General features: G+C 45.0%; 2 protein-coding genes across 6 annotated transcripts; one reads left to right on the forward strand and one right to left on the reverse strand.

Annotated features, from left to right (window-relative positions):
• Positions 1-58,167: 58,167 nt before the first annotated feature.
• On the reverse strand, positions 58,168-61,644 carry CETN2 (centrin 2). Its single transcript, XM_004065054.3, has 5 exons — positions 61,548-61,644; positions 60,442-60,600; positions 59,989-60,117; positions 59,379-59,516; positions 58,168-58,773 (listed from the first exon to the last, which is right to left on the reverse strand). The coding sequence occupies exons 1-5, from the start codon at positions 61,548-61,550 to the stop codon at positions 58,684-58,686; spliced, it is 519 nt and encodes a 172-aa protein (XP_004065102.1). The 5' UTR covers positions 61,551-61,644; the 3' UTR covers positions 58,168-58,683.
• A 149-nt stretch (positions 61,645-61,793) lies between these two features.
• NSDHL (NAD(P) dependent 3-beta-hydroxysteroid dehydrogenase NSDHL) lies at positions 61,794-100,191 on the forward strand. Of its 5 annotated transcripts, XM_055376121.2 has the most exons (10): positions 61,841-61,957; positions 62,474-62,540; positions 63,811-63,904; positions 77,124-77,274; positions 81,107-81,265; positions 89,614-89,760; positions 93,439-93,567; positions 96,654-96,796; positions 98,406-98,508; positions 99,614-100,191. In XM_055376121.2, the coding sequence occupies exons 4-10, from the start codon at positions 77,167-77,169 to the stop codon at positions 99,944-99,946; spliced, it is 1,122 nt and encodes a 373-aa protein (XP_055232096.1). In that variant the 5' UTR covers positions 61,841-61,957; positions 62,474-62,540; positions 63,811-63,904; positions 77,124-77,166; the 3' UTR covers positions 99,947-100,191. The 5 variants fall into 5 exon arrangements, with proteins under 5 accessions (XP_004065103.2, XP_004065104.2, XP_018874768.2 ...); XM_004065056.5 differs by lacking the exon at positions 63,811-63,904 and having other exon boundaries at positions 61,826-61,957; XM_055376122.2 differs by lacking the exon at positions 63,811-63,904 and having other exon boundaries at positions 61,848-61,957; positions 81,107-81,229.
• The last annotated feature ends 16,258 nt before the right edge of the window (positions 100,192-116,449 follow it).

Consider the following 116,449-nt stretch of genomic DNA (forward strand, 5'->3'; position numbering starts at 1 on the left):
AAATTCATACTTTGAAGCCCTCAGCCCCGGGGTGTCTGCATTTGGAGATGAGGCCTCTAAGGAAGTAATTAATATTAAAAGAGGTCATAAGGGTGGGGCCTTGATCCCATAGGATTAGTGTGGTTATAAGCAGTTAGAAGAGACAGAAGAAATTACTTGTGTGCCTGCACTAGCTCGCTCTCTCTCTCTCTCTCTCTCTCTCTCTCTGCACATGCACAGAGGAAAGGCCAAGAATGGATATATTGAGAAAGGGCTATCTACAAGCCAGGAATAAGGCCGTCACCAGAAACCAACCCTGCCAGTCCTTGATCTGGGACTTCCATACTTCAAAACTGTGAAAAAAAATAAATTTGTTTTGTTTCAGCTACTCAGTCCACGGCATTTTGTTAGGGCAGCCTGAGCTTACTAAGACATAACCTCAGGTAACACAATTTTTTTTTGTTTTCTCCTACAAAAAAAAAAAACCCATAATTTTGACATTTAAGTCTGTGGTTCATTTTGAGTTACATTTTTGTATGGTGTAAGATATGTGCAATGGTTAGTATTATGTGTCAACTTGTCTAGGCTATAGTGCTCAGCCATCTGGTCAAACAGTAGTCTAGATGTTGTTGTGAAGGTATTTTGTAGTTGTGATAGACATTTACCATCAGTTGACTTTAAGGGAAGCAGTTTAATCTCCATAATGTGGATGGGCCTCATCCAGTTAGTTGAAGGTGTTAAGAGAAAAGACCAAGGTTTCCTGGAAAAGGAATTCTACTGCAAGACTAACATAAAAATGTTGTGTGAGTTTCTAGCCTGCTGGCCTGCCTCACAGATTTGGGATATACAAGACCTCATAATCACATGAGATAATTCCTTATGAAACCTTTATCTTTCTTTCTCTCCCTCCCTTTTTACATAGATAGATATGTAGGTAGGTAGCTAGATAGATAGATAGACAGAAAGAAAGCAATTACGGATTGAAATTCAGTTTTGCATATAGATATCCAATTGTTCTAGACCCAGTTGAATACACTATCATTTCTCTCCTCGAATCTTCATTTGTATCTTTATCAATATTTGACTTTTATATATATGCATATACATGTGGATCCATTCCTGGACTTTACTCTCTTCTTTTTATGTGTTTCTAAATTTAGGACAATTCCACACTATACTGATTATTGTTAGTTAATAAACCTTCAAATGAAGTAGGGGAACCCCTCTGTATTTATTCCTTTTCACACAGCTGATAAAGCATACCAGAGACTGGGAATGTTACAAAAGAAAGATGTTTATTGGACTTGCAGTTCCACGTGGCTGGGTAGGCCTCACAATCATGGTGGAAGGCAAGGAGGAGCAAGTCACGTCTTACATGGATGGCGGCAGACAAAGAGAGAGAGAGCTTGTACAGGGAAACTGCCGTTTTTAAAACCATCAGATCTCTTGAGACTTACTCACTATCACGAGAACAGTATGGGAAAGACCCAACCCCATGATTCAATTATCTCCCACTGGGTCCCTCCCACAACATGTGGGAATATTGGGAGCTACAAGATGAGATTTGTGTGGGGACACAGAGCCAAACAATATCATTCCACATGTGGCCCCTCCCAAATCTCATGTCTTCACCTTTCAAAACCAATCCTGCCTTCCCAACAGTCCCCCAAAGTCTTAACTCATTTCAGCGTTAACGCAAAAGCCCACGGTCCAAATCTTGAGAAGCTGTCAAAGGACACTCAGTTTTCTTCAGTTAATAATGTAAAAGGACTGCACTGACGTGGTTAAATTCCCAGGACTCTCAGTTCTTTAGGAATGGACTAAATATCTGGTATCATCACTTACAAAAGTGTCTTGAACTTGATATAGTTTATGTTCAGAAATTGGTTCATATTTTTTATTTTTATCTTTTAATTCAATTTTTTTCATGAGCTTTTTGAAGGCCCCCGGATATGCACCCTGTATAAAGGAGAAAAATTCTTGTGACTACTAATTTTGACCGAAATTATTGTTGATTTAATTTATACAAACACAAAAGGTGATACAAACATTTTTATAGCACCTAATGAACATGTTTGTGAAATAAATGCATTCAAAAACAAACTAAAACAGAAAAGAATAAAAATATACAATAAAATAGTACACAGCACGTTGCTAATTGTGGTGACCTCTGAGGTGCGGGCTGAATTGTGGAGGAACTTTATACAGAGAAGAATTGTGAATTATCTGTATTTTAGATTTCTTTTGCAACAAGAATATAGGCACTATTATCTTTTAAATTACAATATCTAAATAAGCCTAACAGCAAAAATAGTAGCTGTGTATTAGTCAGTTAAAGTAACTGAAGTAACTGCTGGCTGATGCAATAGGCAAACCCTGGAATTTGAGTGACATGACAAAACACAAGTTTATTTAATGTGCACATGAGTCCTGATGTGGTCTGACAGGGCCTCTCCACTCTCCCGTGACCCAGGTATCCAGGCAGCTTCCACCTTGGGATTCCACCACCTCAACATGAGGCTGCCATGTTTACTGTTAGATGGAGGGAGAAAGCATGGAAATGGCACACTGGCTCTCAGATGTCTAGATGTGACAAACAATGCTTCTGCTCATGTTTCAGTGGTAAGGGGTTGTCACATGACCCTTCCTAACTACAAGTGGACTGTACTGTTCCCATGTATCCAGGAAAGAGAGGAAGATGAGATGTGGGTGAGCACTATAGTCTCTCCCATAAACTGTTGCATAGTAGGTGCTCAACAAAAAGGAACTATTATTATTTGCTATGACAACAGCCCTCTTCATTGCTGGGAGGAGTTTCGGAGAAAACCAGATTTTCTTTACGTTCTCCAACTTTTTTTAAGTGTGTACTGTATGACAGATGCTTTCAAATACAGGATCACATGTAGTTTTCTAAGGATCCAGTATACCTCAGCACCTCCTGTGATATACTAACTTCTTCACTTACTAGTGTAGTTAGATATACTAACTATCTTCACTTACTAACACTTTTCTGCACTGTCATTTGCAATAATGTCTGAAACCTTAGTAGGCTGAGAATTTCTCATTCTTTTAATTCATGGGTAAAACCTCAACCTGTGGGTCTCTGCTACCCTCCTGTTACCTGAACGTCTGTTCAGATGCCATTAGACACATTGAAAGCTATGTCTTTCCTGTGGGGCAGATCCACAGACCAGAAGTAATGCCAAGAGAGTTCTTTTTTTCCATTTCTGATTTTTTTTCCATTTCTAATCAGAGCTAGCATGCCTACCGAGGAACCACTTTTCGTCTCCTAGGAGAACTTTAGGGTTTTAGGAATTCAGCTTCAGTAGATATTTGCCCCACAGTGATTTTGACAGTCCTTCCTCATCTATCACTTATGAAGGAGATGCTGTGAACTGAACTGTGTCCCCACCCCCACCAAAACTCGTATGTTGAAACCCTAAGACCCAGTGTGATGTATCTGTAGATGAGGCCTTTGGAAGTAATTAGAGTTAGATGAGGTCATTAAGGTGGAACCTTCGTGATGGGATTATCGCTCTTATAAGAGACATCAGAGAGCGTGCTTGCATTCTCTCCTTCTGCCATGTGCAGACGCACAGAGAAGGTAGCTGTCTACAAGCCAGGAAGAGACCCTCACCAGGCATCAAACCTGCTAGAACCTTGATCTCAAACTTCCCAGCCTCCAGAAATGTGAGAAACATCTACCCATTTTTTTAAGCCACCCAGTGGTACTTTGTTATGGTACTTTGTTATGGCAGCCTGAGCTAATACAGGAGGCTTTGGCTTTTGACCATCTATGTATGTGCTCTGTGGCCAGTTTCCAATGAGACAGCTTATTAAAGTCCTACTGTAAATATAGGACGGTTTCAAACACTTTCTAACTTCAGGGTTGTATCCCAGGAACTGATATATTATAAGTCAAAATCAGACGCTACTCACCAGCTGACTTGGAAAACATTTTAAGAATGTGTTGAAGACATCCAACAGGATGATCAGATGTCTAAAGGTCGCTATTCAAAGTCAAATGTATTTTTGCTATTAGAGGGGCCCCAGTGTGAGGAACAGGGACAGTCAGGGGACTTCTCCAGAAAGTAGAACTGTTCTATGTTAGGAGAAGGGCAGGTGACTCTTGGCTGTCCCACTGGAAGTAGGGCACAGCCTTTAAAGGATGCAACCATGAAGAGCTTAGCAGCAAGCTCGATTCCAGAATTGGACAGGCAGGCACATGAGGCAAGACCATTGTGGAAGGGTGCTATAATTCGGGAAAGTGCTGGGAATGCACAGAAATGCTGGCACCTGGACAGAGTTGGCTCTCAAGGAACCACAGACGATTCCTAAATTGTGTTGGTTCTCATTGTCACCTTCCTTCTTGTCTTAGTTATTTCATGCTGCTGTAACAAAATGCTATAGACTGGGGGTCTTACACAACAGATGCTTATTTTCTCCCAGTTCTGGAGGCTGGGAAGCCAAAAGTCAGAATGCCAGTATGGTGGGTGTCTGGTGAGGGTCTTCTTTCTGGCTTATGGATGCCCACCTTCTCTGTGAGTCCTCACATGGCAGAGAGAGAAAGAGAAAAATGTGCAAGCTCTCTGGCATTTCTTCCTATAAGGACACTGATATGGTCTGGATCAGTGTCCCCACCAAATCTCACGCTGAATTGTAATCCGCAGTGTTGGAGGTGGGGCCTGGTGGGAGGTGATTGGATCATGGGGGCAGATTTCTCATTAATAGTTTAGTACCATCACCTTGGTACTGTGCTCATGATAGTGAGTGATTTCTCACGACATACGGTCATATAATAGTGTGTGGCAATGCCCCCCGTCTCTCTTGCTCCTGCTTTCACCAAGTGAAGAGCCTGCTCCTTCTTTGCCTACTGCCATAAGTAAAAGCTCCCTAAGGCCTCTCCAGAAGCAGATGCTGCCACGCTTCCTGTACATCCTGCAAACCGTAAGCCAATTAAACCTATTTTTTTTTATAAATTGCCCAGTCTCAGGTATTTCTTTATAGCAACGCAAGAATGAACGAATACAGACATTAATCCAATCATGAGGGCCTACGCTCTCAGGAGCTCGTCTAACCCTAATTACCTCCCAAAGGCCCCATCTCCAGACCATCACATTGGGACTTAGAGCTTCAACACATACATTTTTTTTTTTTTTTTGGAGGGGAGCACATTTCAGTCCATAGCACTTCTTTAGGCATACTTTTTGTAGCTTGACCACAGGGTCCTTCTTTTGGTTGCCTGAGAGACGTGGATTCCTGAGAAGTAAATAGCAAGACGAAGGTCTGCTTCAGGTTGGGACGAGAAGGAATGACACACACTCAGATGAATTCGGACCATGTGTATTAGTTTGCTTTGGCTATCATAACAAGGTACCACAGACTGGGGGAGCTTAAGTGTCAGAAATGTATTTTCCCAGTCCCGGAGGCTACAAGTTCAGGCTCAAGGTGTGGGCAGGGTTGAGTTGTCCTGAGGCCTGTCTCCTTGACTTGTAGATGGCCATTCTCTTCCTGTGTCTTCACATGGTCTTTCCTCTGTGAGTGTCTGTGTCCTAATGTCCTCTTCTTATAAGGACACCAGTCATATTGGATTGGGGCCCATCCTAATCTAGCAGGGATGCAATCCCAACCCTGTTGCTTATGAGCCATGTAATTATGGGGAAATCATCAAGCCGCATGAGTATCAGGTTCTTCCTCTGTGAAGCAGGTTTGATAAAGTCTGTCTTATAGGACTTTTGGAGTGTGTGCAATGTAAGTAAAGCACTTGGCTCAGGGCCTGGCATATATTAGATCGTTAATGTTTGGCAGTTATTTGTGTTACTATTTGGAACTCAGATCCTACCATAGTTTCCTCTGGGAATTTTGTTGTTGCTGTTGTTATTGTTATCTAGGAAACCTCAGAGTACGTAGCACAACAGTACAGAGAATAGAATACCAACTCAGCCCAAAGTGTTGCTTCATAGACAAAACACAGTAGAATTTCCCTCCTAGAGGATCTATTGTTTAATTTGTGTGTGGAGGAGTCTTCTTCAGCTGGATGCAGCTCAGTGTTCCTGGAATGTGAGTCCAGGACCAACTCTTTTCCTCCCTCTCAGCTGCTTTTCCATCTCAACCACTATTTTCATTCATATAATCACCACGCAAAATCTAGCCCATGCTTAGGAATGGCCAAATTACACTTGAGATAACCTAATTAGAATGCCATTTGACTAGAGTCAGCTCTAGCTCTCCCACTAAGGCAGAAGAGTACCTTGCCAGTGGCTTCTGGGCCTCCCTTCCTGAGAGATTCACCCTTACCTCCCAGGAAACCCTTGCAGATGATGAGTATCCATCACCTAGCTCTTGGGCTGTATTCAACCGCACTGGGATAAGAGCACAGGATGCCTTCCATTCCTGCCCCAGGTGGAAACTCGTCTATGTTCATCCACCAACCATAATGAACTGCTCAGAGCAGTTTTCCATTCCAGGCTTTTCTCTCCTTGAGAATCTGACCCTGGACCCACCAGCTTCATTAGAATCAGCTTCCTCCGAAGGAAATGCAGTTTCCCAAAGCCCAAAAGGCCCTGGCTCAGGGCATTTACACTCCACCACTCTCACCGGGAGCACCACACATTCTGCCCTCTCTTACTTTTCCTCTAGGTCTTAGAGGAAATCTCACCAACTTAATTTTATGACTATAGCTCCTAGACTCTACCGCCCTTCGGGTAGGGGTGGGTCTGACTTATGCCAGTATCTCCAATAACACAGTGCTTTCCAAAGAGCAGATGCTCAGTGAGTGTTTGAGAAAGAATGAGCCAGTGACCAGGACTTCCATTTAAGATATAATTTCTCCTACATCCTTGAATAAGCCAAGAAAATCCAGGTACACATATATGGTTTAATTTTATAGAACAGCACATGAATAAAAAGCTGAGAATTAACTGTCTTTTCCTTTTATTTCTATTTTTTAGAGTAAAGTGAGAGCAAGTTTATTAAGCAAGTAAAGAAATAAAAGAATGGCTACTCCATAGCCCTGAGGGCTGCTGGTCGCCTTTTTATTTTTATTTTTATTTTTTTATTTTTATTTTTTTTTTTGAGACAGAGTCTCACTCTGTCGCCCAGGCTGCAGTGCAGTGGCGTGATCTCGGCTCACTGCAAGCTCCGCCTCCCTGGTTCATGCCATTCTCCTGCCCCATTCTCCCAAGTAGCTGGACTGCAGGTGCCTGCCACCATGCCCGGCAAATTTTTTGTATTTTCAGTAGAGACAGAGTTTCACTGTGGTAGCCAGGATGCTGTCGATCTCCTGACCTCGTGATCCACCCCCTTTGGCCTCCCAAAGTGCTGGGATTACAGGCGTGAGCCATGGCGCCCGGCTGGTTGCCCATCTTTATGGTTATTTCTTGATTATATGCTAAACAAGGGGTGGACTATTCATGAGTTTTCCAGGAAAAAAGTGGGGAATTCTTGGAACTGAGGGCTCCTCCCCTTTTTCAGCCATATAGGGTAACTTCCAAATGTTGCCATGGCATCTGTAAACTGTCGTGGTGCCGGTGGGAGTGTCTTTTAGCATGCTAATGCATATAATGAGCAGTGAGGATGACCAGAGGTCACTCTCATTGCCATCTTGGCTTTGGTGGGTTTTGGCTGGCTTCTTTACTGCAACCCGTTTTATCAGCAAGGTCTTTATGACCTGTATCTCGTGCCGACATACTGTCTCATCCTGTGACTAAGAATGCCTTACCTCCTGGGAATGTAGCCCAGTAGGTCTCAGCCCTATTTTACCCAGACCCTATTCAAGATGGAGTTGCTCTGGTTCAAACACCTCTGACATTTCCCTCCTCCCTTTTATCTGAGAACCTTTATTCCTAAGGGTTGTAGAGGGATGAAGATCCATCTTCTGTAACTTCTTCAGGCTGAATAGGGGTGATGATATTACTGCCTAATTATGAGAGTCTTTTGAATTCAGGGCAGAGAGGAGCTCAGTCAGAAAGCGTCAGTTTGGTGAGGGTCATACACAACTCTGAGTTCTGACAAAACGTGTTATCTGGAAGATTAATAAGTGTTCAGTTTAAGAAAACATTGAGTAAGCTTATCCTGCACTCCTGCACCAAGAGTACAACACCAGTGTATTCCACAACAGTAAAGCAAAATAAGTAAAATTATCCCAAGGTAAACTAAGTAAGAAGGCTTTCCTTGAACTGGGCAACTGTTAGAACCAGGCTGATATGGGGTCACTATCTGATTTCAATATGTGCCCAGAACTAGAATATTGATCCAGATTTTTACATTATCCATCCCTCTTGCTTCTTCTAAATAGCAGTCAGAGATCACTGATTGGTTCACAGGAATAAGAAAAGTGAGTCTAAATTGCAGAAAAAAACTTTAAAACAACTAATGAAACTAGAATCTAATAACAGGTGCACCATAGTTTTTGCAACATCATATTTTTTTCTCTGTCCAGTCTCCCATTTTTACTAAAGACAAATCATGGTAAGACTGGTTTGTTTTATTATACTTGGGCCTGATCATTTGTATAAAGTGCAGCAAGAATAATTATTTTTCACATATGCTCTTTATATTTTTATTTTTATTTTATGTTTTAATAGAGGCAGTCTCCCAATGTTGCCCAGTCTGGTCTCGAACTCCTGGGCTCGAGCAGTCCTCCTGCCTCGGCCTCCCAAAGTGCTGGGACTGCAGGCATGAGCCACCATGCCCAGCCTCACATAAGCTCTTTTAAAACTGGCTTTGATGGGCCAGGCATGGTGGCTCACGCCTGTAATCCCAGCACTTTGGGAGGCTGAGGTGGGCGGATCACCTGAGGTCAGGAGTTCAAGACCAGCCAGACCAACATGTTGAAACCCCATCTCTACTAAAAAAAATATATATATATATATACACACACACACACACACACACATATATACACACATATATATGTATATATTTGTATATATGTGTATATATATGTGTATATATGTATACATATGTGTATATATGTATATATGTGTATATATGTGTATATATATGTGTATGTATATATGTGTATATATGTGTGCATATATGTGTATATATGTATACATATGTGTATATATATGTCTATATATGTATATATGTGTGTATATATGTATGTATATATGTGTATGTATATATGTATATATGTGTATATATGTATATATGTGTATACATGTATATATATGTGTATATATATGTATATATATGTGTATATATGTGTATATATGTATATATATGTGTATATATATGTGTATATATGTATATATATGTGTATATATGTGTATATGTATATATATGTGTATATATATGTATATATATGTGTATATATATATGTGTATATATATATGTGTGTATATATATATATATAAAATTAGCCGGGCGTAGTGGTGGGTGCCTGTAATCCCAGCTACTCGGGAGGCTGAGGCAAGAGAATCGCTTGAACCCAGGAGGCGGAGGTTGCAGTGAGCCAAGATCACCCTCCTGCACTCCAGCCTGGGCAGCAAGAGCGAAACTCAGTCTCGAAAATAAATAAATAAATAAATAAAAATAAAAAATAAAAATAAATGGCTTTGATGGAGCTCTGTTCCATAGAAGGAATCTCAGATAAGACCTTTTTAAAGCTGAGTCCAGCCAGGGGTGGGTGCCGTCAAATACCTATGAGTTGGGTAAAATCCTCTCCTCTTGAGGTCCCAAGATAACTTGGGGCTCCTGGGCCTGTCAGATAATGACATTCTTTACTTACCACAGGTCAGTAACCCTGCACAGGGACTGTGTAGACAAGTTATGAGGCTAGTTTTCCCAAGGGGTTTTTATTGGCTCTATAAGTCAAGTTTGATCCCTTAAAGAAAAGAACACCATTCCAGTCAAAGCCTTGGTAAAATAACCAGTTTCTCCAATTGTGTCTTGTTGCAAAAGAAAACAGATTCTTATTGCACTTATGCAAATAACTATATTGCTATAAGTTAAGAATATTCACAAGCAGTTTCCAAATTCTAGAGAAATTAGGTAGAGAGAAACAAATATGCTCTGAATTTTGTTCACAGAAGTATACTTTACTGAATTGTTCAAAGCTGTCAATAGCCCAGAAGAAAAGTTTTCCTGACTCCAAAGTCTGCCAGTCAGTGCTGCCGTCTATTTCCTTTGGGTCAGGGGGTTTCCTCAGTAGTGTCCCTTCAGGGTTCACCAGAAAGATGTTACTGGAATGGGGTCCCAATGCAGACTCCAAAAGAGGGTTCTTGGAGCTCGTGCAAGAAAGAATTCGAGGTGAATCCATAGAGCAAAGTGAGAGCAAGTTTATTAAGAAAGTAAATAAAAGAATAGCTACTCTATGGGCAGAGCAGCCTATCTTTTCCTTTTATTTCTCTGTTTCATGACCCCATCAATTTTTTTGCTAATGTATTTCATTTTCCAAGGAAACACCTATTCCAATGCCATGGCATCTTGTTCCAAACCGCAAAACCAGATGAAGGGCTTCCCAATATGTTTTACAAAATAGCAAACTCATCCAAATAGAACAGAACACAAAGACATTATACACTGAGTTCCCTTCCACCCACCGTGCCTTTCACTAGTGAGAACGCTGACTGCTCTCTTTAGAGTGAAGAATGGGCCTCATGTCACACAGGGTGGGGAAGCTGCTGGATGTAGCCCTGGAACGTGCACTAGTCCACCCCCCACCCTCCACTGGCCCTGGCTGCATCTCCTGCTGAAACTCTCTCTTCCTCATAGCATGCAGGATCACTTCTGGGCACCTGCCAGTACTCCAGGTAATTTTCCTGCACCCAATCCCGGGTGAGCAGCTTCCTGGGCTCCCCATAGATGAAGTGCTCCCTCCCAGCATACACCTCTATCACATTCAGGGCTTCCCACATAACCTCCTCTGGGGCGCAGTTGCCCTCCGTGAAGATCACACACAGGACAATTATTAGGAGGCCCGTCTTGGGCTTGCTCGGGTCATCAACCAGCATGCCATCATAGGAGAGGCCCAGAGAGGTGACAAGGACATAGGAATGGCCGGTGGGGACCACTTCCTTCACGTCGATGCCAAAGATCAGCTGCATGTACTCGGAGGATTCCTTGAAAATGAAAGCGAAGTAGTCTTCGTAATTTTTGATGACACTATCCACCATTTCTGCCTTTGTGACTGACTCCTTAATTCGAAACTTGTGGAGCAGGACACTAACTAAATCAGACACCTTGTCAGAGTGCCTCTCGGAGGAAGGACTCCATGACACTTGGGATGGGCGAGGTGATTGGCTCCTCCTTTTCTTGGCTGCTGGAGCCCTCATCGGATTGGTTCCATAGAGTGTTATCGATGGTAGTGGGGGAGGAGGAGGCTCCCTGCATACTCTGGGGAGGACTCAGTGCCTCAGCAGCGCACAACTCCTCCAGGGTGCCCATGATCAGACTAGAGGAGGAAGAGGCAGCCTCCTCCTCCTCAGGCACAGGACCCTGCCCACCCACCAGGCCAGGGACCTCTCCTTGGGCCTCAAGGCCTTCCTCAGGCATGTAGTGCTGACTCCTCTGTCCAAGAGGCATGATGACTCTGGTCAAGGCAGCAAGCGGGAGTGTGGGCAGGAGCTGGGTAATGGGGATCCACAGGCCTGGGGAGAGAGGGAGCGTGTGAGAGGCCTCAGCTAAGAACCAGACTTTGGAGGAGGCTCTAACAAAGGCCTACTTATGGATCTTCTCCTTCAGTGCTCCTCTGGGGCCTCCTGGGGCTCCTGTCCTCCTGGTCAGCCTGTCCCCTGAGAATCTGAAGAAAAGTGACACAGCTTCTCAGGTTACAGCCAGCCAGCAGAGGCCAAGGCCCCAAGGCTGAGGGTAGGGCAGGTGGGGCTGGGCGCTCTGGGGTCCCATCCATTATGGGTGGGTGGGACCCTTGGTATACATTCAGGGTGAACACCTCACCTTGACTGCTGGCACTGCCTGGGTCTCCTCTGCTCTGTGGCTTGAGGACACTGACTCAGACTAAAGCCTCACCTCCAAGTTCCTGGAGCTCCTGGAAGAGGAATCAAGGGGCCCTCAGGGTGCAGGCTGCAAGCACAGCCTCAGTCCCCCGAGTGTTGTCAGGAGGGTGGGCTGGACTCTGTCAGTTCCCTCACTCTTGCATAGATGGTCCCTTCTATGCTCACTCAGGACCTTCACGTTTCTCCTAGCAGGGCCTGAATCCTGCCCCTTTGCTGGCCTGAGAAACTCTCAGATCAAGAGCTCATATCCCTGATATGGAACAGAAGGACATGAGGGGACCCACATCTGGCCACACCTGCTCAGGGCTTCCAGGCAAGGACAGTAAGAGGTGGCCATATTCAGCTGGGTCCATGTGTCCTGAGATGAGGAACCTGCTTGGTCCACATCTTGATGCCTGCAGATCCTGGGACTCTCCCTGTTTACCTGAGGCCACCACCTTAAATCAAATCCCTATCTCCAAGAGACACCAGTAAAGGAAGTGAGGGGATTCCATCCACCCACTGTTCCCTGCAGTTTCCCATGCCTGACAGAAAAGGCAGGGCAGGGCTGGGTCATGTGCATTCGCCGTGTGGGGTCCACTTAGTCCTCACCTTGACTCCTGGCTGAGCCTGGGACCCTCCCTCTGACCTAAATGCAGCCCCTCCAACCAAGGCCTCCCCCTCCCTGAGACCACTGATCCTGGTATAAGAGAGGAGGCCTCAACTGACAGCTCTGGCCATGCTCTCTGCGGAAAGAGCAGGGGCAAGGCAGATTTCTGTGGGGCCTCCATCTGCCTTCTGGTCCAGCGGTACCCTTAACCCTCCCTCAGGTTCCTCACCTGGGGTCTTAGCAGATCCTGGGTCCACTCTGTCTGTTAATCAGATGGGGGTCCCTGTGTTGGCCTGAGTAACCCACTGAGAACTAGGTCCTCACCTCCCTGAGATCCCAAAGCCGACATGAGGAGGAGTCACATCCCGTCACCCCTCCATGGGGTGTCCAGGGCTGACACCAGGGGCTGCCCCCTTCTGTTCTGGGGTGGAAGTTCCAAAGTTCTCTTGTGGGTTATTCATCTTTACTCCTGCCGGGACCTGCCGTTCCTCAACCCTCAGCCCCCTGAGATGAGCAGACATCTCCCCTTTACACCAAGACCACATCTCCCTGAGGGTTCTCCAACTTCCTGCCCGTGGCACAAGTGAGATTGCCACTTAGGGCCACCCTGGATCAGGTCCCCCCAGAGCTAAGAACAAGGACAGCAGACTCTGCGGGGTCTCTTCTTTCTGGGCTGGGGGTACCTCCAGTCCTCATGAAAGGTGCACACCGTGGGTCCTGCAGATCCTGGGACTCCTCCCTCTGCTGACCAGGTGTGGCTCCCTCTACTGGCCTGTCAGTGTCACTGGGACCAAGGTCCTCACCTCCCTGAGACCTCCCACCTCCAACCACATGGCAGAAATGAGAGCATGCCACATGCCATCCCTGCCTGTGGCCTCCCAGGGCTGAGAACAGGGGAAGCTGGGCGGCTCTGCAAGTTCCCTTCTTCTTTATGATGTGGAGGTAACTTCTTACCTTCAGTCCTTACCAAACTTCCTCCCCTTCACTCCTGGAAGACCCTGGACTCTATCCGGTGCTGACCAGGTGTGGCTACCTCTGCTGAGCGGAGGACGCCCCTCAGACCAAGGCCCCCACCTCACTGAGACCCGGGAGGTAGAGGTGAGGGGGCACCACACGGTCACCCCTGCGTGGGATTCCCAAAGCTGACAGAAGGTGCAAGTTTCAGGGGGGCCTCCACTGTCTGGGTGTCTTCCAGGTGTTCAGATTGAGTCCCGACAGGGCCCGGCTCTTTCCCTCCTGCTGAACTGTATGCCAAGGCCACCATGTCCCTGATACCCTCAGGGAGAAAGTGGTGGGACAGCATCCCTTCCCCACAGTCCTGCCCAGGCCTCCCAGGACTGACAGTAGGGGCAGGTTTCCTAAGTCTGGGAAGAAAGGTCTTCTGAGTCAACCTTCAGAGCTCTGGGACTCCTCTCTCTGCTGACCTGAGGCCCCACTCCCCAGACTACAGTCCTCTCCTCCCTGACACCCCAAAGGCACAGCGAGTCCAGGCCACATGTGGCCACTGTGCCTGGGACCTCCCAGGGTCGAGGTCCCCACCGATCTGGACTCCAAGTTCCCGTCAGTCCTCCCTCTTCTTCCTGCCCTTGACTCCCGGCAGGCTTGGGCCCCACCCCAGCCTGCTGACCTGAGTCTTCATCCCTCAGATTCCCAAGGCCAAATGAGGAGGCACCTCAGTCTCAAACAGGGGGTGGGTGGGCCCCCTGTCCTGGGGTCCTGGGTGCCCTCAGGCCTCTCTCAGGCCTCCCTTGTCTCCCAGCAGGGCCTGGGCCCTCCCTCTGCTCCCCGCAATCCGTGCTCATGATATGAAGCCCCTTCCCTCCGTCAGCCCTGGATGCCCATGCCAGGATCCACATGCCTGGCCACCATGCCCGGAAATTCCCAGGGCTGACAGCAAGGACAGAGCCCCGCTCTGTGGAGCTCTCAACCCTCTCTGAGGGTCCTGAACGTGATGGCTGGCAGAGCCTGGCTGCTGCCCTCTCCTAGGCAGCCCTGCCCTGATCACACCAACCTCTGACTCCAGAGTCCCCTGAGGCTTAAGTGGCAGAGAGTTGGGGGCGGCCCAGCCTGAGAAGTCCGCCCCCGGGTGGTCCTGGGTTGGCAGCAGGGGTGGTGCTGGATTTTTTAGGGTCCTCTATCTTGGGTTGCAACGGGGTGTCCCTAGTCCTCCCTCAACGCCTCACCTTTCCTTCACACACAGCCTGGGCCCGCTTTCCTCCGCCGATCTTAAGCCACCCCTCAAAACCAGGCCCTCGCTTCCCTCTGATCCCTGAGGCGCAAATCAGTGGCGTCACATCCGGGCACCCGGGGCTTCCCTGCGTTGACAGCAGGGGCAAAACCTGATTCTGTCGGGGTGGGGGTGGGGATGGGAATGGGAATGGAGGAGGGGTGGGGGCGAGGATGGGGGTGAAGATGGGGATGGGGATGGGGATCCTGAGGCTGTAGGTCATGGCGGTGACGGTGGGCTTGGGGGTGAGGGAGGCCCTCAGTCGTTCCTCAGGGTCCTCACCTTGAAACCTGGCAGAACCTGGGCCCTGCCCTCTCCTAACCACCCCTGCCTTGGTCACACCAAGCTCTGACTCCAGAGTCCCCTGTGGCATAAGCGGCGGGGGTTGGCAGGGCGCCGGGGGGTGGCCCAGACTGAGAAGTACTCCCCTAGGTGGTCCAGGGCTGGCAGCAGGGGTGACGCTGAATTATTTGGGGTCCTCTATCTGGGGTGGAGGCGTCCTCAGTCCTCCCTCAGCCTCTCACCTTGTCTTCTCACAGAGCCTGGGTCCACTTCCCTCTGCCAATCTCAAGCCGCCCCTCAGACCGAGACCCTCGCTTCTCTGACCCCCTAGGCGTCACATCCGGCCACCAAGCCTGGGGCTTCCTTGGGTTGACTGCTGGTGTCATAGCGGATTCTGCTATGAGTGGGGGTGGAAATGGGGGTGGGGGTGGGGGGTCGAGGTCGAGGGGGTGGGCACTCTCAGTCATCCTCAAGGTCCTGACCTTGATGCCTGGCAGAGCCTGGATCCCATCCTGTGTGGATGGTGTCTGCTCCCCTCAGACCAAAGCACTGACTCCGAGTCCCCTGAGGTGGCAGTGGAGGGAGGGATATGGTCGGGGCGACAACATTGTCAGGGTCTTCCAGGGCTGACAGGAGGGGCTGAACTGGATTCTGTGGTCCCTCTATGTGGGGTGAGTGGACCCTCAATCCTTACTCAGGAGGGTTCTCCTCTTGGCTCCTGGCTCTTTGATGAAGTGATGGGTGGGGGATGCTCTGTTTCTGTCACCTCTGAGTATTCGCCCAACTGTACCCCTTGCAGAGAATGGCTGCGGGTCCCAGGCCAGGTGCTCCCTGGGGAGCTGCAGTGCCTGCGATTGTAGTGGCCTCTGGGAGAAGACACACACCTTCCCACGGGGGCTCCTCCCCAGCCAGAAGTCGACTTGTCAAACCTTTTGTCCTAAAGCATTTATTTTTACACTGAAGAGGCTGAGCAGCAGCAAGAGAATTGAGGAGTCCTGCATTTTGAATTTTTCTGACATTTCATTGTACTGTTTAGTGACGTGCATATTTTAATCCGCATTCACACAGTAAGAAATAAATTTTACATTTCTGCTAATTGTATGTTTACATTATATGTCATATATGTAGACTATGCTTATGTTTAGATACATAAACATGTATGTATATAAGTTTGTTTTATATGAATAATTTTATGTATTCACACTATATATCTTTACAGATATATATGTACATATATTACATATACTTATTTCATTAAACAATATCTACTCATACTGTGTATGATTCACTCATGCTATTCCATTTCTAGTTCATTCTTTATATTCTATTTAAATTATATTTTTGGAAGGCCAGGACTCACCTACTAAGTTGGTCTCAAGTGGGTATTAACAGAACTCTGGAGCCATCATGTCTCAATCACACCAAGATTCCTGGTGTCCTGATATTACCCCAGGGCTACTGGCATCACATTGTGAGATGCTGCCTCATATTAGGCAATAATATGGGGTGGGAGTTTAAAATTTTTCCTTCTACCCATTCTGTAGTGTGGTGTCAGTGCAGGCTACAGACCTCCCCAACTTCTCTGACACTACCCCATGCCCCAAACACAAGTAGCAGTTCAATGCAGTCTTAGTCTCCCCAGGGATTTCTCTGTTTTGTTGTTTAGATTTTATTGCTAATCCTTTTTTTTTCTTTTTCCATTCTATACTTTTCCAGAATTGATTTTGGGAACAGAACACAGCAGCCTGAACTTGATTGTTATTTTGGCAGCTACAGGTAAGGCACTAGCTCTGTATATAATTTAAGCAGAATTGACGTCCTTGCAGTATTCTGTTTTCCATCAATGAATATATGACACTCCTCCATTTATTTGGAAAATTTTTTCCAGAATCTATCAGTAAACTTATACAGTTGCCTCCGTGAAGATCTTATATATTTTTGTGAGGCTTCTGTTTAATTTTGGATTTTATTGCTTTTTTGAATGCTATATTTTCTGTTTTATATGTTCTAAGTTGCTTTTGTGTGGCAAGCCTCTTGATTTTGCTGTAGTGATCTACTATTTGCTGGTTTCTGAAGCCTCTTATTTATTTGAATATTCCATGTGTCTTTTCCTTTGAATTTTCTTGATAGATAATCATATTCTCAACAAATATTATCTGTTTCTTTTCAATCTTCATACCTCTTTTTCATTTTGATATCCATAGCTCTGACTCTTTTGCATTTTTGCTACCCACTGCAGCTATGGACGGTAGCCATGACAGCATATGTCAACGACTTGTGCCTGACATGAATGTGAATGCTTCTTCTAACAGTTCATATTTAAATATGGTTGCTGCCAATTTTAGGAAAGGGAAGTTCCTTTTCATCTTAGTTTGCTGAAAGTTGTCAATTTGAAATCACATAGTATTTCTTTCAGAGGCTTTTTCTGTACTCATCGAAATGACCAAATGTTTTTTCTACTCTATCTTGTATGTACAGAATTGCAATTGAATTGTTTCTAATGTGAAATAATTCTTTTGGCTTGGAGGCAGAACAAGAAGGCCAAACAGAAGCCTCCACCAATTGTCCTCCCTGCAGGAAGATCAAATTGAACAACTATCCACGCAAAGAAGCACTTGAATGAGAATGAAAAATCAGGTGAATGATCATAGTACCTGGTTCTAACTTCATACCACTGAAAGGGGCACTGAAGATGGTAGGAAAGACAGTCTTGAATTGCTAACACCATCCCTGCCCCATCTCCCAGTAGTTGCTGTGTGGCACGGAAAGAGAATCTGTGTGCTTAAGGGAGAGAGAGGGCAGTGATTGTGGGACTTTGCGTTGGAACTCACTACTGCCCTGTTACAGCAGAAAGCAACACCAGGCATAACTCAGCCGGTACCCACAGAGGGAGCATTTAGACCAGCCCTAACCAGTGGTCAGAACCTGAGTTCCACAAGCCTCACCACTGTGGACTAAAGTGGTCCGTGGTGCTAAATGAAAGGCAGTCTAGGCCACAAGGATTACAATTCTTGGGCAAGTCCTGGTGCTGGGCTAAGCTCAGAGCCAGTGGACTTAGGGGGCATGCACTTTAGTGAGACACCAACTGGGGTGGCCAAGCGGGTGCTCGCACCACCCCTCCCTCAACCGCAGGTAGTGCAGCTTGCAGCTACAGGAAACTCAGGAGAGGGAAGAGTAAAGAGGACTTTGCCTTGCAACTTGGATACCAGTTCAGCCACAGCAGGATAGGGCACCAGGCAGAGTCCTGAGGATCTCATTCCAGACCCTAGCTAACAGATGACATTTCTAGACACCTCTTGGGCTAGAAGGGAACCCACTGCCTTGAAAGGAAGGAACCAGTCCTGGCAGGATTCATTGCCCGCTGACTAAAGATCCCTTGGGCCTTGAATAGTCAACAGGGGTACCCAGACAGTACTTGCTGTGGACCTTGGATGACACTCAGAAATGTGCTGGCTTCAGGTGTGACCCAGCAATTTCCCAGCTGTAGTGGCTACAGGGAGAGACTCTTTCTGCTTGAGAAAAGCAGAGAGAAGAGTAAAGGAGATTTTATATTGCAGCTTAGGTACCATGACCAAGTGGGATTTATCCCAGGGATGCCAGTATGATTCAACATACACAAATCAATCAACGTGATACATCATATCAACAGAATGGACAAAAGCCATATGATCATTTTAATTAATGCTGAAAAAGCATTCAATAAAATTCAACATCTTTCATGATAAAATCCCTCAAAAAACTAAGTATAGAAGGAACATACCTCGACACAATAAAAGCCATATATGACAGATGCACAGCTAGTATCAGACTGAATGGTGAAAAACCGAAAGCCTTTCCTCTAAGATCTGGAATATGACAAGGATGCCCACTTTCATCATTGTTATTTAACATAGTACTGTAATTCCTAGCTAGTGCAATCAGACAAGAGAAAGAAATAAAGGACATCCAAACTGGAAAGGAAGAAGTCAAATTATCCTTGTTTGCAGATGACATGTTCTTGTATTTGGAAAAACCTAAAGACTTCACCAAAAAAATTATTAGAACTGAAAAACATTCAGTTAAGTTGCGGGATGCAAAATCAGCATACAAAAATTAGCATTTCTATATGCCAATGGTGAACAATCTGTAAAACAAATCAAGAAAGTAATCCCATTTACCATCGCTACAAATAAAATTAAATACCTAGGAATTAGCTTACCTAAATAAGTGAAAGATCTCTACAATGAAAACTATCAAACATTAATGAAAGAAATTGAAGAGGACACAAAAATATGGAAAGATATTCCATGTTCATGGATTGGAGGAATCAATATTGTCAAAATATACATACTACCTAAAGCAATCTACAGATTCAACACAATCCCTATCAAAATACCCATGATATTCTTTTCCAGAATAGAAAAAAAAATCCTGAAATTTACATGGCACCGCAAAAGACCCAGAATAGGCAAAGCTATCCTGAGCAAAGACAACAAAACTGGAGGAATCACATTACCTGACTTTGAATTATACTACAAAGCAATAGTAACAAAAACAGCTTGGTACTGCCATAAAGACAGACACATAGACCAATGGAAGAGAACAGAGAACCCAGAAACAAATCCATACATCTACAGTGAACTCGTTTTTGGCAAAGGTGTCAAGAATATACATCGGGGAAAGGATAATCTCTTCTATAAATGGTGCTGGGAGAACTGGATATCCATATGCAGAAGAATGAAACAAGACCCTTATCTCTCACCATATACAAAAATCAAATCTAAATGGATTAAAGACTTAAATCTAAGACCTCAAACTTTGAAACTACTAAAAGAAAACAGTAGGACAACTCTCCAGGATATTGGAGTGGGCAATGATTTCTTGAGTAATACCCCACCAGCACAGGCAACCAAAGCAAAAACGGACAAATGGAATCACATCAAGTTAAAAAGCTTCTGCACAGCAAAGGAAACAATCACCAAAGTCAAGGGTCAACCCACAGAATGGGAGAAACTATTTGCAAACTACTCATCTGAGAAGGGATTCACAACCAGAATATATAAGGAGCTCAAACAACTCTATAAGAAAAAAATCTAATATTTCAATTTTAAAATGGGCAAAAGATCTGAATAGACATTTCTCCAAAGAAGACATACAGATGTCAAACAGGTATATGAAAAAGTGGCCAACATTATTGATCATCGGAGAAATGCAAGTCAAAACTACAGTGACATATTCATCTCACCCCAGTTAAAATGGCTTTTATCCAAAAGACAGGCAGTAACAAATACTGGCAAAGATGTGGAAAAAATGGAACACTTCGACACTGTTGGTGGTCCCACTTCTGGGTATATACTCAAAAGACAGGAAATCAGTATATCAAAGAGATATCTGCATTCCCATGTTTATTGCTGCACTATTCATAATAGCCAAGATTTGGAAGCAACCTAAGTGTCTATGAACAAAAAAATGGATAAAGAAAATGTGGTACATATACACGGTGGAGTACTATTCAACTATAAAAAAGAATGAGATCCTGTCGTTTGCAACAATATGGACGGAACTGGAGGTGATTATGTTAAGTGAAATAAGCCAGGCACAGAAAGACAAACATTGCATGTTCTCACTTATTTGTGGGAGCTAAAAATTAACAATTGAACTCATGGAGATAGAGAGTAGAACAATGGTTATCAGAACCTAGGGAGGGTAATTGTGGGAGGAGAGGGGATGGTTAACAGGTACAAAAATATAGTTAGATAGAATTAATGAGATCTAGTATTTGATAGCACGACAGTTTGACTACAGTCAACAATAATTTATTGTACATTTTAAAATATCTAAGAGTATAATTGGATTGTTTGTAACACAAAGAAAAGTGCTTAAGGTGATGGATACCCTATTTATCCTGATGTGATTATTACACATTGTATGCCTGTATCAAAATCTCATGTACCCCATAAATATATACACCTACTATGTATCCACAAACATTAAAAATTTGAAAATAATAATATTTGTATTCCTTGGATATAGGCTTCTTGCTTATTTAATCCACTGCAGTGTTGAATATGCAATGATCTATTTGGGGTATTTGCTGCAATATGAGTGAACTTGGCTCATGTGTTGCATGGGGATTCAGGTGTCATCATCTGGTTTTTTGAATCCAGAAGAGGGAGCCTGGGAGAATGTGTTGAAAAATTGCCTATCCTTTTGGATTCTTTGGAATAGTTGAGATGGTGATTTGTTTTCCCTGACTATTTGGTAGACCTGGCCTCCAAAACTGCATGTCCTGGAACATTTGAGGGTGGCTTGAGCTTTGAATTGACTTTCAGTTTCTGGATAAACCACCATTTATCCATTCACCTCTTGAAGGAAATCTTGGTTGGTGATTTATGTATAAGCTACTATATACATTTGTGTACGTGATTTTTCATATGTGAAGCGAAATTTTCAATTCATGTAGGTAAAACCTGGGAGCATGATTGCAGGGTCTAATGGTAAGTCTATGTTTAACTATATAAGAACTGTCCCAATGGACTTGTAGAATGACTGTAACATTTTTCTTCCCTACCAGCCATGAATGAGAATTCCACATCCTCCTCCAGAATTTGGTATTTTCAGGTTTTTGGATTTTAGCAATTCTAATAGGTGTGTAGTGGAATCTTGCTGTTGTCTATATCTGCATTTTTATTGAATAATTATGGTAAGCATCTTTTCATATGCTCTTTTTGTGATCTGTGTATCTTCATTGGTGAAGTGTCTTCAAATCATTAACATATTTTTATTGGATTGCTTGTTTTCGTGTTGTTGAGTGTTAAAACTTCTTTATTCAGGATATGAGTCCTTTATCAGACACAGGATTTACAAATATTTTCTCCCAATCTGTAGCTGTATTAATTCTTTTTCACACTGCTATAAAGAACTACCTGAAACTGGGTAATTTATGAAGAAAGGAGGTTTAATTGACTCACAGTTCCACATAGCTGGGGAAGCCTCAGGAAACTTATAATCATGGTAGAAGGCAAAAGAGAAGTAAGCACCTTCTTAACAAGGCGGCAGGAGAGAGCAAGAGAGAGGGGAAATGTCACACTTTTAAACCATCAGATCTCATGAGAACTCACTCACTATCACAAGAACAGCATGTGGGAAACGGTCAGCAATTGCAAAGAGGGTTCAGCGAGGATCCATATACATCACACCCAGTTTCCTGTATTATTAACATCATACATGAATATGATGCATTTGTCACAACTTCCAAGCCAATATTCATCCTCAGTGTCTTTTTATTGTTCCAGGATCCCATATAGGATACCACATTATTTTAGTCATCATGTCTCCTTAGAATTCTCTTGGCTGTGATAGTTTCTCAGGCTTTCCTTATTTTTGATGATTTTAACAGTTTTGATGAGTACTGGTCAGGCAATTTGTGGAATGACCCTCAATTGGGATTTGTCTGAGTTTTTTCTCATAATTAAACTGGGGTAAATGTTTGGGGCAGGAAGAGCAGAAAGATGAATTGCCATTCTCATCACACAATATTCTACCACCATGATTTATCACTGTTGATGTTGACTTTGATCGGCTAAGATAGTGTTTGTCACGCTTTCCCTCTGTAAGGTTATTATTTCCCCCCTTTCTATATTATACATTTAAAAAGGAAATCATTAGGAGCATGACACATTTAAGGAGTAGGGAAGGGGTGGCACTGACACAAATGATTTGGAATTTTTCTCAGTGGGAGATTTGTCTATTCTCCCCTATTTATGTATTTATTCACCCATGGATTTACCTCGGATGAACTCATGGTTATTTATCATATGTTTTGGGTTATAATCCAATACCACTTTATTTTGTTGCTCAAATTGTTCCATCTTTGTCCATTGGAAGCTCTTTCAGTTGGCTCTGGTGTTCCTTTCACATACCTCCGGCATTATACATGTTTTTTGCTTTGCCTTACTTTCTGTCATGACAAAATGCTTCAGGCTCATTTGTGTATCTCCTGTTCCAGTCATAGAAGAATTCATTTTTACATGGATTTCTGCTTCCTTTTTATTGGAGAAGAGTATTAGAATCCTAGATGTGGGTGCTAGGTATGCTCATTGTTCCTGGGGAGTTGTTACTCCTAGCTGTCTCATCTGACAGAGTAAGGAAATGTATGTGTGTTTATTAACCTGTGCATATACACTTATCTGTAAGTTGTGTGTGTGTGCAACCCTCTGTATGTATATCAAGCTGAACAGGAGTTCTTACTGATGTCTCCAACACTACTCTTTTACCACAAGGAGCTTCTAGCCTACTTCCTTTGTTTTTCTGTAAGTATCCACTTCAACAGTGAGAGATCTGGCTTCTACCATTCTTCATCTATAAAAGTAGTTCGTCCAGCTGGGCGCGGTGGCTCACGCCTGTAATCCCAGCACTTTGGGAGGCCGAGGCGGGCGGATCGCGAGGTCAGGAGATCGAGACCATCCTAGCTAACATGGTGAAACCCCGTCTCTATTAAAAATACAAAAAATTAGCCAGGCGTGGTGGCGGATGCCTGTAGTCCCAGCTACTCGGGATGCTGAGGCAGGAGAATGGCGTGAGCCTGGGAGGCGGAGCTTGCAGTGAGCCGAGATCGTGCGACTGCACTCCAGCCTGAGCAACAGAGCGAGACTCCATCTCAAAAAAATAAAATAAAAAATAAAAATAAATAAATAAAGTAGTTGATCCATGGGTAGATATATACATACATACAAATACTTATATGTATGTGTGTGTATATATATGCACAGTAGAACCAGAATTGTTAACCCCCATCCTTGTGGGAAACAGACTTGTCAACTAGACTGCAGTGCTTTTCACTATACTGCTTCTTTCACGTAACACTAAGCTCATGTGTTTCTGTTGCTTGATAGCTCATTTCTTTTTTTCACGAATAATGTTCTATTATTGTTGGACCACAGTTTGTTTATCCGTTCACCTATTGAAGAACATCCTGGTTGTTTCCAGTTTTTAGTAATTATGAAATAAGTTGCCATACACACTTGTATGCAAGTTTTTTGTGTGGAAGCAAGTTTGCAAACTAGTTGGATGCATACCTAGGAATAGCAAGACTGTGCTCAGCTTTGTTAAAAACAAACAAACAAACAAAAAACTGACAAACCATCTTTGAAAGTGGCTGTACCAGTTTGCATTCCCAGAAGCAATGAGTAAAAGTGTCTGTTGCTCCTTAGTGTTGCCAGCGAGTGGTATTGTTAGACATTCTAATAGCTGTGTATCTCATTGTTATTTAATTCACAATTCACTAACGAAGAATGATGTTGACGGTCTTGTCTTATGCTTATTTCCCATCTGTATATCTTCTTTGGCAATGTGTCTGTTCAGAGTTTCTGCCCATTGATTGAGTTTTTATAAATTTGTTTTCTTATTGTTCAGTTGTAAGCCTCCTTTGTAGATTTTGGATACAGATCTTCTATCAGATATATGTTTTGCAAACACTTTGTCATAGTCTGTGGCTTCTCTTTTCTTTTTCCTAACAATGTCTTTCAAAGAGCATTCGAGGTTTCTTTTTTATTTTTAGAAAGTCTAACTTATCAATTTTGCCTTTCATAGACCATCCTTTTGATGTTGTATCTAAAAAATTTATCACCAAAACCCAGGTCATGTAGATCTTCCCCTATTTTCTTCAAGAAGTTTTATAATATTGCATTTTAAATTTGAGTCTATAATATACTTTGAGTTTATTTTTTGTGAAAGATATAAAGTTTTATCTAGGTTCATGTCTTTGCATATTGAGATCCATTTGTTCAGGTGCCCTTTGTTGAAAAGACTATCATTTCTCTATAGGATTATCTTTGCATCTTTGTCAAAAAATCAGTAAACTATATTTTTATGGATCTATTTCTATTTTGTTCCATTGATGTGTGTCCATTCTTTTGGCAATATCATACTTTGTAGATTGCTGTACCTTTACAGAACAAGTGGTGTACCAAAGCTGACATCAACCATGAGAAATCATATTTCTAATGGGTTCCTTTTACATGATGTGAAGAGAATGGCATTTTACCTCTGAGATCTTCTCCCTGGAAGTTCATACTCTCATTCTAATAATGACAGAAGTATAAGACAAATCCCAGTAGAAGGGCTTTATGCACAATAGCTGACCAATGCTACTCGAAACTGTGAAGATCAAAGTCATCAAACGTAGGGAAAGTCTAAGACCTGCCACAGCTAAGAGGAGCCTATGGAGACATGATGAGTAAATGTGAAACGATGGTCCTAGATGAAACTCTGGAACAGAAAAAAAATGCATTAGGTAAAAACAAAGGAAATCTGAATAAAGTATGTGCTTTGGTTAATAGCAATGTGTTAATATAGGTTCAATAGTTGTAACAAATGTACCATACTAATGGAAAATGTTAATAATAGAGGAAACAGGGTGTGGAGCATAGGGCACTCAATACTAGGTTTTCTATTTTTCTCTAAGTCTAAAGCTACAGGTTTGTTAACAATGAAAAACTGTTAGCAAACTGCTTAAAGAGTATTTACCAAAAAACTACAGCAAACATCAAAAAGTTGAAAGTTACTTTTACTTTGAAATTGTAAAAGACAATGATTCTTGCTATCACCATTTCTATTCAATATTGTAATAGAGGTACTAGCCAGTGCAGTAATGCTAAGCAGATGAAATAAAAGGGCTAGAGATAAAAAAATAAACAAAATTTGCGTAATTAACAGATGGTTTTTAGATTGTGTATAAAGAAAATTCAAAATAAGAGTAAATTATTCATTTAATAAAATATATATAAAAGTTGCAGGACAAATATCAATTTACAAAAAAATTAAGTTTCTGCAGTAACAGTATGAAAATGAGAATAAACAAAATATGCTTTGTAAAATGAATCTAACCAAAGAAAGCCTAAGAACTTCATGGAAATTAAATTAATGAACTAATTAAGGCTTTAAATGTAAAATAAATGGATGTGAGTATTCAATATTGTAGACATGTTAATTATTTCCAGAAGTAATGTACAGATGATTGCAATCCCAATTTAAAAATTAAAGTCTTTATGTGTGAATGTGTGTGCTTACATACATGTGTGTGTAAAATATTGCAAGATGACTCTGAAATTTAAATTGACATATGATATAGTTTCTATATGTGTCCCCGCCCAAATCTCATTTTGAATTGTAATCTCCATTGTTGGAGGTGGGGCCTGGTGGGAAGTGATTGGATCATGGGGCTGGATTTCTCATGAATGGTTTAGCACCACCCCCTTGGTGCTGTTATCGTGATAGTGAGTGAGTTCTCGTGAGATCTGGTTGTTTAAAAGTGTGTGGCATCTCCCCTGCCTCTCTCTTATTCCTGCTCTGGCCATGTGACGTACCTGCTTCTGCTTCACCTTCTGCCATGATTGTTTCCTGAGGCCTCCCCAGAAGCTGAGCAGATGCCAGCATCATGTTTCCTGTTACAGCCTGCAGAACCGTGAGCCAATTAAGCTTCTTTTCTTTATAAATTATCCAGTCTCAAATATTTCTTTATAGCAATGTGAGAACAGATTAACACAACATGCAATAGGCTAAGCATGGCCAAGACATTCTTGAGATAAAAGAAGATAAAAGGAGTTCCTCCACCAGATAGTAAGAATGACTAGAAAGCTCTAGTGATAAAGAATTTGTAGTATGGGTACAAGGTGTAACAAATAGAACAATGGAGCTGAATAGAGATTCCTGAAACACACCCACTTAATACATGGACTTTTGATTTATATATTTAAAAAGAGCAGGAGAGATAGGGCAATAATAAAACTATAACTTTTAATAAATGACAGTGAAACAACTAAATATCCATGTAGAAAACAAAATGTAACAAGAACCCTCCTTGGAATTACACACAAAAATTAATTCCAGGAGGATTAAAGAACTACTTTTTAAAGGTTTCCTGTAACTTTTTTCAAATATACATAAAATACACGGAATGATAAAAATGAGCCTTCATATGTTTCTAACATCTAGAGAGCAAGCAGTATGGGTCAAGGAGGGCATCGATAATGCTGGAGGGGAAAGGACTGAAAGAGGCTAGGGACATTGGTCAGTACCAGAAGGGTTGGAGATGATACAAGTCAAGGAGGAAGGGGGAAATGGCAGCTCCTTCTGCCCCTTGTCTCCAACACAGATGACCTTCCCACCCTCAGGGGTCTTCGTTTTCAAAGAGCTAGACCTGGTGGCTAGACAGGAGGAGGCTTAGGAGAAGGCTGCCTGGACCAGTGATTTGTTCATTCCATCTCTCACCACAGCCCCTGCTGATCTCTACAGCCCTGGAGCTCAGAGAAGTGTGACCTGACAGTATGATTCCTGAGACTTCTGACAAGGCTTGTTGGGCTAACACCCTGACCAGGCCCAGGAGGTCTCTATCAACTTAGAGGCAATGCCAGGTTGTCCACATGTGATGGGAGTAAAGTGCTACCTCCTCCTCATCTGGGTGAGAGCCATTGGTGGGAAGAGGGGTTTTGGGGCCTTGACCTCTCTCCTTTTTTGCTCATTGCAAGGCGTCCCCCAGATCCTGTTCCTTGACAGAAAACCCTCGCTGTAGACCCCCACTAGTGGGACTTGGAGTACTTAATGGAGCAAGGGAGGGGGTCTCTCTCCTTCCTGAGATCAGAGGTACTCTAAGTGTGGAGAAGACAGGTATCATGGGATGAGCCTGAACTAATTACATAGTGGCCAGAGGGCCTCCAGGAATGAAGGGCTTTCCCCATCAGCACATGAACTACCACCGGTATGGGCAGGATTTTCCTAACAGTGTTTTTTAGAGAGTAGTTATTAATTTTAATAATGTCTAAGTTATCCATTTTTTCTTTCATGAGTCATGCTTTTGGTGTTGTGTCTAAGAGGTCATAGCTAAACCCAAGTTCACCTTGATTTTCTTCCATGGATGGGGAGCCACCAGTGATGCTGGTTGGAGGGCCTTTCCTCCAGCATGTGAACTACCACTAGTCTGGGGAGTTGGGTCATGGAAGAATCTTAATGAAGACTCTCCACCATCAAAATGGGATTTGGAGCTTCTGATTGGAAATGCTTCAGGCTGACAAACAGCCTCTGAATGAGAATAGGGTCACCCAAAATGAGCCCCAGGGTGATGGACTAAGAGGGCCTTATAGGAGGAAGGGCGCCATCTTGATCATCTCATCTACCCATGATTAACACCCACCCAGATCAATGCCTGCCCCACCTCTGCTCCATGTACTTTCTTTTAGCTGCCCTCGCTCTTGACAGGGCCCTCAGCAGTATTCAGGAACCCTGAGATTCTAAAAGAGGTTGATTTGTGTTTTTGTGAACGAGTTCACTGAAGGTATGAGTCATCTCCAGATTTACTGTGCCCAGGCCCAACCCAACTTTTGCGGAGTTTGCTTTCTTCCTCAGCTTTGGCTTCAGCGTCTCAGGTGCAGTTAGCCTATCTTGTAGCCAGAATGGGGTACATAACCTCAGAGGTGAAGGTTGAAAATCTTGGGCATTTCTTTTACAATGATTTATCTTTGCCTCCCAGTATCAGATCCACAAGGCCAACTTTTCTCAGATCTTCACTGTGAGAATATGGTGGGGTTCCTGGAGATAAAGCCTGTAATGTTTGCCCCTTAAGACTGTAGCCCCAGGTAGTTTATCACTTACATTACCCCACACTCAGCTTTCAGAAAGTCATCAAAATCACCATTTAGATGTTCTTACCAGTTTGTGGCTCCAGCAGCTTCTGCTACAGGTAAGCAGATCTTACCTGCTCCTCTTTGTATGAACCAGTCGCTCCACATTTTCAGTCAGTGGTTTGCCCTGCAATCTCAGTTCTCTGATGGGTGTAAGAAAAAGTTTTCAGTTTGTCAAGCATTTTCTTGTAAGAATGGGAGTGCCAACTTACAACTGTATATCCTTTTTAGTGGTTGCTTTAGTTATTATATATACCTAGCTTATCTCACTCTACTGTTGTTAACATTTTACCAGTTCAAGTAAAGTGTAGAAACCTCACCTTCCTTCATATCCCTTTACCCTTCTCCATTTATGATGTGATTGTCTTAAGTATTTCTTATACATACATTTAAAGACATATTAGGCCATTCTATAATTTTTGCCTCGACTGTCAAACATAACTTAGAAAACTCAAAGAAGAAAGAAAGTCTATTGTATTTATCTACATTTTGTTTACCATGTTCTTTCTTCCTTCCCAATGTTCCAATTCCCCATTACCCTTTTTATCATTTCCTGTCTGTTTAGGGAACTTCCTCTAGCCATTCTTCTAGGGTAAATCTCCTGGTGACAAAGTCTATTAGTTTTCCTTAATTCGGGAATATCTTGATTTTCCCTTCATTCCTGAAAGATATTTTTGCTATATGTAGGGTTGTGTTGACTGTTCTTTTCTTTCAGCTCTTGAGAGATTTTGTGCTTCTTTCTTCTGGGCTTCATGGTTTCTGTTGCAAACCTCACTGTCATTTGAATTATTTTCCCTCTAAACTGAGATGTCATTTCTCTCTCGCTGCTTTCAAGATTTTTTTTTGTCTTTAATTTTCAGAAGTTTGACTATGACGTATCTTGACTTGGATTTATTCTCCTTGGATTCATTCAGCTTCTTGAATTTATAGGTTTATGAGTGTTGCTAAACTTGGAAAGCATTAAGCCATTATTTCTTTGAGTACCTCTTCAGCCCTATTCTCTTTCTCTTCTCTTTCTGGTATTCTAGTGACATGAATGTTCAATCTTTCGTTACGGTCCCTCAGGTCTCTGAGGCTCTGCTCATTTTTATATTGATGTATTTTTCCCTGTTGTTCAGACTGAGAAATTTCTATTGTTCTATCTTTCAGTTCACTGATTCTTTCCTCCGTCATCTCCATTCTGCTTTTTAGCCCATCCATTAAGTTTTTCATTTCAGTTATTGCTTTTTTCAGTTCTAAAAACATCAATTGATTTTTCTTTATATATGCTACTTCTTTGCTGAGATATTCTATTTTTTCCAATTGTTTCAGATGTGTTTATAATTGCATGTTGAAGCATTTTTATAATGGCTGATTTAAAATCTTTGTCAGATTATTCTCAATGTCCATCATCTTGGTGTTGACGTGTACTGACTGAGTTTTTATTCAGTTCAAGATCTTCCTGTTTCTGTTATGTGAATGGTTTTTGATTGAGCTATTGATATTTTGGTTGTTATGTCGTATTATTCTGGATCTTATTTAAACCTTGTGTTTTAGCTGGCTTTCTCAGACATCACTCTAGCAAAAGAGATAGGGCACCACTTCATTACTGACATATGGAAATGGAAGATCAAGTTCCTCACTTGGCCTCCATTGACACCCAAGTGGGAGCCCACTCAATACTGCTGGGTTTAGGTGGGAGTTCTGGCCCCATACTAGGGCTCTACTGATACCTCCTTGTTTGGAAGGGGTGAGTGTTTCTCATTACTCTTCCCCATGTGGCCTCTGCTGACACCACAGGTTGTAGGGATGGTCTCATTGTTCCTGGACAGTGGTGAAAGTCCTCACTTTTTATGAGACCTCCTCTGATGACACCCCAGTCAGGAGAGGAAAGGGCGACTTTTATCTTTGAGTGGAAGTGCAAGTTCCCCACATGAGCTATATAAACAACATGCTGTGGGGAGGGAAATGCTTCATTACTACATGCTGGGAATAAAAGCTCAAGCTCTCTACTCAGTCACCTCTGACACCACTCTAGTGCTGGTGAGGGGGTACTTGGAGCCCTTGATATAGCCTAGTGAGGGTGGCAATCCAGGCTCCCCTCTTAGCCTTTGCTGGTGTGGATGTGAGTGGGGCCATAGATTTTTTGTATGTGTTGATATTTGGTGAGAGTAGAGCAGCTAGTGTCTAAAAGTTTTCTGTTTTGCTAGGTTACCTTTTTCCTGTTTTTATTTTTTGGTTAGAGAGAGAAGGCTTTTGTTGAGGCTTCTCCCCTCAACTCCCTGTACCTGTTGGCTTATTTAGCTCCATTTCTGGGATATATAAGGCATAAAGAAAACACAGGGAATCCCAGCACTTTGGGAGGCCGAAGTGGGCAGATCACGAGGTCAGGAGTTTGAGACCAGCCTGGCCAACATGGTGAAACCCCGTCTCTACTAAAAATACAAAAATTAGCTGGGCGTGGTGGTGTGCGCCTGTAATCCCAGCTACTCGGGAGGCTGAGGCAGAAGAATTGCTCGAACCCTGGTGGGGGAGATTGCAGTCAACCAAGATCATGCCACTGCACTCCAACCTGGGTGACAGAGCGAGACTCCGTCTCAAAAAAAAAAGAAAGAAAGAAAGAAAGAAAGAAAAGAAAACACAGGGAACTCACCGCTATGCTATGTTGTTCCTTGGATTCCAAGGTCCCTAGTCAGTCTCCCTCTTTTCTCTACCATTCAGACCCATCTTACTGCTTGTTTTGTGTATAACATTCTGGGCATTTAGTTGTGCTTAGCAGGAGAAATAGGAGAGTACTCCATCTTCCCAGAAGTGGAAGTTGAATCCCTACAGATAATTTTAAACAATAAAATTAATAAAAGCCAATCTTGATTTTTATCACCACCATACTCCAGTATGTCTATATAATTTCTGTGATAAAATGCTCTTCCCCCAATCTTTTATCCTTATTTTTTCAAAAGTTATTTTTCTCTTCAGGGAATTGTCAACCTAATTATATGGAGAGAGGCTCTCTAAAAGAAAATTTGGGAATAGAGCATTGCAGTGGGATTACACGTGCCATAGTAAATGATGTGTATTCAGAGAGGTAAAGGAAGACAAAGGTTTTAAAAGGAAAAAATGAGGAGACTTACATAATTCCTTTGAAATAATTATCCTTAGGCCAGTTGTGACAGTTCACACCTGTAATCCTAGCACTTTGGGAGGCCGAGGAGGGCAGATGGCCTGAGCTCAGGAGTTCGAGAATAGCCTGGCCAACATGGCAAAATCCCATCTCTACAAAAAATACAAAATATTAGCCAGACGTGGTGGTGCAGGCCTGTGGTCCCAGCTACTTGGAGGCTGAGGCGGGAGGATGGCTTGAGCCCAGGAGGCAGAGGTTGTAGTGAGCTGAGATCGTGCCACTGCACTTCAACCTGGGTGACAGAATGAGAATCCGTCTCAAAAAAAAAAAAAAAAAAAGAAGGAAATAATTATCGTTGACTACAAAGATCAATAACAAGGGTGATGCCAGGCCGAGGTTGGACAAGCAGTTGCTAGGCGGATGCCCTCACAGAAGTATTTTTTGCACAAGGTGGTAATGGCCTTTGTACAAGGCTGTAGGTTTTGCAGACTCTTTTGTTATCAGGCATTCTTACATGATAACCCTTCCTTCATAACCTTTTGCAGCTGTATTTGTCAGTGGTTTTTTAACATTAGTGACTCCATTTTGATTCTGACGACTTTCACAGAATATAATTTCTAAAAATAGTTTTATTGAGATGTACTTGATATATATACTCTGGCCCCAAACCCAGAATACCCACCTCCCTCCCTTCCCACACCACTGCCTCTTCCTTCCTTCCTCCCTCCCCACCATCTGAGAATATACAGACCCACACATCATTTTACAACAGGTTCATTTTATTTTCATCACCCTGTGGGGCGCAAAATGTACTCTAGACCTTGTTGGCTATTTCTCCGGCGGGGGGTGTGGGGGCGGGTCAGACCTTTGGGGACTTCTCAGATAGATCTGAGGTCTCTTGCCTTGCCCTGAAATTACAGGCTGCGCAGGGAAATGCTGGAGATGGTGGAGGTAGGTCTTCTGGCTTACTTGGTCCTGCTGTGGCTGATTTTTCTTGAGTTCCTTATTCAGCTGGTTACAGTGGCTAGATAGTGTTGGCCCACTTCCTTCCTCAGGTTTGCTTGAAGCGGTGGCCTTTTAGGGAGAAGCTTTTTTCCTGGAACTCCCTCAAAGGGTTCTTTTTCCCTTTCAGGTTGTCTTGGGAACCTGGAAGGACAGCAGGGAGATCACAGAAGGGAATTGGTTTTGGGGGAGAGGATGGAAGAGGGGTGGGAACAGAAGCTTCATGAGAAGGGGTGCAGGCTGGGGTGGGGGTTAGAGCCAGGACAGGACAGGGTAGGAGTCGGAGCTTGAGTGGGCCACTCACCTTGATAGGGCTTCTGGGCCTGGGTTGAGATGTTGGCAAAGATGTGAATGTAAAATGGTACAGTCACTCTGAAAAGGAGTTTAACAGTTTCTAATAAAACTAAATACGCAATTTGCATATGAACATAAAATTAGGCTATTGGCCATTAATTACGGATAAATAAAAACTGTCCACAATTAGCCAGACATGCAAGATAAGGGTTGCATCAAGGTTGAACACTGAAGACAAATCTCCTTAAGTTTTTATTTATTGTAATAAATGGCCAATAGCCTAATTTTATGTTCATATGCTAATTGCATATTTAGTTTTATTAGAAACTGTTAAACTCCTTTTCAGAGTGACTGTACCATTTTACATTCGCTATCAATATATGAGTGATGCAATTTCTCCACATCCTTGCCAACATTTGGTACCGTGACTATTTTTTATTGTAGCTGTTATGAGAGATTATAGTGATATTTCATTAAGGTTTTGATTTGCATTTCCCAATGGGCAATGATGTTGAACATCTTTTCATGTGCTTTTCTGCCATCTGTGGATTCTCCGCTTTTTTACAGTGTCTAGAGCTTCTAGTACTATGTTGAATAAGAGTGAAAAGATTTGAGAGCAATCATCCTTGCCTAAGTTTACGGGGAAAGCATTCAGTCTTTCATCTTTAAGTAATGATGTTATCTGTAGGTTTTTTTTTTTTGTACATGCTCCTTATCAACTTGCAGTAATTTCTGACTATTACTAATTTGCTGAGAGTTTTTAAATCATAAATGGATGTTGAATTCTGTCCAATTATTTTTTCTGTCGCAAATTTGCCTACTTGTGGTAAGTTGTTGAAATTTTTGGCACAAGCTTGTTCATAATATTCTCTCTCTCTCTCTCTTTTTTTTTTTTTTTTGAGACAGTCTTGCTCCGTCGCCCAGGCTGGAGTGCAGGGGCGCGATCTCGGCTCACTGCAACCTCCACCTCCCTGGTTCAAGCAATTCCCCTGCCTCATCCTCCCGAGTGGGATTACAGGCACACGCCACCATGCCCGGCTAAATTTTTTGTTATTTTGAGTAGAGACGGGGTTTCACCAAATTGGCCAGACTGGTCCCGAACTCCTGATCTCAGGCAATCCGCCAGCCTCGGCTTCCCAAGGTGTTGGGATTACAGGCATGAGCTACCGTGCCGGGCCAACATTTTCATTATTTTTTAATGGCTCTAGGATCTGTGGTTATGTTACCTATCTCATTGCTGATATTGGTAATGTGTGTCTTGTCTCATTTTGTTCTGAGCTGTCTGTTTAGAAATTTACTGATTTTATTTATCTTTTCAAGGAATACGTTTTTAGTATAATTGCTTTCTTCACGGTTTTTCTGTTTATTACCCTATATTGACTTTAATTTGCTCTTCTTTTTCTAGTTTCATAAGGTTTTCTAATATAAGCACTTAGATGTCCTTCTAAGTACTACTTTAATTGCATGCCACAATTTTTGAGGTGTTGCATTTTCTTTTTTTAACTTTTATTTTAAGTTTGAGGTACATGAGCAGGTTTGTTACATAGGTAAAATTGCGTCATGGTGGTTTGTTGTACAGATTATTTCATCACCCAGGTATTAAGCCTAGTACCCAATAGTTGTTTTTTCTGCTTCTCTCCCTCCTCCCACTCTCCAGCCTCCAATAGGCCCCAGGGTGTGTTGTTTCTCTCTAGTGTTCATGTGTTCTCATCATATAGCTCCCACTTATAAATGAGAACATGCACTATTTGGTTTTCTGTTCCTGTGTTAGTTTGCTAGGATAATGGTCTTCAGCTCCATACATGTCCCTGCAAAGGACATGATCTGCTTCCTTTTATGGTTGCATAATATTCCATGGTGTATATATACCACATTTTCTTTATCCAGTTTCATTTTAATTCAGTTCCAAAAGTTTTTAAATTTCCCTTGAGACAAATTACCTTTGATGTGTGGATTATTTAGAAGTATAATTTTAAATTTCCAAATATTTTTTAATTTCCCAAATATAATTCTGTTGTTGACTTCTAACTTAATTCTGCTACTGAGCAAGAACATACCTTTATTACTTCAATCCTTTTTATTTACTTAGACTTATTTTATGGCCCAGGACATAGGCTATCTTGGTAAATGTTCTATGTGCACCTTTAAAAAATGTGACATGAGTATGTATATTGATGTTGTTGGATGGAATGTTGTGTAGATGTCGATTATGTTATGAACACAGATAATGCTCTTCAAGTCTTCCATATTTTCATTGATGTTTGTGCACTAGTTCTATCGATTATTGACAGAAAGATATTGACATTTCTAAATACGGTTGTGGATTTGTCTATTTCTCCTATAAATTTTTTGCTTCATTTATTTTGAAGCTCTATTATTAGGTGCATACACATTTAGAATTAGTATGTCTTCTGGGTAGATTGGCTCCTTTGTCATTATGAAATATCTATTTTTAATCCCTGATAATATTCCTTGCTCTGAAATCTATTTCATCTGATGTTAGTATAGTTAATTCATGTTCTATCATTTAGCATTCTTTTATTTCTGATTTATCTGTTTCTTCATATTTAAAGTAGGGTTTTATAGAAAAATATAATTGAATCATTCTTTTTATCAAATATGACAATCTTTTCTTTTTAATTGGAGGGTTTAACCTAACCAAAGATTATGTAATCTCCCTAGGAAAAATCTACATCCAATGACTTGTAAGTGCAAAGTATAAAGACTGGGCCCCTTTGACTCAATTTAAGACAACTCTGAAGGGACATGTCAGCCACAAGGATCCCCATGGGATAGGATGAAGTCTCCATCATGACTGAGTCACAGGTGAATGCTTTCTCTGCCACTTCTTCCTCCCTACTTCCTTCACTTCCTCACAGATGTTGTTCCTGAAAGTACTTTCCAATAATAAGTTCCTTCATACAGACCTCTTAATCTGACCAAACACAGGCAGTTTTAAAATGGTTAAGCACACACTAGCCCTTTCCCAGAAATTCTAAGTATTTTTCTCAAAATAAATGAAGCCATAGGTCTACAGAAATATTTGTATAAGATGCTCATAGGAGGGTAATAACAGCCAAACATGAAAACAACCCAAATGTCTGTTAACAGGTTAACAGGTAGATGGTTTAAAAAATTGTGATATATCCATACAATGGAATCCAGCAATAAGAATGAATAAAATACTGATTCATGCAACACAGTGAATGAATCTCAAAAACATTATGTTGAGGGAAAGAATCCTGACACAACAGAGTACATACTATATGATTCTAATTATATGCAAAATTAATTTATAATGATGGCAAACAGAATAGAGGGTGCCTTGGATGAAGAAAGATTAAATATAAAATGAAATGGAGAACTTTCTGAGGTCATGGAAAAGTTCTACATCTTAATTTTGGTGATGGATACATAAGTATTCACATTTGTCAAAACTCATATAACCATGGGCTCAAAATCTATGTCAGTAACTATTGAAAATTAAACCTGAATAAAAAGTTTAAAACTCAAGTGACACTAAACAATATTGTTAATAAATGTATTGCAAGGTAGTACAACAAAAGGAAAAAATAAGATGATTATTACAAAATTCTCCCTTTACCGTGGAGAAACTTGACCATAATTTACATAGGTGAGCTTCTGCATTGCTGATAATGTTCTATATTTAGACTTGTGTAGTGAATATATGAGTGCTGACTTCATAATCACTGCTAAACTGTATGTATTTGCAGGTTTTTTGTATATTTCACACTTAGAAAAATATTTAAATGAATATATTTAACTAAGGATTAGTACACAAAAAATATGTAAGAAACTCATATAACTAATAAGAAGATGACAAATAACCTGCCAGAAAAAAAATGGGCAAAATAAATAAACAGGAGTTTAACAGAAAAAGAAGCACAAAAGTACCATAGACATTTTTATTTCATTTATCTTTTGTATAGGGATGGGGTCTCGCTGTGTTGCCCAGATGGGGCCTCAAATTCCTGGCCTCAAGCAGTCCTCCTGTCTCAGCCTCCCAAAGTGCTGGGATTACAGGCATAAACTACCACACCCAGCCAGTAAGTAATAGGCACTTTTAAACAGCTATATTGAGATATAATTTACATCTCATATAGGCCATCCATTTAAACTGTATGACTCAGTGGTTTTAGTCATGCATTTAATTACCTTCTCCTTTTAGTTGTCCATCACTGCTCATTCTTACTCTCTTCCTCTCTCTCTCTCTCTCTCTCTCTCTCTCTCTCTCTCACACACACACACACACACACACCCCAGAATGTAGAATCCTTGAGGGCAGGGACTTTATCTTCTTCACTTGCTGTGTCCTAATATCTAGAATGGTGCCTCAGAATTGTAGGTCCTTAATAAATGTTTGTTAGTTGACTGGAATGAAGGCAGTGGAGATGGAGAAAACTGAATCGACGTGAGGAATAGGTAGGACCTGGCAATGGACAGGATGTGGGGACTGATGGAGAGGGATGTGTCGTGATGACTTCCAGATTTCCGGTTTGGGCCATGCAGCAGTTGTTGATGTCAATAACAGAGCCATAGAACACTGGAGGCAGAACAGATTGGGAGATACAAATGACTGGAAGTAGAATGACATCTTGTAGTGAAAAGAACATGTATATAGAAAGTAGAAAAACTGAGTCATAATCCTGAATTTCCTGTGTAACTCTGATCAGGCTACTGCCCACTTCTGGACCTGTTTTTCTTTTGTGAGTTGATTGGTTTGGACTGAAAAGACATTCTGGGTCTTTGCATCCAGATCTTGGTAAATAATTTAGGACATGTAGAATCTGTCCACAGAGGTATGTTTCACTGAGTCCATACCCCTCAACTGGCTTATAGCTATTATCATAAATCTGTCTGTGGCATCAAATCTTTGCCCAGAGATCTCTGAAATTTCTAGAGAGTGATGCACCTGGGCTGACAGACAAGTCGCTCATCTACACTTAGCCTGAAACACAAAGTATCCTTTGTCGTTTCTGCTCCCACTGTTCATTTCTAGCTCTAGGGAGGTCAGCTGAGGGCAGTTCCTCACCACTGCCACTGCCAGCAGTTCCCTGCACAGCAATGATGATGAGTTCACCAAAGACGTTTTACTGTGGAAGCTCCTAAAACTACTGGCCCAATCAGAAACCAGACCTTAAGATGCCAAAGGATTGCTCGGGGGCCTTATGTTATAGCACGATGAGATAGTGACTATAAAACGAATGTGCTAAACATATTTGAAGACATAAAACACAGAATTTTTAAAAAACACAATAAAATAGGCCGGGCACGGTGGCTCATGCCTGTAATCCCAGCACTTTGGGAGGTCGATGTGGGCGGATCACCTGAGGTCGGGAGTTTGAGACCAGTCTGACCAACATGGAGAAACCCCGTCTCTACTAAAAATACAAAAATTAGCTGGGCATCGTGGCACATGCCTGTAATCCCAGCTACTTGGGAGGCTGAGGCAGGAGAATCGCCTGAACCTGGGAGGTGGAGGTTGCAGTGAGCCAAGATCACGCTATTGCACTCCAGCCTGGGCAACAAGAGTAAAACTCCGTCTAAAAAAAAAAATAAAAATAAAAATAAAAAAATAAATAAATAAGTAAATAAAAACAATAAAATAAGAGAACCTTCTAGGGACTCCCCACTTTCCTTGGAATAAAGTCCAGACCCCTTTCCATGGCCCATGGGGTCCTGCATGGTGGGGACATTGGCCTCTTGTCCAGCCTGGGCTCCTGCCACTCTCCCTGCTTAGCTAAAATCTGAAGCCCAAGGTTCCTTCACCCCCTCAAGCAAAACTCCTTTTTGCTGTGCTGGGGTCCCTGTGGATACTGCCTCTCTGCCCTTGAGCTTCTGTGGCCTGTGAGGCTCACCCTGTCCAGAGGCTCAAGCTTACCAAGCTCCCATGCCCTATGATGATTCTATTGCGAGATTGTGGGGCAATTCCCTATCTGGCTTTGCTTCCCCACGTGGTTGGCTAAGAAGCCACTATGTCTGCATGGGTCTCAGGCCAGCCTGTAGGACATGAGGAGCTGGAAAGCAGAAGGCTGGCAGGGCTGAGAGCTGAGAGCTGTTGGCAGATCCCCCAGGGCCTGCAGTCCAGCGTCTTGTAGCAGGCATCTTTCTCCAATAGCCCAGAAGGCAGTGTGGGAGTAGGGGTCATTTGTCCCAAATACTAGCTCATTCGTCCTCAGGTTGCAGAACCAAGCAGGGAGGCTATTGGTTCCCTGCTAGGCCACTGCTAGGATTCATGGGCAGCTTCTTTCCTGACAAGGCATTTTCAAGGCTGCTGCTCCTTTCCTCACCTCTTTTTACTTTTAATTGTGGTAAAATACACATCATATAAAATGTACCATCTTCATGATTTTTAAGTGTACAGTTCAGTGGTACATTAAGCACATTCACAGTGTTGTGCAACCATCACCACCATCCATCCACAGACTTGTCAAACTAAAACTCTGTCCCCATTAAACACTAACTCCCCATTCTCCCTCCCCCTACCCCTGGCACTGACCATTCTACTGTCTGTCGCTATGGATTTGACCATTCTAGGGACCTTGTATCAGTGGAATCCCACACTAATTGTCCTTTGGTGAGTGGCTTACTTCACTGAGCGTAATGCTCTCTAGGGTCATCCATGCGTAGCATGTGTCAGAATGTCATTCGTTTTTAAGACTGAATAATAGTCCATTGTATGGATGGACCACATTTGGCTTATCTATTCATCCGTTGATGGAAATTTGTCTTGATCCACCAGCTGGATATTATGAATAATGCTGCTGTGAACATGAGTACACAAATATCTCTTCGATCTGCTTTCAGTTCTTTTGGATACATACCCAGAAATGAGATTGCTAGATCATATGGTAATTCTGTGTTGAATATTTCAAGGAACATCCATTCTATCTTCCACCATTTTACATTCCCACATATGGTGTATAAGGGTGCACAAGGGTTCCAATTTCTCCACATCCTCACCAACATTTGTTTTCTGTTTTTGTGATACTAGCCATCCCACTGAGTGTGAGGTGGTATCTCACAATAGTTTTGATTTGCATTTCCCTAACTGGTGATGTTGAACATCTTTTCATATACTTATTGGTCATTTGTATATCTTCTTTGAAGTATCATCTATTCAAGCCTTTTGCCCATTTTTAAATCTCTCTTGTTTCTTGTTGTTTGGTTGTAAAAGTTCTTTATATATGCTTGATAGTAACCCCTTATCAGATGTGTGAATTGCAAATATTTTCTCCCATTCCATTGATTGCCTTTTAATATTGTTGATTGTTCCTTTGATGTGCAGAAGTTTTTAATTTTGATGTAGGCCAGCGTGGTGGGTCATGCCTATAATCCCAGCACTTTGGGAGGCCAAGGCAAGGGAATCACTTCAGCCCAGGAGTTCAAGACCAGCCTGGACAACATAGGGAGACCCTGTTTTTATTTTTAAAAGAATTTTAAAAAATTTTTAGCCAGGAGTGTTGGTGCGTGCCAGTAGTCCCAACTACCCAGGAGGCTGAGGCAGGAGTACCACTTGAGCCTAGGAGTTCGAGGCTGCAGTAAGCCATGATTGCACCACTGCACTCCAGCCTACGCAACAGAGTGAGATCCCGTTTACAAAAAAAAAAGTAATCTCATTTGTCTATTTGTTCTTTTGTTGCCTGTATTTTTGTCATTGTATCCAAGAAAGCATTGCCACATCCAATGTCATGAAGCTTCTCCCCTCTGTTTTCTTCAGTTTACAGTTTTGGCACTTGTGTTTAGGTCTTTCATCCATTTGAGTTAATTTTAGTATATGATGTAAAGTGAGGGTCCAATTTCATTATTTTGCATGTGGATAACAAGTTGTCCCAACATCATTTGTTGAGATTCTCCTCAACTCTTAAAGGAAGAGAGGACAAGGAGCATGGTGACTGAGGGTGACAAGACCTCCCTTTCTCTTGCTGAGCCACTCACTTGATTGAGGACCCTGAGCATGAATTTATTTATTCATTCACACATTGGGCAATATCCAAACCCAGAGTTCACAACCTCCATAAAATTTAGGGAGTCGATGCAATTAGATCGTGAAAGAATACTTTTTTTTTTTATTTTTACTAACCTCTAGTTGAAATTACCATCATGGATAACGAATGCAGGCAATCAACCACAGGAAGATTAGCAGTACTTATAACAGTCACCGAGTGAAACCCCTGATATTTTCATATTACATTAACTGTGGCAGCAGCTCTTCAAATATGCTTTATACTTGTCACTACTTCCAAATTACAGCAGTTATTAGACCTTTCCTCAATTCTATTATTTAACACATTAATGAAGATGCACATACATTTTATGGCATCACAATTGTGGCTTAGAAAAATATTTTGATAACTGTCTTTCAATAAAATTGCTTTCTTTGTATTCCTATCAATTTTATTTCGTGCGTTCAAAAACATTATTCTGAGAAGGAACACACAGATTTCCCCAGACAGCCAAGGAGAAGGTTCCCTGTGCTGGGCACTGAGGACACAGCAGCCCATGATACAGACCTTGGTCACTGGCTTTGGAAAGATCCCAGCCACTGAGAGTGGGAGGGCACACAGATATATAGATACAACACAGTCTGGGGATTTCTGTCCCACAGGGCAGCAGGTACTGTAGGACCCCAACGGACTATACAGTTCCAAATTGACTAGCCATTTCTTGGAGGTTTTTGTGTGAGGAAGGACTGTCCACTCATCAGCCTGGAGGAGTGGTCCTGTCCCTGGTGACCTGTTTACCCCTCTTTGTGCAGGTAATGAGATTCAGAGAAACCAGCTCTGCCCCCCCTGGCAGCAGCAGATCACCTCCCTTCCCCCGTCTTCTGCTGGCACCACATATATTCAGCTGTGGGAGCAGAGATGCTTGGTGTGTTCTCGGTAGCTATGGAAATCCCAGGGTTTCCCTAGCAACAGCTCCAGATGGGTCTTGTTGCTAGGGAACGCTGGGATTTCCCAGGCTGCCAGATGAGCAAGACAGCTCTAGCCCCAGGGCAGAGGTGCTGGCAGAGATGTGGGTCTGACCCCTAGGGGATGGATGGTCCCCTTTGACTCTGATCCTTTGGGGCACCCAGCCCCATAGCCAAGTGAAAGGATGCTGCACACTGAATGAGGAGATCTTGAGAGGGGGATGAAGAGGGAGTGCTCTGGGTAAGCAAACTGATTAGAAAAGTCCAAATGAGTCCAACGGATGCCAGGAAGAGAAAGACAGTAGACTTTGGGAAGCTTGCAACCTTCAAGTCCAGCACTTGGCTGTTTCTAAAGCACTTTTCCCAAGATTATCACACAGTATACACCTGCTCGGTTTCAAGAGAAGGTCCAAGATTAGAACGAAGGCCAGTCTCAGGAGTGTGCAGCCTAAGCAGTCACACAGCGTCCCACACTTAGAAGGGCTCTGCACGCTTGAATTAATGCTCTACTGCCACTGACTTGAAATGCTTAATAATTTTTAAACAAGGGGCCCTGAATTTTTATTTTGCACTAGGCCCCACAAGTTATATAGCCAGTCCTAGCTAAAACCTTTATTTTATAAGAGAGAAAGCTGACCCGTAGGGAGCAGATGTACTTAGTCTAAGTTCACGTGACTGAAAGTGCACCTCAGGGGCTAATGCATTTGCGCTTAGCTGCTTTCAGGCACCAGCAACTAGACTGAAACAGGCCTTCAGTGTGGGAAGGCATTCCTGGGGTTCCCGTGGCAGAAAGGTAGGGGTAGCTGGAATCACAGCTCCCTCACTTGTTCTAAGGATCCAACTCAGAACTGGAGAAATCCAGGCTTTAGGGAGCTCTCAGGCTCGTAGGGAAGCAGACAGCATTAAGAAAATACAATTGGAATAGGAGCTGAGGAGGTGACAGCAGGACAACACCTGTTAGGGGCTATCTGGTGTCCCCCAAAATTCATATATTGAATTCCTAAGCCCTAGTACCTCAGAATGTGACTGTTTAGACATGGGGCCTTTAAATAGATAATTAAGATAGAATGAGGCCGTTAGGGTGGTCCCTGATCCAATATGACTGGTGTCCATGTAAAAAAAGGAGATTCAGACACAGACTTGTGCAGAGGGAGAACCATGTGCGGACGCAGGGAGAAGTGGGCCATCTACAAGCCAAGGACAGAAGCCTCAGAATGAACCAACCCTGCCCACACCTTGGTCTCCAACTTCCAGCCTCCAGATCTGGGAGACGATGCATTTTTATGGTTTAAGCCTCCTAGTCTGTGATGCTTTGTCATGGTAGCTGGAGCAGACTAGTATAACATCCTTCATTCCTCCCACTCCTGTGAAATAAAGCCTATGACTATTTCACAGAGAAAGGGCCCAAGACTTTAAGGGGTTAACTATCTTGCTCAGGGTCAAACCAGTAGGCAGCCATGCCAGGACTTGAACGCAGCTTGATCTGTCCCTAAGCCTGTGTTTTCCACTCCACCAGCCTAGGGGGAATTGCACCCCAATTCACCCAATTCAGAAGGTCTGAATCCCTTTCCTAGGCATGCCCATCCCTCTGCTGCCCTGTGGGCTCAGGGACTTCCTGGCACAGGTCTCCCAACCCCAGACTCAAAGCTTCCCTGTGGTTTGCATTCCTGCCCTAGACTAAGAGGACTGCCGTGGCTGGATCCTTTGACAGAAGGACTCTGGAGCCATATCAACATTTACCCTAACCCTAAGGACCAAACAAAAGAGTGAATATGACAAGCCTTTGTAAGTGTCACACACCAGAGTTCCAGGTGCATGGGGTTCATGAACACCAGCACTAAGGGAACATTCTTCCTTTACTATTAAAGTAGCTACATCAGGAAATCACAGATTCTGTTGCCTTTATGTGGAGGAGCAATTCAGCTCTCTCTGTGACTCCCTCATTTCAACCCAGAGGCAGCCAGGTATCTTCCTAAACAAAGAGCTATCTACCCAGGGACAACCATGTTACTCGCCTGAAAAGCAAAAGCAACTGCAGATAGTTAAGGAGATTTTTCTTCTTTCTTCTTTTGTTAAAACAATTTTAGGTTAATGGTGCTTTATTGGGGTATAACATACATACAATAAATTACCCAGATATTAAGTGTCCAACTTAGTGAAAAATTTAACAAATGTACACTCCCATGGAACCATCATTCTTGTTGATATGGCAGTTGTATTTTTAAATAGAAATCCCACCTTCTTTAGCCAGGCGTGGTGACATGTGACGGTAGTTTGAGCTACTCAGGAGGCTGAGGTGGGAGGATTGCTTGAGCCCAGGAGTTTGAGGCTGCAGTGAGCTAAGGTCACGCCACTGCACTCCAGGCTGGGTGACAGAGCAAGACTCCCATCTTTATTTACAAAAAGAAAAAGAAAATCCCATCTCTCTGCTGCGAGGCTTCCGTGCCATGATGAAGAGAACAAGGGCTGGGGAAGCACAGAGAAGAGTACAAGTCCAGGATGGAGGAATCCTGAAAGCATACCCTCGAGCGTGTGACAGACAGGTAAGCTAGATCTTGTAAAGAGTCTGCTGAGAGGAGACAGGGAATAAAGGGACATTGTAGACATAACGATAAGCAAAGCCTTAGGGGTTTCCAACAGCTTAGGAGAAAGAGTTCAGAGTAAATACAGCAGAAGATGGCTCATGGGGTGCCATCTGGGGTCAGGAACAGATATGATTATATAAAAATGAAACCAAGCTTGCTGTCTGATTTAAAAGCTATTTCTGCTACCAGAACAGTCAGTGCCTGTCTAACGTTCATGTCAGGTTTTATTGCTTGTGGTCAAAGGCTGTTGCACAGTACACGGAGCAAAGAGCAGAAACTGCATGATTTTTCAGAACAACATCCAGAATAAATATGAATCTCTGCCTTAAATGGGACATTGCAGAGCAAGTTACATAAAGAATTATCAATCTAATAGATCACGGCACTAATTGATCAAAATACCTAACATCAGCTTAGCACGAACGTTTAAAGCAGTCAGCATCAAAGAGATACTTAAAGTTGTAAAACCTAAATGCACGTTTTCCCTCATTGTCCCCACGTCATTTTCTCCCTCTTTAAACGCTTGTCTTACTCTATTGCATAGAATTCATCTTTTTAAGCTGTTTTAAATCCTTTCTGGAAAAAGGAAAGTATACAATATACACAGATTACCACATACACAGGTGCATGCCTGTCTGTCTCAGAAACGGTCTATCATTTCACATCAATTTTTAATACCACCCCTACCATAAACCAGATTGCCATTTGCACGTAAGCCTGTTTCAAGACTGTTTCTTCTGTTCCAATAGTCCATGTATTCGTTCCTGGTAGTATACCACACTCTTACTTACTGTATTTTCTTTCATTTAAACAATCAAACATTCTCAAGTCTTTCCCATTAAAAAAAGAAAATTCTCCCACTGCCACCCCCACATGGCCACTAGCTACCATGCTTACTCTCTTTCCACCCTTTTACGGTCACATTTCTCAAAAAGTCTTTGCATGTGGCCCTCTGTTTCCTCAGCCACTTTTCAATCCTAAGCCACTGCAATCTTATCTCTACTCCCACCACACCACACAAACTGCTCTTGCTAAGGTCAATGAGCTTATGTTGCTAAATCCAGAGGGCAAACTCCAGCCTTCACTAGCTTGACCCAGGTGACCACTTCCTCTCCCTTTGCTTCTGTGCCCTTCCATCCTCTTGGGTTTCCTGCAGTTGCTTTCCTTATTTTCCATCCCCCTTCTTTGCCTCTCCTCCTCTTCCCACTTCTTAAACACGGAAGCTCCTAGGATTTCGGGGCTGGGTTACATTCTCTTAACAGGCTCACCACAGTTTACCTAGGAGCATTCCCCTCATCTATGGCTTCCAACATTACCTGCAACATGGACCATGCTGCATGTTCACCAAACACCGTTTCCTTTTCCTGCTTTACATGCAGTTAGACCACATTTCCTGGAATCCCTTTTGATTATGTGCCACTAGCTTCTGACCAATGGGATGTGGGAAGAAGAGATGTTTAACACTTGCAGGTCTGGCCACTCAAACCTCACACGTGATCTTCCATGTTCTCTCTTTTCATTCATCTGCCAGCCCGGTGCCAAAAAAAAAAAATGCCAGTGGAGATCTCTGAGTGCCTAGGGGCCCCTGGAACTACTGGACAAGAGGAAGCTGGATGTCTAATACCCTGAATAAAAGAGAGCCCAGCCTCCACCGCAACCCACCCCCACTGACTTTGAACATGAGTGAAAAATAATCCTTTATTGAGTCAGCTCACTGAAATACAGAAATTGTTTGATGAAGCAATTAACCTGGCCCAACTAATACACTATCTCTATGCTAATGACAACCAAATATTTGCATTATGGGCTTGTTCTTCTAATTATGCATCAAATGATTGACAATGCAGCCCAAACTGATGGGACAGATAGTTTTTTTTAATAGATTACTAGGAAGTCACAGATATTCATGCATACATTCATTCATTCAATAAATGTTTATCGAGTGCCTACAGGCACCAGATACCGTGCTAGAAACTAAGGTTGCAATGATGAGCAAAGATAAAACCAGTCCATTCACTCACAAAGTTTACTGTGAGCCTGATGACAGCTGATTCTCATGTCTCATTATATTCCAGCTGCGAGAAACTTCTGTAGCATTTGCTGCTTCATGCAAGCCCGCTACCCATAAAACTGAGGCTTCCCCTCTCTAGATCCTGGAATCCACTGTTCTCTCCTCTATGAAAGGGTGCAACTGGATATAATAGTATAACACCCCTTTCTCTTAAGTATTTTGTCAGTTTTTTATTGTAGTAAAATATATATAACACAATCTTTTTCAATGTAAAAATTTGTTGCTAATTCAGTGGCATTAAATATATTTACAATGTTGTGTAACTTTTACCACTATCTATACCCCAAAATTGTCACTATCAACAAAAACTCTATGCCCATTCAACAGTAACTCCTCTTTCCCCTTCACCTGAGCCTCCAGTGACCTCTATTCTACTTTCTGTCTCTAGAATTGGCCTTATTCTAGGTACCTCATATAAGTGGAATCATATAATATTTGTCCTCTGTGTCTGGTTTTTATCAGGAAGCGTAGTTTTTAATAGTACATCCATGTTATAGCATGTATGAGAGTTTCATCCCTTTTCATGGCTCAATAATATTCCATTGTATGGCTAGACCATATCTTGTTTATCGACTCATCTGTTGGGATGCACTTGGGTTTCTACTTTTGGCTATAATGAATAATGTTGCTATGAACATTGGTGTATAAATATCTTTTCAAGTCCCTGTTTTCAATTCTTTTGCATCTATATCTTGAAGTGTGATTGCTAGATCATATCATAATTCTATGCTTAACCATCTGAGGAACTGCCACACTGTTTCCTAAGGTGGCTGCACCATTTTACATTCCCATCAGCAATAAATCCGGGTTCCAGTTATTCCACATACTTGCCAACACCTGTTATTTTCCTTATTTTTTTTATTATAGCCGTCCTAGCGTGTCCTAGCATGTGTGAAGCTGTATCTAAGAACATTTTTAAGTATAAATGTTATATATGAATACAATTTTGTTCTGACAAATTCAAACCCAGAATAGAATTTAAAAATCCACTTCACTGTAGCCACGTCCAACCTCCTTCCCCTCTCCAGAGAAAATCACTGTTAAAAATTTGGTATGCATCTTTCCTGACCTTGTTCTCTGCATTTGTGTTCTTTTTTTTCATATATGGATTTTTTTATGGCAGAATTTTTATGTATTTATAAATCAGTTGGGAAAAGGTAAACTATTCGATAAGTGATGCTGGAACAAATGAGTCTCCATATGGGTTCAGAAGGAAAATTTTGCCACCCACCAAAAAATTAAGATGAAATAGACATGAAACATGGAAAACAAAACTATAAAACTTACAGAAGAAAACACAGGAAAATATCTTCATTATACGTGGGCAAACACAGATTTCTTTTTTTTTTTAATTTTATTTTTCCATAAGTTATTGGGGTGCAGGTGGTATTTGGTTACATGAGTAAGTTCTTTAGTGGAGATTTGTGAGAACCTGGTGCACCCATCACCCAAGCAGTATACGCTGCACCATATTTGTTGTCTTTTATCCCTTGACCCCCTCCCACTCATCCCCCCAAGTCCGCAAAGTCCATTGTATCATTCTGCTTTTTGTTTTGTGTTGTTTTGCATTTGTATTCTTATGTGTGCGTGAATGCAAGATTATGCGTAATGGAAACATAGCCATTCCGTCACTGTCAGTTTTCCTCCTTCTTTCCAACTGTTCCACTGTTGTTGTTGTTTTTTCTGTTAGAGAAGTTCCACTTCGAAAATTTTGCCCTTTAGCTTGTACTGCTGGTTATAACGTGGTCTTTGATTTCCAGGAAGAGTATGCTGTGTTGGGTGAAGTCACTAGCAGAAGAACTTTGGTGTCTGCCTCATGTAGAATGCATTGCCTAGGTCGTCTCAGGCCTGATCTGAGCTGAACTTCTCCTATCACATATGCCAACAACTCTTTATGCTTCTCTCTTTCTCTGAAATTACCTTCTTTTGTCTGGGAAAAAAAGGAATGAGGAAGATTTTTCACCCCTTCAGAGAAAACAGCTATCCAACAGGACGAACGTGGGAAACAGCCAGTGTTTGGTGAGAGATCGCCCTCTGCTGCCTGTGTTAGTCAGGGTTCTCCAGAGCAGCAGCCAATAGGAAAGATAGATACATTTGTAAGGAGTAACATAATACATATAAATATACATATTTAAACATATATATTTAGATTATAAATATAAATCTATGTCTATATTATATATAAATATATACAGCTTGGTTATAAGGAACTGACTAACACTGTTATGGAGGCTGGCAAGTTTCCAGATCTGCAGGGTGACTTGGCAAGCTGGAGATCCAGGAGAGCTGATAATGTAGTTCCAGTCAGAGTTCGAAGGCCTGAGACCCAGGAGAGCTGATGACGTAGTTCCAGTCCAAAGCCCAGCAGGCTCAAGACTCAAGAGAAGCCGATGCTGCAGTTTGAGTCCAAAGGCAGGAAAAAGCCAATGTCCCAGTTTGAAGGCCTTCAAGCAGGAGGGATTCTCTCTTACTTAGGGGAGAGTTGGCCTTTTTTTTCTATTCAGGCCTTTAACTACCTGCATGAGGCCCACCCACATAATGGGAGGCAATCTTTACCCAGTCTCCTAACTCAAATGCTAATCTCATCCAGAAACACCCTCACAGACACACCGGGAATGATGTCTGACCAAATGTCAGCCACTCCGTGGCCCAGTCCAGTTGACACATAAAATTAACCATCACACTAGCCATATGGGCCTTTTAGGGAGCCTGAACCCATAGCAGGAAGCTCTGGTGCCTTGAGCAATTGTCCGGATGGGCATTATAGGCAGTTAAAATTCTCAGCAAGAAAGATTAAGAAAAAAACAAAAGCGTGTAGGCCAAACTGGAGAGAAAGAGAGTGCAGTGGCAATGAATTGAGGCTTTAAGAAAATGCTGAAGACAGATAAGTAAAATGCCTTTTAGTCAGTGTAAGGAAGTGTGAGAGCAATTTCTTGGAAGAAAATAAATCCTCTTTTGTTGGCATTTTTCCTTCCAGAAGATTGATCTTCAAGCTAAAGAAAAGTTGGAGGAGAGGGAGGAGAGAGAGCGGGAAATCCAGACAGCTGGTGAAGTTGCTAGATCCCAGAGGCTCCAAGGAGCGATTGATTGCAGGGGATGTCTAGATAGTGACAGAGAAAGCGTCATAGAGATCCCCAGGCCCCAGAGCAGCAAGGAAGCAGCAGCCTCATGCCCTCAGGCATGGCATAAAAATAATGCTAGAGCTGCCTCACTGAAAAAAATCCCGAAGGGCCAGGAAGCAGGCTGAACTCAGGCAATGTCTGTACGGACAGAGGATCTCTAAACCAGCCCCCACCCCCAAACACACACACGCACACACACACACACACACACACACACACACACACAGAGCTATGGCACAATGCTATGGGTTTGCATATTTTTCTCCATGCCCCCCAGAATGATGTCCAAATCTAGAGCAGTGGGTATGAATCTTGGCTCGTGAACTCTTTGAACAAATCTGATGAAAATTGCCACATGTGCATTATTTCAGGGAATTTAAGGAAATTTCAGGAATTCTCCTCCAGGCGATTCATGGACACCTGAAATCCAAGTGCCCCAGGTTAGAAACCCCTGTTCTAAGGGTATATCCCTCAATTGCAGCACTTGGATTAATGATGTAACTCCTTAACCCTAGAGTTGAAGATTGCAGCCAAATTCTTAGTGTATTCATTCAACAAATATGTATTGAATGACTGTCATGTAGCTTATTTAATCCTCACAACTGCCCTTGAAGTAGATTATATTAATACCACCCTCACTCTTGACAGATGAAACAAACGAGGTACTGGGGCTTTGGGTAACTTGCTAGAGGTCACTCATTTTGCACTAGTCACTAGTAGGAGTGGAGCCAGTGGTGGAACCCCAGAAATTCAGCTTTAAAGACATTTTACTGCTACCCCACGATGCCTCTTACGAGGTTGGCATCTGTCTTTCAGATAGCCCCGTTCACCCTGAAAACATGTCCCTTAGACTACATATAGTAGGTTAGACATGAAAATCCCACCACCAACGACATCCGGAGGCTCTGTCACCCTGCCTCTGCTTATTCATCGTTCCCATGGTTTGCTGACTCAGTTTTAATCATTGGTTTACCTTCTGGATCTATTTGTATGAGGGATTGCACAAATATTTCCCCACATCCAACATCTCGCAAGGAGATGGCCTCACGTGCATGTTCAAGTTCAGTCTCCAAGTTGAGAAGAAAGCTTTCTGGTAGCAATGCTGCACACACCTAGGGGCTCATGGATCTCTCAGGAGAGGCCACATCCAGTGTCCATGAAGTCATGAGTTCTGCAGCATAGATTCCAAGTTCAGCTTTTGTTTCATCAACATTACTGTGTGCACTTCTGGTTGAGACACTTAGGGGAACAGAGAAAGTTCTTCAGTGAAAGAGAGGATGTATGAGCTTCTGTGGCTTCTGTAACAAAGTACCCATGGACTGAGGAGTTAAACAGCACAACTGCATGGTCTTGCAGTTCTGGAGGCTGGAAGTCAAAGATCAAGATGTCAGCAGGGTGAGTTCCTTCTGAGGGCTGCGAAGAAAGGATGTGTTCCAGGCCTCTCTCCTTGGCATGAAGATGACTGTCTTTGCCCTGTGTCCCTTCACATCATCTTCCCTCTACACGTGTCTGTGTCTCTGTCCAAATTTCTCCTTTTATAAGGAAATAAATACTGTAAATATATATATATATTTTGCACTATAATACTGGAAATATTTATATATTCCTAGTGTTTATTTATATATGTATATTCCCAGTATTTATTCATATATGTCTATATTTCCAGTATTTATTTATATATTTATTTGATATAAGGAAATACTGGCTGTATTGGATGAAGGCCTACTGTTGTAAACTCACTCTAACTTGATTACCTCCACAAAGACCCTACCCCCAAATAAGTTCACCTTCTGACGTCCTAGCAGTTAAGACACCAACATCTGAATTTTAGGGGTCACAATTCAACTCATAACAAGGGATAATGGTCAGGAAGAAAAAGAGCCACAGAATGCCAGACATTTTTAATGAGTTAATAAATCCTTGCTATAGGATCAACAAACTTAGTAAGCTAATAAACCTGATGATGGATGGATGGAGCATTGTGCAAGGCACAAAGCCCGGCTATGATGACATCAAAGGCCCCCTGCTCTCTTCTGTTGAGAAGTGTTCAAAGTAGTTAGGGAGTCTCAGTGAGCCCATGTAGCAGGTAAGCAATCTTGATCGCTCACACTCAAAAATGCAAATGTATCATTTTGTTCACTTATAACTAGACTTAATAGGGTATCCATTCAAATGACCTGTCATTCCATCAGTGCCCACACCTGGTGACTTTTTCCAAGGGGTCCACAGCCCCACCAGGATTCTCCCCACTGTGGCATTATCTCCATCACACCCCAAGGCTAGATGAGACCACAGCCCTCCAAGGCTAGATGAGACCACAGCCCTCTTGGGGCACTAGGAAGATCCAGCTTAAACCACTGCTGAATTCAAGGTGATTTAGTGGCACTGCCTCAGAACCTCTCTGTCCTGGCACCCCACCTAGTGGCAAGGGACATATCTGCAAGACTGCTGTCTTCCAGAATTCCAGCTGGGATGCAGTCCTCTATTTGAAAACAAGTTTTCTGGAAGGAGGGAGCTCTGAGGAGGAGTTTCACAAGGAGAAGAACACAGATTTGGGATAAGATGGGGGGACAATATTTCAGTAGGGACAATGACAGAGACATGAGTACATATATATATAGCAACTAACTTTATATGAAGGGAAACACACATAGACATGTATTAAGGACACGGTGTCCAAGTCAGGGGGAAAAAGAAAAACAGGCTAATTAATGAACAGCCATCATCTGTGGCAAAGAGGCATCAGGCTCTACGCTAGCCTTTGTTCGCTGTCTTTGACCTCTCTGCACCTTTGTTTTCTAGATGAGCAAACTGAGGCTTGAGCGGGTTGAATCCTTTCCCCCAAAACCACAGCTGCTGGGTTGAAGAGTTGGGATTTGAACCAGGGGTGGCTGAATCGAAAGGCTAGGTCTCTTTCCTGAGCAAAATAATGGCATGACAAAGACAGTACTGCAGATTGTCTTGGGAAAAGACAGGACAGGGAAATCAGCTAGGAGGACATTTCAGCAATCTGAATTTGAGTTGAGGTGGTGGCTTCAGAAATGAAAAAGAAAGGGGTGGATGAGTGTGAATACTGTAGGGAAAGTCTGGGTGACATATAAGGCAAAGACAAAAAAGAAAATGAAAATGACATCAATCCTCTAAACCACTGCAATCAGAAAGATAAAGGCAAACGGTGGTGGTTAAGGAGAGGCTTGGAAGACCAGATGACTGGGAGGCTGCAGGGAAAAGCTAGAAATGAGGGTAACTTTAGCTCCAGATACAGCAAGTGCTGATGGCGATGTTCTTTGAAATGAGTCCACAAACCCACATGAGAATTTGGGGGGCTACTGACAGAGATTTGGGTCAGCAAATGGGTCCGATATGTCCGAGCATGGCACGCAAGGATGATGTCTCAGCTTCACAGCTGCAGTTGATGCAGATGCACTATTTTCGCTACAACTGAAGATGTGGCCATTCCAGCGGCTTCCAGCATGTAGGACGATGAACTAAGCAGGTCATGAGACATGGAGTGGAGAAAGGAGCAACCTGCTGTAAGATACTTCCCACTAATGGTGATGGAGGAGCTGCTGTAAGATACTTCTCACTAATGGTGATGGAGGAGCTAGCTCAAAAAGGGGTAGCTTCTGCACTGTGCAGGAACTTTTCACCATCTGGACAGCAAGCCGGTCCAGTCCAACTGAAGGGTGACTAAGTGTATAGTGGCCTGCCTACTGGCCTAGAGTAGTGACTAAGTTGCAATTCTCGTTAAACTGTTGTTTTGAGTGTATTACTTCCTTCTAGCATATTGTCAAAATTCTAGTATTCAGAGGTGTGACAAAAACATAAAATAAAGTTGAGCAGCCCTGGAATACAGTTATCCTTCACAGCAGGAGTCCCTCGAGGGAAGAGCTGCTCTAAGATCAAGTTTTGAGGTTGGCCCAATGACAGTCAGACATCCTGGCACTTGAGGTTGCATTTGAAAGGTCAGCGTTCTCAAAAGCCAGATTGAACTTTAAGGAAATTTCCCCAGTGAATGGTAGGGAGCCACGTGGTCCCTGACACACCTGGGTCTAACCTCACAGTCTAACTCCTAGGCTTCCTAAAGAGGTGGTTAAACAAGAAAAGTGGTAAAACATGTGTTCTTTCTTCTCTTCCCGGTCATCACAGAACTTAAAAAAAATCTCAGTCCCAGCAGCTGTTCCATGTCTTACAGAGACAGAAACTGAACCACATCCTTTCTTAAATCATTTCGTTATATCAAGCTTGAGCATGTCTACCAACAAATTCTGCTGTTCACAGTAGTTCTAACACTTGGAAGCAAAGAAAAGACGAATCTGCTGGACAGGTTTTTCAAGGAAATTTAGCACAACCCTAAGTTATTAAGGAGGCCCACAAGACCAAACACAAACTGACTATTCTCCCTCTCCATCCCCTTACCCTTCCTCCCCTCCGGCTCTCTGGTCCATCCTCAGGGAACTGGCCTGCATTCCCTAGCCCTCTCCACCATCCCGCCAGATCTCTCTAGTCCAACCCCATATCAGCTGACCTCTGCTCTCTCTCCATCCCCATCCCCTTATCCCCCCCATCCCCCTCTACCTCTCTGGTCCAGCCCCACATGAACTAACTCTGGGCTCAATCTCCTTCCCAGTACCCAGTCCATTGTGAGATGACCTCTCTTGCTCCATATGTCTCTAAGCCTTTGCACCTGTTTGCTCCATCTTCGCATGAACTAATCTCCGCTCCCTCTACTTTTCCATTCCCCTCAACTCCTCTGACATCCCTCTGGTCCAGCCCCACATGAAGGAACCCCTGCTCCCTCTTCCTCCCCTTTTTCTCCAACTCTGATTGAACTTTTTAGTTCAACCTCACATGAAGCAATCTCTGACCTCTCTAGTTCAAAATTCCACCCCCACCCTCCTGCAGCTCTCCAGTCCAACCCCGCATGAACTGCTCTCTGCTCTCTCCTGTGCCCTGTCTCCCTCCATTGCACTACTGCCCTCTGCCGCAGCTGCACATGAATGAACCTTTGCCCTCTCTCCAGCCCAATCCCTACACGCAACCGACATTTCTGTGGTCCAGCCCCACATGAACTGCTCTCTGCTTTCTCTCCTGCCCCTTCCCCACCACCTCCCTACATTGCTCCGTCCCACGCTGCATGAACTGACCTCAGCCCCTTTACTTCTGATCTTCTCCCACTCCCCAGTGTCCTTCTGGTCCAGTCCCACATGAAATGACCTCTGTTACCTCTCCATTCCAAACCCACCCCACTCCTCCTACATCTCTCTGGTCCACCCGCAAGGGCTGACCCCTGCTACCTCTGTCTCCCTGCCTGTCCCCTGCAGCTCTGTACACGACCGGTATTTGAACCCACTCACCCTGCCTCTCCCTCCCTAACAACAAAATGGGAGGCAGGGCCCAGTCTTTTCACTCCTCTCCAATAGTACATGTCTTTATGCAATCATATGCCACCTTCACATCCCTTAGAACTTACCCAGTCACTCTCCCTACATCTCTCTGGTCCAGCCCTCCATGACATGAACTCAGCTCCATGTCCTTTCCTTCCCCTTCCCCACCATACATCTCTGGTCCAGCCACACATGAACTAAGCTCCATTCCCTCTCCTTTCCCTTGCCCCACACTCCGGCTACCTCTGCAGATACAGCCACACATAAGCTGTCCTCGGTGGCTTTTCCTTTCCCTCTCTGACTCTCTGCATCTCTCCGGTGCAGCTGCACAGGAGCTGGCCTTGAATGCCTCTCCCATGCCATCCCATTCAGCCTTCTGCATCTCTTGATACACCCTACATGAACTGACATCTGCTCCTTCTAAGTGTGCATCGCCATTTCATCCCCCTCCAGCTCCCTGGGCCAGCCCCACATGAACTGTCATTTCCCCTCACTCCCTCACAACTCTATTGTCCACATGAATAAGCCACTAACTCTACAAACCCACCCACTGACACTCCCATGAAAACTCAGCTGCATCCTCACATGAACTGATCCCTGCTCCCTCTCACTCCCTTCCCCCTACCCCTGCTCCCCTGCACCTCTCCGGGACACCCCATGCACGGATCTCTTCTACTTCTCTGTCCCTATCCTCTGCAATTTCCCTTCATCTCTTGGTCCAGCCCCACGTGAACTGACCTCAGTTACTTCTCCATCCACATCCTCCCCCGCCTTCAGGACTCTTTTCTGCCTCCACATGAACTGAGCCCAGCTCCCTCTCCTTCCCCATCTTCCTGATCCCTTTACAGCTCTCTGGTCCAGCCCCACTGACTCATGCTCCCTCTCTGTCCCCATCCCTTCCACTGAACAACTGCACACCTGTGTTAGAATGGCTGCCAGGCAAAGACCTTATGTTTGCTTTTATCCTCAGGGATAACCTATTACTTGCCACTCTCCGTCCTGTCTCAAGAGATTCCTGAGAGATTTCATTTATGGGAATATTAAGCAGGAGGAGATAAGAATGTCTCCAGGATAGTCCATTAGCTTAATTTAGCCATTCAACAATGTATACATCTTTCAAAACATCATATTGTACACCATAAATATATACAATGTTGTCAATTTCAAAACTTCTTTTTATTAACTTTTTTTTCCTTATCCCTGAAACTTTCTTTTTTTTTTTTTTAATTTAAGTTCCGGGATACATGTGCAGGACGTGCCGGTTGCGTAGGTAAACGTGTGCCATGGTGGTTTGCTGCACCTATCAACCCATCACCTAGGTGTTAAGCCCCACATGCATTAGCTATTTATCCTGATGTTCTCCCTCCCCCCACACCCCCACCCCCACTGCCACCGACAGGCCCCTGTGTATATTGTCCCCTTCCCTGTAACTACGTGTTCTCTTTGTTCAGCTCCCACTCACGAGTGAGAACAAGTGGTGTTTGGTTTCCTGTTCCTGGGTTAGTTTGCTGAGGATAATGGCTTTCAGCTCCATCCATGTCCCTGCAAAGGACATGATCTCGTTTAATGAACTTTTTTTCAAAAGAGTGTTTCCAGGGTTACAGTTAACAGTAAAATTGGAGACAGGGCTCAGTCTTTTCACTCCTCTCCAATATTATGTCTTTTATCCAATCATATGCCTCTTATTAGAAAATCACAATACAACAAAGGTCAAATCCTCCTAGGAAATGCTATCAACAGACTTTGGGGACAGTAATGATAAAAGCTTCATGGACCCACATTTAACAACAAAGCTTATGTGATAACTAGCAAAAGAATGGGAGTAAGACTGAACACTTCTGAATCCTCTTGTTCTTGAATACCTTCAAGCCAGGTCCTCTCTGTAAGTTTGTATTTCACCTCCAGTGATTCTGAGTAGGCACAACTCTTCTCCCCATCACACAGACATGAAACTCCAGGCACCTAGAGAAGTAGCTTGCCCCAAATTGCCCAATGAGGAAGTGGGTGTGTGTGAGAATCCAGGGTTTGGGCTAGTCTGGGCTCTTCCCCCAAGTTTTTCTTAAGGAGCAGTCCCTCAGCATGAGACTCATCTGGGGGATATGGTAAAGTTCATATTCCTGGGCCCCCAAGTCCTACAGGATGTCAGGGTCCAGGCATGAGACCGAGGGCCAGGCTTCTGGCCTCTGTAACGTGCTCCCCGGGTAGGGTTACCAGTGGCAATAGAGGATGCTTAGGTAAATTTGCATTTAAGATCAACAATGAATAAGCAAAAAATACAAATGGGATATAGTCATACTAAAAAAAATGCATCATTGATCTGAAATGCAAATTTACCTAGACTTTCTTTTTATTAGCTAAATCAGGCAACCCTATCCCCAGAGGACTAGCCTACTCCCAGAAGTTTGAAAATCTGTTTTCTCCCTCTCCATGTGAACAAATGAGCATTCCATCATTGTTCATTTTCTATTCTCCCTCACCCCTTCTGCCTCCCCACTCTCACCCTGGAGCAGAGACTTTAATGTCATCTACCAGGATTTCTCGCACAGGGAATCCCAGGCAAGGCCAGGAAGATGGTTGGATAGGGTCACTCAGCCCAACCCACCTCCAAGAGTCAATGAGATACCGTAAGCAAATAAATTCATGAGAGGTTGGCTGAATCCATCCCAGTGTTGCATTAGCCTGGCTCTCCCCATTTTATTCAAGCACAAATTACTAACAAGACTCTTTTCCAGTCTCACGCTTTGCCAAAACTATTTTTAGAGCATCATTTAGGCTTAGGTGACATAAAAATTCTGCTAGTTTTACAAACCAGCAGGTTCCCAAGGCAAAAAGCAATTCACGCCAGGAAAGTAGCAAAGGATTATTCATTTTCTGTCCATAGGCTGGTAAGGAGTTTTGTATCTAATAGGCTGCCTTCAACACAATAATTGAGAAGAGGAACTCATAAGCAAAGCTAAAGAACTCATCCTTAGAGAACACAAGTTCAAACTGAGAAAGGTTTTATTTTTAAGACAAAACAAATAGCATTAACACACATCCAAATGCCAGTGCAGGAGTTCACTGGGTTTATAAAAGAGAAAACTAAACTCAAGTGTCAAATAAAAACTGGAGCCGTCAAGAATGACTGCTTGTGGCAACACAGGTGTAACATGTGCTTGTCTAAAGTCGTTCTGTGTTTGTGGATATGTGGAAATGCCTGACAAGAGGGAAACGATGCAAGGCAAAATGGCAGGTGCTCAAAGCTTTAAGATCCTTTTCTTCACACTAGTGTGCTCTTGTTTTGCTTTTGAGAGTTAGGGTAATTCGCAGGTCATTTTACAAAGAACTGTAATATCAAAGAACACTTCCAAACGGCTAAAATAGGCTCAAGGTCACTATTAAAGTGATAAAGGGAGGTCCGTGGGGGAAAAGCTTGTGTTCTCAAAAGCCAGATTTCACACCATGGCAGGCACTAAATCTAGTTACATGTGCTTGCAGTAGAAAAAGAAGACACTGATCTTAATAGAGGCTGGTCTTTTTCATGATGCGCAGGAACTCTTGCTCACTGACCTCTCCATCTCCATCTCGATCAGCTTCATCAATCATTTCCTATATGACAGTAAAGATTCAGGTTAATTTATAAACTAATGCCAAAAGGTGACTAAGTAATAGACTTTTTTTTTTTAGAGATGGGGTCTCTATGCTGCCCAAACTGGTCTCAAATTCCTGGCCACAAGAGATCCTCCTGCCTCAGCCTCCCAAAGTACTGGGATTATATGCATGATCCACTGTGCCTGGCAAGCAATAGACTTTTAATCTACGTGAATGGATAATTTGTATCTATGTGAATAGATCATTGTAGTCCACCCAATGCCAGTATGCTACTCCTGATAATAGCTTGGTTTCTGAAAAGTTATTTGAAAACCAACTCATACTTTGTCAAACATATCACCTGGGAGGGACCTTGAAGATTACCTTGACTAGAGGGATTCCTGGAACCTAAAATAGTAAGCAAAATGGTGCATATGTGCATTTTTCTGGAAGCAGGGTTCATAGGTTTGTCTGACTATTAAAGGAGAATTAAGTTGTCTGCAGAGGGACAAAGTACACTGGCTTTCCTTCAAAGAGGTGCTCACACTAGGGAAAATGTAACGGAAAAGTCACAGAGGGCTCAAAGGTGGGAATTTTAAGTTCCAGTGTGATGCATTACAAACCTGCAGCTCCTCGTCAGTCAGGTTCTCACCCAACTCCTTGGCCACGCGTTTCAGATTTTTGAACGAAATCTTCCCAGTTTCATCATCATCAAAGAGCTTGAAAGCTTTCAGGATTTCTTCTTTGGTATCTTTCTCAGACTTAACAAGTAGAACATAAAACACGTGAGTAGGGGGACACCACGGTTGGTTACTCCTGTCCTGTAGCCCTGCCACTGCCTGGTCAGGTCACCCTTTCCTTTTTAACAATGTAACTCGAGTCTAGACTTGCGGCAAGTGTCAGGAAGCCCATTTTGGCCTCAAAGAAACACCAGGCAAGCCAGGCACTCCATCCAAGGTGACGTTTGCTACCTATCCCTATATATCTCCCTATCCCATATCTATTTCCTAACTGATTTGGAATTCTGTGGGAAGAGGTATCTGCTTGGAAGTCTTGAGAAAGAAGCACAAGGGCTTGTTTTGGGAGCCCAAAATAACATGATGGGAGGGCAGGCCTCCTGATGCAGCTGCTACCTGGACTGCTCTGTGGTCACATGACTGTTTTAACAGGAAGACGCCATGGACCTCTGCAGATGACTGGGGCTCCATACCACGCTAATTGTCTTATACTTACCATTTTCTGGGTCATCACAGTTAAAAAGTCACCAAAGTTCATTTTTCCTGTCCCTTCCTTATCAATTTCACTTATCATTTTCTTAATTTCTTCTTTCTTGGGTTCAAAGCCCAGGGCCCTCATTGCCACCTATAATGAAAACAGGATCGTCTCAATAAGCACATCTAAACCAGCAGGAGCAAAAATAACAGTGTTGACAGCATTAAGCCAGCATCTGATGTGGTCATGTTAATATGATTGGGGAACACTATGACATTGATCTAATTGATATTTGCAATCAATTTTATTGAATAATACTCAAGGTAAGTAAAGACAGGAAAACAGCACAGTACAACCTCCCCTGTTACTTACTGCAGGGAGAAGAGGGCAAAAGGGGTAGAGAGGTGATAGGGAGATGACAAGGAAGAGGCAGAGGAAAGGAAGGGCAGTACGGCAGGAATGCATAGAGCTTGCCTTCAGTTCTTTAACATCTATGGTGCCAGTTCCATCCGCGTCGAAAAGATCAAAAGCTTCCCGGATCTCCTGCTTTTGCTCTTCAGTAAGCTCAGGCTTAGGGCTCATTCTTTTTCGCTGAGAACTTGATGCCATGTTTGCCTTCTTAAAGTTGGAGGCCTTTATATGTTATGCAATACACAAGCACAATAATATATCATACAGTCCATATGTACATAACATAGTTACAGACACCCATATGTATTTTTAAAGTCATTTATATAACCAATTCCAAAGCTTTGCTTAACAAGAAAGATAACAGGGTTTACTGGCAAGAACAATGAATCTTTCCATGAACTTCTACCCCTCCCTTTTCTTTACTGTTGTTTCTAGAAGCAGGGAGATCACTTGTTCAGTAAGGATACCTCTTACTGAAAATCATCCCAAAAGAGAGCTAGTCAAGAAGATGACTGTGAATAACTAGAGATAATCAGCTCTTCCCGAACGCGGGGATCCTGGTTCTGAAAACAGTCTTACGATGCCCACTCCCAGTACTCCCCTTCCCAGTAAGTACTCCGACTTCCCAATTACTTCTAGATTTGGCCAAATATTAGTAAGTTGTTCAGATGTATATTGTGTCAGTACCGAGTAATAAAACTCAATCCATCTGGCACCTTCGTGCCTTCTCCAAGAAGCTAAAGCATCCCCTGAATGCCCCTATATTTAAATTGTAAAAAACATTCTAACAGAACACAATACACCTTTTCCCAGCTCTGCGTGGAAATTTTGGCAGAATGAGGCGGCCAGGGGGCCAAGGTCTGAGAGAGTCAGGGGCCTGTGAGGGATTCGAGTCTTTTTTGCCCAGGGAGGTTCACCGAGGGGATCAGGGAATGCAAGGGGAGCCCGAGGGGCCGGTGTGGGCCTGTTGTGGGTGAAGAGGAGGCAGCAGCGAAGCGCAGGCCCAGTAGGTTGGTTAGCGTCTGCACCCTACTCTCCCGGGAAAGAGCTCAAAGGAAAGACTGGTGCGCTAAAGCCGAGAAAGGCGCAGGAGAGGCGGCGTGGCCGAGCTGGGGCCTAGGAAGGGCTCAGCCGCTGGGCGTGGGGCGCGACAGAGCGGCAGCACTCACCATAGCCAAAGGAGTCCGCTGCCGGTTGTTAGGCAACCGACGTGTACACTGACTCGGCGCCGTTCCCACCGCCCCTAGCGCGCAGCCCCGCTCCCCATTGGCCGTCCGCTCGTCGCCGCCTCTCCCTATTGGTGCAGGGCTGAAGAGGGTGGGACTAACCTGGCAAAGCCCCGGCCCAGCGCGGGGAGGGGCAAGCTGGCGACAGGGCCCTGTCTTTACTGGGCAAGATCACGCCGTGAGCGCCAATTGGCTGAGTCGTCGCCGAGCTGGGCCAATCCTCTTGGTGGAGGAAGCTCGGCTGATTCTCGGCTCACGCGGGAGGGGAGTAAAGGGTGGCGGTCCGGGGCTGGAGTTCAGTGGGTGCAGCCTGCTTGCGAGCTGAGGCCAGACAGGGGGGCGCCTACGGACGGGTAAGAGTCGTGGCCTTGCCATTGGAGGCCACCCTGTGTCAGCGACTGGGCGGTGCGGGAGGGTGAGGAGCTACGGGGTCGCCCGGGTCGGGTGCTTTCTGGGTTGACCTAAGGCTGAGTTTAGGGACCGAGTGCATCAGAGCAGCCAGAAACGATTACCTTGCGTGTTGGAGCAGGGACTGTACTCACGGGGCAACTGAGACCCGGAGAGGGGAAGGGGTGTGCTGAGCGTTGTCGCAGAGGTCGGACGGCTGGGACCTAGGAACTGAATCCAGCCGAGGCTCGCTCTTTGAGGGTGGCCCTTCGAGAGCACCCCTAGACTGACCCAGATGTATAGGCCCCAGACCAGGTTCCAAGAGAGGATCACTTTAGATCTTACCTGGCTAAAAGCAGCCCAGGACGGTGAACTGGGGCCTTTGGGAACGGACTTTGAAAGGAGTGAGGGGGATGTGAGCGAGCATGAGGGGCGGGGAGAGGTCATCAAAATATACTCTTTTTGACACCCACACAATGCAGATAAGGAGGAGCATTCCAGGCCGAGACGCCCTCATCAGCAGAGTCACAGGAGTTTTGGAAGTGAGAGGTATGCTTGGAGAATTAAAAGGGAGCGTGTGCAAGGGCTGTGGACTGACATAGACCTGCAGAAGTGGAGCTGGAGGTCCAGTTTGCCCTCTTTAGCTATCCCCGTGGCTTTTAGCCTTCACCTGTTTTTCCTCCAGGCATAGGGGCAGTAATCTAGGGAGACAGAGGGCAGAGAGTAAGTTTCTCAGCCAGAGAAAGGCCCGAGGCTTATTAGAACCTTTTTAATGGAGCTGCTGCCCTTTACCCTCTTCTCTCTTCAGCAGTGAACAGATTCCTGACTTTTGGGTCATCATCATCCCCCCAAGTTGTACGAGCCAGAGTTCTCACTATGGTCTCCAAAGCTTGGCACGACGTGTCCCCTCCCATCGCTCCACAACTCTTCTCTCGTCTGGCTCACTCCAGCCCCAGAACACTGGCTTTGTGGTTGAACCTCATGTGCCAGCCACACTCCTGCCTCTCATCTTTGTCCCAGTTGTCCTCTCCGCCTGCCTCCTCTTAAGCACCCTATTTAGGTATTGCAGCCCCCAGTACAAACAAGCCACTCACCTTGCTCTACTTTTTTTTCCAATAGTTCTTATCCCCTTCTGACCTACTGTATATTTTGCTTGTTTATTTTGCTCTTTGTTGTCCCTCCACTAGAAGGCAGGCTGTCTGAGGGCAGGCATCTTTGTTGTATTCACTACTGGTACTCCAGGACCTAGAACAGAGAGGGGCACATATTAGACAACTGATGAGTAGCTCCTCTGTTTCCCAGCTCTCACCTAGCTAGTCCTCCCTGCTCTACCAGGTTCATCTTCGTAGTGAACGGCCCTGGTCAGGGCATCTCCCTGCTCTTAAACCTTCAGAGCCTGAACTGTAAAGGGCTCCTTAGCCTGGCCTGTGATCCCTCTGCCCAGTTTTGCCCCTGCTAACCCTTCTAGCTTAATGTCCCTCCACACCTTGCTTCCCACTCCGTCAACCTGCAGATCGGAAGCCTGACAGAGTACAAGGGAAAAACACAAGTTCTGCGCAGGCTGTGTGCAGGCTGTGTGACCTTGGGCAAGTCGCTTAACCTCTCTGAGCCTGTTTCTCATTTGTTGAGTGAGACCAGTACTGTCTACCTGATGGGATACTTTTGCATCTCAATGGGATGAATTACTTATATGTAAAGTGGCCTGATGTTCAGCAGGTCTTCAGGCAGTATTACAGTTGACCCCTGAACAACATGGGTTTGAACCTTGTGAGTCCATTTACAGGCAGATTTTTTTCTCATCTCTCCCACCCCTGAGCAGCAAGATCAGCTCCTCCTCATCTTCCTTCTCAGCATACTCATCAGGAAGACCATGAGGATGGAGACCATGATGATCCACTTTCACTCAGTGAATAGTAAATATATTTTCTCTTCCTTATGATTTCATAGTAACATTTTCTTTTCTCTGGCTTAATTTATTGCTGGGACACAGTATGTAATGCATGTAATGTACAAAATATTTGTTCATCAACTGTTTACGTTATCGGTAAGGCTTCCAGCCAACAGTAAGCTATATTAGTGAAGTTTTAGGTGAGTCAAAAGTTATATGTGGATTTTTGACTTCGGGGCTCCGTGCCCCTAACCCCCACATTGTTCAAGAGTCAAATGTAGTTCTTGTCTCTGATTTGCTCTTGTCATTCCCCCCGCCCACCATGCCTGGAGCCTTAGACTTGTCCAAAATCTCTTCCCCGCACTGCAGCCAAGGTGATCTTTCCAATCGCAACACTCACTCCTGCTTCCAACTTCTAGGGGCTCCACCATCTTTCCCCCCTTGTAACTCCCTAGCTTGGCACACAGCCCCCACATGTTCTCAACTTTGCTCCCGATCTTGCTTCACACTTGCTGTGACACAGCTTGTCACAGTTATAAGAACATGCTGGCTCTGTGCCATCACTTTGTCCTTCCCACCCTGGCCATGGAATGTCTTTCAGGACACCATGCGCTCTGTTTTACTCACTCTTCTGGGGCTTTTTGAAGTCAGCTTAGGGATCTCCTAGTTGGGGCAGGCTTCCCTGAGCCAGCAGCCTGCATTGGTGCTCTGGGCTTGCCCTCATCAGAGTGGAAACGCACTTCTGTGACTCTTTGCTTGCTCCTGTCTCCCACCCTAGATGGCGGGCTCCTTGAAGGTTGGCAGTGTGTCTTTGTCAGCTTCTGCCTGGTAGTGGCTGGCATTTGATAACTTGTGAATGAGGAAATCAATGAATGAGGTGACACCTGGGGGTTCTTTTACAAGTTACAGCTCCCGCTTTAACCCTGGGGGTTTGTTTGAACCTCACAGTAGCTCTGAGGTAGGGAAGAAGGACGCTGTTTTACAGATAAGGCCTCATGGCCAGCGGCAGCATGATAATTCACTCAAACCCATCTTCCATTCCAGGCTGTCTGCTGGGCCTCCAGGGGCTCGTGGTGTCCTACAGGGTGCTGAGTGTGAGGATGAGAGCAGAAACAGGTGCTGTGGAAGCGACTCACCTTCCCTGGGGAGGGGGAGGAAGTTTCACAGAGGGGGCAGTTCAGCTAGGCCTTGAAGGAAGAGGAGGCACTCACCGTGGAGAAGAGAGAAAAGGTATTCCATGCAGAGGAACAGCATAAGCTAAGCTCACAGGCATGCTGATGGGTTTCTGAGAGGTCTACCACAAAATAAAAGCTGGCGACTTTTTTTTGTCCTAAAAGTAAATAGAGAAACAAACAACTGGTGGAAACATGGACACCGCAGGTCCGTGGAAGGACAAGGTCAAGCTGGGTAGCCGCAGCATAATCAAGGCTAAAGTGACACCTCTAAAGAGAAATGACCTCCAAGCTATTGGCCTCACTAATCCTAATCTGGGTATTTTCTTTCCCACATCACATCTTTGAATTCTGAAAGGGAGGCTTTATTGTTGTTCCTACAGGACTCCTGCTTTGCTGTATTTTCTCTAAGAAATATATCCATAATGAAGGTGTGTGCCGCCTCAGGTGAATCCTTCTCTTTGCATCTGATCGTCTGGCCCAGTCCTGCAGAGGAGGCCAAGCATGAGGCATGAGGTGATGGGAAATAGGAGAATCCTCTTTTATAATCCAAGGCTTAGGCCCCCATTTCAGGATTCCAAAGAAAGTTCTAAGAAACATTACTTGGCATTCCTTGGATAGCCAAACTCTACTGAGGTGTTTGGGGAAGGGCAGTTTGCCTGGCATTGTCTGCCCATGGACTGAAGCGATGAGCTCTCAGTGGCCACATTCTAGCTTCCTGCACTGGACCTTGGCAAGGGTGGGGCTCCGACAACCTTTCCCCTTTACAAAGATGTCACACTTCTTTTTAGAAGGAGGGGACGCTCTCATCTCTCTCCCTAGTTTGAGACAGAATGTTCTCTCCTTTTCCCTCCAGGAGTCAGTGGTTGGAATGTTCCCCAGCAGGAAGGAGGAGGTTCGGCTAACTCGCTTCTCTCTTCTCGCTTCGCATGAGGCGGCACACACCTTCATTATGGATGTGTTTCTTAGAGAAAATACAGCAAAGCAGGAGTCCTATAGGAGCAAACGTAAGGCCTCCCTTTCAAGATGTGATATGGGAAAGAAAATACCCAGATTAGGATTAGTGAGGCCAGTGGCTACAAGGTCACATCTCTCTCTTTTTTTTTTTAATTATTATTATACTTTAAGTTCTAGGGTACATGTGCACAACATGCAGGTTTGTTACATAGGTATACATGTGCCATCTTGGTTTGCTGCACCCATCAACTCGTCATTTACATTAGGTATATCTCCTAATGCTATCCCTCCCCCAGGCCCCAGTGTGTGATGTTCCCCGCCCTGTGTCCAAGTGTTCTTATTGTTCAGTTCCTACCTATGAGTGAGAACATGTGGTGTTTGGTTTTCTGTCCTTGTGATAGTTCGCTGAGAATGATGGTTTCCAGCTTCATCCGTATCCCAGCAAAGGACATGAACTCATCCTTTTTTATGGCTGCATAGTATTATTCCATGGTGTGTATGTGCCACATTTTCTTAATCCAGTCTATCATTGTTGGACATTTGGGTTGGTTCCAAGTCTTTGCTATTGTGAATAGTGCCACAATAAACATATGTGTGCATGAGTCTTTATAGTAGCATGATTTATAATCCTTTGGGTATATATACCCAGTAATGGGATTGCTGGGTCAAATGGTATTTCTAGTTCTAGATCCTTGAGGAATGGCCACACTGTCTTCCACAATGGTTGAACTAATTTACACTCCCACCAACAGTGTAAAAGTGTTCCTATTTCTCCACATCCTCTCCAGTATCTGTTGTTTCCTGACTTTTTAAAGATCGCCATTCTAACTAGTGTGAGATGGTATCTCACTGTGGTTTTGATTTGCATTTCTCTGATGGCCAGTGATGATCAGCATTTTTTCGTGTGTCTGTTGGCTGCATGAATGTCTTCTTATGAGAAGTGTCTGTTCATATCCTTCGCCCACTTTTTGATGGGGTTGTTTGTGTTTTTCTTGTAAATTTGTTTAAGTTCTTTGTAGATTCTGGATATTAGCCCTTTGTCAGATGGGTAGATTACAAAAATTTTTTCCCATCCGGTAGGTTGCCTGTTCACTATGATGGTAGTTTCTTTTGATGTGCAGAAACTCTTTAGTTTAATTACATCCTATTTGTTTATTTTGGCTTTTGTTGCCATTGCTTCTGGTGTTTTAGTCATGAAGTCCTTGCCCATGCCTATGTCCTGAATGGTATTGCCTAGGTTTCCTTCTAGGGTTTTTATGGTTTTAGGTCTAACATTTAAGTCTTTAATCCATCTTGAATTAATTTTTGTATAAGGTGTAAGGAAGGGATCCAGTTTCAGCTTTCTACATATGGCTAGCCAGTTTTCCCAGCACCATTTATTAAATAGGGAATCCTTTCCCCATTTCTTGTTATTGTCAGGTTTGTCAAAGATCAGATGGTTGTAGATGTGTGGTGTTATTTCTGAGGGCTCTGTTCTGTTCCATTGGTCTATATCTCTGTTTTGGTACCAGTACCATGCTGTTTTGGTTACTGTAGCCTTGTAGTATAGTTTGAAGTCAAGTAGCATGATGCCTCCAGCTTCGTTCTTTTTGCTTAGGATTCTCTTGGCTATGTGGGCTCTTTTTTGGTTCCATATGAACTTTAAAGTAGTTTTTTCCAGTTCTGTGAAGAAAGTCATTGGTAGCTTGATGGTGATGGCATTGAATCTATAAATTACCTTGGACAGTATGGCCATTTTCACAATATTGATTCTTCCTACCCGTGAGTATGGAATGTTCTTCCATTTGTTTGTGTCCTCTTTTATTTCGTTGAGCAGTGGTTCGTAGTTCTCCTTGAAGAGGTCCTTCACGTCCCTTGTAAGTTGGATTCCTAGGTATTTTATTATCTTTGAAGCAACTGTGAATGGGAGTTCACTCATGATTTGGCTCTCTGTTTGTCTGTTATTGGTGTATAAGGATGCTTGTGATTTTTGCACATTGATTTTGTATCCTGAGACTTTGCTGAAGTTGCTTAAGGAGATTTTGGGCTGAAACGATAGGGTTTTCTAAATATATAATCATGTCATCTGCAAACAGGGACAATTTGACTTCCTCTTTTCCTAATTGAATACCCTTTATTTCTTTCTCTTGCCTGATTGCCCTGGCCAGAACTTCCAACACTATGTTGAATAGGAGTGGTGAGAGAGGGCATCCCTCTCTTGTGCCAGTTTTCAAAGGGAATGCTTCCAGTTTTTACCCATTCAGTATGATATTGGCTGTGGGTTTGTCATAAGTAGCTCTTATTATTTTGAGATACGTCCCATCAATACCAATTTATTGAGAGATTTTAGCATGAAGGGCTGTTGAATTTTGTCAAAGGCCTTTTCTGCATCTATGGAGATAATCATGTGGTTTTTGTCTTTGGTTCTGTTTATATGCTGGATTACATTTATTGATTTGTGTATGTTGAACCAGCCTTGCATCCCTGGGATGAAGCCCACTTGATCGTGGTGGATAAGCTTTTTGACATGCTACTGGATTCGGTTTGCCAGTATTTTATTGAGGATTTTTGCATCTTTGTTCATCAGGGATATTGGTCTAAAATTCTCTTTTTTGGTTGTGTCTCTGCCAGGCTTTGGTATCAGGATGATGCTGGCCTCATAAAATGAGTTAGGGAGGATTCCCTCTTTTTCTATTGATTGGAATAGTTTCAGAAGGAATAGTACCAGCTCCTCTTTGTACCTCTGGTAGAATTCGGCTGTGAATCCGTCTGGTCCTGGACTTTTTTTGGTTGGTAGGCTATTAATTATTGCCTCAATTTCAGAGCCTGTTATTGGTCTGTTCAGGGATTCAACTTCTTCCTGGTTTAGTCTTGGGAGGGTGTATGTGTCCAGGAATGTATCCATTTCTTCTAGATTTTCTAGTTTATTTGCGTAGAGGTGTTTGTAGTATTCTCTGATGGTAGTTTGTATTTCTGTGGGATCGGTGGTGATATCTCCTATATCATTTTTTACTGTGTCTATTTGATTCTTCTCTCTTTTCTTCTTTATTAGTCTTGCTAGCGGTCTATCAATTTTATTGATCTTTTCAAAAAACCAGCTCCTGGATTCACTGATTTTTTTGAAGGGTTTTTTGTGTCTCTATCTCCTTCAGTTCTGCTCTGATCTTAGTTATTTCTTCCCTTCTGCTAGCTTGTGAATGTGTTTGCTCTTGTTTCTCTAGTTCTTTTAATTGTGATTTTAGGGTATCAATTTTAGATCTTTCCTGCTTTCTCTTGTGGGCATTTAGTGCTATAAATTTCCCTCTACACACTGCTTTAAATGTGTTCTAGAGATTCTGGTATGTTGTGTCTTTGTTCTCATTGGTTTCAAAGAACATCTTTATTTCTGCCTTCATTTCGATATTTACCCAGTAGTCATTCAGGAGCAGGTTTTTCAGTTTTCATGTAGTTGTGCAGTTTTTAGTGAGTTTCTTAATCCTGAGTTCTAATTTGATTGCCCTGTGTCTGAGAGACGGTTTGTTGTGCTTTCTGTTCTTTTACATTTGCTGAGGAGTGCTTTACTTCCAACTATGTGGTCGATTTTGGAATAAGTGTGATGTGGTGCTGAGAAGAATGTATATTCTGTTGATTTGGGGTGGAGAGTTCTGTAGATGTCTATTAGGTCCTCTTGGTGCAGAGCTGAGTTCAATTCCTGGATATCCTTGTTAACCTTCTGTCTCATTGATCTGTCTAATGTTGACAGTGGGGTGTGAAAGTCTCCCATTATTATTGAGTGGGAGTCTAAGTCTCTTTGTAGGTCTCTAAGGACTTGCTTTATGAATCTGGGTGCTCCTGTATTAGGTGCATATATATTTAGGATAGTTAGCTCTTCTTGTTGAATGGATCCCTTTACCATTATGTAATGGCCTTCTTTGTCTCTTTTGATCTTTGTTGGTTTAAAGTCTGTTTTATCAAAGACTAGGATTGCAACTTCTGCTTTTTTTTGCTTTCCATTTGCTTGGTAGATCTCCCTTCATCCCTTTATTTTGAGCCTATGTGTGTCACTGAACGTGAGATGGGTCTCCTGAATACAGCACACTGATGGGTCTTGACTCTTTATCCAATTTGTCAGTCTGTGTCTTTTAATTGGGGCATTTAGCCCATTTACATTTAAGGTTAATATTGTTATGTGTGAATTTGATCCTGTCATTATGATGTTAGGTGGTTATTTTGCCCGTTAATTGATGCAGTTTCTTCCTAGCATTGACAGTCTTTACAATTTGTCATGTTTTTGCAGTGGCTGGTACCAGTTGTTCCTTTCCATGTTTAGTGCTTCCTTCAGGAGCTCTTATAAGGCAGGCCTGGTGGTGACAAAATCTCTCAGCATTTGTTTGTCTGTAAAGGATTTTATTTCTCCTTCACTTATGAAGCTTAGTTTGGCTGGATATGAAATTCTAGGTTGAAAATTCTTTTCTTTAAGAATGTTGAATATTGGCTCCTACTCTCTTCTGGCTTGTAGGGTTTCTGCTGAGGGATCTGCTGTTAGTCTGATGGGCTTCCCTTTGTCGGTAACCCGACCTTTCTCTCTGGCTGCCCTTTACATTTTTTCCTTCATTTCAACTTTGGTGAATCTGACAATTATGTGTCTTGGAGTTGCTCTTCTCGAGGAGTATCTTTGTGGCATTCTCTGTATTTCCTAAATTTGAATGTTGGCCTGCCTTGCTAGGTTGGGGAAGTTCTCCTGGATAATATCCTGCAGAGTGTTTTCCAACTTGGTTCCATTCTCCCTGTCACTTTCAGGCACTCCAATCAAATGTAGATTTGGTCTTTTCACATAGTCCCATGTTATTTGGAGGCTTTGTTCATTTCTTTTTACTCTTTTTTCTCTAACCTTGTCTTCTCACTTTATTTCATTAATTTGATCTTCAGTCACTGATATCCTTTCTTCCAATTGATTGATTTGGCTATTGAAGCTTGTGCGTATGTCATGAAGTTCTCGTGCCATGGTTTTTCAGCTCCGTCAGGTCATTTAAGGTCTTCTCTACACTGTTTATTCTAGTTAGTCATTCATCTAACCTTTTTTCAAGGTTTTTAGCTTCCTTGCGATGGGTTAGAACATGTTCCTTTAGCTCAGAGAAGTTTTTTATTACCGACCTTCTGAAGCCTACTTCTGTCAGCTTGTCAAAGTCATTCTCCATCCAGCTTTGTTCTGTTGCTGGCGAGGAGCTGTGATCCTTTGGAGGAGAAGAGGCACGCTGGTTTTTAGAATTTTCAGCCTTTCTGCTCTGGTTTCTCCCCATCTTTGTGGTTTTATCTACCTTTGGTCTTTGATGTTGGTAACCTACAGATGGGGTTTTGGTGTGGATGTCCTTTCTGTTGATGTTGATGCTATTCCTTTCTGTTTGTTAGTTTTCCTTCTAACAGTCATGACCCTCAGCTGCAGTCTGTTGGAGTTTGCTCCAGACCCTGTTTGCCTGGGTATCACCAGTGGAGGCTGCAGAAGAGCAAATATTGCAGAACAGCAAATATTGCTGCCTGATCCTTCCTCTGGGAGCTTCATGCCAGAGGGTCACCCGCCTGTATAAGGTGTCTGTCGGCCCCTACTGGGAGGTGTCTCCAATTAGGCTACACGAGGGTCAGGGACCCACTTGAGGAGCAGTCTGTCCTTTCTCAGAGCTCAAACGCCATGCTGGGAGAACTACTGCTCTCTTAAGAGCTGTCAGACAAGGACGTTTAAGTCTGCCAAAGTTTCTGCTGCCTTTTGTTCAGCTATGCCACGCCCACAGAGGTGGAGTCTATAGAGGCAGTAGGCCTTGCTGAGCTGTGGTGGGCTCTGCCCAGTTCGAGCTTCTCAGCCACTTTGTTTACCTATTCAAGCCTCAGCAATGGCGGACGCCCCTCCCCCTCCAGGCTGCAGCCTCACAGGTGGATCTCAGACTGCTGCACTAGCAGTGAGCAAGGCTCCATGGCCATGGGACCCTCCGAGCCAGGCACAGGAGAGAATCTCCTGGTCTGCCAGTTGCTAAGACCATGGGAAAAGTGTAGTATTTGAGCGGGAGTGTCCCGTTTTTCCAGGTACAGTCTGTCATGGCTTCCCTTGGCTAGGAAAGGGAAATCCCCCGACCCCTTGCACTTCCTGGGTAAGGCAACGCCGTGCCCTGCTTTGGCTCACCCTCCATGGGCTGCACCCACTGTCCAACCAGTCCCAACGAGGTGAACCAGGTACCTCTGTTGGAAATGCAGAAATCACCCATCTTCTGTGTCGATCACGCTGGGAGCTGCAGACCGGAGCTGTTCCTATTCGGCCCTCTTGGAATGAACTGAGGTCACATCTCTTTAGAGGTTTCAGTTTAGCCTTATTTTGCTGGGGCAGCTCAGCTCAACTTTGTCCTTCCATGGGCCTGTGGTGTGGGGCAAGGTGGTTGGATTTCACCAGTACAACATATCTCTATTTTCCTATATTATTTTTAGCTTAAGATTTTGTCCCAGTGTACATCGTGGGTGCACATATTGGTTTTTAATGGATTCAAATAACTAACATTTTAAAGGAGAAGACTTGAGGCTTCTGATGTGTGAACCATAACAATCCACCAACCCCTAAAACATTGCTCTTTGGAGTCTTGTTTTCAGTAGTTCAGAGCTATTCTTCTGTGTGTCTGTGTGGTAAAGTAGACATAACCGAAAATGTACCATCTTCACCATATTTAGGTGGACAGTTGAGTGGCATTACATGTATTCCCATTGTTGAGTGACCATCACCCCATCTGCCTTCAGAACTCTTTTCCTCCTGCAGCACTGAGAGTCTGTTCCCATCAGCAGTCACTCCCCACTCACAGAGCATTTGTCCTTTTGTGTCTAGCTTATTTCACTGACCATAATGTTCTCGAGGTTCATGCATGTTGTTGCATGTCTCAGAACTTCATTCCTTTTTATGGCTGAAGAATATGCCCGTGTGTGGCTAGACCATATTTTGTTTATCCGTTCATCTGTCAGTGGACACATTGCTGCTCCTATCTTTTGGCTGTAGTGATTAATGCTGCTGTGAACATGGATGTACAAATTTCTCTTCAAGTCCCTGCTTTTAGTTTTTGAGGGTATATGCCCAGACATGAAATTGCTGGATCCTATTGTAATTCTCTGTTTAATTTTTTTGAGGAGCTGCCATACTATTTTCCACAACGTAGCACCATTTTACATGCCCATGAACAATATATGAGGGTTCCAGGTTCTCCACATCCTCACTGACACTTGCTATTTTCTCTTTTCTGGCTTTTGATAATAGCCATCCTAATAATGGGTGTAAGGTGACACCTCACTGTGGTTTTGATTTGCATTGCCCTATTGATTAGTGACGTTGAGCATCGTTTTTTATTTTTTGTTTTTTGTTTTTTTGAGACAGAGTCTTGTTCTGTCGCCCAGGCTGGAGTGCAATGGTGGCGCCATCTTGGCTCACTGCAACCTCTGCCTCCCGGGTTCAAGTGATTCTCCTGCCTCAGCCTCCCGAGTAGTTGGGATTACAGGCATGTGCCACCACGCCCAGCTAATTTTTGTATTTTTAGTAGAGACGGGGTTTCACCACGTTGGCCAGGCTGGTCTTGAACTCCTGACTTCAGGTGTTCCACCTGCCTCGGCCTCCCAAAGTGCTGAGATTACATGCGTGATCCACCACGCCCAGCCTGTTGAACATCTTTTCATGTGCTTTTTAGCCATCTTTAAAGTAGATCTTCTTTGGAGAAATGTCTATTCAGTCAGAGCTATTCTCAATGTACATTTTAACCCAAGCGTATATCACATGGTGAATTTAGGTGAGTAGGCAGGGGACGGGGGTTGCCTATGGGATCTGACTCATTTGCGCGGCTAGCTCTGGGTACTCCAACCCATAGAGACAGCTAAGCTGTCACCAAAATTCTTATCTGACTCATAGTATTTACAAACTTTAAAATAATTGGTATATAATTTGAGACAAAGGAGATTTTGTTTTGACAAGAGGCTGGTTTGCAAAGAATTGTGTGATTATTGTTTCAGCAGTACAGCTCCGTTGGGGCGAGACATGTTTCTTCTTTCACCTCTTACATCCTCCTCTAGCAAACGAGGAGAGGAATAGGCTCTAAGGCTTCTTGCTTTTGCTAGTCATACAACGGGACTTGTGGAATTGGCAGCTCTGCTATTTGGATTTCGGCACTACAAAGGATACTCGTATAGTTTGCTGGGTCTGCTGTAACAGATGACCACAAACTGGGTGACTTAGAAAAGCAGAAATGTGTCTCTCACAGTTCTGGAGGCCACAAGTCCAAAATCAAGGTGTTGACAAGGTTGTGTTCCCTCCGAAGGATCCAGGGGAGACTCGTTCTTCATTTTTTCCACCTTCTAGTGGCTCCAGGTGTTCCTTTGCTTGTAGCCACATCACTCTAACCTCTGCCTCCATCTTCACATGGCCTCCTCCTCTTCTCCCTGCCTTTCCCCTCTGTATGTCTCTTATAAGACCACTTGTCATTGGATTTAGGGCCTACCAGGCCTCCAAGGACCTCTATTGGCCCATTCTTTTCCTACTTTTCATGCAAAACTGAAGGCTACGGGAGCAGTTAAACTTACTTTTTGGTTCAAGAAGAACTGAATGAAGCGTTTGGTGTTAGTCATTATGCTATTCATTGAATGAGGCCAAAGAGGAAATGATTCTTTCCACCCAAGTTTGCTTGCGAGTCCCAGTCTTTCTTTACACTCCTGCCCCATGCTGTCGCTGTACACCTACTTTACAAAGCATGTCCTTGGTTGTTTATTTGTTAGCCAGCATCTAGTTGTTGGGACAACCCCAGGAATTAGCCTTTAGGCAGGACCTGGGAGCCGTTTCCAGGACAGATAGGACAGCCCCTGCCTGCCCAAGCTTATACTGCATGGCAGCAGATTAGATAGGGGAGAACTAAAGTGGTGGAGAGAGTCCAAAGGCAGCCCAAGAGGAGGCATAGGCAGGGAGACTCCTGCACAGGAAGCCGTGTTACAATGATAATAAAATTAGCTGCCTTGAATGGCGTGTTGACAGGTATTTGACACAATCCTCATAATGACCTTATGAGGCCATTTACTTTACATATGAGGAAAGGCAAGCTCAGTTCTTTTAAATAACTCCCCCGAGGGCTACCTGCTGGTAAGGAATAGTAGCTGGGATTTGTACCCAGGCAGCCGACTCTGGGTTAATTTATTGCCAGCTGCACTGAGGAGTGGCGTGATTTGTGATTTCTCATGCGTAGAGGGTGAGCAGAGGCTTACAAGAGCAGAACTCCACAGGGGTGGGCTTGCTTAGCCCGGCTGGCCTAGTTAGCCTGTCATGCGGTCCTGTCACTGCCCCAGGCACACGCCCCTCAGATCCCCTGCCAGCAGAGGTCAATAAGGCCTTGGTGGGGTCAGAGGCCAGATGTGAGCCATCTCCTTGCCCCTGTAGATGCCATGTGCCTTTTCATTTGCTCACATTTCCCTGAATATCTGGGGAATCTGGATAAGAAGCCAGCAGTGGGCATTCGTGATTATATCATCACTAAATAACAGTCACTTGCCCCACTGAAGCCCCTGCACCTTAGATGGGATATGCGTGTATGCGAAGGAGAGCAGTATGGGAGCTCTGGTGGGTGTGCCCACACATGGTAGTCTCATGACCCCCGGCCGATATGTGAGTGCCCACTTTGTGCTGGGCACTATGCTTCATGCCCAAGTTGCAACAGTGGGCAAGGCTTTGGTGCAAGGTGCTAAAATCCTTGTTCTCTAGCTGCTTTGGTCTAGATACACATTGAGTCCCAGTGAGTTCAATATCAGCCACATGTCTTTCGAATGAACAGTTGACAGGGCCCCTACCAATGTGAAGGGGATTCTGGGATAAAGGGAGGGACAGGGCAGGCACAGAGCTACAGATTGACTTCAATGCATTCTAAAAATGGCTATGACAAGTCAAGTTTTGACATACAGTTTCTTGATAACTTTCATTATGAGTTCAGAAAAATGTTCCCCCAAATGGCTCCTCCAGACATTGAGGGTCCTGCATCCATTTCAAGGCCATTTTGGCCTTCTACATGCCCGTAAAGTCTGTCCCCACTGGGACACATGATCATGCCCATTTGTTAAAAGTGGCAAGGAGTGTAAAATTCGAGGTGTGGGGTTGGATTGGAGCAATCACAGCAGGTGGAATCCCAGTGCTGCCTGCCACCTCCTCACTGAAGTGTTCTGTGAATCTAGCCTTTCATGAGCAAAGTTAGACTCTTGTCTTGTCGTGGGTTTTGCCATCTCCAGATGTTAGGGGGGCCATGACTAAGTAAATTGGCAACTACCAAGAAAACATAGATGCAAGACCAAATACATCATAGTCAAGTGGCATCTTTGTGTTTGCAGTTCAGTATCGTGGGTGACTGAGGAGAGGAGCACCCTAAGGGCTGTCACTAAAGCCATACTCCTCTGTTTGGCAACGTTGTCAGATTTTGTTGCTACCGTCTCCCTGCTGTGAACTGCTGGGTGCCCACCGTACTCTGACCACTTCTCAAGGGTTTCTGATGGCCCAAGATGCTAAGTTCCTCCACGCATCGTCAGGGCGGCTTTAACTTAGCCAAGCAGGAGAGCTCCGTCTCCTATTGTACTCCACTCATCCCCCGTCCCAGCATCCCATGTCCTGAGCTCCTAGACATGAGCCCTTGTGCCCATTTCATTGATGGGAAAACTGAGCCGCAGCAAAGGGAAGTGACTGGAGCAGATCCGTACAGTTCATGATAGGCCCAGAGCAGGACTCCCTAGGTGTGGGCACTGCCACACCCTAATGAGCACCACAGGGGAAATCCAGGCTGACTGAAGCGTGGGAGAGCCATGGAAAAAGCTACAATGCCAAAGACGTTTTTTATGTTGTAACTGATAAGTGAGCTGATTTAACTGGCCTCCTGTGCGCCTCTAATCTAACAGTGTGGTGAGTCATAGGCCCAGTCGTTGGCCCCGTTAGCCGGGCATGGTGGCAGACACCTGTAATCCCAGCTACTCAGGAGCCTAGTGTCTCGTCGAACAGCTGTCGCTATGGTTCAGCTATTTGTAAAAACATGAACGGGGGGATGGCATCTGCCCAAAACACTAACAACTAAAGATGTTTTGACTTAGGCAACATTAATGTCTGTCTCTAACTATGTCTTTAAGAAAAGAAAAGTTGATTACAAACGGGACCATATTTCGCTTTGAAATGGAACCAGCAGTTAGCGAGCCAATGAGAGACCAAGTGGCACGGACTCATTTGACAGAGGACACTCCCAAAGTGAATGCTGACATAGAAAAGGTTAACCAGAATCAGGTAAGGAGAAAGTTGACACGTGCATACCAACAGGCTGATACTATTTACCTGTGGGTGAAAAATTGTATTTGTACATGTATTAATCAATGTTGGGTATTTTTTATGTAAGATACATAGCTTTGTTTAAGATGTGTCAGTTACTTATTGCTGTGTAACAATATCAGAACACAGTGGTTTAAAAGAACAACCATTTCTTTGCTTATGACTGGTTTCGGCTGAGCCCAGCTGGGGTGTTCTTGGATGGTCTTCCCTGGGCTCTTGCATGTAGTTGCAATCACATGGGGACCCCTTGAAGCATATGCTCCCAGGTGGCCTTGCTCACACCTCTGGTTGTAACTGGTGGCTGTCAACTGGGCACCTTGGTTTGCCTTCATGTGGCCTCCAGTAGACCAGGCTGGGCTTCCTAGTGAAATGGCAGCAGTATTTATTAGGCCTAAGATTTAGTGTCGCAAGTCTCAGTCTCAGAGAGGACTTGAAGAAATTGTTGAGCCTGGTCGTTGTCAGGCTTCCTGGAGATTCTTCACATAAGTCTGCAAAGGTTTGCTTTGATTGATTCTTAATCAGTGCTGCACTTCAAAAATGTGGCTGGGCACGGTGTCTCACACCTGTGAAATCCCAGCACTTTGGGAGGCTGAGACAGGTGGATCACCAGAGGTCAGGAGTTTGAGACCAGCCAGGCCAACATGGTGAAACCCCGTCTCTACTGAAAATACAAAAAAATTAGCCAGGCATGGTGGCAGACACCTGTAATCCCAGCTACTCAGGAGGCTGAGGCAGGAGAATCACTTGAACCCAGGAGGTGGAGGTTGCAGTGAGCTGAGATCACACCATTGCACTCCAGCCTGGGCGACAGAGCGAGACTCTGTCTCAAAACAAACAAACAAACAAAACAAAACAAACAACGTAATTACATCAAGACAAAATGTGTTTATATCAAATGTTAATAGGTTCAAGATCCCTAAGAGGTTATCATGGGCTGTGAAATCACCATGTATTTGGTGTAGAACTCAGAGTCAAGCCTCCTCTGGGCCTCTGTGTTTGAAGCCACTTGCCATCTGCAGTTCCTCATTTATGTAAATTTGGGTTTTATGGCTACTTGGCAGCCAGCAAACAAATGTGGATTCCAATGGTTATAGCAAACTGCCATTTTCAGCTAGTTTCAAATTTTTGTGTCCTTCGAAATAACATTTTTTTCTCTCATTAGTGGACTGATTTTATAAGAAGTAAAAGTTCTAAATTTAGACTACTAAAATAAAAAGGACACATTTGTCTTAACTTACGTATACGTTCTGCATAAGGCCTCTCTGAGAAAAGGGTCCCACTGCTGACAACAAAGCAAAACAAGAAGGGTTGGAAAAACCCAGTGCCCTAGACTATTCTGTTATCTCAAGACTCTATTGCAATTAGATTAGTTTGCCTAAATGGGTTTTTTTCTTTTTTTTTTTTTTGAGATGGAGTCTGGCTCTGTCGCCCAGGCTGGAGTGCAGTGGCGTGATTTCAGGTCACTGCAAACTCTGCCTCCCGGATTCAAGCAATTCTCCCTCCTCAGCCTCCTGAGTAGCTGGGACTACAGGCGCCTACCACCACACCTGGCTAATTTTTTGTATTTTTAGTAGAGACGGGGTTTCACCATGTTGGCCAGGCTGGTCTCGAACCCCTGACCTCAGGTGATCTACCCACCTCGGCCTCCCAAAATGCTGGGATTACAGGCATGAGCCACCGTGCCTGGCCCCTATTCTTAACACTGTCTCCAAGAGGTTGATCTTATAACTCACCTCAGTAACCCATTATGGAGTCTTGCTGTTTCCAGTCTTGAGTTTTATACTTAATTGTTAGTACATGTTCATTCTTGTCCACTGTGGCCGTGAGAAGTAAAAAGTGGTCATGAAAAGTTTCATGTGATCTCCTGTAATCACACAGCATTATAGGTATGATTATCACACATTTGACTTCCCTGGGGTAAAGGCCAATTTGATTCCCATCACTACAAGGGTCTCCAGGGAACAGCCGTTGGCCTACTCATCCCAAACATTATTGATAGAACATTTCAATATCATAAAATAATCCACGTCACATTGTCCAAGAGTAGCATACTGATTCGTCACACTTAAAATCGTGAAATGAAATCGCACTGGACTAACAGCAAGGTTGTTTTTTGAAGAGATTAGCAACCTTTTGAAACACCTGTAACTAGAGATGCCAAATGAAATAAACAAGGCAGTCTGAAATCTTTCAGGATGCTTTAGAAACATATCTAGTTCTGACTGTCTTTGGGCTCAGCCAGACTTTCAGTAAACTGCAGAAACCCAGGTTGGGAAACAGGCAGCTCAGAGTTATTCTAAATAGCTACAGTTTGCCTGTACAGCTGACTTGGGAGGAGGGGAGAAGAAAGGGATTGCTAGAAAAGGGATTGATGCGAGTTTTGTATTTAATTTGGCTATGACTTGAGGAAATATACATCTCAGTCCAGGTGCAAATCATGTAACCTGGTATGATTACATGTGTTTAGGAATAATCAGAATAAAGCCTAGAAAAGAACAGGTTGGGAAGTTAGTTTTGGGTGGTAGAAGAATGGTGAGGCCGATTTTGTTAGTAGATTGCACATGGACAGATGAAGGTAAAGTACAGTGCCAGCTCCAGGTGGGCCTGGTGGAATCCAGTATGAGTGTTATTTCAGATGGGACACCCCAACTGGGAGGGAGGTGGATCTAGAGAGGATGTCTGGCCCTGGCATCCCTTGAGTCTCTTGCATAGCTCAATTGTGTTGATGTTTAAGGAATAAATAGGGAGATTTGTTTGTTTTTTAAATCTAGAACATAATTTCTTTAAGATCTTTCATTTCCACAAACCCAAGTTGGATTGACTGTATATGAGCTAAGGAAATCGGAGGTTGTCATCTTAAGGAGGCCCAGATACAGTTTTAGAAAGACCCTAGGGAGGAGGAATATCACAGGTCCTCCTCACAGACACCCATAGCCAGCTCGTCTGGTGTGCAGCAGCCACAGTTTGGCATCAACATCCTGAAATGAGGTTATTTAAGTGCCTGCATGTGCTACTGTGTCCTTTCATTATGCCCAGTCACCAGAGTTGGAATTACCCAAGGAATCATGTGTGTTGTGGAGGCTGAGACATAAACACCATGGCTCTCCCCATTTCTTCAACTTCCTTGCAGTTCGGAGGAGGGAAAGCAGAGCCCTGGGCTCATCCATCCTCACTGCAGCCCCACCAGGAGATCCCATCAAGGCGGTCTTAGATTTCTAGGCTGAGGCAAGAAGGGGTTGGGAGATGAGCCCAGAGCCACACAGCCCAGCCGTGTTGTGGCCAGAGAGGGAAAGAGACTGACTTTGTCCTGCAAGTATGGAGACTGCTTTCTTCTTTCTGTTGTTTTCAGTGTAAGCTATCAGCTACCAAATGGCTGCCGTTTTGTTTTGTTTTGTTTTGTCCTTAGAGAAGCGCCCAGGGATCAGCTATCGGGAACAAGAAGGTATCACTGTTTTTTGGGGTATTTTTTAGATTGTCCAGTTTTGGTCATAGGTGGTTTGATTTCCTTTCACTGAATACAAAGCATGGATCTTGTCATCAAACCCAACCAAAGTCAATCTCAGTGTCATTCGCTATCTCTCTTCCCTCCTTACTGATCCCAGGAGAGAAGGTTAAGGTTGCACTAGTGATGGAACACCAGGATGATATAAAGCTTCCAACTTGGCTCAAGAAGAGTTCCAAACAAACAAGTATATCTGCCATTGCAGTGGCTCATGATATGTAAGTCTGGACTCTGTAGCTTCCAGTCCTCACTGCCCTGGTCTTCCCCACCGTTCCTCTCTTTCCACAGGCCAAGAGATGCACAGTGATCGGGGGCTCTGGATTCCTGGGGCAGCACATGGTGGAGCAGTTGCTGGCAAGAGGATATGCTGTCAATGTATTTGATATCCAGCAAAGGTTTGATAATCCCCAGGTGCGGTTCTTTCTGGGTGACCTCTGCAGCCGACAGGTAATGGACCATGCAGCCTTGCTGATTTCCCATGAGCCCACGAAGGGAAACCACGATACTTCCCTTGCTCAGAAGCCAGCCAATTTGTTTGAAAAACAATTGTTTCATTGTGAAAATTTTCAAAGTTATAGGAAAGAACACCACATTCTTACTACTTAGAATGAATAACCATCATCTCTGTCACAGATACTCAGCTCTGTCCTGGTAGCACAAAAGCAGCCATGGTCAGCACTTAAATGAACAAATGGCTGTGGCTGTATGCCAGTGAAACTTGACTTCAAAAGCCGTCCATGGGCTGTATTGTTCCAACTGCAAAACAAGTGTGTGCTGGGCCACAGGGTCTTGATTTTTTAATTGAGATATAATTCATGTACCACAAATTTCACACTTTTAAAGTGTGCAATTCAGTGATTTTCAGTACATCCACAAAGCTGTGCAACTGTCTCCCATGATCTAACTCCAGAATATTTGTATTACCCCAAAATGAAATCTTGTAGCCATTCCCTCTCTTCCCCTCCCAGCCCCTGGCAGCCACTCGTCTACTTCCCATCTATGGATTGGCCTCTTCTGGACATTTCATATAAACGGAATCATGTAATATTTGTACCTCTATGCCTGACTTTTTTCACTTAGCATGATGTTTTCAAGCTTCATCCATGTTGTACGGGTATGAATATCTTGAATTTTATTAGATGGTGCCAAATGGCTCGGCAAAGCTGCTATGTCAATTTTACCTCCATATCCACAGTGTGGCACAAGCCCCATTGCTTCACATCTTTGCCAACACTGGGCACAACTAGACTTTTTGGTGTTGCCATTCTGAGAAGTATGAAGTGGTGCTTCACTGATGTTCAGAATCACATGTCCTCCCTGACCAAGTAACCAGCCACTCTGCCACTGGGTGATCGGCTTTCAGGCTTCCTCCTGTGTGAAATGTTTGTCTGTGTCCTTTGCCCCTTTGTCTTTGGGGTTGCCTTTGCTTCCTTGTTGATCTAGTTGGGATGCCAATCCTGTGCCCGTTGTACTTATTATGGATGGCCTCCCTCAGCCTGTCACTGGGCCCTTATTCTTGGCTTTGGTGTCATTCGCTATATGGTTTGTTGATGAAATATTAAGGCCATTGCTTCCGCTGCAAAGTTACGGTTGTTTTCTCTCCCGTGCTGCTCACACCTCCAGGCCTGGAGATGGGGTAGACATCTTCCATGCTCATCATTGCTGCCTCCGAACCATTCTCCCTCATGCTGCTCTAAGCCTCTCCAGCTTTGAAGAGGATACCCTCAGACTGTACAAACCCCGACACCGTTCCCTCCTTGTGGTGGCCACCCACAGCCGCCTGCTCCCCTTCCCAGTGACTCCACATCATTTCTCAGTGATTTCAGCTCCTTTCTGGCATTATTATTGGTGAATTCAGTGTTCATGTAGATGACCCTACCAATGCCCTCGCCTCTCTCATCCTTGGCCTCCTCTCACCCAATGATGTTGCCCTCCACTCTCCTGTCATCACCAGTAAGCACGTCCTCTCCTTCTTCTCAGTTGCAGGCATTCTACTCTGAGCACTAGCTCCTCTCTGTCCAGCTCATGCCCTCTAGTGCCTCAGCTGTCCCGATTCCTTAACCCCACCCAGACATCCAGCCATGCCCACCATGGCTCAGCCTGTTCGTGCCTCACTGCCTTTAGTTCCCTGGTCCACTTGTTCGCTTGCATAGTCTTCACCCCCTTCCCCTTTCTCTTCTGGTTGTATGTATCCATAAAGTTTCTCCAGAGAAACACCAGCAGGGGGATGTGTGGAGAAGGGCGAGGAGAGAGATGGGTGGGTGAGAGGGAGAAAGAGAGGTTGAGATTTAATTCACGGAATTGGTTTACATGATTGTGGGGGCTGACTAGGCAAGTCTGAAATTTGTAGGGCAGACCAGAAACTCAGGCAGGAATTGATGCTGTGGTCCCACGTTAGAATTTCTTCTTACAGAAACCTCAGTTTCACTTTTAAGGTCTTTGAACTGAGTATATACTGCCTGTCCAGAGTAGCAAGGGTAATCTCCTTACTTAAAGTCAGCTGGTTGTAGATGTCAACCACAGCTACAAAATACCTCTACAGCCACACCTACACTCGTGTTTAATGGAGTCACCGGGGACTAGAGCCTGGCCCAGGTGGCAAATAAATGTGGCCACCACAGTGTACTTCACATTGTAACCCCCACCCTGGTTAAATGTTGCCTTGTGCATGGCCATGGCCCTCAAGCAGACCCTTGGTACCACCAAGCACCATCTCCACAAACCTGCCCACATCCACGTCTCTACTCAGCCTCCCCTGCTGTTCCCGAGGACGCCTCATCCCCACCAAAGTGCCCATCCTGGTGCCAGCTGGAAGCCACCTCCTCTTCCCTACTCAGTCACTGCCACCAGGGACCTTGAGGCAACCATATCCAGTGGTTGAATCTCAGTCCTCCCCTGACTTGGCCCTGTAGCAGCATCTGATGCTTTCTTTGCTTGCCTTCTGAGACACCACCTCACTCATTTCTCCTCCTGCCTCACTGATTGTCTCCTGATCACTATCATTTCTAAACTTTGCAGACTCCAGGACTTATTCTCTTTTCTTCTCCAAGTTTAGACAGTGTCGCAGTGACTCCATCCCATCTCATGGATTAATTACTGTCTAGAAGCTGATGTGCTCCCTGCTTGTTATCTCCAACCCCTAGCTCTCTCAGGCATTGTGTGTGTGTGTGTGTGTGTGTGTGTGTGTGTGAGCGTATGTGTGTGTATGCCTGCTGGACATCCCTGTTTGGATACCTCATGGACACTTCAAGCTTGCTACATCCAAAATGAAGCTCCTGGTTCCCTGACGCAAGCCCCTCCCCCACCACAGCAAACCTATTTCTGCTAAGTCTTCTCTATCTCCATAACTGCTTTTCCAGTTCCATCAACCAAAAGCCTTAGATTCATCCCTGCCCGATTCCTTTCTCTCTCATGCCCTTCATCCCATCCATCAGGAAATCTTGTTGACTCCACTCAGAATAGATCCCCAATCCAACAACTTCTCACCCCTTCCATTGCTGCCACCCTGGTCCAAGCCACCATCACTCTCTCACCTAGATGTTAGAGGGACTCTTAATGGATAAATCAGACCACACCACCCTCTGTACGGAAGCCTCCAGTGGCATCCAGTCCCATGTCAAGCAAACAGAGGCCTCTGTAATCACCCATGAGGCCCTGCACGGCACGTCGCCACTACCTGTCTGGCCCACTTCGTCCCACACCCGCCTCATGGCTCTGCCCCAGGCACACTGGCCACCAACCAAGTTTCTGCCTCAGGACCTTTGCACTTGGTGTCCTTTCTGTCAGGAATGCTCTTCCTGAACCGCAGAACTTGCTCCCTAGCTTCCTGTAAATCTCCAGCCACCCTGTGCTAAGGAACAGGCCCCCGCTGGTCTCCCTTACTCTGCTCTAGTTTCTGCATAACACCTGCCAGTACGGACGTCCTCTAGATTTACTTGTTTGTTTGCGTATTTGTCCTGATTGAAACATGATTGACCATGAGCGGATACAGAGCAGAGGAAATCTCTGAAATTTGTCCTCTCTACCATAGAATGTAAACTCCACAAAAGCAGGAATTTTGTTTTTCGATCACTGCTTTGTCCCCTCAAAGGAGACGAGAATCCTTAGCAAGCTTTCACTTCTCTCCAAAAGGCTCCCCCGCTGCCATGCTGTTGTTGCTAGTATATTATTTCAGCTTTCCTTGAGTGCAGATTTCAAGGGAACCCTCCAGCATGCCATGTTGTTCTCCAGCTACACTCAACTGCTCAGCCGCAAGCATGGAGAAGGGGCGAGTTGCATTTAACCAGGGTTGGAGTTTACTAGACAAATTTAATAAAGGGAGAGGGGAACAAGGCAAAGGTGGTGCTGGTGGATCATAAAATCTAAGCTAAGTCCAAGGTGGATGTGATGTGGGTGAAAGACTTGGCAGGAGAGGACCTTTTTTATTTTATTTTATTTTATTTTATTTTTATTTTTTATTTTTTTAGACATAGTCTTGCTCTGTTGCCCAGACTGTGGCACAATCTAAGCTCACTGCAGCCTCCGCCTCCCAGGTTCAAGCGATGCTCCTGCCTCAGCCTCCCTAATAGCTGGGATTATAGGTGCCCACCGCCACGCCCGGCTAATTTTTGTATTTTTAGTAGAGATAGGGTTTCACCATGTTGGCCAGGCTGGTCTTGAACTCCTCGTATCAGGTGATCCGCCCGCCTCGGCCTCCCAAAGTGCTGGGATTAACAGGTGTGAGCCACTGCGCCCAGCCGAGAAGGACTTTTAAAATGTACTTTCAGCTGGGTATGGTGGTATGCACTTGTAGTCCCCCAGCTATTTGGAAGGCCAAGGTGGGAGGATCACTTGAGGCCAGGAGTTCAAGACTAGCCTGGACTACATAACAAGACCCCCATTTCTTTTTTTAAAAAAATGTGTTTTTATAGTCAGTAGAGAGAGAGAGAGAGGAGAGAGACAGATATACATACATATAGATAAAGTTTATGTATATATAGTTATATAGTTTTATACACACAATATGTATTACATAACACTTTTTTTTTTTTTTTTTTGAGACGGAGTCTTGCTCTGTCACCCAGGCTGTAGTGCAGTGGCGTGATCTTGACTCACTGCAAACTCTGCCTCCTGGGTTCAAGCAATTCTCCTGCCTCAGCCTCCCGAGTAGCTGGGATTACATGCGCCCACCACCACCCACGACTAATTTTTATATTCTTAGTAGAGACAGGATTTCATCATGTTGGCCAGGCTAGTCTCGAACTCCTGACCTCAAGTAATCCACCTGCCTCGGCCTCCCAAAGTGCTTGGATTACAGGCATGAGCCACCGTTGCCACCGCGCCCGGCCCATAACACTTTTAAAGTCACCCTGGTCTTGTGCATCTTTTGTTGCTGACAGGAAGTCTACTCTCAAGCCGGTCGTTGTTCATTTGTAGGTTGTCTGGCTTTTCCTCTCATGGTTTTTAGGATTTTATTTTTTATCATTTATAGTCTATAGAGAATATATCTGGGCCTGAGTTTTAGTTTTGATTTTAAATCTTAACACCTGGTAGGCCTGTGCAATCTGAAGATGAATGTCTTTCCTCATTTCTGGAAAATTCTTCAAAGATTAACTCTACCCCTTTTATCTCTTTTCTCTCTTTCTAGAAGCCGTGCTGGACATATGGTGGTCTTTCATTGTATCATCTGTCTCTTATCCTCTCTTTCTTGCATTCCTTCTCTTTCTCTTTTTGTACTATTTCATAAGAGATTTCCTCCTCCCCGCCTCTGCTCATGGCCAATCATGTTTCACCTATATTCCTCCTCAGATTATGTTGAAGTCAATCTTAGACATCATATCATTTTATCTGCAAATATTTCAGTATTTGTCTCTAAAAGATAAGGATTATTTTTAAAAACATTGACAGTAGTTCCTTAGTATCTAGCCAGCGTTCAGATATCCCTGAATGTCTTATAAATGTTTTTGTATTATTGTTTTTCCAAATAAGGAACCAAGCAAGATCAAGACTATGGATTTGGTTGAAATATTTAGCTCTCTTTTAATTTACGATTCCCTTCATCTTTTTAAACTTCAGTCTATTTATTGAATAACTGATGTTTAGTAGAAACCATGTTTATGGCGCTGTAGTATTTCCCACAGTCTGGGTTTTGCCGATTACATCCCCATTGCGTTTAACATGCCCTTCTGTCCTCCAATATTTTCTGTATACTGGTAGATCTGGGATGGCGCTGTCCATTAAGGCAGCCATTAGCCACGTGCAACTATTGGGCACTTAAAATATGGCAAGTCAGAATTGAGAAGCACTGTAAGTGTAAAGTCCACACCAGATTTCAAAAACTACCTACAGAAAAAAGGAATGTAGCTGTCTCATTAAAGTTAATTTCACCTTTTTCTTTTTACTTTTTAATGTCATTACTACAAACTTTAAAGTCACTGTGACTTTTATTATGTTTCTACTGGACTAAAGACTTGATCGGACTCTGGTTCAGTTTTTCCCTCTGGGGTATTATTACTTCTGATACTCCAATAGTAATAAGCATGCCTAGTGCTCAGATTTGGGTTTCTATATACCATTTCCCATAAAAAGAACTAGGGCTTCTTGGGAAAATTGCTCATTCTAGGACCCTAGGGCAAGGGCAGTACAAAATGAGTCTGGGACGTTTTCTTAGCACAAAATGAATGGGGACCTGTCAAGAAGATACAAGAGCCAACTTGAAGGGCTTCCCCTGGCCAAATTTGGGACATTTTGAGCATTTTGAGCCTCTCAAAACATAACAGTAGTGGATGACAATGCATTTTGATTTCAAAAAGAATCCATGGGCTGGGTGCAGGGCTAGCGCCTGCAATGCCAGCACTTTGGGAGGCCAAGACGGGTGGATCACCTGAGGTCAGAAGTTCGAGACCAGCCTTGCCAACATGGTGAAACCCCATCTCTACTAAAATACAAAAAAATTAGCCGGGCATGGTGGCATACGCCTGTAATCCCAGCTACTCGGGAGAATCGCTTGAGCCCGGGAGGCAGAGGTTGCAGTGAGCTGAGATCATGCCACTGCACTCCAGCCTTGCCGACAGAGCGAGACAATGTCTCAAAAAAATAAAATAAAAAAGAATCCATGGGTCCGTAGAAATACTGAAAATAACAATTGGGGTCAGGGAGAAGGGGAAGCTCTACAGAGGAATGCCAACTAATAAATGTAAAGGCCATGAATTAAAAGGCTAGACTTAGAATGTCACCATTTTATACCCAGTACATTGGTTATTGTTCCAGGCAAGGACTATCAATAAATGCTGAGGTTAATTGGTAGAATTAACATGCTACAGATTACTTATCAATTGCAAAGGAAAAGGTACCTTTTTGATGGCCGGAATCTGGCAGCCATCATCATCACCACGTGCTCCAACTTAATATCACCAAAAGTGGGACAGACTTGCACCTCCTGAGGTAATTCCCTGAGAAGGACACACCACCACTGATGTGGTATTCTTGCCAAAACCATTAAGCCTGAATCTAATCTTGAGGAAACAGACTAATCCAAACTGAAGGACAGTCTATAAAATAACCCAAACCCTTGAAAAATGGCAGCATTAAAATAAGACAGAAAAGACGGGAATTTGTTTCAGATTAAAAGAGATGGAAGAGACCTGAGGACTAAATACTACATGTCATGCGCAATTGGATCCTGGACCCCAAAACAAAAGGCTATAAAAGACATTATTGGGACAATTGGGGGAATTTGAATATAGACTAATTATTGGATAAGAACATCATATCTGTTAAGTTTCTTGAGTGTGATCATTGTTTTATGGTTATTTAGGAGAATGCTTTTGTTCTTAGGAGATACCTGGTGAAGCGTTTAGAGGCAGCATGATGTCTGCAACTTACTTGACTGGTTTCAAAAAAAAAAATCATGTGATTGTATGTAGAGAGAGGAAATTGTGGCAAAATATTAATTGGCACATAATTGTCATAATTGTCTTTTGGTGACAAACATGAATCATACTTAGATCATATTACTTAATTAAGGTTTGACAAAATGGTGACATGCTATTAGTCTTCATTTAGTAGCTCCAGTCTTTATACCTTAATGCAGAATAAATATTTTATTCTTTCCCTTTATTTACCTGAATTTTTATTCTTTCTTGTGGTCAAGCTGTCCCTTCTTTGCCCAGTGGGAACCTCTTCAGGTTGGCACTTGAGTGCTTTTAACATGACCCCGGTAGTCTTAGCTAGCTAGCATCCTCACTCTCTGGTACAAGGTGTGCCTGGTTCCTCTTGTGTGTTTCCTGTCCCAGATCTGCAATCAGCCATTTCTCTCAGGAGCTCTTGTTCCTTTTAGCAGTAAATCAAACAGACCTGTTTTAAAAATCCCTTTCAGGTTGCCGTATTGTGTCAAGTTTCACAGGAAGGAATATGCCTGTGTATTGGCTATTTACTGTCTTTAATGGTGTGGAACTTTTTCATGTGATTCATAATTTCTATCTGAGTTAACCTTCCTGGGGAGTTTTACCTCCTAGGTGCCTGCTCTGAACCACCCAAAAGGATGTTGCCTCTGTGTGGATCCCACAGGCTTCTCATGCCCCAAACCCCTTTTGACTGGGGACTAGTTAGTGGGGAGAAGGTGATTAAAGGGACAACTTGGTTTCCATCCCATGTACTTTGGTATCATTGATTCTTTTTTGAGAATGTATTTCCATATTGATTATAGAATTATAAGACAAGGAACCTACAAGCCACAGGTTGGAGGGTGAAAACATGAGAATGCCATTGACCTGTCAAAGCAGGAATGATTATTTTGTCTTTCTTTGCTTTTCCAGGATCTGTACCCAGCTCTGAAAGGTGTAAACACAGTTTTCCACTGTGCATCACCGCCACCATCCAGTAACAACAAGGAGCTCTTTTATAGAGTGAATTACATTGGCACCAAGAATGTCATTGAAACTTGCAAAGAGGCTGGGGTTCAGGTAAGGGGAAGGCTGGAGTGAGTGCTGTCAGGAGCACGTGATGGCCCTTTCTAAGGGTGCAAGGCCGTCGTTCTTGCAGTCTCCCTGGGCCTAGGCAGGGTTGCTTCTTAAAGTGTTGGGAAGATCTTAGAAATGAAGCCCTTGGAGTCACTGGAGATGGTGAAGGTCTGCTTGCCAAGGCTGATTTGAGATGTAATATTCTAACTGCACACAAATAGAACAGCTGAGGACCTCAAGCCTATTAGCCTTCAGTTAAAGAGCTGCAGAACTTAGACATTGCTTATATTTTTATTGTGATAAAATATATATCACATACAATTTACCATCCTAACCATTTTTAAGTGCGGAGTTCAGTGGCATTAAGTGCACTCACAATGTTGTATAGCCATTACCACCATCCATCTCTAAACCTTTTTCTTCTTCCCTAATAAAAACTATACCCATTAAACAGCAACTCCTCAATCGCCCTTCCCTACCCAGCCCCTGGCAACTACCCTTCTACTTTCTGTCTCTATGGGTTTGACAACTATAGGGACCTCACAGAAGTGGACTCAGGTAGTATTTCTCCTTTTGTGTCTGGCTTTTCACCGAGCATGATGTCCTCAGGGGTCATCCATGTTGTAGCATGTGTCGGAATGTCCTTCCTTTTTCAGACAGAACAATATTTCATTGTATGGATGGGCCACATTTTGTTTATTCATTCAGCCATCGATGGACATCTGTGTTGTCTTCACCTTTTGGCAATTGTAAACAATAGTGTTATGAACACAAGTGTACAAATATCTGTTCAAGTCCCTGTTTTCAATTCTTTCAGGCATATACCCAGAAGTAGGGTTGCTAGATCATATACTAGTTCTACGTTTAACCTTTTGAGGAGCCACCACATTGTTTTCCAGACCTTGCTTATATTTTAAAAGAAAAGCAAACTGTGTTTACCCTTAGCCAATAGAAACTTGTTATAACTCAGGCCTGAGGGGATACGAATTTTCTGCCCATCATAGCTTGCTGCATTGTTACCAATCCTGGTTCTTAGAATTGTCTTTATAGGACTCCAGCCACTGGCTAAAATAGCTCCCTGTCAGCTCAGTATCCTGACCCTCACAGGGATGCATGCCACAGGTACTGCATAAATTAAGAGAAAAACTTGAAGCAAGCCAGGGGGTTCCTCTCCCAACAACCTCTCCTGGCACTGTTGGCTGGTCCGCAGCATCCTCAGCCAGCCCAGCAGGGTTGGAGCTCTTCTGGGCTTGGGCCCTGGAAAAGATCACTTATAACTGACCCCTAGCAGTTGACAAGATGCTTTGCCCTGCTGCAGTTTTCACCTAATTAGCTCCTCGTTGGGTGACCAGGGGCTAAACGATGTCTCTTTGCTAGTAAATGGGAGAGGTGGGGTCAAAGCAGATTCTCCAAGTCCCAGACTCTGCACTCAGCCATGCTGATGTAACTGGAGCCCTGGGAAGGGCCCTGCTGCTCTTTGTTAAATGGAAGGTTGGGGGCATACAAAAAAGATTTGCGCCCCAGGTGTGGCGGCTCACACATGTAATCCCAGCGCTTTGGGAGGCCAAGGCAGGAAGATCCCTTGAGCCAAGGAGTTCAAGACCAGCCTGAGCAACATAGCAATACCCCACCTCTACACGAATTTTTAAAAGCCAGGTGTGGTGGTATGCACCTGTAGCCTCAACTGTTTCAGGACGCTGAGGCAGGAGGATCGCTTGAGCCCAGGATTTTCAGGCTGCAGTGAGCTATGATCCCAACACTACACCCCAGCCTAGGCAACAGAGCAAGACCTTGTCTCTTAAAAAATAAAAATAAAAAAAAAACAAGATTTGAGAATAAAACAGCACCTCTCCACTCACCACAGCATTTAAGAAACAACATTACTGGCATGTGTAATGTGTGCCCATCCTCGATGCCATTGCTCTCTTCTTGTAGCCATGGATAGCAATTCTGAATTTGGGTTTATTTCCATTTGCTCCATGTGTAACCAATATAAAGTATTGGATTGCATGTTATAAGATTTTATACAATGATATCTTATTGAACAGATCCTCCTGCAACTTGCTTTCTTCCCCAATGTTATGTTTTTCTTTATTCATCTTGGCATATGTAACTCTGGTTTATTTACTGAAGGGGCAGAGTGGCTTAGTGGGTAAGAGTGCAGAAAGTGATTGCTGTGTTGTATTGAAGGAACATTTTCCAACACTGAGATCAAAAGATTATTTAATGTACTTTTTTTCCTCAAAGGTTTTAAGTGTTGCTTTCCACATTTCAGTCTTTAATCCACCAGGAATTTATGTTTGCATATGGTGTGAGATAGAGATCTAACTTTCTTCCATGTGCATAACCAGTTCAGTGCCATTTATTGCATAATCCATCCTTTCTGCATCGCTGCACACCATCTGCAGCATGTCTTAGGTGTTTGTGTCTTACATGGGCCTGTTCCCAGGCTCTCCCCTCTGCCCCATTGACCTCCCTGTCTGCCCATGCAGAGAAGCTCTGCCTTTTTAGGATAAGTCTCAGTGTACCGTAGATAAACCACGCCCCCAACCAATTTCTTCAAACTTCACTTGGCTATTCTGAGCCCTTTGTTCTTCTACATATGTTTGGCTTAACCAGTTCCTTGCTAAAGCCAGCTGAGACTGCTGTTGTAATTGTGTTGAACTTGTAGGTAATTTTGGAGAGAATTGACATCTTTCCCATATTGAGTGTTGCTGTCCATAAATATGGGATATGTTTCCGTTTATCTCGCTCTTTAATGTCATCAATAGAGTTTTATACTTTACTTCGTAAAGATTTTGCATATCTTGTTAAATTTATTTGTATGTACTTCGTTTTTTGTTATTTAATAACTTTATATTACATTTTCAGTTATTGCTAATATATAAGACTAGTTAATTTTTGTATATTGATTTTTAATTCAGCAACTTTGGCAAACGCTAATATTTTCTACATATTTGCCTGTGTTTTCTGTGTACATTTTTCTCTCATCTGTAAGCGATGGAAGTTCAGTTTCTTTTCAAATCATTATAAATTCGTGTTTATCTTACCCTACCACTCTGGCTAGAGCTTCTCATACAATGTTGAATAAGAATGGGAACGATATGATTCATGCTAATGGTGTTCAGTGTTGGATGAGCTTCTCTTAACCAGCAGGCTGGACACTGGGGACCCTCATAAGAGAACATCTTCCTTTAGAATAGCATTTCTTAAGAGGTCGTGTGGTGTGTGTATTCCTATGTGTGTTCACATGGCCAGGTCACTATCAGAATAGCCAGTGATCTTTTTCAGACATCTTCCTAGAAGTTTGCGGGCTGCCCTTCACTTACAACAGAGAATCACTGTCATAGTGAGATACCATGAATGAAAGTCTATTCTATCTCTCAGGTGTGATGGGATAGAAAAAATGTGTTATCCCTTGTTTTGAAACCAAGATCTCTTGATTCTTGGTTAGAATGTAATACATAGTGTGTCTGGAATCCACATAGCTGCAAAAGATGGTGATCTTTGGATTATTTTAAGAAGGCATGAAAAGCAAAGGCATTGCAGCAAATAATTTCTGCAGTGCCTCGAATGCGAGGGCAGCAAAGGGATGCCCCTGATTCTCTTTCATACAGGATCATGCACTGTTTGAATTGTGATAATTTGTGACTTTTATTTTTTCTGACCTTCCTCTGTCAGAAACTCATTTTAACCAGCAGTGCCAGTGTCATCTTTGAGGGCGTCAATATCAAGAATGGAACTGAAGACCTTCCCTATGCCATGAAACCCATTGACTACTACACAGAGACTAAGATCTTACAGGAGAGGGTATGTACCTTGGAACTGGTTGAGTGAGCAGACTGAAGGGTTTAGAATCCTAAGAAAAATGTTTATGAACTTATGAAGTTTGTATTCTGAGGCCTACATACCTGACTTGAGATGTAAAATTTGTGGATGAAATTAAATTTAAAAATACTTTGAGAGGCCGGGCACGGTGGCTCACGCTTATAATCCCAGCACTTTGGGAGGCCGAGGTGGGTGGATCACCTGAGGTCAGGAGTTCGAGACCAGCCTGGCCAACATGGCGAAACCCCATCTCTACTAAAAATACAAAAATTAGCCCAGCATGGTGGCAGGCGCCTGTAATCCTAGCCACTTGGGAGGCTGAGGTATGAGAATTGCTTGAACCTGGGAGGCGGAGGTTGCACTGAGCCGAGATTGTGCCATTGCACTCCAGCCTGGGGGATAGAGAGAGAGACGCTGTCTCCCAAAAAAAAAAAAAAGTTACTATGAGAACAGCTTTGTGTGGCCAGACACTGTTCTGAGTGTTTTCCAGGAGTATTTTCCTTGTTTAAAGGTCACAATTATCGCATCATCACCAGATTATAGATGAAGACTGTGGTGCACAGATGCACAGAGAGGCTCAGAACCTTTCTAAAACTGTGCAGCTAGGAGGTGGCTGACCCCAGGCAGTCTGTCTACAGAGCTTACAGCCCACCCTCAATGCCATGGGAGCTTCCTCGCCTGCTATGGGAATTTACAGCAGTTGCAAGCGTGCAGACAGGAATCAGGCTGGAGGCACCTTCCTAGTGGCACTCTCACCCCCTCCCTTACTTAGAAAAACAAACAACGGAAGGATCTTGCTTTATTTTAAGGAAAAAGTACTTTTCCACTTGGCAAAACAGCTTTATCAAAGGGGCACCTGATTTTAGTATGGTTGGATTCAGCCACGGTCGCTACCAAGCCTTCAGGCTGCTGGGGCTGTGGGGCCCCTGACAACTGCTAGCTGCAGATGGGGATTGTCACCCTGAGGCCATCCTAAGCTGCAGGCCAGGAGTGCTCCTGAGCCTGGGATAGCTCGTCTTAGCTGGGTAGCTGTGAGTATACCCCTCCCAGGTGTGTGCAGTGTATCACACCCACTGAGGTTTTCTCGCAAAGCCGGTACATGCTGAACTGGAGCTGGACACTGACCTGGCTACCTGAGAGCCAGCTGCCTCCTGGCTGTTTGCTGGATTTTTTTTTTTTTTTGAGATGGATTCTCACTCTGTTGCCCAGGCTGGAGTGCAGTGGCACGATCTCGGCTCACTGCAACCTCCACCTCCCAGGTTCAAGCGATTCTCCTGCCTCAGCCTCCTGAGTAGCTGGGATTACAGGTGTGCGCCACCATGCCCGGCTAATTTTTGTATTTTTAGTAGAGACGGGGTTTCACCGTGTTGGTCGGATGGTCTCGAACTCCTGACCTCATGATCTGCCCGCCTTGGCCTCTCAAAGTGCTGGGATTACAGGCGTGAGCCACCATGCCCAGCCTGTCTGCTGTTGCTTCAGCTCAGAAAGTCCTGGCAGAACTGGTCCACAGGGAGACACAAGGGCCACCCAGACCAGGGGTGGAGGCTTGAACTTTGGCAAGCCACATTCCTGGCTCCAGACTATGCTGTCTCGCTCCTTGGAGCACTCATGTGCTCGAACTTGGCCCAAGGAGTACTAAAGCCTCCCTGCGCCTTGCAGGCAGTTCAGTCACCATGGAGACCCTGTGTATTCTCAACCCAATATGCCCGATACTGATTGCCACCAGAGCTGAGCCCATCTAGGCTCAGGAGCTTCAAATGATGGCCTTGGCCCAGACCATCAGTGTCTCGCTTATATCAACTTTTGGGTTCTCAACTGGAAATAAGCAAAGCCTGCAGATGACTCCAGCAGTAACTCACCAGAAGCCTCCTTTCAGCCGAGGTTGACATCCACTGTTGGCTTTATAACCTTCCTACTGATCATAAACCAAATATGATGGGGAGCTAGGACTCCTTCACCTCTCTTCCCTTTAGTAGTAGAGATGAGCCTTGGTGGAAGCCATTTGAGGGTTTATTTAGTCATTTCCTCCATCGCTGTGGGGACCAGAGGCCTGGCGGGAAGAGGAGGGCCAGCTCTGGGAATCTGTTGAGAGGCAGCTTTTCCATTGTTGAGTTGCTTAAGATCACTGGGGCCAAAACATAGACCAGCACTTTGCTACCATAGAGTAGAAACCCGAGGTGACATGACAGCAGGAACCGTACTTACCAAGCATACAGACACGCACTGAAGCAACTCACATGGGCCATCTCGTGTAATTCGCATGCAGCCCCGTCAGGGTAGGTACCTTTATGATCACCACTTTTACCCACGATAAAACAAATCCTTTGGAAAGTTTTGTTACTTTTGAGGCGAAACCCATTTCACTGTGCTTTAGACTCTTGAGTTCTAGTTTGTCCATGAAGTCACACAGAAGTCACCCTTTCCTTGCGGTGGCAACAGGAGCACTGGCTCTGGACCAGGCACTGCTCTGAGGACTTTACATGTCTCGGCCTCCTTTGCCCCCCAGCTGCTGGCCTGTTTCTCCCCAGGCATGGTCTTCAGACCCTTCACCTTCTCTGACCCTCTTCTGGGCCCACTTGGGTTTCTCAGAGCCCTCCCCTCGGAGGTGATACTCAGAATTGCCTGGAACAGTCCCGGCCTGGTGGAAACGTGGGCGGCACATGCAGTTCAAGTCACTGGAGGCTCACGGCTAACTTGTTTGCCAGAAACTTTGGACGTTTTCCACAAACTGCTGCCGAGGCATGTCTGCTGGCAGTGTTGGTGGATTTTAGCCTTTGAACCCAAACCAGGGCCTTCTGATTTGATCTTACCAGTGTTTGCCCAGCTGTCTGTCCTGCATTTTCAGATTTTGGTGTGAGGGTGGGGGGGGTAGAGAGGTAGCCCAGAATTATACCAGCCACTGATGTAGGTTGTCAGCTCAAGGCAGACCACTGCTCAGTGGCCACATGCCAGCAGAGTGTGTCATCTGTCTGTCCCCCACGAGTGGTGCTTCTCACCCAGTGAGGCACTCTCTTGGCTTGGGCCTAGGAATTTGCAATGGACGTGCCCCTTCTCCCACTCTCCTCCAGGCAGTTCTGGGCGCCAACGATCCTGAGAAGAATTTCTTAACCACAGCCATCCGCCCTCATGGCATTTTTGGCCCAAGGGACCCGCAGTTGGTACCCATCCTCATCGAGGCAGCCAGGAACGGCAAGATGAAGTTCGTGATTGGGTGAGTCAGCCCACAGCGGCTCTTCCCTAGTCCTTCCTGGTCCATGCTCGCATTCAGAGAGCACTTGGCAGGAGCCAAATGGCGTTGTAGCTCTTTTCTTATGTGACTGTCTTGGTCCATGCAGGCTGCTGTAACAAAATACCTAAGACTGGGTAACAAACAACAGACAGGTTGGAGGCTGGGAAGTCCAGATCAAGGCGTTCCCAGACTGGGTGTCCATTGAGGCCCTGTTCCTCATGAGTGGCACCTTTTCACCATGTCCTCACATGGTGGAAGGGGCAAACAGGCTCCTTTGGGCCTCTTTTATGAGGACACTAATCCCATTCCTGAGGGCAGAGCCCCCATGACCTAATCACCCCCTAAAGGTCCCTCTTCACAGTACCATTGCACTGGAGGTTAAGTTTCAACATATGAATGTTGCGGGGATGCAAAGATTCAGGCGATAGCAGTGACCTTGTCCACTGTCCTCTGTATTCATTTCTTGTAGTTGCCATAACAACCTGCCACAAAGTAAGTGCTTAAAACAACAAATGGATTCTGTCACATTTTGGGAGGCCAGAAGTCCTCAGTTAAGATGTTGGCAGGGCTAGTGTCTTCTGGAGGTTCACAGGGAGCGTCTGTTCCAGGCCTCTGCCCTAGCTTCTGCTGGCTTCCAGCCATCCTTAGCATTCTGTGCTTGGAGAGGCATCACTCCTGCCTCTGCCTCCCTTTCACGTGGCTGTGTTCCTTGCTTTCTGTGTCCAAATTTCCCTCTTATAAGGACATCATTCCCTGGGTTTAAAGCCCACCCTACCCCAGTATGAGCTCAGCTTAACTAATTGCATCTGCCGAGCCCCTATTTCCAAATAAGGTCACATTCACAAGGTCCAAGTGGACAGAAGCTTTGGGAGGATACTGTTCAATCCAGTGTACCCTCTCAGGTAGGCTGGGAAGGTATTTGTGACCCTGTTTGGAAATTGAAGAAACCGTGACTCAGAGGGAAAGCAATGGGCCCCGGGTCAAAGGCCAGGGCTTGACTCTCCTTGCATCTGGGAAGGCAGGTGGGGGCATTACTTTTCTCCTCGGGGAAAGTGCAGGTGGAGGGGCCTCCACAGGGGACAACAGTGTGGCTCTCTCCCAAATAGGCCTTCTCTTCCTTCATTTCCTCCTTTTCTCCTCTCTCTCTTTCCTCCTTTTTCCCTCTGCCTTGCCTTCCTGTTTCTCACTCAGCCTCACTGCTACCCTGACTTGTCACCTTGAAGGATTACAAGGAGACTGGTCAATAAATGGGAGACCAGAGCAAGGCGTTGGCCCCGTGTCTCCTGGGAAGGGGCTGAAAAGCTGCTACCCAAATCGGGACAGGAGAGACAGCACCAGTGTTGGCCATGCTGGAATGGGTGGGCAGGTCCCCCAGCTTTCAGATTCCACTAACCCTGAAGACCCAGGAGTCCCGGCCCAGTGTACATCTTTAACCAGTACAGGCATCCATGAGTGCCTGGGCTGGCCTTGCCAAGTGAGGTGGCAGCCATTCTGTAGGTCACAGTCTCTCAAATGCCAAGACTTGGGAGCGGCCCTGGCCTTCGTGCAGGGGCTCCCAGCACGTATTCCATCATCCCTTGTGCACCTGCAGAAACGGGAAGAACTTGGTGGACTTCACCTTTGTGGAGAACGTGGTCCATGGACACATCCTGGCGGCAGAGCAGCTCTCCCGAGACTCGACACTGGGTGGGAAGGTAAGGCCTGCTGCACCGGTCCCTGCACAGGTGCCTTTCTGCGGGTTTCTTCTCCTTGCCATTGGATTTGCTGGCAAGTTGCTCCTGTGATCCTGTATCATGGAGGATCTGCCTTAGGACCCCCTGTGCCAAGATCAAGCCCCTCTGATAGAGCATGTGGTGTCACTGCAGCGTCACATCACTTGGGCAGCCAAATTTGGGGAGCTGATGAGCTGGGATTGAACAGACATTCAGGTCACGGTCATCTATGGTCCCCTGACCTGGCTGCCCACCTGTTGGCATGGCTCCTTGTGACAGGAGCCCACGTAGATTGGGCAGGGTGCTTGCTCCTCACCCTTTCTCCCACTCATTCCTCAGGTCTCTCCCTCCCTTGCTGTTTGGTCCTCTTTTATTCTCCTGAACCTGTGCCGTTTTCCCACTGATAACCTTCAAATAAGTTGGGAATAGGGTGGGTGTGGCTTTTTTTTTTTTTTTTTTTTGAGACAGTCTCACTCTGTCACCCTGGCTGGAGTGCAGTGGCGCGATCTCAGTTCACTGCAACCTCCGTCTCACTGGTTCAAGCGATTCTCATGCCTGAGCCTCCCGAGTAGCTGGGACTACAGGCACATGCCACCACGCTCAGCTAATTTTTTGTACTTTTAGTAGAGACAGGGTTTCACCATGTTGGCCAGGCTGGTCTCCTGACCTCAGGTGATCTGCCCGCCTCTGCGTCCCAAAGTGCTGGGGTGACAGGCGTGAGCCACCGCGCCTGGCCCGGGTGTGGCTTTTGATTTAAAACAAGCAGAACACCGTCAAGAAATGTAATATGAGGAATTCATTGCATCCAAAGATATGTAGATGAGTTTTATGATGAGTAACAATTATCAAATTAACAAATGTGCCTTTCCAAGTGCAATCTATGCTTCATTTAAAATCCTGGCCCATAGATGAAACTTTCATCGTCTGCCCTTTCTACGCCTTAGCAGTTGTACAATTGAGGGCAGGCCACGTGGAAAGCTGCAGCAGTTATGCAGTGAGAATGCGATCTGCACGGGCTTAATAGATGCTTCAACTTTGGGCAGGTGGGGGTGGTGTTTCTAACTTCTTGTTCTTGTTCTCCCGCCAGGCATTTCACATCACCAATGATGAGCCCATCCCTTTCTGGACATTCCTGTCTCGCATCCTGACAGGCCTCAATTATGAGGCCCCCAAGTACCACATCCCCTACTGGGTGGCCTACTACCTGGCCCTCCTACTATCCCTGCTGGTGATGGTGGTCAGTCCTGTCATCCAGCTGCAGCCCACCTTCACACCCATGCGGGTCGCACTGGCTGGGACATTCCACTACTACAGCTGTGAGAGAGCCAAAAAGGCCATGGGCTACCAGCCGCTAGTGACCATGGATGATGCTATGGAGAGGACCGTGCAGAGCTTTCGCCACCTGCGGAGGGTCAAGTGAGGGACACTGGAGGCTGGGCTCTCTCGACACGTTGCTCAGCCAGTCACTCCTTCCCCTGTGGATTGATGAAATAACATCCTTTGAATGAGTTTGCTCTGAGCCTGTGACTCCTTCTGCTAGGCAGAGGGCGCACCCTACTCTTTCCGTGACGATGAGGGCGGCAAAAACAGACATTTCTTCCTTCATGGAATTGGATTTGGATTTCTTGAAGCAGGCAGCTTCATATTATACCGATTTGTTCTCTGTCTTTTTGTGTCTCTCTGTTTACCCCCTCCCTTGCCCCCTCTTCTGGGTTATACATTTCATTCCAGTGTCCTTATACATAATCAAGGAAGCTGTAGGAAGCTACAACCCATTTGTTAGTTCTGATGGAGAACCATTTCCATGCAGACCAATACTAGAGTGAAGCCTCTAGACTTTGTTCAAGATACTCTATCTTCAGAATATCCCAGAAGAAAAACAGAAGCTGTTAACACACAGGTGAGACTTTACATATACATTTCATACTGACAGTGAGCTTAGAGCAAAAGCTGAAAGCTGAAATGACTGTAATTCCTCCCCAGTCTCTGTTGCTTGTTCAACTCCTTACATGCTTCCACATTCTCTTTCAGGTACGTTGCTGTGCCTGCCTGCATTGTTTTTTGTTGTCGTCGTTGTAGAGACAGAGTCTGAGTGTGTCTGTTGCCCAGCTGAGAGTGCACTGGCTAATCACAGGCCCAATCATAGAGCACTGCAGCCTTGAACTCTTGGGCTCAAGCAGTCCTCCCATCTCAGCCTCCTGAGAGCAAATGTGTGCCGCCACAGCAGGCTTGCACTGTTTTCACAAAACACTTCTCTTATCAACAGAGTTCTTTTGTTTTGAGAGGCAAGGCAGTGATCCAGCCCAGTGGCACCCTGTTTCATCTGTTCAGCTCCTCTCCTAATGTGGGACACTGGGCTGGGCGACAGTAAGCCAGGGAGCAGGAGGGGCTCCTTCCCTGCAGCTCACCCTCAGAACCCTTCAGGCCAGTTTCCAAAGGGCATAGCGTAGAGGATAATTCCTCGGAATGAGGAGAGACTGTGCTGCCCTCTGCTGATGGGGCAGGGGGATATAAACATAAATAAGACAGCCTTTGCCCCTAAGGCACTTAGAATCATGGACTTAAGATATGTTCGCAAGCCCCTGTAATGCCAGGCAGGACATGATACACACACTTAAGACACAGTGGTAAATGTTGAGCTTCTGTCGAGGAGGTGATGCCTTGAGTCGGACCTTGAAAAATGGATAAGCAGTGAGACTTAACTGTCGAAGTTGGCATTTCAGGCTAAAGATGTCAGAGGGTCACAGTCAATGGCATGTCATAGTTTAATTAGCAGCACGTTGTGTTTCTTAGGGGTCCATGAGATAACGGTGTCTTAGATTCAGTGAAGGACAGACGTGCCAGCCTGGTTTGGGGTGGGGAAGCCAGCCAGACTGATGGTGCAAAGCTGAAGGGGATGTACTTTTATCTCCCAGGCAGTGGTGGCCAAGAATCAAGGAAACCATCGTGGCTCTTACGTGGAGCCTTCAGACAAGAAGCAAGAAAGGCCCACGCGATGATGGAGTTGGGCGGGGGCGGTAGGGTTGGGGGTAGAAATGAAGCCTTACAAGAAATGGCCTGGAAGGGGTCCGCGCTCAGCACCTGATTTCCTTTGGGGAGTGAGAGGGAGGAAGGAGGCCACTCAGGCTGGAATGAAGCCGCAGAGCAGCTCTAAGCTGGTGGGAGGATGGTGTCAGGCCCGGAGTGGGTGAGGCCAGCAGACCTTGCTGATGAGCACCAAGGACCAAACTGCCCTCAGCTTCGACCTAACCACTCGCTCAGAAAAATACTAGCTGCCATCTAGACCAAAGATGTCCCTCATGGAACCTCTTCTCTGCCCTCTCTTCACTCATTAGACCACAGATAATCGTTGGGCCCTGCCCTGCGCTTCAGTGGTGAATAAAACACGCAGCCCACAGACCAATATATTATTCAAAACTGCTGAAGTTTCCAAAAAAGAAAAGTGCAGGGTGCTATGAGAGGGACATAGGGCTGCAAGCAAGCCTGGCCCAGGTGGCGATCACGGCAGAACAGTTGCAGAAACAGTGCCTGCTCAGATCCGAAAGAAGAGGCTGTACACAGAGACCCTGAGCCCCCCCGCTGGCCAAGCTGACGACCTCCCGGCCGCTCCTTGTATTTCCCTGCATTCCTGACCCAGACCTATCTCGACCCACCCGTTTGGAGAAAGTCTAACCACCAGGAAACCATAACCTCAGTACCCGCTGAGAGCTTGTTAGAAACCATCGGGCCCCACCCCGGAGCTACTGAACTGAGACCCTGGGCTTGGGCCAGCACTCTCTTCACGAGCCCTGTGGATGGTTTCTGACCAGTGAAGAAGCCTTCCTGCAGATCACTGAGTCCAGCTAGAACCTCCCCTTGGCTGCTGCAAGACTGAACTTGCCCTACTCACAGGCCCAGGGCCTGGGGGCCACCCCCACCCATTTCTTTCCTGACAGCTGATGGCTTTGCAGCACGCCGCCCTAAGATGGCATCCTGGAGTGCGGACCCAGGCCTATGTCTGTCCCTCGTGTCACATCCCATCTGGAGAATCGGGACCAAGGGAAGGCAGTTCTCTCCCAGATTGGGGACAGCTAGAAGCCCTATTGCCAAGTGCTGCGTGTCCTTTGGGATGATCGCATTCAATCCCTCTTCCTTCCCTTCCCTATCGACACTGACCTAGTTCAGCACCTGACCCCATCTGCACCTAGGTCAGGTGTCTTGGGACAGCCGACCTGATCTGTCTGCTTACTTTCGCCCCTCCTCCCATCCAGCTGCTATGTGTACACCTAGGGTATCCAGTCTCTCTGCTAAAAACACTAAAGCAGGGTCCGATTTTCTCCCAGCCCACATTTCCAGCTCCTTCCACTGGTCTTCACACCTGCTGTGTTGTAGCCAAATGGAACCACGGTTTCCTGTTCACGCCCTGTCATGCATCCCCTGCTCAGGCTGTCATGACTGCATGCGATGTCCTCTCCCCGCTGTGTCCCAGCTCCAGAATGGCCCGTTCCCTTCCCCTAAAAAGCCATGCCTAATCCTCCCAGTTGGAAACCACCTCTTTTCTTTGGATTCCCAGCCTGGGGCCCCTGACCTGTACCTCATTTTGTGTTTCCTATTTGTGCTTTTTCCTGCCCCCACCAGGCCAGGAGTTCTTAAGGACAGAGGCAACCAGTGTCCCCACAGCATAGTGGGTGCTCAGGAAACCTCCCTGTCTTGGAATCCTGGAGTCACAGTAGCAACAAAAGAAAATGGTCCCAGGAATGGGGAAAGGCACGGCCCATGAGACTGGGTTGAAGCAGAGAGAGGTTCCCAACCTTCCATTCAGATGGGGCTTGAGGAGTCTGTGAACTCCCTAAATTCGATGCAGCCTTTGGGGGGGTGTGTGTGTGTGTGTTTGTGTGGGTGTGTGTGGGTGTGTGTGGGTGTGTTTGTGGGGTGTGTGTGTGGGTGTGTTTGTGTGTGTGTGGGTGTGTGTGGGTGTTGGTTGTGTGTGTGGGTGTTGGTTGTGTGTGGGTGGGTGTGGGGGTGTGTGTGGGTGGGTGTGGGGGTGGGGGTGTGTGTGGGTGTGTGTGTTTGTGTGTGTGTGGGTGTGTGTGTTTGTGGGTGTGTGGGTGTTGGTTGTGTGTGGGTGGGTGTGGGTGTGTGTTTGTGTGGGTGTGGGTGTGTGTGTGTTTGTGGGTGTGTGTGTTTGTGGGTGTGTGTGTGTGTTTGTGGGTGTGTGTGGGTGTTGGTTGTGTGTGGGTGGGTGTTGGTTGTGTGTGGGTGGGTGTGGGTGTGTGGGTGTGTGTGTGTTGGTGTGTGTTTGTGGGTGTTGGTGTGTGTTTGTGGGTGTGTGGGTGTGTGTGGGTGTGTGTGGGTGTGTGGGTGTGTGTGGGTGTGTGGGTGTGTGTGTGTGTGTTGGCATGAAAGGGCACATGGCTTTCACCAGCTTCTCAAAGAGGACTGTGGCCTAATAAAAACTAGTGAGTGGAGGGTGCCAGCCGCTGTCGGGGGAGGGGCCAGGAGAGACATGCCAAGGGCAGAGTGGGGCTCCCAGGCCTCATCGTCACCCCTGTGTGTGTGTGTGGCTGGCTGTTCCATCATGGGGTCCATGGCTTCAAAACAGGGAAGCACTGGAATCCATGAGGAGGAGGGCTTGCCAGACAGGATGGCAATGGTTGACGCCTCTGGCCCCAGCCCTCTGGGCTCTGGTGCCCATTGCCTCTGGAAGATTCTTAGCTTTCTGGATGAGACAGCCCTTGCTGGTAGAAAGCTCTACCTTCTGCTGAACTGAAACACCGTTGGATGTGACTTCCCTTGTCCTCCCTCATTTCCTCCCTCACCAAACCCCAGCAAGTGCAGCTTACACAGGTGCTGTTCCCTCCGGTATCCCGCAGCTCATCAGCAGCACCGTCCTCTGCTCAGCTCACCTGCCTCAGGGCACCTGGTCCTGCAGGGCCAGCCACTGTTCTTCAAACTCCATCTCCAACATCATTTCTTCTTTGCAGCTGTCCCCCACAGGTCTCTCTGGCTTCATACAATGGCTGGCCTACATCTCCATCAAAGCACTTCCTCCATCACAGGGCAACCATCCACTTAGCTGCCCAGATAGAGCTCTATGAACTGCTTTGCTCCTCAAGGGCTTTTGATACGTTACCTGTTCCAGGGAAGTAAGCATGCCCAGTTCGTGTGCCAAGACTCCAAGGGCATTTACAGGAGAAAGCCACCAACTCATTGGCAATCTGGGGGAGCCCCAGAGAAAAGAGGCCATGGCCAAGGGCACTCAAGGGCAGTTAGCAGAGCCAGGGCTGGGCCACTAGCTCCTGATCCCCCAGGCCAGCGCACCCCAGGTCACCCATTCAGATCCAGGCAGCCTAATGCCACATAGGTGCCCATGTGGGAAGGAGGCAGTCAGGATATGGGCTCCACCCTGAGGTTCTCTTAACATGAAGGGCTGAAAAAGCACAAATGGATCATTAGGAACTGTGAGAAAGAAGATATGTTGGCAGACACTAGAACCTTCCATTCCAGTATGTATCTCTTGTCACCAGCACTGCCTAGTCATTGATCGTGGAAGGCTTCAAAAGATGGTGGACCCAAAGTCGAGACTCTTTGCCAGCTCTGCCTCTTACCGGCTCCAGGAGGTCTGTTCATATTAACTCATTCGGCCCAGAGAATTTCCCAAAGAACTTTCTAGAGTGACTGGGGTAGGGGAGAAAAGGAGGGAAGAGGATGGAGGCCTCTCAGCTTCTTTTGTCCTGTATCACAGCCTGGCTCCCAGCAACACTTTTGGGATGCCTCTTGTAGCAGGTACTGGGAGACATGCCCACCACTGGCTTTGTTCTCCATGGTGGGCAGGGGGAACATCAATTCAAAACATTTTAACTGGGCACCTGCCATTTCCCTCAAAGAGCTCACAGTCCCATAGAAGAAATGAAATGCAGAAATTAATAACCCAAGTGCTCCTTCCTTTAAGAGCAGAGGTCAGCAAACTATGAACTCAGGTTCCAATCTCGCTTGCCACCTGCTTTTGTAAATACAGTTTCGTTGTCACACAACCACATCCATTTATTTACAGAATGTCTAAGACTGCCTTTTCACTACAATAGCAGAGTTGAGTAGTTATGACAGAGGCCATCTAGCCTACAAAGCCAGTCAAAATATTGACTATCTTGCCCTTCATAGAAAAGGTTTTGTGATGGAAGAATGAGGTCAGAGAAAAAAAGAAGAAAAGGAAAGGTTTGTCAACCTCTGCTTGAGAGTGACTGAGAGGCCACGAGCACACGATGCTTAGCATCACTAATCATTAAGGACATGCAACTCAGTACCACGATGCGACATCGCCTCATCCCATTAGGACGGCTACTATCAAAACAAAAAAATAGGCCAGGCACAATGGCTCACGCCTATAATCCCAGCACTTTGGGAGGCTGAGGCGGGCAGATCACTTGAGATCAGAAGTTCAAGACCAGCCTGGCCAACAGGATGAAACCCTGTCTCTACTAAAAATACAAAAAATTAGCCAGGTGTGGTGACAGGCGCTTGTAATCCCAGCTACTCGGGAGGCTGAGGCCGGAGAATTGCTTGAACCTGGGAGGCGGAGGTTGCAGTCAGCCAAGATCGCACCACTGCATTCCAGCCTGGGTGATAGAGCTTGGACTTGATAACTCCCTGGAGGGTGACATGGTGACATTTGTGTTTGGATGGTGGGGAGAGTGCAGGGAGAGGGACCAGAGGTGGGGCACCAGTGGGGAACTACCTCTAGTCCAGGGGAGAGACGGTAAGAGTGTGTCTGTCCTGAGGAACAGGCAACGGGGCTATGGTGCAGACGTAATGAAGAGATGATTCTGTGCAAGAATGGACCATCCATGATGATTGATTGGATGTGGGGCTAAGGGAGGGGAAGGGATAAAGAGAACTAGGAGGCTGAAGCTTAGAAGAGTTGGTGGCCAGCCATGCCTTCTGCTGAGCTAGGGACCCAGGAGAGGATGAGATATGGGTAGCAGCAAGGAAGAAGCTGAATTCCATTCTGGCCATAATGAGTTGAATGAACCTTGCAGTTTCCAGGTAGAAAAGTCTAGAAGGCAAGAGATAGTTATTTCAGACATCTTGGCTTATTGCTGCTACCGAAAGCCACAGGAAAAGCAGGAGGATGAAAAAATGGGACCCTGAGAATTAAGAAGTGAACCAAATACCCAGGTGTCAAGGAAAGCTAGGGAGGAGGGATCAAGCTTGAGAGGATGGTCAGCAGCGTGGGTGGTGCTGGGAAGTTAAAGAGGCTGAAGACTGAGCAAGGAAATGTCCCTGAAATCTAACACTGGACACCCACTTTATAACTGGCCTTGTGCTGGAGGTAAGGGCCACCGTGGTAGACAGTCTATCCAAGAGCCTTTCCAGAGCTCCTGATCTAGCTAAGGGAAAGAACCACAGTTGATGCCAGCTGAGCTAAGCGGCCCCAGGGAAGCTGGAGCACAGCCTATTTGGCAGTACACTTGTGCCCAGCGTGGATTTTCATACCCTGCTCATGGACTTGTGTCCTTTCTTCATCCTCCCTTCCATATTCTTCCTTGATGGCGCTCTTCTCAACCGTAGATTTTCTTAGACCTTTTGGGGGCCCTTCCAGCTTCTGACCCAGACAGTGCTAGCCAGGCCGTGGGCACTACAGGTTTGTTGAGTGGTTTTGATGGGAGCGGATTAGAGGAAAAACCAAAGATGAATGCTGAGCAAGATGATAGGAGCGGGGTTGTGGGAAGGAGAGTGCCTCCTCAGCCAGCCAGCGCCTTCCCAGGTGGTCAAGCACTTTCTCCTTGGATCCTCAACAAACCTGTTGAGTCCAGCAAGGTCTCCCAATATCCCCATTTTGTATAGGGAAGCCCAAAGTTTCAGACAGGGAAAGGGGCATTCTGAAGATGCACAGCGAGTTAGGGACAGCATCCTTTTCCTCAATGGCCTTCTACTCTCTTGGAATAATGTTGAGTGGCCTGAACTCCTTGTCTCTGTACTGGCTGGGAACACTGGATGTACTCCTTTCCTATGACTGCTGTATCAGATTACCACCAGTTGAGTGGCTTAAAACAATGCAAACGTATTATCTTATAGTTGTGGGGGCCAGAACCCCAAAATCAGCTTCACTGGGCTAAAGTCCAGGAGTTGGAAGCTCTGAGGCTTCTGGAGGCTCCGAGGGAGGAGTTCCATTTTCTTTCCTCTTTTGAGCTTCTGGTGGCCGCTTGTCTTCCTTAGCTTGTGGCCCCTTCTTCCATCTTTGAAGCACATTACTCCAATCTCTGCTTCTATGGTCACATTTCCTGCTCTTCTTCTGTAGTAAAATCTCCCTCTGACTTTCTCTTATGAGGACACTTGTGATTACACTTAGGGCCCACCCAGATAACCCAGGATAATCTCCCCATTTAAAGATCTTTAACTTAATCGCATTTGCAAAGTCCCTTTTGCCATATAAGGTAAGAAGAGTAACAGGTCTCAGGGGTTAGAATGTGGACATGAAGCTGGCTAAGAGAGGCAAGCCCTCGGGTAAAGCGCCACCTCACAAAAGACCCTGCTTGGCTTCAATAGGCTGAGGACCTTGAGGAAACTCTGCTAGATCCCTACAGCCCTGTCTGCCAGAACTATCCAGATCATTCACTGGGCTGGTTTGGCACCAGCTACTGATTGTGAAAACTGAACAGAAGTCACCAATAGGATGGTGCCAACTTAGTGCTAGAAAATGTGGGAGGATCGGCAGGGCAGGTTCACAAAGGCCCGAGAATCCAGCGGCCCAGGTGAGCAAGTGCCTGTCCCAGCACTGCCTCCAGGCTCGGGACTGGGGCTTCCAATCCTGGGTCTGGACTTCAGGTCCTGCAGGGGAGGGACTCAGACTTACACATCCTCTTTGTACCTTGTTTGCTGCTGGGATTAGAATTTAGGGGAGTGAAGTTCAGGGACGAATCTAAGGCCTCCCAGCCAAAGGCCATCTAGCCACAGCCCAAACAAAGGGGCTTCCAACATGGTCCTAGGTGGCACTGAGACCAAGCCTGCAGAGACTGGGCCCTGTGAGAGAGGCAAGGCAAGGCAAGGCCCCAGGGCACTGCAGGCTGTTCAGGTGAGGGCACCTCATGCCACTGTGGAACCAGGAGCTCCCAAGGTCCCTGTTCTGTCAGCATGAGTGTCTGATTGCTCCCTTCTTCAAAGCCGGCTCTGGCTCGGAACGCTGGGTGCTGAGACACTGCCTTTGGTGAGCATGGGCTGCTTAGGAGCTTTAGAGGGACTCCTGCGGAACTGGGGGGCCTCTCTCTGCAATGCCTTCTGCCCTGTCTGCCTGCCTGACTCCCACATGTATCTCTATGGGCTAGTAGCCTGGTCGAGTGAGGCTCCCTCTGTGCCTGTCCAGTTTGGCACCAGCTAATGATTGTGTCCAGGGGCTCTGGACCTGCCTCTTTCTAGACCAAGGAGTCCTCAAAGGCAGGGTCTGCTGGGAGCCTCCCTGTGACCCCTGCAGTACCAGCACAGGCATTCGTGCCATGAGTTGAATAGAACTGAAGAGAAGGGAGAAGCTTCCTGGGGGTGGGCAAGAGGAGGCTTGAGAGCCCAGGAATAATGATAAAACAGTAACGGCCCAGGGCTAAAGGAATCCTCCAGAATCCGAGTTCTGTGGATCTAAGTTGGCCTGGGACTGCCTGAGGATGGGGCAGGCCCTGCCCAGAGGCCTCTTGGAGCCAGCCTCCAGCACCTCCTCAGCCTGACCTTCCACCTTCAGTGTTTAGAGCTGAGAGAGCAGGCTACGGGGCACATAGGTCAGCCCTGCATTGCTTACACAAGTGGGCCAAGACTCCAAGAGGGGCTGAGATTTGGCCAAGGTCTTTGAAGAAGGAATGCCCATTCATGAAAGAAGAGCTATTACAACTTCTGTCTCTTCCCAGAGTCTTCTTTGCAGCTCTTCCTAGAAAAGCATGGCCCGCTCAGTCATTCTCGGGTTCCTGTGCTGAGAACAGGAGTGAGGAAGGGAAGCTCACAGGAATGAAGCACCCACTGGCCACTGGAGATCAGATGGGCACCATTATATGTTGGATAGTATTCCTCCAAAAAATATGTTGAAGTCCCAACACCCAGTGCCTGTGAATGTGACCTTATTGGGAAGGAGAACCTTTGTAGATATAATCAAGTTAATATGAGATCACTAGAGTAGGCACTAATCCAACATGACGGTGTCCTCATAAGGAGAGACAGAGACACAGACACACGTGGGAAGACAGTCACATGGAGATGGAGGCAGAGACTGGAGTGATGCAGCCACAAGTCAAGAACACCTGGGGCTACCAGAAGCTGGAGGAGACAAGGATCCTCCTCTAGAGGCTCCTGAAGGAGCGCGGCCCTGCTGATACCTTGTTCTTAGACTTCTGGCCCCAGAACTGGGAGATAATTCATTTCTGTTGTTTCCAGCCACCCAATTTGTGGTACTTTGTTCCAGCTATCCTAGCAAACTCATACAGACACTTTCACAAATGTCTCACAACAGCCTCTCAGCCAGGCAGAGATGGCAGCATTGGCTCCGTCTTCTCATTCTAATGTCAACTCCTTGCATTACCTCTCCAGGCTTGCCACCGCCCCAACTGTGAATAAACAGTGCTCCTCATCTTCAAAGCCCTTTGGAAATACTAATTAACTCTCAGCTAATTGGATGAAAGAACGTGAAGCTCTGATGACATCATCTCCATTCTGTGCCCAGATCTAGCCACAAGCGAAATCTGGGACTGCTGGGCTATCAGCCTTGTCTTGTGGGAACATGTTGTGCCCACGAAACACGGCTGGGGACGGCCTTCTACTCACTTTAGCTCCATGGGCTTCAGAAAACGGCCAGCTGTGGGCACACTTGGCCAATCAAGCACGCATAACACAAACGGTTTCTGTGATTAAGAGTTTGTGTGGGTGTGGGTGTGTGTGTGCGTGTGTGTTAATCACATACCTTTGCACTCTGCACATCACTGAGATTGTCTTATTGGCCGTTCTAAACAGAAGCTTACAAAAACATGTGTACTTTCAAATATCCTCAGAATGCATCCCTGTGATCCTGAGGGCCTCTGTACCCCCTGCCTTGTGGAACCAAGAAGAATCCCTCTGCGTCCAGGGCCCCAAGGGGTGAGCATCAGTTGAGCTGGGCAAGTAGCTGCGTGCAAGGCCTGGAGGCAAGAGCCTGCAAGTCAGAGGCCATCTGAGCCAGGAGCCAGAGCTGAGAGAGATTCCGACCAAGGCCAGAAGGGCGTGAGGAGGAGGTGCAGGGCTGGGGCTGTCCCCACGACAGCAGGGTCTTTGGTGGACAGATAGCAGGCATGCTGCAGTGGACAGGGTCAGGAGACGAGGGTTAGAATCCTGCCTTTGACTGTGCCACTCATTAACCTGGACAACAGTGACAGGCCCATTCCAGGTCTCCCTGACTCCGTGCGATCTCTCCTTCATCCTCCACCCTGCGGCCAGGAGCACCATCCATGCACCAGGCAGATCTGCTCCTGGCACTGACCACTAAAAACCTCACCCGTGTGTCCCAAGGGATGGACTTGAACATGATGGGTAGTACAATGACCGTCTTTGTTCAATAACAAAGAAAGAAAGGCCGTTCCTGCTCAGTTATCTTTCAATCCTTCAGATCATGAAAAAAGATCAAAAAACTAAGAAAAGCCCCAAAACCTCAGAGTTCCATGCTCTTGTGTTTTTTGACTTTGTATTGAAGCATAATATACATTTTGAAAAGTGCATGTCATACATAAGTATAACGCTTGATGACTGCTCACAAGGAGAACATATCCATGTCAAAGCACCCAAACCGAGAAACAAGATGGCCACTACCCTGACATCTAGCAGCAGAAATTAGTTTCACCCATTTTTCTGTTTTATTTAAAAGAAATCAGCCGGGCGCAGTGGCTCACACCTGTAATCCCAGCACTTTGGGAGGCCGAGGACGGTGGATCACCTGAGGTCAGGAGTTCAAGACCAGCCTGGCCAACATGGCGAAACCCTGTCTCTACTAAAAATACAAAAATTAGCTGGGTGTGGTGGTATGTGCCTGTAATCCCAGCTACTTGGGAGGTCAAGGCACAAGAATCACTTGAACCTGGGAGGCAGAGGTTGCAGTGAGCAGAGGTCGCACCACTGTACTCCAGCCTGGGCGACAGAGTGAAACTCTGTCTCAAAAAATAAAAATAAAAAATAAAAACAAGAAATCACTGTATATGTGCTCTTAGGTGTTTAGCTTTCTTCCCTCGACATTATGTTTGTGAGCTGCATCCATTTGTTTCTACACTCATTGTCATTGCTGTAGAGCATTACATTGTGTGAAGATACCATAAATTACTTGTTCCTTCTACCTTAATGGGCATTAGGGTTGCTTTTGGCTATAACGAATAGTCCTGCTCTGAGTATTTCTTGGGTATATGTTTTTAAAAACATCCGTAGGCTGTTGAGTGGGAACCTGAAAGTGGGATTACTAAGTCAGAAAGTATGTGTGTATTTGGCTTCAGTGGGTAAGCTGAGTTTCCCAAGTGGCTGTACCAATGTACCCTCCCCACCAGTAAAATATGAGTATTCTAGTTGCCAACAATTAGTATTTTCTGTCTTCTTAATTTTATTTTATTATGTTATGTATGTATGTATGTATTTATTTATTTTTAGAGACAGGGTCTCACTCTGTTGCTCATGCTGCAGTGCAGTGGTGCGATCTCAGGTCACTGCAGCCTCCAACTCTTGGGCTCAAGCGATTCTCCCACCTTAGCCTCCTGAATAGCTGGGACAACAGGCGTGCTTCACCATGCCTGGCTACTTTTTTATTTTCTAGTTTTTTGTAGAGAGGAGGGTCTCACTATGTTTCCCAGGCTGTTCTCAAACTCCTGCACTCAAGCAATCCTCCCACCTCAGCCTCCCAAAATGCTGGGATTACAGGTGAGTGCCACTGTGCCCGGCCTGGAGTTGTTTATTTGTTTGATGTATTCTGGATGAGGGTTTTGTTGAAGATGTGTATTGTGAAGATCTCCCACATGTTGAGTATCCTTTCACTTTCTTAACAGTGTGTTTTGATGAACAGAAGTTTCTCACTTTAATATGGTTCAATTTATCACATTTTTGGTCACACTCAGCACTTTTTGTGTCACACTTAAGAAATCTTTGGCTGTTGCCAGTTCACAAAGACACTCTCCTATGTTTTTCTTCTAAAAGCTTTATTGTTTTACCTTTCACATTTAGGTCTGCAGTTTGTGTGGAACTGATCTTTTTATATGATGTGTAGTAAGGATTCATAGACATTTTTTTTCCATATGGGAACCCAATTAACCCAGCACTTTTTGTTGAAAGGCCAATCCTATTCCTACTGCCCTGCCCTGTGGTGCTAGTGTATCTTTAGCTTCTCAAACACTTGATAACTCTCTGATTTGCTGTTGTAAGTGTTAATGAGTTAAAACAGTTCAGACCCCAGTTATCAATCAAGCACTTATCTAGGTGGTGTTGTGAAGGTGGTTTGCAGATGTGATTAAAGTCTTTCATAATTGACTTTAAGTATGGAGATTGTCCTAGATCACCTGTGCAAGCCTCAGCCAATCAGTTGAAAGGATTTAAGAGCAAATCTGAGACTGCCCTGAGGAAGAAGAAATTCTGTCTGTGGATTGCAGCTTGGGCCCATGTCCAAGAGTTCCTGCATGCCCTTCCTGATGACCTGCCTTATGGATTTTGGACCTCCCCAGTCAGCCCCCACCACCACATAAGCCAATTCTTTCTCATAGATCTCTTAATATGTATCTCCTGCTGGTTTTCTTTCTCTGGTGGAACCCTGTCTGATACATGCCTCCATCTCCCAAACAAGACCGAAATGGTTTCAACAGTAAATTCACTAGCCATTCACTGCAGACTAGGCAAAGAGGGAACCCTCACTAATGGGAATGGAATGGAAGAGGAAAATGAGTCTAATCTCAATCATGAACATAGATTAAAAAAAAAAACTCTACAAAATCTTAGCCAAGGATTCAAAGGATCTTATGCCATGACCAAGTTCATGTTGGTATACACTGCAATTGCAAACCAAGTCTTGCCAGGCCAACTCATCTTAATCGAAATGATGAAATTCAGTTGAGAACAGTGGCAGGCCAACAGTCAAACTTTTGAATGAAATGCACTTTAATTCAATGTCCTCATCCTTGAATGTCTTCATATCTTTATTATCCTTGGTACTTTCATGCCCCAGGACCCAAAGCTGAGAAACCAGCTTGAGGAAGCATCCTGGGCCCACAACTGATTTGGTTCCACCCCTACATCTCTCTCCTAAAACTCCCTGTCTCACTGTGTCCACCTCACTCAGAAGCAGTAGTCCTCAATCCTTGGAGCACACCTGAGTCTGCAGGGATACCTGTTAAAAATGTGAACTGTCTCCTGGGGCAGGTTAGTTGACCTAGTGGACTCACATCTCTGAAAGGTTCCAGCTGACTTGCATTGGTATCTAGGCTCACCCACTTTCCAGCTGTATGGCCTTGGGAAAATGATCTCCCTGCTCTGAGGCTCAGCATCCTCCCGTGAACCACATAGCCTCCCTAGTCCAAAGGGGAGGGAAGAGTCACAGCTCCTTTGCCCACCATGCAGGGTGCCACATGGTGGTAAGGGCAGCAGCCAGTGGGGAGCAAGGGAAGATATCCTTTGGGCAGCCTGAGTCCAGGAAACACAGCTCTGCCTTGCTCAGCCCCAGGAGGAGCCGCACATCTGCCAGGCTCTCAGCAGGGTCAACAGGAGCAGCCAGGCTGAGCTCACATCTCCCTGAAAGAAAGACAGCCATGGGGCGTTTCCTGCTGGAGACAGGTGGAGTGAAGTCCTTGCTCTCCTTGCAAGCAGCTGAACATTCAAAGTGAGGCTGACAAGTTCAAGTCATCCTCTGATCCTTCTAGAAATATCCTGCTAAAAGCCAATCACATGTTTTCTTTCAAATGTGTCATTTTGCACAGATGTTTAAACTCTGGCATAAGCAGCAGGTTGCATCAGCCTCTCTTACATCTAAGGCCTGCAGGATCCCAATAATTTAATGTTGACCAAAGGAAGAAAGCCTCCTTACGAAGTGGCAGAAAGAAGAGGATCAAGACCTCAAGGAGGGTTTCCTCAGGACACCTACTGACAGAAGCACTGTGCATCATACCTAGCATGTAGTAAGCCCTCAACAAATATTAGCTTTATTATTAGTATTGTTAGCACAGCTCCCACGAACAGTCCCCGATGCCGCATGTAGGTGGCTAATTGAGCAATTTGAACCCAGTGGGGTAATAATCTTGGAAGTTAAGAGTCCGGGCTCTAGAGTAAGACAGCCTAGGTCCAAATCCCAGCTCCACCACTCACTAGCCCTTCCGTGCCATAGTGTCCTCATCTGTAAAATGGGGATAATAATAGTATTTATGTCATAGGGCTGTAGCAAGGATGGAATGAGATGTTTTCAGTAGAGCGCTTGGGACAGCACCTGACATACAAAGCATTAAGTCAACACGGACCCTCAAATCACCCCCTTCAGCTGAGCTTTGTCAAATCGGCCTTGCCCATCTATTAACAGAATCTTGAGCAAGTTTCAGAAGTTACTGGTGTCTTGCAGTTGTTAAAACTCAGACCAGATTAAAATGTCAATCTCAGACTCAGTTTCACTCTTCCCTACCCAACGCAGTGCAGCTTCCCTGAGCCCCTGGCTGCTCTGAGACCCTCCTGCCGCCCTACCCTGTTTGGGAAAATGAAAGGACACTGGCTGTCTCATGGGAAAGGGGGAGGAGTGGGAGAAATACATGAGCCCTTTTGAAGGCTTTTTGAGACTTGAGTAGGTTTCTGCTCCTTGCCTCAGAGGCATCTTAACAAAGGTGACTCCTGACACCTTCCTGTAGGCTCTTTTTGCGTGGGGGATCTCTTTGAGGGGAGCTGGTTGGAGCTCCTTCCTGGCCTTCTCTGATCATCCAACACACACTCAACCATTCCCATACTGCCTAGGTGATGTCATGCCCTCCCGTGGCCTCAAGGGGCCATCGCTAGCTGCCTCTGCCCCTACAAGGTTGGCCTCTACCCTGGACGGTTCCTCTGAGCTCCTCCCCTGTGATGTCCTGGTGTCAGCTCATCTTATCCACTCGGTTGCCATACAGGCCCCACAGCCTCACTGTCTCCCAAGTGAAAATCAGATCTCTACCCTATTCCCTTCCCCCAGCTGTTGCCCGCGGAGTCTCTAATTCCTGAATAAAAGATTTGTGCAAGTAACTGAGGCCAGCAGGCCCCTCTGTCTCTCCTTCCCAGCCCAGACTCCCTTTGGGCAAAGCTCATTCCTAGCTATTATGCACACCAAACACCTGTCCTTCAATTTGGGGCTGGGGCAAACAGTTTAACTCTCCAGTCTTAGGAGGAGAGGTCTCCCTTGTCGAAGATGGGAGTGGAGGCCAGAGAACGGGGAGATGAAAGTATATCCCAGCCACGCAGGAACATTTCTGCTGGTGCAAGAAACCTACAACAAAGTGGCCACAAGATGAGCTAATAGAAGGTGGATAAATATGAGTCCATATTTACTGCACTTTATGTGGAATCTTGACCATGTAGGGAGGGAAGGGCCTGCCTGTGCCATTCTCCTGCTCCCACCCCTTTTTCCCAAGCTGAGCAGGAGCCCCCTTGGGTCTTGGGGTTGACTTTATAGCATTTGAGATTCTTATCTCTTCCTTCTAGTCTTTTGAAGTACGTGATGACACTCTCTCCTTCCTCTGCCTTTTCATCTGGGGAAATATAAGAAAGGAATAAAGACTTATTTGTCTGGAAAAAAACCGAGTCCAACTTTTACAAGTAGAGAATAAACTACAAACAACTTCAATCTGATGGTTGACTTTCACTGACAAGAAATTTCCTCCTTTCCTCTGCATCCCCATCTCTCCTTCCTTCCCTCTTTTTCTAAACATCTAGCAGCCTCCTTAACTGCCCTGTAGGCATAGCCCTGGCTAATACC

This window comes from Gorilla gorilla, chromosome X (assembly GCF_029281585.2).
Source record: "Gorilla gorilla gorilla isolate KB3781 chromosome X, NHGRI_mGorGor1-v2.1_pri, whole genome shotgun sequence".
NCBI lineage: Eukaryota > Metazoa > Chordata > Mammalia > Primates > Hominidae > Gorilla > Gorilla gorilla.

What these genes read in the sequence shown, in the direction of transcription:
- CETN2 (XM_004065054.3), bottom strand. An exon ending in CTGTGATGACCCAGAAAATG is followed by an intron (nt 59,517 to 59,988) that starts GTAAGTATAAGA and finishes CTACTTGTTAAG; the next exon opens with TCTGAGAAAGATACCAAAGA. An exon ending in TGACTGACGAGGAGCTGCAG is followed by an intron (nt 58,774 to 59,378) that starts GTTTGTAATGCA and finishes ACTGTCATATAG; the next exon opens with GAAATGATTGATGAAGCTGA.
- NSDHL (XM_004065055.5), top strand. Translation starts at nt 77,167, where the DNA reads ATGGAACCAGCAGTTAGCGAGCCAATGAGAGACCAAGTGGCACGGACT. An exon ending in AAAAGGTTAACCAGAATCAG is followed by an intron (nt 77,275 to 81,106) that starts GTAAGGAGAAAG and finishes CTCTTTCCACAG; the next exon opens with GCCAAGAGATGCACAGTGAT. An exon ending in AAGATGAAGTTCGTGATTGG is followed by an intron (nt 96,797 to 98,405) that starts GTGAGTCAGCCC and finishes GTGCACCTGCAG; the next exon opens with AAACGGGAAGAACTTGGTGG.